Here is a 135,000-nt window from a genome sequence, read left to right on the forward strand (position 1 = left end):
GTACCACTACAAAGAAGTTTGACTTGTTTGTTCTGTTGCATTCCCAAATTAGCAGCTACAATAGTGTTATGCCCATAGTGTTAGTGCATGTACTGTATAGGTTTTTTGTTTATTTGTTTTGTGTACTGCAATAGTTCTCTTCCTTAATTTCTCTCCACTTTTTATAACACAATTGTTTTTCTGTTCATAGTTCAGCTCCCAGTTTCTTGTAAACCAAAGGCTATTGATTAGAGGAGCTAATGACTTTTTCACTTCCTTGCTCCAAACACTGGCCAATCAATGACTAGCAGTGCTGTTCCAATTCAGATTAGCTGTACTCCAGGCAGATTCTGCTAGTTTCAGCAAAGAAAATGAATGAAATAACAAGACAAGATAAGCACTTAAAGGTCAGCAGATGTATCTTAGTGCTTAGGTTTTTCAAAAGCACACAATAACTCAGTTGGATATTTTTGGGGGACAGAACAGGGGGGGGGAGCTCTAGCTCCTGCCCCCTGAACCATACTTAAAGGTTAATACAGGACAAATAGATTATAGACATACTCGCTGCAGTTTTTTTCAAAGAAAACCACCTTAAACAAATTGGAAAATTGGTGACCTGCTTTACTGTTTGGACATTCTTTTTGAGCTCAGAAGAAAGGTTAATGTTTCAGCACACATCATATCGGAAGGGTCTGTGTCTCTGTTTGTTAATATTTCTTTAGCAAATAGCGAGGCTCACATGGTCCATCAGTTGTTTTTCATGTTGAGCTGGACATTAGTGAACACAACTGAGTGATCGGCATACCAACATAGCCAGACAGAAATGCAGAGGGCATGTTATTTTGTTTAAATGAAGTGGGAGCCTGTCAAATGAGCTTGCAGGATAACAGACTGTTGAATTATTAAGCAAGGCTTGCAGTAAGCCACTTCATACATAGTTATCCTGTCATATTCCGAAGGCAGCCTTACATAATAAACAATATCGTTTCACACAACAGAGAATCAATAGTGGATGAAGTAAAACTGGTGACCTCAAAGTCATTCGAGTAAACTGGTAAGAACTTTATAGATCGACTTAACAAAAGGGGGGGGGGAATGCTATCGTACAATACAAATAAAACTAAACTGAACATGCTGCACTGTATAGAAATAATAACGTATAAAATGCATATATATATATATATATACACTTATTATTTTTTTGTTTGTTTATTCTTCTGTATTGTACATTATCTAATTTTATTTCTTCTAAAACTACAAATTGTAGGTCATTCATGTTCTGTTCATTTCTTGAACTAGTGGTTCATTTACTTTTTTATTTCTTAGGTTTGATAGGAGATTCTGTTTTCTTTTATACAATGCTGTATCTGCCTCTCCTACATATTTTATTTTGTATTAAGGGTTAATATAATAGCACCTATAACATTATTTTTAAGAGAAGTTTAAGGATATAATTCCTGGTAAGGATGTCTGAATAATCTTTGATTCAAACTAAAATCGCATCAAATCCAATAACCTCCCGGTAACGACTCATGTCATTGCATATCCCAGCTAAAGTTAAATGTGGCTTGATACCAGCTTACAAACAGGGAGATTGAGCGAATTAAACTGAACACATTTGATTTGGATAAAACATTTAATTAGCTTCCAGTTTGTCACATTAAATGATTAAAAGGTTCTGTGGCTGGAGAGGATTTAGGATGTGGTGTTTAAAACCTCAAATGAAGCCTGACGAGTACAGTCATTTGCATTAAGTATATTTCCCGGGTTACACAATGACAGTATAATTGTTTCAGCAAGGCATCAAAGCAAACATTTTATTTGTTTGGTCAACTGAAATTGAACATTCATGGTTCACCAGCTACACAAAGGGAACTGGAAATGTTTGAAGACTCTACATTGGAGAGTTGCGTTAAATGTTTAGCTCTAGCACACTTGACCTGGTACAGCATATACACTACACTGTATTCTGTGTTTTGTTTTTTTTATTTAAGTTAAAAAAGCAGACACTAACATCCCTGTTCTTTGATTATCTCCAACATGTACAAGGTCATTCTATGATGCGTTGGAACAGCATGTGTACTGACTGGTGTGTTAATTCTTCACAAGCACAGTTTGCATTGCCTGTTATATCAATCATTGACTTCACTGCTGACATCCCAGCTAGATGTGTGGCATTCTTAAAAGGATTGTGTAGCAGCAGTAGCCACAGTCATAAACAGCTTCACTTCTATGTGGCCCTTGTTATCTCCTGGTTACACCAGTGAGTTAGCTTACTGTACCTCTCTTCAACCAAGGCTCAGCAGAATGGCCACTCACCATTTCATACAAATAAATAAGCTTAGAAAGGCACTGTAACCCAGCGTATTGCCCTGTAGATACCACTGTGGGACATTATATTGGCCAACTCAGCAAAAACAACCTTGCATTATTGTACCACAAACAAGTAATGAAGCTGCTTCAGGAGTCACAAAGGAGCCTCAGTTATCATGTAAGGCTGACAGGGGACATGGTCTAAGATTACAGAGATAAGGAGTGACACTGTCCTCCAAGCTACACAAAGATAACTGAAATGCTGAAGTGTAATATACAGCATGCGCATACACCAGAACACAGAGAAAGCTGAACAAAAACACCCTGTCCCCGACAATGTGATTGAATAGCTCTGTGTCTTTATTAATACTGAACATATTCATTGCACTGAACAGAATCACAGAGGTGTTTGCAAGAGATCTCTCCCGCAGTATAATTTTAGCAATGTATTCTTCATCCCACATTACTAGATAACTTGTCAGAATGTAAAATTATATCTATGATAAATAATTACTGGGAACTGGCATGGTTATCAAAATCAAATTAAAATTTTAAATGAAAAATGAGACTGTGGCTCACACAGACAGAGCATGATACCTAATTTGTAATAGTTTTATAAGATGCTCATCTCTTTTGAATAGCACATTTTTATATCTGTTATTTGCAAAAACCTGTTTTGTGTTTTTAATGGTGCAGTTCTGAAAGATAAGGCCTTTGCACTGGCACAAAGGAGCTGGGAGATAAAAACTAGATTGCAGAAGAGGTTGGTATCTGCTTTATAAATGAGCAGGCCAATATCTTTGAAGAACAATGGCAGATCACTATCTCATGCTTGGTACTTATGTATGTTTGTGGCAGAAACTTAATTTTGCTGATAGAGGAAAACAGGCCTATACGTGTGTTACATCTGCCCTTTGATAAATCCCCAAAGCATGAACAGCAACGGTGTATTTATACAAATATACAGCTGCATCTCATATAAATCCTTCCCTATTCATTCACAATTCAACTCCTGCCCTTGTGGGATGGGTACCGCAGCTCCTGAACCACGTTTTGTTATTCACATGCATTGTTAATGGGGATCTGTGCTTTTAGAAAGATTTTTCATAATTTATTGTGAATTACCTGGATTTCTTATACCAGCAGATAGATATTTCAGACTGCCACTCAATATTTTTTCCTAGGTACTGACTGTATGGTTGTGAAATAAATTTTTAAAAAAGCAACAAAAAAAAAAACCTCTTTGGTACAAACTTATTTCTTCTTTTCCTTCCAATTTACCCATATTTAAATGCAGCCTTTGAACCAAAAGCAGGAAGGATTTCAACTCAATTCTCTTTGGGTACTGCAACAAATCCTGCAGGGGAAAGCCAAGCAATTATTTAAAAGTCATGAAACTGGAATATTTTATCCTGCTGCGGTAATTTTTTGACAGTTACGTAATGTAAACATTAACATTCTAACCTTCTAAATCAGAAAGTGATTACATTTAGTGTGATCCCATTAAGATAAAAACAAAAAAACATTTGGGAGCCTGAAAAATTTTAAGAAAAACTCTACAAATCGTCAGAGAGGCAGATGGTATGTGCCCTAGGAGATAAACCGTTACAACTGTAATTCAATGGGGTCGACCTGGAAGAGGTCCAGAAGGCTTGGGTTTTTATTGGTAGCTTCTTATTAATATTACTGAAAGGCATTTCCAAAGGAAAACATATAAATTACTAGGACCTTTAACATGGTAATGGACATGCATATTTAAAAGGAAAACTGCCTTATAAATTAGTTTCGCAAATTCCTTTATAATTATCAGAATATTTTGTTTCATTTAATTATTATTATTATTATTATTATTATTATTATTATTTGGTCTAAGATTTTTTTATTTCTTTACATTTATCAGTCATTCGTCTCCATAATTAAACTGTATTTAAATCTGTGCTTCCCTATTAATTATGAATTCGTAGATGTGTAAATACAGTGTAATGTAGTAAGTAGCAGGGTGCCAAAAATGTCTGCTCTAGTGCACTGGGGTTTGAGATCTGTCCTCTAAATCACTGCAGTAAGAGCGATTAAAAAAAACAAAAACCCATCTGGCTCTGGCTTCTCCTTTCTGTACCACATCATGGATCGTTATTGCTGTGTTACCTGTTTGACAATGTGGGAAATAATCCTGACCCTAGCAGGGCACTAGAGCGGACATTATGAAAAGAGCTTTGAAACAGAGCTTAAAGTTATAAGTGTAAAAAGTTGTCAGGATGTTAACAATGAAAATTACAAGTACGTTATTTAAACAGTTGTAGCAGCACGGTGGGATGTATAATGCTATAATTTTCAGAACCCCACTACTGACTCTTTAGGACACTAGCAACAGCGGTTTTTCAAGCAGTTAGCCACACAATCTCTGTATGAGGTAATGAAGTAGTTCAAATTTTTTACTTAACTTCCTAAAATAAGTTTGTTGATTCCTGATCACTGCTGGGGCTGACACTTCCCTACTGTGAAATTAAACACCCCATCCCAAGGACTGTGCCACTGGCAGACGCCTTCTTGTTACTACCAGCTAATCTGCCTCTGGGGGGGGGGGGGGGGGGGGGCATCAGGGACACTGGATGCTCGAGACTCTTATTTTCACTACACTGTCTAGCACTTTTTTTTTTTTAAATGTGTTGATTATAACCCTGGTTTGAACCCTGGAGAGAAAGAGAGAGAGAGAGAGAGAGAGAGAGAGAGAGAGAGAGAGAGAGAGAGAGAGAGAGAGAGAGAGATGGTCCGCCCCAACACAGTTCATTTCCCCAGAGTGACATCTGAATGATGTAGAGAGAAAAAGAGAATACGTTTCGAGGGACATATTTCACCTCATTACCTTTATTTTACATCATTTTTCTTGCAACTATCCTATTGTCACCCCAAAGGCATTTTTTTCCAGCTGCTGTGCAGTGCTACTGATCCAGGACTGAAATCAGTTCAGTATTGCATTTTTTAAAAACAGTTTCAAATAAAGTTTGCAATGTGGAGGCAGGAGGCTTTGCTGTGTTCAAAGGGCAGAGGGGTGGGAGGGTTTTCTGTCTGAATTATTGTCCCCCATTGCAGCTCTGTGACAGGATCATTCCCACTGGTTGAGCAGCTTTTTCAGGATTGGCACACCCTCGACAGAGAACCCACTATGGACCTTGCGATCAAATGCCACCATCCTCGCTTGCCACACAAATGCATTGTCTACAACTACCTGGCCGTTTGCTTGGTTCAGATACAGAATTTAATTAACAGTCCTTGTCATTGTTCTGAATGGAAGGCTAACACCATTACAGTTTATTGAGTATAGATAAGCTCTGGCAAAGTGCAAGCCAATGAGTCCAAGCTTGCTGCAAGGTGAAAGCTGGGAGAGTGGGAGGTGAGTGAAGCAAGAAGCTAATGTCTCCCTGATTAAAGGTCAGCCACCCTTTTGAAATAGAAGAGGTGGCATCCACACGTCATTGAATGAGTGAATGAATTATTTATGTATTAAATGCTACCACATTATTTAGGATATATTACCAAAGTACATCTGTAACCTCCCCCTCCTTGCAATAACTGGTGATGTGACACATTTAATAGAAGTAAGATGACTATTACTTCCAGTCCTTAGATATGCATGAACGCCTACAGCCCGTGGGCTATAAACAGAAATCAGTGGCAGCTGACTTGCAAGAGGGAGTCAGAACTTTTGGTAAAAAATCAATTAACAACAATAAAAAATATATATCTCTGTAGTAAAACAACCATGCTCCGTGTTTTGTGAGGGTCTTGTCCTTTCCTATTTCAGTTTGTGCTGGTTTCATAGCATGATGCACGATGTCCCCGGCATTCAACCGTGTATATTGGTTTCTTTACAGTGTGCAATGACACTGGGCACCAGTGAAAGTGGTGTATTGTACAGTAGCTGCAGTCGTGCCTGTATGTATCTGCTGAAACCCATTGCTGAAGCCTTACATCACAAAACACTCAAGACGCTAATGAAAATAGTGTTATTTTAGGTGAAACCCAACGTTTTTTGCATTTGCTGCCAAACATTGAATCCCCACATAAACATAATTAAGCCTGGCTGGTAAAAATCTCTTTGGTCAAATGCAAAACTGTTGCTTAATTAGTCCTGTACAGAGCAAAGTATGAAAAAAATATCAAAAAGCAAGAGCAAAACAGATGGCTGATTATTATAATCTTGCTTTCAGCAACAGGAGCTCCTCCAAGCATTGGTATGCAAAACCATGGTAACTTGACACCGCTTGCAGATCACAGTTCCATGCAATGTGGGGTGTGTTCATCATTACCCAGGAGGGGGGGGGCTTCCTGTCATGAAAATATATCAGTGTTTGTCATCATTATTTACATAAATTGTCGTCAAGTCACTATAAAATGCAATTGCCGGTCCATAGCCCTCTATAGGAAATCCATGCATCTTAATCAATGATAAAGGAAACTATTTTCAAATTCTGGGGACATGAAAACAGATATGATAAAAAAAATAAGGTTTACTAATGTGTATTATAGGGGTATTAGAAATTAAACCCTACCTATCATGCGTTCACATTCACACAATCTCAAATGTTATAGAATATACTGTATATAGCATCCATTCCTGTTATAAACTGGGTATCTGGTACTTTACTTTAAAGCCCTGTTGCAATTCTGTCACATAACTTCAATGGCAGCGTCAACAAAGTTCAAAGAAAATTCACTCCAAGTCAACGCCACTGTTCATCATGCAAGAATTCAGTTTTATTGAAGTGTAGCTGGAAGCATCAGCCACAAAAAAATGTACCAATTAGAGAATTGTGAGTGGTTGTTTGAAAATCCTACAAGCAAGGACAATCGACACAGATCCTTTCATGCAAATCCCATTAATGTAAATGTTGGGTGAATCACAGGAAGACAGACAGACTCTAAAGTGTTTAAATACAATGACTTCTTGAGCGCTCTCATTATCAAGACCATAGCTGGGATTGGTCACAGATTCTCTTTAAACTCTTTGGCATATATTTCTTAGCATTAGTCATAATGTAGCACCCAGTCCCCAATTAAAATGAACTTATTCAATTGAATGAAAGTCAACAAGACCAAAGTGTGGTTCAAGCACTTTCAAGGGTTCACTTTGATAGCAGCTAGGTTTACCAATTGCATCTGTAAAGAAAGCGCTTTTAGGAGATTTGATTGACTCTTCATTCTGTCTGTGCCTAAACTGCGGGATTTCACTTTAATGAAAGGGCACACAGGCTGATAAAGGGAAGTGAAAATCCAGGCCAAGGAAAAAACTGAAGACCACTGAAAACCAAGGAATAACTAGAAACCCTTACATTGACGTAGTGATAGATTATTGTTGTAGAAAACTGACTCATTTCAACACTGGACCATTGTGCGAGATAGGGGTTTATTGGGGTTCCCCATATTTAGCAGCTACATTTTATTTTCCACTGTCTAGGAAAAACCAAAAAAAAGAAATCCTAATCCTAATAACCCTAATGCATCCTAATGAATCATTTTAAGATCCACAAATCAGAGAACATCCAAATGATCGCTTCTGTTTGAGCTGGCACCGGTAAACAGTGAAGGTGATGAGGCTATTGTGGAATCAAGTCAAGATGGAATGGACAAATACTCACTGCCAAGATTCCAGAATCCCAGAAGAGGCACATGGAACAAGCTTGAATGACATCATAGCCTACAGGGATTCTGGAACAATGGAAAAATTCCATTGAGCTGCGGCAATAGTTATCCTTATTTCTAATGCCATTGGATGTTATTATTTTTGTATAGGATCAAACTCAATGTTTATTCCCCAAGATAAAGATTGCTAGGGCATTACATTATAACTAAATTTAATCAATGGGGTTATTACAGATCAGAAAGTAACTCATTTAATGCATGAATTGGGAAAAAATTTCTGAAAGGAAGCTTCGAAATTGACAATGATGAATTACACCAATATCCTGCTATCTGTATAAATTATAGTACACCCCCAATTATATAAGGTAATGCAACTTGTTTGCATGGCTTTTAATACAGAATATTATTATAAACTTGCAATAATTGTCATTCTGAACTTCACGCAGGAAGTGACGTCATACTCAAGGCATGACGGAGCTCTGTCTTGTGATTTATTGTGCTGTTATTGAAGAGATGAGGCATAATGTGTGGCTTTTGCATCAAGCCATTCAAATGATTAATGCGCGTGTCGGTATTTCAAATCGCTGTTTGTATCTCTTAAATAACTGGATGTTTTTAACTGACACCAAACGCAACATTAAATCCTGGAACACTTCTGTTTAATAATTGCAGATATCTTTAAAAGGAGCATTATAAAATATATGGGAAGATCATAAAGCAAAGCAATACCTATGCCTAGATAAAAACACAGAACAAGCTATAACCATTTACATTATTTCTGACTGTGAAACAGACCGGTGACTGGCAGTACAGGTAAGTGAACTATCACTGTTTGTTACAACATTACAATACACTGTATCATGCCTCAGTATAAAATACTACACTTAATAGCATGTAGCATTAAAAGCTGTCTTTACGAGTGTGGATTCCCTTTGAAAGTTATAGCCCATGGCTGGAAGGCTCTTTCTTCCTTTGTGAATTACCTGTACACTTGTGAACCTGTTCTAAAGCAAGGCTCTTTCCACTGTATTTTAATAATGAGGGGAGTGAATAAGTGACCCCCCGAGGTAACAACCAGCAAGATTAATATAAAGCTAGAGGGCGTAATTATTGAGATCCACCACTGGTAAAAAAAATAAGTTAAAAAATCATTTTTGTAAACACTATATGTACCATAAATGCACTGCACTTGTTTTAGATATTTTTTATTTTTAGATTTAGAGGCTGTGTGGTCCAGTGGTTAAAGAAACAGGCTCGTAACCAGGAGGTACCCGGTTCAAATCCCAGCTCAGCCAACCAGTTTTTTATCGTTTACACTGGTTTGCCATGTTTATTAATGTGCTTTACCATAAATTATTCTTTACAATGCTTACCTGAGCTTTACCCTGCTTTCACTGTGCTCTATTACACTTCTATGCTTTTACTACGGGTCACTTTCATAAGGACGTGGTCAATCTTATTTTTTGGGTGGCCGGGAGTGTTTAATGGTCAACACATTTCAACAAAAGCCTCAAACATGAATGTGAATGCCAGTATTGTGCTGTGGGTTAGTGGCTTCATGTAGGAGTAAAGAGGGAGCTATTATTGGCTCCCTCTGTATCCTTTTCAATTAGGTGTAACTGCACAGCACTTAAATCACATATCACTAGGTGATGTTTATATGGATTCAGCAGTATATTATGTGACTAATTGGGCCACTGTTGTTGCTTAGCTAGCACTAAGCTATAAATTTGTCACATTTTTAATTAGGGTATAAAACAAAATTTGTATCAGGCTTTACATGATAGCATAATTAATCACTTGCTGCCACCGTCATGTAGCGAACAGAAGATCTAAATATGTAAATACTCTGACATGAGCTGTTTTAAAATCTACAATCTGCATAGGAATCATGCAGTTGGGATGAATACAAAAATTTGCACAGCAGTCACCTTCTGATATCTCTCAACCCCAATGCTTACTTGACTACAAAAGGAGAAAGGCGAATGGATATTTACAGTGCACGTTACAGGGTGTGGCACACGGTATATTTACTATACTGATCAGTAAAATGTGTTGGCATTCAATAGGTCACTGATATTGACCAATCTGCTGCAGCAAACTACTGAACTCAACCATAGGCAGGCTTCTAAATAGATCTTTACAGTGATCTGCCACATAGATTTTTTGTGTCTCCTAGGCTACTGTTTGCAGAATACAGTCTCAATTCCAGGCAAGGACTACCTCACAGGAGCAAGCCGTAAGGCCCCAGCACTGCTCTCAGCCTGGGGCCATGGAATCCGTGGAACTCAGATAGATACATTCTGCGTTTCCAGTCTACCGAATATGTGTGTGTAACACCATAGATAATAGCTGGGTACTGCATCTAGAGAGACAGAACTGGGTTTGAAAAAATAATGGTGTTGTTAGAAGCAGACAGTTGCCGGTGCTCGCAGGGCTGTTTCTTCATCTGGCACATTTAATGTGTTTCAATCTGAGGCCACGTTTATTATTGTTTTCTATCAAACTCAGCTCAGAAAAACATAGAGTTGAAAATGAGTTATCCAATGCACTGATAGACAGTAACAAAAAAATAAAAGGCATGAATAACCCTTCCGATGTAAGACACGAGTCTTGATATAGTAATAAAGTACGTAGCTCCAACAAAGCAGGGGTCAATCTTGACACATACATTATACTTTACTGACATACCATCAAATCTGAGATGGGAAAGAGCACTGGGCAAGATAAGATGGAGCCATACGGATGTTTTTTTATCTGTACCAAATAGACTGCTGACAAAACAATGGCTGTGTATCTGCGATACAGGTTTTCAAACTACTCAATATTGGCATAAGACATAAATCTAATTAAATATGTCCAAGAGAGCTTTGTTAGTATATTCTCTGTCCAGAAACATACATCAGCATGGGAAGATCACGAGAAAAAGAAAAAAGACGAGAGGATTATAAACTGATAGGAAGTCAAAACCATACCGAAGTGATGATATGCTGTCCATGTAAGTACATTATTACACACGGGTAAACCCATGCAGGCCCATACGTATATCAAAAAGATGGACTGACAGAAGCAAAAATTTACATAGAAGGCAATAAAAGTTGCTCCTTTGTAAACATGATTGTATATAGACTGTGTCCAGCGCACAAAATAAATCGAATTGACCGAAAGACGCAGCATGAATATATTGTACACTGCATTTGTGTTAGATGAGTATTTTAATATTATTTCTATGGAGAATGAAAGTAAAAACATATTAACCGGATGCTGGTGTTTCAAGTGCTTATGAAACACCGAAAGGCATCTCTACACCACAAATGTTGTTACGGAGTCTTACGTTATAGCGGTAATCTCTTGAGAAAGTTCTGTAGTAAGTCTTACGGATAACTTGTAAACTTTGCTTTGCCCGTCAATATATATATATATATATATATATATATATATATATATATATATATATATATATATATATATACAAGAAAATATATATCAAACAAAAGACTGAGTACAGAAAATGTACGCTTTCAGAATCCTACCCAGCAAAGATCAGATGGGAAAAGTACAAGCACCATTTCATTATTTTACCCAGGAATAAAAAGAGCACAGCAGGGTTAAGCTTGACAAATAACTCTGCATCATGACATGTATTGCCGCAATTCAATCAGGAGGCCAGGTCTTTGTTAACAAAAACATCCCAAGTATTTTTTTCTCTCAATAAAGATTCCTTGCAGCCTGTAAAGAGCTAAGACATGATTAAAACTGAGCCACCTTGACCCCAGGCCTGCCCGGCAGTGTCCACCTGAATGCTCTTGTGCAATGCCATGGATCGTCTGCCACGTATTTGCAAAGATTATAATGTGTTTGGCAAACACTCAAGGTCAGCGCTCCTCGTATGACAAGAGGCTGCCTGACATTTTCTTGGAAATTAGATTTTCTTTTTTGACATGATGGTCCTGGGTTTCAGCTCTGTCCTGGTCACACATTCTATTTCACCCAGTCGCCCGTGGGCAGCCAACTCAATCCTTCCCTGTATAAACTTGGGCAGATATTGTTCTTCAAGAACTTGCAATTATGTTGTGCCGGATCATATTTCTTGATTCAAGTTACATATGTTGTATTCTTGTTTATCTGTCAAATCCAGTAATTAGGGCGACCAGATTTTCAAAGCTGAAAACCAGGACACGTGCCTAAATAACTGATAGGACTAATGAAACAATTTAAATATATGCAATTTTAATGATTATTTAAACAGCCATCCTCTCACTGTGAGCATTACCTTTTTTTGTCTTTGACTAGAGCCCAATTACAGGACATAAATAAAAACTAAAGCAGGCATTTCTTAAAGAATGGTTATAACACCTGCAGATTCTACACAGCTCTAATGCAAAGGTTTCTATAGCATATTAACATTTTGTTTTAGTTAATTGCTTAAAAGCGTACCTAATGATCATCTCTATGCACTAATAGACTACAGGGTTATTAAAATTAGTCTCACTTAACTAACATGCAGAGTTTCTGTGCTGTTCATGATCTGTAGTGTTTCCACTCTCTCCACTTCATTCTGTATCTGCCCAGCGTGTCGTCCAATCCCCAAGGGAAGGCTCTCTGGATTGAACTCGTTAATTCATTAATTTGTTTTCCATATTTCTAAACAGAAAACAGCAGCACCAGTTAACAGGAATCAATACCATAGGTTCCACTTCATTTGACAAATGTTCTTTAATCCCTCTTAATCCCCGGTGCACTGCAGGACTCACTTTGTCTCTGTAACCAAGATTTGAACCACTCAAAGATGGGTAGTTTATAACAGCAGTCATATTTTAATAGCTTCCAGCATTAATAGCTACTTTCATGGGAATGTATTATTATTATTATTATTATTATTATTATTATTATTATTATTATTATTATTATTATTATTATTATTATTATTTAAAGATCTAGAAGTATCAATATAACATTGTAATCATTTTTTCATATCAAATGTGATTGCAAAAAGTGTTACCAAAGTGCATAGATATTAAAAAATTAAAAAGATTTGGAAATTATCTTCTTTCGATATATAAGTACAGCACAGTCATACATGCCAGTGGTGGAAATAAGACTGCTATGGCACAGCAGATTTACCTATTCTAGGTTTTACTACGAATGGATGGTAGGTTACTTTTTTTGTTTGTTTGTTTTTTACTTTGGTCTATAAAAGAGGGCTCTAGTCAAAGACACAGGTGGTACTTCCATTGGGAAGACCAGAGAGGTACTAGACTTTCAACTTTTTTCAACTTGCCCAGTTGTTACACAGCAACTAGTGACTAATCCCAGTATTGACCAGGCTATAGAAGCTACAAAATTCACAACAGCAGCCAAATATTCAGTATTTATGAATTATGTAAAGTAAGAGGTTATCTTACACTACAAACCAAAAAAACAAACAAAAAAAACACAATATTATAAATTGCATTCGCATCTTTCAGCAACTACTAGTGCATTTATTTAAGTGAGAATATCTTTTTAAGTGGAGAATACGATTGTAATAATTATATCAAAACGACTTTCCCCTACTTAAAAACAAATGACCACTATTATATAGCACAATTGTATATAAAACATAACCTTAAAACAAGAAACAGTTGCATATTGATGTGTTCTCTTGTGCCACTGTTCCTTTGAGGCGAATTGATCTTTTCAGAAATGGGAGTGCTTGGATAACTCACTTCAGGTGGCCAGCTACATATAAAGACAGTGAAGACACAGGCCTGGATTCTCAAAGCTATTTACTCCAAAATGGCATTAACGCATTTTTTTTCTGAAAGGAAGAAAAAAAATCCAATAAAACATATAAAAGGAATAAGAAACAACTTAATTCTTCATTTAGGTCAGGAATTAAAAGTTCTAGTTGTTTATTTCTGGGTACTTTATTGGGGTGTGTTTCACCTTGCGGGGTGCTAATGGTGCTAATGAGTAAATAGCCTTGAGAATTGAGTCCATAAGCTAGGAATGTAGCTCTCTATTACTGCTAAAGAATGCCCTGCAGTATTTGTAGAAAATGTCCTTACTTCCGAGTTTTGTCAGTATTGCTACAATATATATTAATCAACACAAGCCTATTTGTTTTGATATTTTAATTCACACATCAAGGAGCATAAACCAGTTGAAAAAAAAAAAAAGATAACTTATTTTATGAAAATCATAGTGTGTCAAGATCACGCTCCCCCCTGCAACACTGCTCGTTCAACATTCTGACAATAGCATCCAATCCCAGCACCAACATTGTTGCAAGGGGGAAGCATGATCTGGAAACAGGCGATCGTTGACTGTAGGTGAAATTCTCTTTCTCCTCTCCTGTGGTAAAATGTGTATCCAGATGATTGATGCATGAGAAAACAGAAATTGAAACAAGCGGGATCACGTCGAACTACATCGATACAGCAAAGGTACAGCAACGGGTTTCTTGTAAAGCCTGCAGGGGGTTTTCCAACACTTTAAAAACATTCGGATTGTGTCCAGTTGGTGGATGTGATTACGAATGAACTTCGGTTGCCCTTCTGGAGTGACTGTAACAGACAGACGGGGACACAAACTGGGTGCCAGAAAAGCAGGAAAATGGTTTATTAGAAAAAAAAAAACTGGTCAAGTTTTTACACAGAGTTTCAGTTGTCTATCTGAATTCCATATCAGACCTGCAAGGTGCATCAAATCAGTACGATGCACTTGGGTATTAATTAAACGCGCAACCTAGGCCAACGTCTTATTTCTCAGGTGAATATGGCAGAATTGCCTTGTTAATGCTGTATCCGGAGAAGTCCAGGCTAGAATGTGAAGCCTGTCTGGGTGAAATATTGTGATCTTTTGGGGGCGAAAAATAAGTTTGCACTCGCACAGCATATTTCACTGCCAGCAAGCTATAACCTTAAGGGAGTGATGCTCGAGAGCAGTAGAGCAAGTGACTATTTTCATTCATCTTGATCACTCGGATGCCATAAACTGAAATGGGGAAACAACTTGTTCAATTATCAGGTTGCTGTGCTGGTGAACAATTAGGATAATAAATAACACTACTCAAAAATTGTGGGTTGTATGTAATGGATTTGCTCATGTGCTTTATTATATGCTGTACAAATACCAGTGAGTGGTAAGAGAATAGATGCCACTCGCTATAGATCAGCGAGACGGACCAATAATAAGGAAGCTCTCGTATACGGAGGTCACGGGTAAAATAAGCTGCCTTGAGCTGGCAGTGTAGAAGAGGAATCACTGAACAAGCGCCCCGAGGTTCAAACTCAGCAGACTTTTAAAACCTTTTGGATTACCATTTTCTTCTACAATAGGTCATCTCTAGACTACACAATTCCCCTTGGCAATAGGGAAAGGAAGGGTAAGATTGCCTTGGTGGCAGTGGAATAATAAGCTACCTTTAGAGCTCAATTCAAACCTGGCCCACACAAAGGGGCTCAATCTTTCTTCATCTTTGTGTATCTCACGTGCATGAAGTCCATGAGCACGAGTGCAGTTAACAAAGCAACAATCACAATTCTTGAAAGTCAGGAAAAACAGCAAAGAAATGTACATCTCTGTTCTAATATGAAGACACCCCCACCCCATCACCCTTTCTCCTCAACCAGCCTACCCTCATCCCACATACGTTCTGCAGCATTCACTGGACAAAAAAAACAAAAAAACAATGAATTACAAAAAAACTAAATGTATGCACTATCATACAACATGGATGACATGATGCCCTCTCTATAACTCGGGGGTTTTCCACCGCATACCCCTGGGGGTACTTCTAAGGGTCATAGGGGTTACGCAGGACAACTCAGAAATGCGCAAATAAAAATGAAAGTAAGAGAAAATAGTAATCTTGAATTTTTTTTTAACAGTATTATACATTCTCTAATCCACAATGTAAACTTATTTAATCTGTGTTTAGCAGCTCAAAGTGAACGGCTAATTGAAAAAACAAAAAAACAGAATCTATCACGTCCACACTTTCCACCTGTACACACGGGCAATTTCAATTGCTTGGATTTCCACTCTGAAATATAAGTTGAACAGGTGTCTGGTGATTCTTTGGCATTACTTATAATGACTTTGCCCAATAGAAAGTGTTTCCAAAGATTCCTAAATACTGCACATGTAATTAAGTTTTAAGAATGAAGCTACTGTTTGGTTTTCTGTCTCAGCAATTTGTCAGTCCCAGACTGTTGTGTAAAATTATATATTAAATAAATTGGTGAAAAAAGCAATGTGTTAACCAGATAATTCTACCTTTTATTGCAACTGTGGTACCATTCAGAGAGCGGAAATTGTAAAAGGTACTTTAGCTGAAACCTCCCGACAGAAGGGGTGCAGTTTCAAAAAAAGGTTGAAAACCCCTGCTGTAACTCACGACAGTTTTATGTGACAATTATGCATTTTTCTGTTTTTAATGTTATCTCGCCAAAGGAAACCCTCTTCGAAGCAAATGGTGCTCATTAAAAACAATTCAGCATGAGGGCTCTCTATGAGTCACGGAGGTGGTGCTGGAAAATTGTTGCCCTTCATTGGGTGCCTCCACTCTGCAAGCTAGCAGAGGGTTTTATCACCATCCTATTAAATGCCTTTACCTCTATGACCCACAATCAGAAGATCTGTGAAAAATCGCACAGCATCGAGCACATCAATGAAGAATACCACTGGAGCTAATTAAACTTGGGGACATGGCGAGCGGCACAATGAAATGGCTCCAGCACTGTAAAGTAGTTTGTAACCCATTGTTTTAATTAAAAACTCAAGTAGCTTACAAGCTGCCTACTGCTGCCTCCTCCGACAGCAGCTTTACTGCTTTTCCCTCAGAAAGGTGCCTATGGTTCGATGCCCAGGCCAGTGAGGGTTTTAATAATGTACGAATGTGCATAAATTCTTCATTCAACGGAGAGCACCTGGTAGGACTAGCAATGTTGCACAGAAACCTAATATAGCATCCACTTAATCACCTACTGATTTATTTATTTGCCGCTGTTGTTGTTCTTAATGTACGTAATTGGGAAAGAGCTGCTTACCAGTACACTGATAAGGGTGGTTCAGTTTTCATGTCTGTTTGTTTCCTTGACATCTCTGAGGCTGAAAACATACCCACTGATTCTGAGACCAGCTGAACCAGAGACCCAGTTCTGCAGTAATTTTAATCGACTTTTCAGACCCATAAGCCGATCATCATGCAAAAATGTTGAGTAGCCTTTATGCATATTTTCTATCTCACACATAAGCCTAGAAAGCAATTGAAAAGGATAACAAATGAGTTACATTGAAAACAAACAAACAAAACAACAATGGCCAAACCAACAGAACTGCAATGACACTGGTTTTATTTTATGTTATTTATCTTCCCACTTCACGAACAGAAGCATGTTTCTCAGTGCAATCGATATTCTAGAGGTGTTTACACTGCTCTTGTCCTTTTCCATGCATTTTTATACCACACTGAACAGAGGCTGTATGGTTTTAACATTTAATTCACAGTACAAGGGAAGAGCTGGATCCTCACGGTCCTGTTGAGCATCCCTTTGTCTTGTTGCCATGGCAACATAACAACATGTTCAGCCCACCTACTAAAGAAGTGACTTGCAACTTATTTTACAGTTTGCTTTGAGCACTGGGGAAAGGGGGTCTTTGTGTAAGAAATATTCGTCTACTGTCCAGAAGTTTCCCAATTCAAAAAGAAGAATCTGGCTGTGGTGAGAACTGCTTCAGTGCTGGTTGCGCTGGTTATTCAGTTATTCAAGAACATTTCTCTCTAGTCGCTGGTAACGTATGGTGTTTTTTTTTTTTATTTATTTACAAGTTGGGTAACCATTAAGACCAAGATTAATGTGTCCCAATTCCCATTGCCTTTATCAGGTTGATAAGTTTCTCCCGGTCCAAAGAGTTCCCGCGTTTAATTTAGTAATATCAAGCTAATGTTTAAGCGGAGCTCTGCTGCGGCTGTGTAACATCGTGCTCAAGCGCTCGCTTAGTGAATTGCATCACAGGCGGAGAGAGCCACTCATTCGCATCTCAAGGACTGGATTGTCAATGACCTGTGCATTTGAAATGAGGCATCTCACATGGACTGAATAATAATAAAAATAATAATAATAATAATAATACAACTTCTCAACATTCTCAGCTCTGCAGAACAGCCATTCTACACCCTGATGAGCCCTAAAGTACAATGGCACATGCGAAATGAAATTGTTATTTCTAACTAATGTACCATTAAAAGACCATATTCCAACTCATCATACATCACATAGCTAACCATACCTGAAAAGCACTTAATGTGATAGTTAATATACGACATCTAAGTTGAAAAATTGTATAATCTGACATGAATGTGCCTGATGATGATGCTGTTTTTTTTGGGGGGGGGGTATTTATTTATTTATTTTTACAATGCTTTCAACTTCCTTCTTTAAAAACTGTTTATAGTACACTGTATTTATTATCCAGAGATGTCAATCTTATAGCTGGCAAGAAGTGGATTCACAGTGTTTAATGCACACGGAAAACATTTTAATTATGACATTAATCTTGATATTTGACCACTGGGTAATACGGGATTCAGATGAGGAGTTAGTTAAATCTGATTAAACTCTTTGACTTTTTTTAACATGATTAAATTCAGCAAGTGTTTCACTCAATATTTGTGACCTCTGCATATCAATACACCATAGTGTTAAACATGAATACTGTGTGTGTAAAATGCAATTCAGATCTGACTATGTTGACATTGTCCATTGCCCATAGCTGTACAATCAAATTTGCCACAACCGCACCTAACTGGTTCGCTTTGAGACCCAAAACAGCCGACTGCATCAAGACAAGGTGGTATTAGTGAAGCCCAGGTGATGACAAGCAGAAAACTACAAAATATAACGGGTCACTGCTTCCCAGAACAGAACCACAGACTGCACTGCAGAAGCAGCACCGCCACCGGAACAGAAACATTGATTTTATTACATCAAATTATTAAAGCGGTTTGGATTGTGTTCCGTTCACCCGTGCGTGTTACTGTCATGCCTTCGCTGCTTTGCTTTGCTGTGTGTGACGTGGAGCCGGGTCTCGTGGTTGTCAGCAAGGGGCATTGCAATTAGTTTTCTCATATGCAGGTTTGTTTAGTTCAGAAAGTCAGCCAATTATCTACCATGCTTGTTATCACCTTGTATTAAAATCACATCTTTCAGCCCAGGGCTGTATGTAGGTTAACAGGTATGACATGAAATCTGCTTACAAAAAATTAACCTTGCAGGGATTCTTATGGTTTCTCCACTTACATTGTAACTATGCATAGTAACACTGTGGTTATGTGTAAGTAGACATGTATGATCTGCAGTAGATACCTCCACACCTACTGCAATGTTCACCTACTGTCTGAAACTCACGTCACTCCATGTGTGTCCCATTCTCTGCTTTGCTGGACACCTCCTGGGCACCCCTCGATACATCACAAAGAGGGTCCTAAATGAGTAAAGGGTTGCCCTTTACTATCAAAGCCCATGGTTTTGTAAAAAAAAAGGCACAATATAGAAAAGCTAAAACAAAATATCATTATTATTAATCTGCTGTATCTTGTTACTTATTTACTCACGCTGCCACCTCCACCGTTTTAAATAATTTAAAACAAGCGCAAGCCTGCAAATACCATTGTTGCCAGAGTTTAAATGATCTGTCCACTTTATCACACATGACCGAAACACACATGTGATCGATGCCTTAAGTGTGACATTGAAAATAATGACGAGGATGATGTTTATTAATATGCAAGCTGACTTTTTCACACTACAGCACAATAAAAAATAATAAAAGGCTTGTTGGTTTACCTGAGGTGAAAAATTGTACGTCAAATACTCCAGCTACAGTCAAATCAAAATGAAATCAAGGAGTAAAGTTCAAATCTATGAAATTTCTTATTTTCCCAAATAGCTTATTTCATGGATCACAGGGGGCAAAATATGACTGCTTATTCAATAGAAGAAGGAATTAATCAATTTTCGTTCTTTAATACATCATGTGACCTAGTCTGTCCTTTGCAACAATCGCCTCTGCTAAGAGCCTTTAATTCTGGCAGACAGAAAGAATTTAAAATAATGATAAAATGCTGCGCTGTATAAATGCTTCTGACTGAATAACCACATGCTAGTAATCATGCAATATCTGTAGTTTAATACCACCACCATACCCAATTTCAAATTTACAAAATAAGTTACTTGAGTTTGGATGAAAACTAATTTTGCAGATCAGTGAAGTAATTATTGATCCCAATGTACTGCTATGGGCAAGGATATAATTGTATTATTGATTATTGTTTTCCATGTATGTGTTTAGTTACTGTAGGTTGAAGTCATCGATGATGAACTTATACTGACTCTTACCATTTTCCTGTAGATCTTGTACTTCATAAAAATCTTTGACGTCTTCATCTGAATAGCTTGTTGTTGGTGCATATACTTGGATGACCTGAAGTTCATATTTCCTTGAAAGTTTCACTATCAGTCTTGCGGACCTCTCCGACGCACTGTCAATCTCTACTACTTTATTCTTGATTCTCTTGTGGACAATGAATCCGGCGTATCCTGTTCATCCATCTGTAGTGTCTCGGTAGAAGAGAAGATGTCCACTGTTGAGTTCTAGTAGTCCTTCGTCTTTTCGCTGTACTTTGCTTAGTCCTACGATGTCCCACTTGAAGTGCTTTATCCAAATCTTGCTTCACCTGAAAGATCTGCTGTATGTTGTATGTGGCCAGGGTCACTGTTCAGTGGCAGCCTAAAATCATAGCCAGGTGATTCTTAGCACCCTCTGCCTTCATGCCTAACCGGCCGCTGCCTTGTCAGCGACAATCCAGGGCCATGTTTTTATCTGTGCTTTCATCATGAGGGGGTTGGCCATAACTCACCACACCGGCCAGACGGGTTGGTGAGTCCCCCTTCCACTTTGGCCGAGTATGTTACACAAGCTTTTACAGCATGGATGAACCTGCCAGAGTCAGGGGACCCCGCTGCACTTCTTGAGAACCCGTTGTGTGTGTATGTGTAATATATATATATATATATATATATATATATATATATAATATATATAATATATATATATATATATCATATACAGTTATGTTTCATACAGTTCAGTCAGTTTTGTTTGCTTTGTCTTTAGGAATTATTTTTTTCTTTGATCTCGGTACATGAAAACCTGTCACTTTGTAACTTTGCTTGATTGATTTTATTCTGTTCTCTGCTCCACTCAACAGCTTTACGACACCAGTGACTGCCAAGGAGACAAAAGGAAAGGCAACAATCTTCCGAGGAAATCAAAGCCCTGAAAAGCAGAAGAAAAGGCTTGCTGCTTTCAGAGCGCAATACCCTTTGAACACTTTATAGTTTTTTATACAACCAGGTGAACTGCACCCCCGACGCGCAGAAAAAAAGCTTTGATGCACCTGTTGGAAAAGACCTATCTTTAGAAAGCGACATTCAGCAGCTTTGACTCGCTTGATAACTTTATTTCACAGACACTTCATTAACAAATAAAACAAAAGAGAAATTTGTTTGTTTGTTTTTCAGTGGCATTTTTGCAATTATCCTACATTTTCAGACCCGCACACACAAGTATAAACAGATGCAGTTGTGCGTTACTATCCTGCCATTGACTCTGTAGATTTACAATTCTACATCCACAATAAAGTCACACACACACACACACACACAGACACACACACACACACACACACACACACACACATCTGTAAGACATTACCCAAGACAGTCCGTGTGTAGAACCTTTATTGGAAGTTGTCGTTCGTTTCTCAAATTGGACCCCTCTCAACCTTGGAATAGGTACTGAAAGTGGTTCCCCCCCCCCCCCCCAGAGGGGGGGGTGGGGTTTTTCCTGGTCTCTGTAATTGGAAATGTAACGTAGAGTGCAGGTGAAACAAGACACTTTACCTTTGGAAATGTGACCAAAAAGAAGCTTCCCATTATTAATAATACATTAAATTGAATTATAATACTAATAAATATATACAACAATTATTATGCTTATAAATATCTACAAAATATAGCCCTGCGGACAGTAATGCTTCTGTTAACCTGCAGTCTCAATCCTAAAATTATAGGTGATGCAAAACTTTTGGCTATAGCTGTAGATAGAGCACTCCACTTTTATAGATGTATAGTATTTTATTGTGTCTCTTTTTGTACAGATGTTTTGCACACCTGAAGACTAGCGATATCACAAAGCAATAAGAAATCTAAAAGGATATTTGCTTTTCACTTTTGCTGTTCAAACAGGAATCATTTTACCTTTAAAACTCGTCCAGAAGTGTGCTTTATTCCCAGTTAATACTCTACGGCTCACCTCCATGCACCAGTGTCATTGCAGTACCTCTGGCAATTACTGCTATTTGTCCACGCTCACTTTTTCAGAATACCCATTACGGGAAGAGCTGCTCAAGAGCCATCAAATGTATTAAGGTACCTGAAACAAAGCCACATTGGAAATGTGAAAAAACGCCAAGTTATCAAAAGTGCCCAGCCATTTAAAGTGGAGCTATCAAAAGCACAAAGTAACATGGCTTGTGTTTTTGATTCAAGTTCCATCTGCTTTTATTGTGCCTGAAAAACACAAGCCATGTTAGTAGAAACGATTGTGTCAATGTTGGCCCCACCATTTTGACAGTTGTGCCTGTTCGCTTGGTGCTGGCCAAGGTTGCCCCAATTGTTTCTTCAAACTTAGCTTGTGTTTTTGATACAAGTTTAAAGAAACAAGAAACAATTAAAATGTTTGTTTTATTTGAAACAGAGAATTCCTGTCAGGGGCTGGAATTCATAGCACCAAAATAATAACCCTGCGTTTTAGTCTTGGCACTTTCACTGCATATTCTCTCTGGCACAGCTCACACGCTCGCTCAGTCACACCTACAGTTTCTCATTCAAATTCAGCACTGGATTGTCTCCGGTGCCCAGTCTCATACACCCCCTTATACACATTTCATCTAAGAGTGCTGGGAACTACAAATTAAAAATGAAATGTTGTTTTGGGCTGATTTACTTTTGCTGCGCCAATACCCTGAAAACATGTAAACTACCCTTGCTGTATAGAGAGTCTCTGGCAGTACTTGCTGATAGCTTGGCCCGAGGAACGACCGTTCCTCTCAATTAACACACTGCCTTTCCATTTGCTTACCTTTCTGTGTATCAGCGGAACGATTCAGATTCAAGGTCTACCTGGCCCCAGTGTAGACAGGAGAAATTATCATGCCGACCCTGTGCCAAGCCGACTAGACGTCAGGTCTAAACAGATACTTCCTACCTAAGGCACCGGTCTCAAACATTAGAGGGAGGATTTTAAAAATCTTCCAGAGGCTCACACTCCCCATCAGCAGACCCAGAAGAGTTTACAGCTGCCTGCTGAGATCCAGAGCCAGGAGTCTACCACTGTCTTCAAAAGGACTTGCAAACTACACTGCGCCTGATCTTCTCCAGCTTCCATGCATTTTGAGGACCTTGGGTTTTAGCATAGAGCAAAATGGCCAAACTGGAACACTTCACCTGATGGAATTCACATTCTAGGAGTAGAATCAGCATTGTTTACTTCCTTCACTCCACAGGGGCACCCACTATGCTTAATCTTGCAGCTATAGTTTCCACTGACAGGTGCTTTCAAGCTAGCAGTCTTCACCTATACACTAGTCATACTAACAGGCATTTCTAAATAAACTGTCATTGCATTTTTTACAGGTATGAATTTGATGCAGTCGATCCACTGTATTTCTATTAAGGTGCTAAATATATATTTTTTATTATTATGACACTTCATACAGCATAGGTTCTGCCACAGCATGAAACTCAACATTCTGCAAGAAATAATATGTGAATACATTGCGACACACCTAATAGAAAATAAGAGGTGGTAAACATGAGCCAGAGGATGCTGAGCATAAGAGTAGCTTCAGATCAAGAAGCCTGGAAGGAAAGAGACAGTGACACACGTTTAATGAAAATGAAGAAGTTTTGGTTAAAGTATGTGGGGTCGTGATTCCACTTTGCTATGCAATTTCCCTTGCTACATATTTTAAAGCAGTTACACACCAACCAGTCCCCCTCCCTTATCATACAGTATAAGGATCTCACTTATCCCAGTCAGATAGTCAGATCCCAGGATTTTTAATTTAGTGGCCTGTAAGCAGTCTTACTTCCTATTCCTTTCAGAATTGTGATTGGTTACGATTCCCCCCCCCCCCCCCCCCCCCCCAAGCAAAACAAAGAAAATGAATTAAAAACAATCTGGAGTACATAGCTTTGGTGCATGCAGTCCTCAGTTAGAGGCATTGACTGTCACTGTTATTTAGAGAAACAAAAGGTTGGTTTTTTATTCCCCTGACCTGCTATCATTGGAAACGAGGGTCAGGTGAGCAGTTAGACTAAATGGTTGTTTAGTTAAATACCTGTACTCGTAATGTTCTTTATTTAGTTCATTAATTCAGGGCTATCCCATCCCATTGTCCTGATATCCTTCTCCATGGTAGAATGATAATGGACTCTAATAATCCTTAAGACACAAGGCTTTGATGTTCACCATATGGCGTTATGCATCATTATTAATGTGTGTTGTTCAGATTCATGACCTGTAGCTAATCTGAAATATTAGGGTGCGTTGAATGGCAATTGCTAAACGTCACAGGATTGCATTTGAAACAGCAAAGTGTCCTCAGCGCATCATTAGCGCAGCAGTAACTCCCCAAAGAACGCAAGTTTAATTAGCTTCCCCTTCACTCGCTCAAAATTTAAAAGAATTACAATATGCAACCGGATAGATATGCAGGCAATTCATTTATTTAAAAGAGATTCCCTAACCTGATTCTTCTCGGGGCCCTTTTCAGACTTACATATCACAGGAAGGTCCAACGGCAACAGCCACGCTCTGACTGTAAACGAAACGAGAAAGTCAGGGGGAAACAGAAACACAAAAAGAAACTTCAATTCAATGACGAATGTTTCCACTAGAAGCCTTTCTCAATGTCTCCATGGTCTTGGAAACCTATGTGTATGAGCCCTTTAGGACAACGTACCTGTGCAGGTGCTGCCATTACTTTGAGGCTTGCTGATGCTTGCTGCAGAGCCAGCAGGACTGAAGCAATCCAATGGTGTTAGAAAATACTGACTAAGGGTTCCTGAGTGGCGCATCCAGTAAAGGCGCTCTGCGTGAGTGCAGGATGCACCCTATAGCCTGAATATTGTCGGTTCAAGTGGCTATTCCACAGCCAACCATGGATGGGAATTCCCAGGAGGAGGTGTAGAATTGGCTGAGCGTTCCCCGGGGGGGGGGTTAGGTCGGCCAGGGTGTCCTCGGCTCACCACGCACCAGCGACCCCTATAGTCTGGCCGGGCACCTGCGGGCTTGCCTGTTAGCTGCCCGGGAGCTGCGTTGTCCTCCCACGCTGTAGCTCCTGGACGGCTGCATGGTGAATCCACAGTGTGTAAAGAAGCGGTCGGCTGACGGCATATGCTTCGGAGGACAGCGTGTGTTCGTCTTCACCGCTCCCGAGTCAGCGCAGGGGTGGTAGCGGTGAGATGAGCCTAAATTATAATTGGGCATTTAAAATTGGGAGAAAATAACAAAATAATTGGCAACGACTACATTTTTTAAAAAAATAATAAAATACTGACTATACTAAGGCTTTTCCCAAACCATTCTCATGCTCCTAGTGACTCTCAATGACTCAACAACCTGAGCTTTGCATGACGTGGCAAAAACCCACCAACTGCTACCAGCTATTTATTGCAGAACAGAAAACAAGATTTAATAAAGTGCCACACACAGGCTTTGAAATATACAACATCCCTGGAGGGGGTAAGCAGGTCTGTGATACAATCGTCTCACTCAGATCCAACACATGGCAATTCAATCCCACTCTCAAGACAACATTCCTCTTTTCAGGCGGATGCTTTTCTAAGCCATATCTCCATATTGCACAGTCTCAAGTCTCTGTATAAATGACATTTTCTAATTTAGAGCCACAAAAAAAAATAAAAAAATACAATCTCTAGCAATTGACATCATTTTAGTTGGCATCCTGCATTGCCTTATTGAATCAAACTCTGGCATCTTTGTACATTCATATAAATAAATGTTTTACATCAAACAACAATACCTTTTAGCTGGCTGTTTCCCAGGAGCATGAAGCAGTTTTATCTGTAGCTATACATTTTTTCTGCAAGATACATACATTAACCAGCCGCTCTAGCTGAGCTCTGCAGCCAGATACAGAGGGGGATAAACTGAGTTCCTGCTGCTCACAGTAATACTGGAAATAGGACAGTGACAATCCATAGAGCCAGATTGATGACCCTAAGCAGCTCCTCTCTATCAAGCAAGTGAAAGGAACTCGCAAATTATGATATGGGAAATAATATACGCCCCAAAGAATCTCTACACACACAGTGTGTGTATCTGTGTGCCTACACTGTGTAAGCAAAAATAATAAAAGTGTATTTGTAGTAGCGCTAGCCTGCCTTATATTCGATGTATTAAAAGTATTACTGGTGCCTCTTTATAATGCCTCTTTGTTTGTGCTGAGAATCTATTGTGGGTTTTTTCAAACACAACGTGATAGAATACTGCTCAGTTCTGGCACCTCTGTTGTAGGTTTGACTGCAGCTAGACCACTGGAGCGAGTCTGAACACTTTTGTTTCAAAAGAGAAAAAAGAGAAATTTTATTAAAGTACAACAAAACCACAGATTCAACTTGGTGCGAGCGTGGGTTATGCTGCCCTAAATATTTTAAAATACATGCAACAGTTGTGTGTCAAAGTAATAAGCAACTAGGAAACACACATTCATTGTAGCATCATGCACAGTGCAAGCAATTTCCCAAGGGTTTGAAAAGAGCAACACCAGCCCCACTCCCACCAGCACACTTTCTTTGCAGTCAGGCCAAGCAGAACACTTCTGTTTTTCTGTGCTGTGTTTTTTTTGTTTTTGCAAAACCATGTTTAAAAAACACTTCAACCTCTCTTTGTCAGACTGTGAAATCTTAAGATGTGTCATAATTCAACTGACAAGTTTTTATACCACCCTTTTGTCTCACTTATGGTTTCCTTGGTTACCTTGTAAGCAAATCCTTGCTGTATTATTTTTGATCCTATGGGTAGAAGCACTACATTTGTCAGATGTAAGGAATTAAAACATTGAAAATTAGGGCTTAATATGAGTTTGACTCCTAGGTTTGACCCCTTATGTGTGCAGACAAAGTACTGTATGTGCAGTATTTTTGTTTGTGGTTACTTCTCTCTCTATTTTCCTCTCCGGACAGAAGGGTTCTAAGCATGCAATTATTCGAACCCTTAATTTAACCACAAAGACTGGTATTATAGTGGTTTCCATGGTTCACACAGTTTTGCATCAAGATTTTGCAAGAATCCAGCTGTGTCACAAGTAAGAGAAATCCAGCTGTACGAAAAGCTTATTCAAAAATAAAAAATAAAAAAAGTCACTGTCACAGAGTATATTTACCTATCAACCGAGAATCTATTGTACAATTCTACCGGATTAGAAAAAATAAACCTCGCCCCAGGAATGGTTGCTAGTGTATTATCCAGTGTTGTCACTGTATTATCCACAAATCCTATAACAAATTTACTGTGTCAGAATCACTCCATTATCTTAACTGCAGAAACACGTGCTTTCTTTCTCCTAGTCACAGCACCTTGGTACCAGAAAATCTCAATGTTTCCTTATCATGGAAGAGTATAAGACCATAAGAGCATAAGAAACTGCATGAACGAGAGGAGGCCATTCAGCCCATCCAGATCCCAGTAGCTGGTTAATCGCAAGGCTTTGTCAAGCCAGGTCTTAAATTTTCATGATAATTCTGCATGGCAAATGGCATAAAAAGTGGAATTTCCCAAGTAAGTTATTTTGTTATCACAACTAGCTAATGTTTGAGTCATATAAATTGCTCATAAAAACATTGATAGCAAAAAAAACTTATAAGAATTGTTCTCAATAAATGCTATTTTTCAGCCAGACCCTCTGGTGCCATTAAATTGAGATACAGCAGGCGATTATTAGAATTTAATTTCATTTGCAATCATTTAAAATAACACAGCCTCACCTCCAGCAGTAGGAACGGGGAGAAATAATAATTTAAGTTACAAAATGCCAAAAAGGTTTTGAAACTAAATTAATTAGCAAGGTAATGTGAAATGGTAAAATGCATAGGCCCTTATTAAAATGTTCAAGGAATCGATCCCCATAGACAGCCACTTTTCAGAGACTTCCATCGACTTCCACAAGGGGGCGAACCAACGGCATTGAAAGGCAGGGATTAAAATTTGAATTCATTTCAAAAGGCAGCCATGTCAGAATTTAGATATTTTAAACTCGCTGTGCATATTATAGACCGTCTAGACTGAGGTTTTCCTTCACAAATGTTACTCAGACTTAAGAGTTTGAGTTTGTACTATTGTTTTACATGAGGCTTATTGTGAAAGTTATGTTGTGCTTAATGGCAAACATTTTGGGACTCCGAGGTAGCAGCCGAAATAAATGAATGAATGGATAAATAAATAAACAAACGTATTTCAGTAATTCCCTCTCTCTCTCTCGATATTTGTGGTTTAAAAAGTGCTTGAATGTAGAGCAAAGGCATTCACCAGGGTACTGTGCGCAGATAGAGGGTGGATATGGGTACGCCTGTCATAGCACGTCTGATTGTCCCGAACTATATGCTGCCTGTGTCATGTGACACTAAGCAGACTTCTAAGCAGAGACCACCGAACCCATTATAAATGCGACCCATACTGGATTCAGTGCCAAACCTCCGGCGAAGCTCTCGCCCGCTGTGCCCCCTCGTCCCCATGACGGCTTCTTTCAGTCGGGCTGCTTGCTCACACAGCTGTTTTGTTGAACTCTCCAGATGGCGAGAGGCCGTATCATTGACACCAGCCCTTGAGATTCTGGCACTGTGCAGCCGGTGTGTTCTCGTTTGGGTTACTGGTGATAAAATGTAGCGGTTCGTAAATGCACTACCAAAAAATTTAATAAAAGCGTAATATACAGAACTCCTCAACATTCAAACTCTAACACTGGGGCAGAAAGACTGGCTATGCTCTTTACCTGGCGTAGAAGACCGGGCCAATGCAAAACTGTATGGAATTATAGGGTTAGGTTGTTTTTCTTGTTTGTTTTCATTTTAAATCTAACAAACTTTCAATTACATCATAATTCTGCCCATCATTTGAATAAATCAGGTCAGTGCTTATTTATTGTCTTGCACCCCCAGAAGTATACATTTTATTTCTGTCCAAACACACAAACAAAAACGGTAAATAAATGTCATTTACAGGCCAAGTCCCGAGCCTGGCAAGCTCTTGTATCATCCAGTTTACTTACCACTCATGCTGTTATTATTATTAATGCTGCACTACTGCCCTCTGCAGGCGCTACAGTAAACACGTTTCGAAGCTGCATAATGAATCAATGAATACAATTAACAATATATTTGTGGATTTCAAAACCACACCAAAGTCCCTGGCTTGCGAGCGGTGCCACGCATCCCAGCTGATTGCGATGAAATCCCTTCTGATCGGCGATCTCATTCCCTAGCAGTTCCTCTACTGGGGCAGTCCAGCCCCGCTGATTCAACCCCGAAAGCAGTGACTGAGCCCCCACACGAAAAGACATCTTTCATTTCCTCTTTACAACGCTCGTATAATGCCAAGGTTCTTCTGCACACTCTGCAAGCCAATCCAATTCTCTTGTAATTGCCTCTCTAATTAAATTATGTTCCCCGGCCCTCGTGCACCCCGATGTGTTTATTGATTACTTGCCTTATCCTTATCGTGATGGGGAAGGACATTTCTGAACTCTGCAAACACGGACTCCTTGTCTTATTCAGAAACATAGACAGAAAATAGGTGATAATATTAGTATATGAGGTTCATAGGTCAGTAGTGTGGAATGGCGTTTTCCTTCCATGACCTTCATGCACTTAATTCCCTTGATGATCTGTAATAGCAATTCGGAAGGCATAACAGCTAACGACTCGAGTCGCCGGATTGTGTTGAGGCTATGCGTGTAAAAATACTCAAGTTTAGACTTTTAATAGGCATTGCTGGGTTTGAGTCGGTAACGGGTTGGTTTCCGTTGAAAGGTAAATATTGAAAAGTTAACGGAAGACTACAGTGTTTGTACTCTTATTTTTATTGGCCTAGATGCATTTAAGGAGACCCAGAAGAAAAGGTTATGGTGGTATTACAATTTAACTGCGGACTTAACGCGTTTTGGTCGGCCTCCTTTTAGGAGAATAAATCCGCAAAGCGTAAAACAAACTTGTATCATCTGCGCTTGTTATTTATTAGCTGTAAGTTTCTCCTTGTGATTTTTACAGGACATTTACGTTATGTTTCACATTTGTTATACTTTGAAGGATTTCATGATGTCCCATTAAAACTGTCACCAGACTTTTAGTGGGGCGTCTTAACCTTTAATAGCTTTTGCCCTGTGTGCATTCCAGAATGTACTGGCGGGCTGCACTCATCTTTTATAAAGACAGCTGGGCTGTGGACAGCCTGCATGGATCACTGAAGGCACAGACAGAAGTGATAGAGGCAACCGGCCAGTTAAAGCCCTTGGGTCTGGGGCTCTGAAGCATCTTCTCCTTGATTACCATTGGCTCACAGACAGCATGCTAAGCAAGGGCCTATTTTTAAGCCCCATGCAAAATAATGCAGAAGTCTAAGGATGCATTCTGCAAAATGTGTGTCTTACAATGAAAAACACTTGAAAATAATGGAAACGCTACCAAAAAGTGGACTATCACAATGTAGTGATTCCTTTAAGACCTGTCAAGCACCCCACCCCTTTCAGCTGCCCATTTTAACAGTTCAGCTACAGCACTACTAGTCTTTGCCAGGGTTATAAGGTAAGCAGACACGCATTTTGGATAGCTCTTTATCACTGTTCTTGTTAGGGTTATGCATGTTTCAGTGTGTTGTATTATGTTGGACAACGTCCAGTTCAATTGAGCTATTCATGTCTACCAACACATGCTTGGACTCTGTTTTAATAATCCAGACAACAGCGAAGGGTCACAATACCACCATCCCTTCATTGCCCAAAGTGAATAAATATAAATCCAATGGAAAACGAAGGAACCAGTTTTATAAAGAGACACTGCTGGTTGGGTCTAAAAATATATCCCTTTACCTTTCACACCTTCCTTATGATTCTATATGACATACGCATCCAGGATGTTTTAGAATTGTCACATCCTAGCCTTGATTTAATGTATTATGCATTGTTTTTCACTGTATTTCATGTATTATGCATTGTTTTTCACTGTATATTTTAAAGTGTTTTGTGATGGTACTCCACTATGAAAGGCGCTATATAAAAAAAAAGATTGATTGAAAATACACATCACGCGTACCAGGGGTCCTAAAACAATGACGTCAAAGCAGCGCAATGGAAATTTACATTTCAAAGCAGGGAAGTTAATAGAGGATTTAGGAAAAGAGGCGTACAGTTACATACTGGAGTCTATTTCCATGGTTTGTGTGGGCTTCCCTCCCCCATACCCGTTGATTCATTTGATGTGCCACGGGCCACAGAGATGCTTGTGTGCTTGTGTATGACGTAAAAAAATAACCTACAAAAAATAATAATAATAATAATAATTCCCAATGCAGTTGGGCAATGCCCCTCCTTCCTGACTTGTATCTCGTATTGATTCGTTCTGAATACTTTACCAGGGCTTCTCAAACTCGGTCCTGGGGACCCCCTGTGGCTGCTGATTTTCATTCCAACCGAGATCTCAATTACTCCACTAGACCCTTAACTGTAACATTGATATGTAACTTGAACTGCAACTGTTTAAGAGCTGGAAACAAGTAAATAGGTCTAATTAAGCAAATTATCAGTTCAGTTAAGGGTCTAGTTGAGTAATTGAGATCTCAGTTGGAATGAAAACCAGCAGCCACAGGGGGTCCCCAGGACCGAGTTTGAGAAGCCCTGCTGTAAACGCCCCGCAACTACTGAGTAGCACAAAAATTTCTACTTTTTATTGGAGGATTGTAACACTCTTGCAAGAAAACGAAAAATGCCTAAAAACAACAAAACCCCAGAATTGTATACCTACTGCTTAATTATATAATCATATAAACCCCAGAAATATATGCCCGTGACCATATAGCGGAGCCGATCTCTTACGGTAAAGAGGACCACAAAACACTGCTAAAGTACGAAACGACAAACACTCTTAAACCGTAAGACACAGTCAGCTGTGCATAGTCGTGTCACTAAGCAATGATTTAATGAAATAAAGAAGGCGATACGTGATGTAGTTATCAATGGCATTTGAGTTTTGTCACTTGAGCAGGGGCGCTGGTACCACAGGTGCAGGGGGCTGGGGGCGGCTTTGCCTGGCTTCCATCGTGGGTTACAGTTTTGTTCAGTGGCTTCCAGCCTCCCCCACTTCAAAAATGGTTCAAGTGGCGCACTGCACTTGAGAAGACACTCGGAGTGTAAATAATCTGAGCTAGGAGTGGTTCCATAATTTACACGGTAATCAAAAAGACAGACTTCAAAAAACAAAAAACCTCTACGGTGAAGCACAAGGAAATAAAGCACTTGCGATGCCTGCTATTGCAGTTGTCTATTCACCACCGTTCACTTCCTCTGATATCTTCATTGGTACTCAGAGGCATTACATATGAGAAGCTCTCTGTGAATCGGATGCAAGATATTTCTCTGGATCCTGGCTGCTGCAGTCAAAGGTGTCGCATTTAAGTTCGGCGATTAATGAGCCCATTAGGGATCTGAATCACAGCAGACGCATTCGCAAACAGTGATGCATCAGCTCATTCGGTTGCAATGCAAGCTCGTTTAGTCGGATTCAGCAACAGCTTGATATAGTATGAAGCTAAGCTATACAAGGCCGATTACCCTCGTTGTGACGTGGCAATGCGGTGTGAACTATACCCCATAACAAAATGAACAAGGGCCGGGAGAGGTGGCGTTGGTGCGTGTGCGTATTTCTGTGTGTCCTAATGTTCGTGTGTGCGTATGTTTGAAGTATTTGTAAACCTTTTTTTTTATTATTTCAGACGTTATAGAGAAATAATTCCATTTACTAAGGGCATTGACTCGTCATTATAAACCACCCTGCTAAAAGAAATAGAATAAATAACTTTTGAAAGTCTTTAAATATTAATGGCACATACCACTTCAGCAGCCCGCCAAGCCATCCCTCAGTGGGGCCCGCTAGTCTTTCATGACGTAGTATTGATGTGCTGCGCAATCTTATTGCTGTCATGTGTTGTTTATCACGGCACTCACGTTAAGCAGAGAGGGGATGTCCTGTGCAAATAGCTAGTCCCCAGTCAAATACTTTTCCAAACAAAGTGACTTATTACGGTATTTTGTGAATCCCTAAAAAATAAACGTAGAAAAGGAGCAAGCCTTGTTATAAGCAAACGTGAAACATTCATTGATTAAAGTAAAACACTGAAGCTCGTGGATGACCTACACTTGTAATTGGCTAATTGCACGGAGTCACAAGACTCGCAAATGCTGTAAGTCGTTGTGTGACCCGCATCGCACAGAGGAGCAAGGCAGACGCCAGGTTTAATCCTGCAGATTGACAGAGACGCGAACAAAAAGATAGAAAACAAGATGTAAAGACATCACTGTCGGTGCACTTGCACTGGAGAATTACAGCGCGCCGCATGAATCAATTTGAAATGTTTAGGAATGTCCTTCTCAAGCACAATGTATTAGGGTTATACTGGCATACAAATTAGTTTACTCAACAAAGTTTACCGTCTCTCCGTCAAGCAAACAGGCAACGAAGGCAAAACTCTTGCTTCAGTTAACTGTGCAGGAAATTGTAAACGTGGCTGGCAGTCACACACCTAAGGTGTGACATAATGCTTTCCTGGGCCCCAGTGAAGCGGTTTATCCTGCATATTTGCTTCAAAACATTTGTTTTGTAACGTGAGAGAGCCTAGTAGAAAAGTTAATTACATATAAAGGAAAAGTCAATTTTACCCAACTTAATTCTGTTTTTTGTTGTTTTTTTTTTTTGTTTTTTTTGTTTACCACTCAGAAGAATATAATTAGAGGTTACAATTAAAAAGTTTTTAACTCCACAAATACAGAGCCAAAACCAGGTCCTAGTCTAGTTTATCACATCAGGTTATTAGCTCTTAAAATAATTAATTAATTAATTAATTAATAATAATAATAATAATTACACTCATTTTAAAAATTCCATTCAGGTGACAGTGCTTTTCAGTTTTTTTAAAACTGAAACTGTAAAAGAGTGGAATTTTATCTTTGAACAGTATTCTCAACAGCAGCAGCTGCGCATGTGCAAGAGTCTGTGGCACCCTGTAATCTTTGATCTTTTATTGATTTGATTTGCATCAGACTTGAATCTTTTGAAACAAAGCATTTTGAGATTTATCTTTGAAGGAATTACATCTTGTGTAAAATGTGCACCAAAATATGAATAAAAATTAAAACAAAATACATAACAGGCTAAATCCAGAGAAATGCATTTAATCTACATACCAAACTCATTGCAAGGAGCACAATCAGGACTGATTTGCAGGCAGGCTTTGGAACAGCTAATACATATTATAGGCAGCTGTTATGATGTTATAGCTCTTGTGGCAAGCATAGACACTCCTTCACAGATCAGCTATCTGCATTCACTACTCATTATCTTAAACAGCTGGTTACTATTCCTCTAACAGCCAACACAATCACCATGGGAGGATTTAACAAGAAATGATGCACAACTAAACAGATGTTGTCATTTTAAAAGCAATCTATCTGCTAAAAACAGACCACTTAGGATATGTCCTGAGATTTACAAGGTGTGCTTGTTGGCACGACTTTAACAACACAACAACAAAAACAACAAATACAACAACCCCAATGGTGGTATGTTTATGAATTGTCTGTTGACTCACTGGGGTAATTTCTTTTATAAATCAGTAAATTTGCAGAGTCATTTTGTAGTTTCACCATGCTATTCCCATGTTCCATAAAATGCAATTGTCGTTTTTTACCATACCTCTCCAGGCTTTACAATGCTTACCTATACTTTACCATGCTTTCACTATGCTGTATTACAGTGCTGTGCTTTTACTGTGGGAAGCTTGTAAATAATGTATAGGTGAACTCAAACAAAATCAAGTTTTCATTATCTGTGAGTTTTAATTTAGCCAGGAATATCCCTCCAGAGTTAATCTTTTAAACAGCAATCCACTCAAGACTGTGGTTTGAAACTGGCATGCACATTAAAGAGACTGCTCAAATCAGTACCTTTTAGCCAAATATTCTTCAAATCTGAGTAACTCAGTTTTTAATCCAATTAATCTAGACAGTGATGGATGATGTATCTCATATCAACTTAAAACCTTGACACAAGTCCAGGAACTCTGGATGAGAGCTGAGGCAAGCCCACAATGACAATGCAGGCCCTTTCAATTGCCTTTCACTCATGCAAACTTCATTTAGAGGTCTTTCATCTGATATTGGAGGATCTCTGATGACTTTGTCAGATTAAAGGAGAGGCGTAAAGCTTTTATTTCAGTTTGGCATATGCACTATTCCGATGACAGCACTGTATGCAGACAAAACGTTGCTGCTGCTGCTGCTTCCTGGTACCTAATCATGAAATGAGTTGTGTGATCTGCTAAAACTGATTATCAAAAGTCCCATATGAGATTACGAAATCTCAGCGCTCTAGCCAAGCCGCTTAACTGTTTGAAACACTTTCTCTCTCTCAAAAGTCACTGCTGAGTTCTGGCAAACATGTGGAGCTGCAGCTTTGCTATGAGATTATACTGCAGGAAGAAATGAAAAATAAGTGTTTAGAGAAGTCAAATGGTTCTGTACTCCCTCAAAACACATGGCCAACAACATCTGCTGAACTAACTGAACCCAGGGTGCTTCGCAAGTTAGGTACAGAGTTTCTAACATTCCCATATTGTAAACCATTGTGGAGTTACACCAGGAACTTATTGTGAAGGTGAGGTTTGCACTGCTCAGGTGTGCAGTTGCTTTAACAATGACAAACACTGATGATGCTGGCCTGTAGTGACAGCTTCCCGGCTCGTGTTAGCCATCTAGTAGTCACAAACAGGCAGTATGTATCAAGAAATGAATGTGTGTAACACATGCAATGATTTACTATACACTTCCATACAATTTAGTCAATATTGTTGCATTACCTTGGAAGTTGGATGGTACTCTCTATTTCCCTTCGATATTTCTTTTGAAATACGTTTTTAGGGTATTTGCATCCTCGTGATGAACACTCTCTCATTCTCTTTATTTTTAAAGTCAGACAGATAGAATAATTATATATTTTCTTTGAAAGGCAGTGAAGTTTTACCTCGGCTGTGGCCCATTACAGTGCACTGGATGAAATCTTTGAAGTTGCTTGCTCCTGGTATAACTGCTAACTACGGTATAGCTTGAGGGCCACTCAAAACAAACAAAAAAGCGCAGTTGCATATATTATTAGTTTCCCATAAACATAGGAAGTTAAACCTCATAAACAACTCTCGTGTATCATTTTTGCATGTGTGTGTGGGGGGGGGGGGGGGGGGGGGGCGGTTATAAACCCTGTAAATAACTCTTGCAGGTTTTTTTTTTTTTTTTTTTAAATGCTTTCCAGCTCGAAAACCATCTTCATTGGCCACTTTTCAGATGCATTTCATTGTCAGTTTACTTAGATTGCAAAACGTTCTGCTTCGTTTCTCACTGTTCCAGTAACGGGTGTGCTTCTACACTGAGTGGGCGTATTTGGGAAAGTCTTGTGTCCCTTCGTTCACTTCATGTTTGGAATTAGTTTTGTTTCAAGCTCCCCAGGGTCCAGTAGTCAGATTTTGGCAATTGGTTTGATTTTCCTGGAAACTCATGACCCAGTTTTGAGCCAGGCATTCATACAGCAGGAACTGCGAATGTCTTCCTGGGGCGTTGCACTTGCTGGTCTGTGCAGTTTGTATTTTTTTTTGTTCTTTGTGGTGGTACCTCTGACCCTGGTAGCTGCACTAAATAATGAGCAGTATCTACTATTTTCTTTCACTGTGATATATTTGATATTTGATATACTTTCAATATTTGCAATACTTGTCTCGTAACTCCCATCGTCAATCCCAAAATAAGATATCTACCAAAACTACCGGAATTAGTTTAAACATTATGATGTATTTCTAGCAGACGCTTCTGTTATTATTAATGCTAGTGCTTTTTGCATTTACCAATGTGAATGCAAAATGCAGTAACATTGCTCCACGCCTCAAGTACAGTTGCATGTCAACAGTACCAAGAAGTTTATTGGATAAAAGCTCAATGATGTTCTCTTCATCACATTATTTAAGAAAGGCAATTGGTTTGTTGTTTTCTAGGTGAGGTTGAAAACCCAGATTTGCAGCAGTTTCCAGATTTTACGAAGGCCAAGTTTCAGCAGTGTATTCAGGGGTACTCGCATTATGTGTGATCCCTTGATATCAACTTTTGCGTCAGTTTTTGGTGGTCTCTACACATTTTGTCCACGGGATGGTATTTACCAAAAACATGAAAACACATTTAGTGTTTCATCTCTGACCTTTGTTTAAACTGCAGTAAAAGGGACTCTTTGGAGACAGTTACAGGTGTAATAAAACAATTATATGGTTACACTTAGCTTTCAGTTTCTCTTAACTTGCACAAAACAACAAAGGGCAGCTTACCTGTCAAGGCTGTTGCTAATTGCTGTGCCACAAAACAACAAAGAGTTTGGGAGTCCTTGTGGCTGGCTGAGGATATTTAAAAGCGTTTGACCCCTTGCAGATTTAAGTTTGGTGATAATGACTTCGACCATATTGTAACAAAGATATTCAAATGTAATGCTGTTATATTTTAACATAACTGGATGTAATGTTATATTCAATCACAACAAAAACACTGTCTTTGAAGTATGCTTTATTACACCCCCCCCCCCCCGCCTCCTCCCCTCCCTGCAATTTATGAAATGATAACATTCCCATTAAACAAAAGATATCTTCACTTCCTCAGTCTGCTTGAGCGTGATGTTTTAGGGGATGGAGCTGAGTTTTCTTTTGATGAAGCTGGTTGACTAGGTGAAGGAATCTGGGACTGTGACCTATTAATCACTGAGAGAGAAAAAAAGAAAACACAACACACACACACATTAATGCCACAAACAGGAAAAACTAGTTTCACAAAAACATTGATGAATGAACTTAGATTAAGGTTGGCCATGCTCCACGGTCTGGAGCCAGAGTGGAGCTTGTCAGTTTTCTGAGTTGAGCTCCGGAGCCAAAGCCGGAGTGGAGCTGGGGATGCCGGAGCGGAGCTGGGGATGCCAGAGCTGGAACTGGGGATGCCAGAGCTGGAACTGGGGATGCCGGAGCGGAGATGGAACTGGGGATGCTGGAGCGGAGATGGAACTGGGGATGCCGGAGCGGAGATGGAACTGGGGATGCCGGAGCGGAGATGGAACTGGGGATGCCGGAGCGGAGCTGGAGCTGGGGATGCCGGAGCGGAGCTGGAGCTGGGGATGCCGGAGCGGAGCTGGAGCTGGGGATGCCGGAGCGGAGCTGGAGCTGGGGATGCCGGAGCGGAGATGGAACTGGGGATGCCGGAGCGGAGCTGGAGCTGGAGCTGGGGATGCCGGAGCGGAGATGGAACTGGGGATGCCGGAGCGGAGATGGAACTGGGGATGCCGGAGCGGAGCTGGAGCTGGGGATGCCGGAGCGGAGCTGGAGCTGGGGATGCCGGAGCTGGAGCTGGAGATGATGGAGCGGAGCTTGTGCTGGGGATGCCGGAGATGGAACTGGGGATGCCGGAGCAGAGCTGGGGATGCCGGAGCTAGAGCTGGAGATGCCGGAGCGGAGCTGGAGATGCCAGAGCTGGAACTGGGGATGCCGGAGATGGAACTGGGGATGCCGGAGCAGAGCTGGGGATGCCGGAGCAGAGCTGGGGATGCCGGAGCAGAGCTGGGGATGCCGGAGCTGGAGCTGGAGATGCCAGAGCTGGAGCTGGGGATGCCAGAGCGGAGCTGGGGATGCCAGAGCGGAGCTGGGGATGCCGCAGCTGGGTTACTGGAGTGCTCCGGAGCAGCTCCACTATTTCCTGCCTTTCACATTTTTTAAATCCTTAAATTATTCAGTTCAAACATTTGAATGAATAAAATAAATAAGTATATAAAATAACTAAAATGTAAATACAGAAGTACTTTAATGTACATAATATTTCTGTTTATATATAAGGAGTCATATAAAATGATCCACTAGAATCATGTATTCCAATAACTGCAGCCATTACTTTTGATGTAAACCAGTGCAGGCATACAGAGAGGGTCCCTTTAATTGTGTAGTAAGAGGACAGGGCGTTAAACATTACAATCAAATGCAATGCGAAACATATAGGCTGGGATTGAATAATAAAATAAAAGCTTGGTGGAGCTTGGTAAAGCCCTGCAAATTCAGGGATGCGGTGTATTGTTTTATATTCTTTACGGATGGCGGATGCAGATATAATTATTAATATTCCACTGTTAAAGATTCAGCTTGTGTTTATCTTGCATTGTCAAGCCATCTGTCTATTTTCTCACTGCGAGCCCAGGAGTACAGACAGGTGAGTATAAACATGTGACAACATTGTCAGCTTACACAGCCACCTGTCTCACGCAAGAAAGTGTGTGTTTTCAGTAGCCGTGGAACAGGTACATCAAACGTATTAAAACATAAACGTGAAACGGAACCAGGATCTCGACTTGGAGCCAACGGAAGGCACAGGCTATAAGTGGCTGTCTTTTGTTGTTGTTGCTCAGCTTTGTGGCTACCGATAAGTATTACTGACCTGAGTGATTTATTTTTTTGCAATGTAAAATGTTATTTGTGCTGATGCATGTCACTGTTCTTTATTGCGCTGCTGTTCTTGTAAGATTGTTGTTTAAAAGGGACCTCCGATGTCTTCCTGGTATAAACGGAAGTTAATTACTTGTGTTCAGAAATGATGTTAAAATTAATCATCTATAGTTATTAATATAGTGAGATAACAGCAATAAAACCGTTTACAAAATTACAGCTAGGCTATCCAAATTTTATTTTATTTTTTTATTACTTTGTGCCTACACACACAGGCAAACTGGCCACACACTCATAAAAGAGAGAGAACAAAGTGCCAGACCCAATCATCCAGGTGTGCTCCGTGACCAGACAACACACACGCTTAACACACTCCCAACAGTCCCCTCAATCCCAACATCTTCAAACATATTTTTGCAATTTCGGTGAATTTTTGCTGATGCAGATGCTTACATAAAGGAGGAGTGCGGATCGGATAAAGTTAGTCTCGTGGATGCAATTTCTTGTATCCGCGCAGGGCTTTAAAGATTGCTATAAAAATCAAGGCAGTTCTCATGTTCACAATGTAGTGTGTGACAGAAAGACCGTTAAATGAAGAAACAGGTCTCAAAATGTTACAACCCTCCTAAAATTATTAAGCACATTAAGTAAACATATTTATCCCAGCGCATTCTTTGTAAGCTTTCAGAAAAATGTCTAATTTTGGACAGCCCCTACTATACAAGGGGAATAGAGTCTAGATTCATAGAAGTTTTTCTTAAAACTTAAACAGGAGCTAGAACAAGGGGTCTCCATCAACTACCACAGCCACTTGGATCCTGAGCTAGCAAAGCTGGAGCACGGACAACCCTACTTTAAATGCCATGCTTTCATTTGCTGCCAAATCTGTACACTAAAAGCAATATAATAGGGATTTTATCTTGTACTATCTTAGTTTTCCACTATACAGTTAATGCTTGTTTTAGCTATACACAGATTTATTGACACTGAAACAGTAAATCCGTCACCAGTGCATTATCTCCCAACTTTGTATCTGAACTAGATAAGTTGTACAACTCGTTATTTGCATTGCTAGTTTTAAAAACCATGTCCTTCAACAGTACTGGTTTTATTTTTCTATTTGACTACTGAAACATAAGACGTAAATGGATATGTTTTTTAGTTAAGCTGGTGTTGCTCCAATAGCACCAGTTCCAATATAATGATGTTCAGTGTTCATCAAGCCTATGCCAGCTCCCCTTTAGCTACTCCAGGATTGCTCTGAAGGACAAGCACAGCATTCATGTATTATACCTCCAGCTGTTAATACTTGCAAAGCACTGGCTGCTAAGAACATGAGTTTTACGGATCATTATATTAGATCACTACACATTTTATAGATTTTTCTCAGCAATAAAACGGTTAGTTTACCTGGAATCTCATGAGGCCAGAACTCGTTGCATGCAGGACAGTGGGGTTCAGTGCGACCTCGAAAATACCTTGCTACACAAGGCACATGCATTTTTATCCCACAGGAGGGGTTTTCACACATCTGGCTCTGTAAGCAAAAGAAAAAATATATATATATATATATAATTGTGCCTTTACTGTTTTATGCAATAACAGCTTAGGTAAGGACAATAACACAGCTGACAGGACAGGGAGTCTAATAAAAATGAAATCAATGCATCCCTGTTTGAAGTAAAGAATTGCAGAGAATGAACCCCTTCCTCGTATGTCACTCTTGGTCTGTACTGTTAAAATAAATCAAAATGCATGGCTTGGTCACAGCCCACTTACAGAAGAGACATGTAAAATGTCGGTTTGTGCTCCTGTTTACATTTTTAACTGTGACCGTTCTTGCTTAGTTTTAAAAGCAGGAGTACAGTAATAACTTTGGGTGAAAACCCAATAAGTGAGCTGAGCCTATTACACATAGTACTTTAATGTCTCTCTTCTTAATGAAATTCTTCCGTTTAATTTTATTTGTACTGAATCTCAACCACGGCATGCAATTATCTATATACTGTACCACTACAACAGCATTAATCTTTATCATGTCAACGTTTCTCTTCCACTGGTAAGAAAATTACATTTAAAAAATGAAGCTGCAAATCAAAGGGAAGTTAGTCTCATGACATGAATGCAGATGTGGACATTAATTATAGTCATCAGGGGGAAGAACTGGGTTAACCAAGTTTCCCCTTTTCGCATCCAGAGTTCAAAACAAGTTTACGCGGAAGTACAAATGATTCTGCTGCGACAGCTAAGCAAATGTAAAATGAGGTTGGCATTGTGCCTAATGTATAAAAACACATCATAAAACCACTCAGCATGACTATCATTATGCAAAACAGGGACCTTCAGGGAATGAGCACTGAGACTAAACAAAATGTTTACCCCTGTACAGAACAGTTTACACTTCGATGCATGTTAAGAAAGATCAAAATAAAAAGTCACTCTTTAATGAAATCCTCGGGTTAAACCTTGCTCTTGTTCATAATGTAAAATGTCATTCATATACATATACAAATATATATATATATATATATATATATATATATATATATATATATATATATATATATATAGACACACACACACACACACACACACACACACACACACACACAGTGCCTTGAAAAAGTATTCAGCCCCCATCCCTTTTTTCACATTTAAGAGTCTCAGATTCAGAATTTGAAATAGATTAAATTAGGATTTTTTCCCACTGATCTACAAAGCCTTGAGCACCATGTCAAATCAAAAGAAAAATTCCAAAAGGTTTCAACAATTTACTAAAAATGAGAAATGATCAGATTAAAAAAGTATTCATACCCTTTGTAATTGCAAGCCTAAATTTGCTCAGGTGCAATATATTACCTCAACAAGTCACACAATTTGTTGATGGACTCCACCTGTGTAAGATCACCTGCTTTAAATGAATCTGTGAGGATAAATACCGCTCTCTCTGTATGGTCCCACAGTATGGTAGAGACTTTCAAAAGAAAGAATCAAAATGAAGACAAAAAAGCATTCTAAGTCAGGGATGCGATTATAGAGAATCTGGGGAAGGGTACAAAACCATTTCAAAGGCACTGAACATCCCTCGGAGCTCAGTGCAGTCCATCGTAAAGAAGTGGGAAAAATATGAAACTACCACCACACTGCCTAGATCAGGCCGCCCCTCTAAACTTAGTTGCCGGACAAGAAGGGCACTTCTAAGGGAAGCTACTGTGAGGCCAACTGTGACTCTGAATGAGTTACCGAAGTCAGTGGGTGCGATGGACGAGGATGTTCATGTATCAGCAATCTCCGAGGCATTCCACATAAAGGGCTTTTATGGGAGAGTGGCATGGAAAAAGCACTGGCTGAAAAAAACCCATATCCTTGCCCGCGTTCGCAAAACATCACCTAGAAGATACTGCAGTTATGTAACAGAACGTCTTGTGGTCTGATGAAACTAAAGTGGAACTTTTTGGCCTGAACGCTAAGCGGTATGTGTGGCACAAATCAAATACTGCACACCAGCCAGATAACACCATCCCCACCGTAAAGCATGGCGGTGGGAGCATCATGTTATGGGGATGCTTTTCAGCAGCAGGGACTGGAAATACTGTCAGGATTGATGGGAGGATGAATGGCGCACAACAGAGAAATCCTGGATAAAAACCTGTGCCCCTCTGCCAAAAAACTCAAACTGTGGAAGCAGTTTATCTTTCAACAGGACAATGTTCCAAAGCACACTGCCAGAGCAACACTGGAGTGGCTTAAGATGAAGAAAACAGATGTCCTTGAGTGGCCCAGTCAGAGTCCTGACCATAATCCCATCAAAAATCTGTGGCAAGACCTCAAAATTGTTGTCCATCACCGTTCCCCAACTAACTTGACACAGCTTGAGCAATTTTGCAAGGCGGAATGGGCAAATATTGCTCCATCACGATGTGACAGACTGGAGGAGAAAGAGGAAAAAAAAATGTAGTCCAGGTGGGGTTACAAAAGACTACATCCCCCAGAATGCCACAGAATGAAGCCAGGAGGAGAGTCACACACACTTACACTTACCTGTATAGCAACATTGTGACAGATGTTACACAATTTGACTAGATCCTGGTACATGTTCCGTATGTACTGTTCCATCTCCATAATGCAACGGGTACTCAGTGTATAGTCTCCATTTTTCTAATAAAATAAAAATAGGAACAGTTTTTATGACAAACACAAATAAACTACAATAGGACCACATTTCATCTGACTTCTTTTTATTTTATCTGAACTGTGGCCCTACCCTCCCACACACCTCATCTATCCTCATTAATAGAGGGGGCTGTTCCTATTCAGTAAATACAATAATTTGAATCCTCAAAATAAAACCCTTCTCTCAAGCCTGGCAGACAGGTGCACCTGTCCACATAAACCAAATGTACAAGCTGCTCCTAAAAGAGCCCACTATTAAATACATTACCAGGTGTAAATGTTTACAAGTAAATATTTTACTGCACCAAGTACATCACCTAACAGGTCATAAAACAAAGTTTGAACTTTAGCATTCTTTATCAATGAGCTAGCTGTAATTTGGAAGTTCAGAACACAAGATTTATTCTAAATACTTCCTTAATGTTAGGATTAATCATGTGGTCACCAGTCATACCTTTGCTTCGGTCCTGATACCCTCACGCACCATGAGGAATGCCAGTACCAAGTACAACTCCAAACAGATCAGCGGTTCTCGAAATATTTATGTCTATGCGTTAGGCATTCTCCACTACTGCAGGTAATAAAATCAGTCTATCGCAACTTCATGTGGGGGGTTACACAGTAAACAGCCAAATAATGTTACAGATAGAATCTAAAAGGGTAGATTATTTTTATTTCTTCCTCTGTCCCTTGTTTTACCTCACAGAGCCACTTGTCCACGACCAGCCTTTGAAGAACCAATTCTGCTTCTTTCTTTTTCATTTTCTTTGACTGAAGTTTATCTGCCAGGTTTAAAATGTCTGTGGAGCAGGCCACCCCATTTTCAGATTCAACAATCAGATCCATCTAGAAATGAAACAGAACCAGTCAGCTGAAGCAGACAGAAACTACTGTGCATAACATAAAACAAAGGATTTGACATGCAAATCATAGAAGGCAATTTTCCCCCTAAAACAGAGAGAGGAATGCCCTCAAATCCGCCCCACCACCCTTTGCAGATAACAGAAATCAGATAGAGAAAAATAGTAGCGCGACAAACGGTGCCTCAGTAAAACTGTACTCACTGCTTTTCTGAACAACTCTAATTCATTGTCTGAATAATCAGATGCCATTCTTGTTATTTCTGTATCCGCAAGATTCACCTGCAAGGAGAAATCATTAGGCATACAAGTCAGAAGATTAACATACAAAACGTAAGATGGGAAATAGTCACACGTGAGGATGCAAGAATTTACAGAAAATAAAACATAATAACCCCCGACTTACCAGAGCATAATACCTCTGGCCATCTTCCTCGGACATCCCCTTTCTGATCTGCATAAACATTGGCTGGAGGTGTGTGTTGATAATGTTGACAAACTCGTCCAGCTTATCAGGAGCATAACTCACTGTAGGTTAAAAGAACACACCGAAACGCTGAGTATCTTACAAATAAAATACAATAAAACAAATCATCCATTTTAGAACAGGAAGACAACAGCACGATTTCCAGCCGAGTGCTGACCACTGTCTTCAGTTATACAGCCATCATTCAGAACAGGAAGACAACAGCACGATTTCCAGCCCTGAGTGCTGACCGCTGTCTTCCGTTATACAGCCATCATTCAGCAGACATCATAAGTGACCATGAAGAGAGTGTTAGGGTAATTATCTGGCAGCAACGGCTGCACCAGACAGCGTTACTGCTATTATAAACTCAGTGTTCCCACAGTCTAAACAGCAGGATCAACTGCTCAACTCAGAATCTGACGTTAAGTATTTTTACTATTAGGTAGAACACCCTATGAATAAACTTGCTACACAATGAACATCTTGGCAGATTTAAAATAAACAACAACCACCACTGTTTTGCAGGACAGGCTGTTCAACACCAAACATGTATTATCTATTGCTTTTACTGTTTGCATACAAATTATAGCAGCATCAAAAACCGTGCAGTACTAGCAATTACAAAAAAAATCCATCACTTTTCCTTTAAGCCAAACACTTATGGAAGAGACTCTCTTATTTACCTTCTCTGTATGCACAGTCACAGATCTTTCCAGTGCAAGCAGAAATGATGCACTGCCATCATAAGGATGCAATTACACATGCTTAACAGGTCCTCAAGATAATAGCCCAAAAAGTATTACTTTGACATATTGTATCATCATCTACTTCAAGCTGAAACGGAATAGCTTAAATATTTAGATATGTAAAATAGTAGAACTGTAATAAGAAAAGTGTGTGTAAACTGGGCGTTAACATCTGGTAACTCCTGACATACGCCACACTGCATGACATTTTTTTTTAAATGTGTTGGACATTTTGAGACAGTTTTACTGTTTATACTTTACTATACTTTTACACATTATACTTGTGTGCGTCTATCAAATAAGTGTTTGCCTGCTAACTGCTTTTTATTTTCATGATGTTCATGAGCTTAGCTGTGGTGAAAAAGTACAACCACAGGTAGCAAAACAGAACCAGATTACTGTTTTCTTTTGAGGTGCTAATGTAAAGCTATTTCTGGGTCAGGTGAAGAGTCTGTGGTGCAAATGTCACACCAGGGATGGCAATAAGACTCCTGTTGCACAGCAGTTTCATCCATTCCAGGTTTTAATACAAGCTTGTGCATCTTTGTAAACTCCTAGTAAAACCGGGAACGGTCCTTATTCCCATTCCTTCATATACTTGTATATGGGTATCAGTCATACAAAAAGCCTTTGTAATACAAAGGAAATGAAAACCAAGAACAATCTCTGACTTGCCTTTATGCGTTTCACAGCAGAGTCTATGGAGAGTTTTGGCTTTAGATCCATCCACTATACCATTGCACATCATGGTCTGCAAAAACCTTCGATGGCTATCTGTCATGGGCCCAGCCATGTTGAGAATATTTTTTGTGTTGGACAAATCTGCAAAAATAAGCAAATAAACAAATAGAAAAATTAAAAAATGTAGCAATTAAATTTTCTTATTTACAAAGCTACGGGTTAAGGATAAATAATTAAACATAAACACATTGTACCCGGCACATTTACCACCAGCTCAAACTCCAACAACTATTAACCAAAACAAGAGGTCTGCTATACGCGCAAATCAATTTAGGTTTCTCTGCATCTTTCTGATGAGGTCTCTGCTGACTCAAAACACCAGGCCGAAATCCCTCCCCTCTATCACTTTCTATTGGTCGCTGAACCCAGGAGAGTGCTGTGATTGGACGAGCACGACGTCAGAGCCAGAACAGCGCTTCATATTTCTGCTTTACGCACCCTTCCTAACGACAAGGCGACGCTCTACGCACGAATATAATATTATAAGCTGCTGAGCGGCTTTTTTTGTTTTGTTTTTTGTTTTTTTTCAGTGGTCTCAGTCCATTAGCAACTCACCGCCGCACAGCTGTAGTCTTTCACTCTGACCAAACCTCCGCTGAGCCAAACCGCTGATCCTGCTTTCCCGCAATCCTGTGCGAGAGCAGCGCGACCATGCTGTTGTGCGTGTGTGCTCTCGGAAGCAGCGCAATGGGATGTTTACTAGAAAGCGTGCTGAGGGCATTAGATGAATTTGAACGGTTAGGTTTTAGGGCTGAGGTAAGGGGAAAGATACAATATATGATGTAGAGAAACGCATGTATAATAAAATATCTGTGTTGTTGGTTGTTATTTATATTAACGATAAAAAAAAACAAAAATGCTAATTAGCATTCTTTAAAAAAAATAAAAAATACATTCCTGTGGCATTGTTGCCTAATGTTATGTGCGCTAGTCCACCGTTAATCAAGCTGGGGTTCCCGACACACACACACACAAAATTACTGGTTTAAGATTAGGGCTTCTGCTTTTAATCAATAAAACGACCGATACAAAAATGCAAACATTGGAATGAATGATTACGCAATTCACAGGGACTTAATTTTCCCATTAAAAAAAAAAAAAAAAACACACACATTTACTTCCTAGTGCAGCTGGGTTGCAATTTGCTACAAGTAAAATGATTTAGGGCAGGTCTCTCACCCTTTAAGCTCCTGTAGCCACCAGACCTTTAAGCTGTATGTGAAAGAAATATGAGTCTAGGGAATAACCTCACTTACATATTAAATAAAGAAACATAGAGCTGCTAATGTTACAGCACTAGTATGGGTATAATAAACAACTTTGACCCTGATTCTCAAAGCTAGGTAGCTTGTGTCACTTTTCCACCCGCCACTGGGACTGACTTAAAAGGCTCCTCGTTCATTTCCGTCAGCAGCAGAAATACACCCATAGAGGGGTATTTCTGTGTTCCAGCATGGCTAGATATGGATCAGATCCTGCTCTTTCTGCCTTAGCCATTAGCCTTTTGGGATTTTTCACTGATGATTCGGCTTTCCGTTGCTTTGAGGGTAGCCGGGAAATTATGTTTCGTTTTAAAGTCCCAGTTTCTGCTGAACTCCTCCGATGTGTATTGTGGCATATCAGCTATGATTTTGATTCCAGACACACATCCAAACACTTGGTTTAGCTTTCTCTGGAAGACCAGGTGCAGGGCTGATTCTGAATGGTGCTGCGAATGTGGTGAGGCAGCTTAATGCTTCCTCTAATTCAATGTGCCAAAACCCATTTTTAATATCACATAGAGAGAACACCGGATTGATTCCATGCTCCATACAAATGGACTTATTAATTGCCAGAATGTTCTGGTGCTGTCTGTTATTAACTCCATAGCCTTTATGGCTTTACTGCCTAATAATGGCCTGTGCAGACAATGAATTCCAGCCTATATGCCTTTTTGTTTCGTGGATTACTTAACTTTGCTAGGTGGACATCCTTTGTTATGAGGTTCTCTGGAATTACATTGCAACTAGCACCACAAACAAGCTGAAATCTGACTGGTTGTTTTTTTTTTTTTCAATAACATGGGTTGCAAACAGTGCTGCAAGAGGCTGTAGTGTTGACCCCTGTGCTGCATTGATGCTCTCTGATTCTGGTTATAAGGTGACACATAGATTATCCTCACCACTGTCTGAACCAGTTGTATCATTCTTCAATGCTAACACTTTTTGCTTTCTCCTGCTGCTGCTGCTGCTTCTACATTTGGTAATAGTGGTCCAATTTGCCACAACCCTTGCTTTTTTGGCTATATGCTGGGCATTTTTCTTTTTTTTTAAACTGAACGTCTGCATGGATTACTTCAGGGTTCATGAAGGTGTACCGCTGCCACCATGTTTGAAGCTTGCAATGTTCCCTTGCATAATAAGTTCAAAAACTCTCAACTTCAAATTGAACGAGTACTCTTTATTTTGTACAGTTCTCTTATCCCAGACTGCTCTCTCACTGTTCTCACTATTCATGTGCTCCTGCACTCTGTCCCCTCTTCATAGGAGAATACTAGCACAAGCAATAGGAGAGACAACTGAGCGATATGCTTTGGCAGTGTAATCAAGAATGGGTGTAATGCACACACATTGTCATTGCAGGGACTGTACTACACATTGTTCTCTACAGTGCACCAGAAAGGGCAGCAATCTTAACTTGTATTTGAATAGCAAATGGGCATGAACAAAAACACCTTCAGCTTTATCTCACAAAACCTCTTTGTTCAGAAAACAAGCAGTAATTGAGTCAAGCAGAATTTGAATGGTTTTCAATATTTTCCTTATTATCAAGCCTTCTGACTGGAAATATCACCTACCCATAATGAAAGATTTTATGATTCGAAAGTCATATGAAATGCAAACAGTTTTGCCTCGCTGGTTTTATTACAGAAGTGGTTGATTACTATCGTGCACGTGTTGTGCATTCACAAAAAAAAAGTTGTTTTTTTTTTCACACTGTGAGTAAAAGAAGGATCTAAAAATAATCCAAATGAGTTGAATACATTTCTGCTAAGTAATCTATTAAATAGCTGTGTAATAGTAATATTTAAACAACGTTTGATAATCACAAAACTCTCCTACAAAGTTCTAGCAGGGATCACTTAATTAACAGTCTATTTTTTTTTTTTAAGTAATTTGAGAATAGAGCCCCCAGTGACAATTTGTCCCCATTTCCTTTCTGAAGAATAAAGTATAAAATGAGCCAAAAAGGGTTTCTATTCTTATTATTATTACTACTTTGGAACTGCAACGTTTACGAACTGCTCAGTGACATCCTGTTCGCTTGTATTTATTTAAACCAATAAGGTTCTACACTGCCTGCCACAGTTTGTGATCAGGTGAGTGGCAATGCCAAATATCATTAAAGTAACTATCCAACTGACAACACAAGGAAGGGTGCAGGTTTGTAGACCAGCTATAGCCTGCTGCAGGGCCAGCGTCGGGGGGGAGGGGCGCTTTATAAAGATTATAACAAACAGTTTACTAACAAGGTATATAATCACAAATACTTCTGAAAAAAAATAAACACACAGGCCTATCAGCCAACTTTAATTCTCTGTGCAAATTCTTCCATCACACCCCCATTTTCCATAATAGACTTGCCTGGTAAAAAAAAAAAAAAAAAAAAAAAAAATTAAAATTAAATAAAATAACAGCTTGGTGGAAGTAAGCTAACATTTCCACAGTTGTGGTAATAAGTGCATAACATCCAGTATACCGAATACGCCATAAAAACACAAGTCCAGTGGTTCAAAAAAGACAGCTAGAAAGTTCCCAAAAAGAAGCAAAAAATGTTTAAAAAAAAAGAAAGAAAAAGAAAGTGTACAGTAAATGGGTTGAAAGTGGGCCGACAACAGCAGCTGGAAGTGTACTGTGGTAGCGGAACTGCCAACCTCCTCCACACATGAAAAATAAACAATAGCTGAGCCAGAGAAAGACATGAATCAGAGACATGGGATTGGAAATGTACAACAGCAGCAAATACAAGGTCCTGAATCTGTACTGTAAATCCGGGACCCAGTCAGGCACCTTTATGTGATTTTCATGATCCAGCCTTTTGTACCAAAGAGGTAAGAGTTGAAACCATGAAACAGAACCCTGTGCAGCTAAAGAAACTGACGTGGAATTCCCCAGAAATCACACATGAGTTGTTCTCATTTTTGGAACAAAACTTCAATTAGATTTATTTTAGTTTGAGGTTGCATTTTTTGGGGGGGGGTTTGGGTCTACTTCACAGGGCGCAGTGGATCCTAGCACCGGCCCTGGCCTGCTGTAGTACTGAGCAGAACTGCTAATGCGAGTTTAACCAATCCTGGGCAGAAACCAATTGAACACCACTTGTGGCTTCTGTAACTGACTAGAAAGTGTATTGGTTCGGTCAAACCAGGTATTAATAGTTTTTAACGACTAAGCTGTATTAGAAATAATCACTGGGATATATATATATATATATATATATATATATATATATATATATATATATATATATATATATATATATATCCCTACACACAGTATTACTGACAAACCTGCCGGACAGCATGAAAGTGCTGGGAACCCACGACCAGACCACAGCACGACATACATGGCAACATTCCCTATATGGTCAGATCAGTCTCGATTTCCTAGCAAATGTCCTGCGTCCTGATGCACAATTTGAGTCCGGATGTTTACCAATAAAAAACATATATATCTATCTATCTATTGCACAGTAGATTTTCAGAAAACCACACGCTGTGCTCTTTGTGTGCCTTACACATCTGCTGATCGCTAATTTATACAAAGGTAAGAACGCTTCATTATGTCTACTTTTCCTGTGATAGTGGTCCTGTCGTGTTGGAGTTGGGCGGGATACGTCCCCCTCCCCACACCACGGAGAACAGTCCAGCGGAACAGTTTCCAAATGTGTTCGCCGCCGTCATGCACTACTAAGCTGTGACAGCGAGAAGTTTACTTTACTATAGATCATTTCCAAGCTCAGTGACGTAAAGAAAAGGTAGCTCATAATCGGTATATTTCGTAATCTAGAAGGGTGTGTATTTGAGCAATTCTTTGTGCCCTCTTTATGTTTAATACAAAGCAGTTCCTTATAACAGTCCTAGCCCAGTCTGTATTCACCGAGTTGCATTCTTTCGTTTAAGTTTAATGAAAGCAGTTGTTAATCAAACGCATCGTTTTATTTTGTAGCTATCATACAATCACGCAGTGGGGAAAACGTGTCTGTTTTTGGTGAACGAAGGTGGACAACCCTAGTCTTGTTTTTTATTTGTTTTTTTTTCACTTTAGCGTAAAGCAATGGTACGTGTTCTTTAGTTCTTTAGCATGCATTGGCAAGCTATACGTTTTTCTGTAAAAAGAAACAACAAAAATACGACTTTAAATCTCGTGTTAAGTTTTTTTTTTTTTTTTTTTTTTTTTCACACACTTAAATGAGTGTAAAGGATTTAATTTACAATAATAATCAGACCCAACCGGAAAAAGGGTACAAATAAACAAAGGTAAGTTCCTGGGATGAAGTTGCATTAAGTTTGTGTGTGTGTGTTTGTGTTGTGGCATTGTTGCGTGTAGTGAAGTGCGTTGCTGTGTTTATAAATCCTGTGTACTGACAAGGAATTGTTAGTATTGTTTTACATTGAGTTCTAGGCCGTTCTTTAACTATAACCCTTTTCTATGGACTTCTAAAATATGTCCACGAAGAAGTACGTTTAGGACTGGAGAACGGTTTGATTCAAGGTTTGTAAAACCCTTGTAGAACTGAGTATTAGATAACGTTCTTCTATTCAAAATTTGAGGGGTCTGCTTGTAAAATACGTTTTTAGATTCAGACTCTTTCCACAGAAGTGAGACACCATACTTGCAGGTAGTTCAGCTTACAGGCTGTGTGTGGTCCAGCTGTTAATGAAACTGTCCTGAAACCAGGAGGTCCCGGACCCAGCCACGCGACCAAGTTACTTAGCTGCCTTGCTTTTCGGGTGAGGCGGTGTTGCAAGTGAATCTGCAGCTACCCTAGTCTGTGTAAGGCTCCGGCTAAATAGAGAAATATACGTTTTGTTAGTGTAACAAGCCGATCTTTTGGTATGTGAATATTACATATGCAATATCTACCTTCTGTGTGTGTGTGTGTGTATATAGACAGAAATGCAGAAATCTGCTTCACCAATGAATTAAAACAATTAAAAACAAAAGTCAATACATCTGCAGTAGTGTAGATTACCTTGAGGTTGTAAGGCTCTAGCAGGCAGGAGACTGTTGGTATTGTCTTTAGGATTACTGATTAATGGCGGTGTGGTATAGAAAATATAATCTTCTTAGTACTGTTATTGATGCAACGACCTTTAGAGGATGTAACCAAACTGGACTACAAACAATGGCTTGTTATTGTGCACAGAAAGCTAAAAAATAGCAGGGTGTACTAAACAGACAGCAATAACTGATATGTTATATTGTGGTGGGCCCTGCTGCTTTCGCGTGTTGGTATTGCACCAGGAAACGCCAGAACTTCGCTGTACCCTGTTCAGTTTATTTGATATCGGATGAACAAAGCAGGGTTCTTAGACAACAGGGAGTTGCTAATAATGCGGTATGCTGTTAATTGGGACACTTTGTTGTTTAATCTTTATTGTAACTGCAACATCAATGCAGTGTCCTAATTATCTGAATGCAGAGAATGGGGTTATTAAATGTACTGTGCGAAGGCATGCAAGTCAGAGTTCACGAGTAACTTGTATTTCCATTTATCCCTTTGCTGATTTTGATTGCATCTGCTTTTGGGTTTTTTTTTGTTTTTTTTTTTCACCTTTTTTTGTTCCAGAATCAAGACAAAAAATAACTGTGTTTGCTGTAGAAAACATTGAAAAGATCAGTGTCTGCAACATGGATTTGATTACTGTGGTACTTCTATTGCAGCTTGCATACAGAATTGATAAGGGTGAGTGTTGTTAATGAGACTTTTTTTTAAACCTTTACCCAATATGACCATCATTAACAGTTTAACATTATTAATAAGCCCTATTTACACTAATAACAAGGTAAGCTGCATGGTTTTCCAGACCTTGATCAGAACTTATCTTGGACTGTGCAATGATGCTTACAGTAAGATAAAGATAAGAGATAGGGTTAGGGTTACTATTACTGAGATGCCATTGCAAACCCTTTTATTACTACTTGTGAAGGTTTTTTAAAAGGATACATTTGCATTACTGTTATTATATTTAAATACAGCTTATGCAGGCACAGAGCTGCAACCCCAAAGCCTGCAGTGCACCAATGACTATTTAAGAGAAATGGTCTGCACTTGGGATGCTGGGCTGAAAGTGAACTGCAATACTGATTATACTCTACAGTACCAGAAGACAGCTGGATCAAAGTGAGTGAAGTGTTTGTCTCATTATACAGTATTCTCTGTACAGAACCAGACTGCAGTGCAAAGTAGTGCTATTTTAGTTTCACTTTTCTGTTCTAACCTGAAGCATTGAAATATCAAGAATCAGAGAAATCATTCTGCTTCTGTATGCAAAACACCAGCCTTAACAGGGATAATAGCCGATTCCTGCATGCGCAACAAATGTACACTAATTCAGTATTTTAACTGCACACGTTTTCAGAAAGGGCACATGTTTCCCAAACAACTTCAGAGTCGACCCAGAGAGGGAGGGCTTATCAGCGCAATGCATCTGCCGCTTTGCGGTTCCAGGTTTTGACTCCACTGATGAATACAAAGTGGAAGTTTGTTCCGATGGCAGAGGAGTAATGAACAGTACCATTCGCGTTTCTGAAACAAGTAAGTAGGTGGAGAACATGTACTGTACAGAAGAGGTTTCATTCGGTCAAAAAAGAACTGAACAATTAAGTATTTTGTTCTACTGTAAAAACAAATATTCTCAGGGATAAACTGCCTAACTAAAAAAATTAACACCACCCCCATCTGGCTTGCTACCCTCTTGCTAAGCTGTGCTCATACCAGTTGATAACTATACAGTAGTATGGTCTCATTATAATGAAAGTGTAAAAGCACTGGGTATAAGACTACATCTTTCAATCTTAGCAAAAGCTGAAACAAATTAGGCTTCCATTAGAACAACCATTGGTTAACATGTATCAATCTGTCAGATGCTAGAAAACACTTTTTTTTTTTTTTTAGTAAAAACGGCAGCTCCACATATCCTTTCAGTTGTGGAAGACGAAGGTAAAAATTTAACCCTCTTGTGGAACAGCAGGTACTCAAAAAACGAACCCCTGCAAGAGCTTCTGATGTTTGAAGTCATGTACAGAAAGAGAGACAGTCTGACAGAGGTAAAACGACTCGTTCAAACTGCACAAGATGATATTTACCTAAACAATGAGACACCCTGCACACGATGCATCAACTTAATAACAACAACAATAATAATAATCATGCCTTTTTTTTAAGGAATATGAAAAAATAGAGGAACTAGGTGCTGTGAAACATAAGATACCCTGGCTGTCACTAGAAACTGGAAACCAGTATATCTTCAGAGTGCGTGCAAAGCTGGACATGTTTAATGCCACTTGGAGTGACTGGAGCCCTGTTGATATAAAGCCCAAAGGTGGGTAACTGGTTCTGTGCAGTAGCATTAAGGCAGCCTGTGGTTTGTTTGTATATTGTGTATTTCTCTTTCATGGTACCGTTGTTGGTATGAAAGGGTTTGCACCGCTTGGTTAGCTTGCATGTGAATTTAGAGGGTTCTGTTTATTCAGGCTTTTATCCTTTTGTTAGAAAACCATCAAGCGCAGACTTTGCACTGCAGAAAAAGCTGCCCAGGTAACATGCTGTTGTATCCGATATTTTTATGTATTTCTTTAAAACACAAACATCCTTTTCTTTATTATTTATGCAGGGATTCTAATATGTTACAATGACTACATTGACGAAATGGTCTGTGTCTGGAACGCTAGCATGCAAATAAACTGCAGTGGGGAGTACACTCTGTCCTTTACAAGACTGAGACTCCCATTTAAGTAAGTAACTTCTGATTTGAATCTTTCTTTTTTCAGAATATAACCCGTGTGTGCAGTCTCATTGTTAGCTTAGTTTAACAGGAAAGTCGGTCTTTAATTACTGTTCCAACAATAACGGTAATGATATTATTACCTAATTAGGCAGCTCAGTAGGGGCTAGAGACTAATCCAAACTCTTTCAGTTTATCTCACAGTGTGTGTGTTTAAAGTTATGCGTTCCCTTTTTTTTTTTTTTTTTTCAGAAATGATTCATGTGTCCTAAGGAACGTTGGCGTGGGCCCAAACTCTTTATCCACACGCTGCGAATGCAAAATGCCCAAACTTGCAGACGGATTTGTAGTCCATGATATGTACATTGTGGAAGTCTGGCATCGAGAGAATGCGATACTCCTCACACATGTTTTTCCATGTGAAACCAGTAAGTAAGACTTAAAAAAACATTTTTAAAAAAAGAGTACAGTAATTTGTGTCAGCTAACTGAAGAATTGTTTCATTGTTTTTGTGTTTTTATTTTATTGCTGCAGTCAAACCAAGACCTCCTCACAATCTTTCTGTTTCACGGAGTGAAAAAAACAACTTTAACCTTACTTGGAAAATAGGTTCAAATGTCAACGAAAAAATGGATTTTCAAGTCAGCCTCAGAAAGAAGGAGGAACCAGACGAGGTAAGGACAAAAACATGAAACTCCTTGAATTTAAAAAGGGTTACTGCTGTCCACAGACCTAATGGCATAGGTAAAGCAAGGAAAAAATAGGACACAGAGATACATTTAAAGCATGATAAAATCATGGTAAAAGCTTGGACAACACACAGATTTACCAGGAGGAACCTTTTTAAGGGGAATTCATGAATAAGTTCAGAAAACAATGAAGTCCATTAAATTAGATTCTGTGTGCATTTTAATAAGCAGTCATTGTTTTTGTTCAAGTTCCAAAACTATTTCCAAAGCACAATCAGAGCAATGTTTACAATCAGCTCTGTCATATTCTGGGGTTCTAAAAAGTCCAGTGGTGTTCCTGAACAAGCAGCTGTAAGAAAGATAAAAGACGCGTATGTAACCTGTTAAAAGCGTTTCTGTTCTCTTAGCAAAACTGCATACTGTGCACACCACCAGAGATTGTCGACCACATCTTTACTCAGGAATCCTGCATTAACTTAAGAGTACACTGCCGTATATTTTGAGTTTTATGTACTGTTAATATGGTTTGGTTTTTTGTTTCATCCACAGAAAGCACAACTAATAAATGTGTCGGATGTGTCCCTTGAGATAATAAGAAGTTATTTAGACCCTGGACATAGTTACGTGGTAAAAGTCCGGTCATTTTCCAGGGAATATCACTCCCAGTACAGTGACTGGAGCCTGGAGGTCGAGTGGCAAAACTGTAAGTCCATTGGCAGCTCTAAATGCCAGCATGCAGCTGTGTGTCCATTCAAGGATGCACAAAATAAAACTGGAGGACGCTGAAGTAGTTGACTGTTTCGTAGTATCGTAATTGTACTCCATAATGGTAAAGGGGCTCAATGAACCATCCAGGCACTAAAATAGCTCCCTTGAGTGTATCCCTATTATCACCCGAGAGTCTGAGTGTTATTACTTCATCGTCCGCTTGTTTTGTTGTTGCTCTGTGCTTCCCCACTGCCTGTGAAAAGTGTGACTTTGTTAGACACAGACTGCAGGTAGGGAGTGTGTTTCCTGATTGATCACTCAGTACGACAATGCGCAGCATATTTATTTTGTATAACACCTCCTGTTTTTTTAAAGGAAAACTGAACTGCGCAGTCATTTTTCAATCTTCCAGTGGATATACTATGCTAAACTTTTATAAGGGAAATAACAACTTTAGCAACAGGTGCATGGCAAAGAATAAAATAGTTTGAACTGTATAAAACTGGCAGGGAATTGTCCATTACCGTAGTTTCCCTGCTCCAGGTTTCAGTGACTATGTTTGTGTCTAGATGCATACGATCGCAGTGGTTTTATTATTCTCTGAAAGCTGCCCTTTGCACTTACACATGTTGCTAAATGAGACCCAAAGGTGTTGTTTCTCAGTTCTGAGCTTTAAGAGGAGGCAACATGCCATCTACAGTACTAGTTCCTATTCCTTCATTTCTTACCTGTTTAATGTAATCTCAGGTGGAACACTTGCAGTGGGATTTTAAACAGGTAACGAGTCTAACATTAGGAGCCATGTCCATTATATAAAGTTCCTCCCTCTGGTGGAACTTTCACTTGTCAATAATAGGTGTTGATTTGCATCCAGTACCTGCGAGGGGGTGGATTATACTTCGTTTTGGACATGACGCATGTATTGACATTTACACAGAGCTGGCTTTGTTTAAACAACATGCTTAGGGGCTGAACCTTTTAGTTTGCAGACTGCTCATGTCTAAGGGTGTAAAGATAAACCATTGGGAGGAGCTACGTATCGCAATACAGTATGAATCGCGATACCTGCCATGTGTCCTAATGATGCATAATGAGATCAGATGATTGCAATTAAATGAGATAGGGAGGGTATGTATTCATCTGCTGAACTACAATGAGTTTGGTTGTGGTTTTGTTCTTGTATCACCAAACAAACAATGCATGCTGTACCCATATAATGATATATCATCAAATAAAGTCTGTAAAGAGCTGCTAAAGGACGGATCACAAATCATTTTTACTCCAACATTCATTTCAAAGTGGTTAAATCCATTGTGGTACAGGCACTGCTGCCGCCTTTTATTATGATGAAGCAGTCATTCAGCAGATGCTTTTATTCAAAGCGATTTACAGAGACTAGGGTGTGAATTGTGCATCAACAACGGATATCTGAAAGAACAGAGTACAAAGGGGTTGAGTGCCTTGCTCAGGGTCCCACGCAGCTAGGCAGCGGCTGTGCGGGGATTAGAACCAGGGACCGCCTTTTCTTTAACGTTCTGTAATTCCACAATTAAAATCCCTCTTTCCTAATGCTTTCTCTCTGTGCTCTCCAGATCACACGGCAGCGCTTTACTTGTTGAAGATAGCTACGCCTATAGTCTGTGTATCTCTCCTGGTGGTAATCATTTCCTGTTATCTATGCACCCGCATGTAAGTTCAATGCTTTACTTACTTGTTCATGTTTTTCTTTAGCGTATCAATTCTTTTAAAAAAAAAAAAATACCTTCAGTTTTAATACCCTGCCATCTATAATGTTTTGATTTGGAATGAAAGCATTGTGTAGAACACTGTCTGTGTTAGTCCTCAATCTGGTTTGTGTGTGTGTTTTTTTTTTTTTTTGCAGAGCCAAGCTGAAATTGCAAGCGGTGCATGATATTTAACGTACTATTAGTACCCTATCTTTAGGTCTGAGTTTTCATGGTAAATAAAAAGTAAGACTAATTTTAGAAGTCCATTTATTTTGCAATCAGATTACGTTTCTTCATTGATGCAGTTTGTCTTGCATAGAATAAACTTAACTTGCTTTAGCACTGTGACTATTGAATTACGAAATGACAAAAAGTATATATATATATATATATATATATATATATATATATATATATATATATAATATATATATATATATAGATATATATCAGAAAGTTTAACTCCCAGATCTTTCAACGAGAAGTAACCATTCGTTGAAGAAGTTTAATTGTATTTGAGTACTTTGATATTTATATACTGTACTATACTGTGATCTAACTGCAAACTGAGGAGATTCTTACCAGGTTTATCTGCATATCTGTTCATTTCTTCTGAACAAATGGTGTTGTCAATGTGGTGCTTTCATCTTCCCTTTCTCTAGTTGTTGTTTTTGCCCAGCGCTTTCCAGGATACCATCAGCTCACTGGAGATCGAAGGAGGGGCAAATGGAAAGCCCACAGTAAAGCCATGGTGAGCATTTGAAATTGTGTGTTCCGTGACCAAGCTCTCTTCTCACAGCTTTAATGTTGAATCAGTCATGTCTCCGCAAATCAGCGACAGTGAATGGTACATTTGTCTCACAGTTAAGTGTCAGAGCCTCACCATGCATTTAATAGCAAGAAATATTTGATCTGCTCTAACTGATTCATTATCACAATTTACTATTGTGAATGTCTTTGTATTATACATTCGTACAGCTTGAAAATGCATTCCCTACACAGGGTCCATTTATTTAACCTAAACCTCCTGTGTGAGAAAAGCGCTCCAGAGTTCTGTAGTTTGGATGATGACTACGACCAGACCAGCACCTTCATGAAGCAGACAGCTGGAGAACAGCACCAGGCAGTCGAGACTGCTCCGGAATATCAAGGCTGTCCCTTTTCCTGTGATGCCACTGGGTACTACCCTGGCAGCATCAACACATACACCTCAACCCACAACAGGAGCGATGAGGAACAGCCGTTGGGCTTTGAATCTTTAATGCAGGGTTTCCAAGCGGGTGCTGCAGGCAGCAATGTGAAAATAGGCACACGTGCTAGGTATACAAGTGTTGACAGTTGCCCGCCAATAGAGAGTAAAAACAGCCCAGAGGACCTTGGCATAGATGGGCAAGACTCGCCGTTGGCAGGTTTAACTGCTCACGGGTGGACCGAAAGTCTTGTTAAAGATTTGCGGGGCTCAGGGCAATCCTTAAATTCTTGCGAATCGGGGTATAAAAATACTCCTTATTCATGGGTATCTGTTAAGCAAGAGACCGCTTTGCAGAAAGCAAGTTCTCCGGGTTTGGTTTTAAATGTAATCTCTCATGAGTGTCCACACCTAAACAGAGCCATGCCTAAATGGAACGATTCTGCGATATGCTGTGACCTCAGCTACAAAACCCTTGAGAGTCTGGTGCATGAGCCTGCTCCTGATCAGAGTGTGGATAATGCTACCGTGCAGCAGCTTCCAAACCAGAAGACCCATTTAAAACCTCCTGTCCCACCTGCCTTTTGCGCAGCCCCTGTGAAGGACTCTTTGCAGTTATCCTCCCCGGCTGTCGTGAACATTTATGAATACCAGTCGTTCGAGAGCTGCGTAGCCCATCCTCTCCCAAACCAAAACTCACGGCTGCCCGCGTCGGTTTCTCAGCTCGGTTCTGGTCTATCGGTAAATAAAGAGGCCTGGGAACCAGTTAACTGTAGACTGCCATCACCACGAACTGTAAAAGTGATTGATGGCTACCAGAGTTACGATGCCCTTGCAGGAATCATCCAGAGCGGATTCAGCAGGACCCCTGCAGCTGAAAGCCGGCAGATTGAGAACTCCACAGATCAGGGGTCATCTGCTGACAGTCTGATTTCTTGCGATCAAGCCTACAAATCTGTTCATAGCCTGCTTGAAATGACTGCGAGAGAGCTGCCATTCGTCAAAACAATGGAGCAGGATGGGAATGTGGAGGATCGAGGAGTTGACAGTTTCCCGATCCTAGACTTCACAGCATCGAACTTGTGTGTCTCAGAGTGCCAGACCATACAAAGTACAGGTGCTAAGGGCGAAGCTATGCAAGCACCTTCAGACTTTGAGCCTGGCAACTCGACATGATGTCACTCATTGTGCATTCTAGTTCTAACAGTTTCTCCGCCAACACCTCTACAGATGACATTAGCAAAACTGTTTCACATACATCACATCTTCCATGTGCTCATGAGTACCACAGTGTAACAAACCCGACGAAGAACACTGCAGGCGAACATGATGGTCAAAGGTTAGCAAGGGCACTGCTGCCAAACACGGTTCAACCTAAGAGGTCTTGTACTGTCAGTCCATACTGATATGGATCATGTTAATTGTAAAAGAATATTTCTTATTTTGATTTTGCACATCCACACAGTGCTCAAGGATGTATGCCAAATCACAATCTGAATCAAACTGAATGAAAGGCAATCCCTAAACACACTTCACCCAGTGATTTAGATTCGAGTGGCACTTTGCTGGAGAAACGCTCAGCCTGGTTGACATTAAACGGAATCTAATTAAAGGGAGCATTGTGGTCCAGTGGTTAAAGTCCTGCACTTGTAACCAGAATCACAGTACTTCTTGTTGTAAGTGACAGTTCACTATGAAAGGCGCTGTATAGAAATGTATATATTAACAGATAATGATCTTTTTGTGTAGGGTTATGCCCTTTTTATAATTACAGAGTAAGTAGCTTCAGAAGAGTCATTGTAGCTTTTTTATTTATTTATTTTTTTACGTTCCCCTCTTTTAACGTGTTTGTAAAAAAAATTAATAAAAAAAAAATAATTAAAATTTAAAAAAAAAAAAAAAAAAAAAAAAAAAATAAAAAAAAAACAAAAAAAAAAAATAATAAAAAAAAAAAAAATAAAAAAAAAAAATAAAAAAAAAAAAAAAATAAAAAAAAATATAGAATTAAAAAAATAAATTAAAAAAAAAAAAAAAAAGATAAAAAACAAAAAATAAAAAAAAATAAAATAAAAAAAAAAAATAAAAAAAAAAAAATAATTAAAAAAAAAAAAAAAAAAATGTTTTTAAAAAAAATTTTAAAAAAATAAAATAAAAAAAAAAAATAAATTAAAAAAATAAAAAAAAAAAAAAAAAATAAAAATAAAAAAAAATAATAAAAAAAAAAAAATAAAAAAAATAAAAAAAATAAAAAAAAAAAAAGATTAAAAAAAAAAAAAAAAAAAAAAAAAAAAAAAAGATTATAAATAAAAAAAAAAAAAAAAATTTTTCAGGGATCTGGAAAGGCAGCTCAGTGCCCGGCACTTAGGATTCTCCAGGCAAGCGCAAAGACAGTTCAACTACAGGTACAGGCAGATTGTACCTACTGCAAATGGCTGCACACCTCAAACAAATAGGAAGAGAAATTTTTTAAAAAGCAATTCAATATGGAACATCAAACATCTTACTTTTAAAAACGAACATGCATGCACAGCTTAAAAAAGCTGTTTAGTTTTTCATATGCAGTTTAGGTCCTGTTGTGCAATCTTGGCCCTTTTCAGCCGTGCAGAACGTGCTCAAAACCACGTATGGAACAGGTACATGGGTGTGATAAATGGTTACAATCTGGTCAATATGGTTACAAGACTCTGGTCAGGTTTGTGCTCCCAGTACTGCAATCATACACCATCCTGTGTGCTGGGAAAGTGTTAGAGGAGAGTACGTGCAGTATCACGTATTAGAAACAGTTCAAAAGGTTTTACTAGTTTTCAACATCCTGTACACTACATCACACTTTAAACCGCACAGCTCTCTGTACACAAATATAATATTGTTGTGACTTTTGTGCTTGTCAATGTGTATTTTTTTTCTGAATAGTTTTATGTTGGTGAGAACGGTGTTATCTGTGGGGTTATATGCTGGCTTTAAAAGGGCCTGCTATGGGATTTACGGCCCTGCTATTTAGTGACAATAAGTTTTGTCAGGTAAAATAAAGCAAAACTACCATGCTTGTACAATTCTGTATCAGCGATTTGCAGGGTCTGTATATAATCTGTTATTCCACTGTTAGGTGCCCACACAACAGTAATGTTCAAGTTGTCAATATTATATATTATAATATTATTATGTATATATATATATATATATATATATATATATATATATATATTTTTTTTTTCCCCCCCACACAAGGACTGTTTTCAATATTTCATGGTTTGTTTCATGAATCAGACAGTGAAAGACGGGGAGAGGCACTGTACTATTAGATTCCATATTTCATCAATAAATAGAAACCTTGATGGCACTTTTTTTTTTCCTTTTGTCAACAATGAAGAATATTTTGAACAACCCAAACCTTTGCACACAAAGAGTTCTGTTCCCAGAAGTGGGTCTGTGTGTGTGTGTGTGTGTGTGTTTATCTTCACTGATTGCCTTTCCAGTAAATCTTCAGGAGTCATGACTGACAGGCCCAGGCTTGCTTTGTGAAGTCCACATGAAAATGATTCACCTGTATTAGAGGGCTGCTGGGAATGTTAGGTGAAGAACAAAAAAAAAAACCTTTGTGTTTAAATGGGCAATTCTGCAAAATGTATTTTACAACAAAAGGTAACTATTTGGGCCATGCTGATATTAATCAGTACAGTATTATATATCACGCACTGTAAAAATATTTAAGTTACCTTTAAGGGTTTCCCAATATTTCAGTACACCCTATCCTGTGTATAACAGTCAGGTTCAAATCCCAGCTCACCCCAAGCAAGTCACTTCACCTCCTTGTCCTCCCTCTTTATATAGTAAAGCACTATATAAAAATAAAGACTATTATTATTATCGCTCTCAAGAAAAAGACACTACTGTATAGCACCATAGCAGAAATAGCCTGGTGAGTGCTCCCCTCTGCTGGCTGGTGCAGAAAAATTCTTTTTGCACAGGTAGATGAAAACCATTTTACTGAAACATTGTCAGGACACAGACTACGAAAACTGGAGGAAATCGTTTTAATAGAGCAAGCATCTTATTTCATAGTGCTGTATACATCTTTACAAAATGTGAAACCTCGAAGAAGCCTGCCTCAAAGAGATTTTAAAAAGATACGTATTCCCACTGAAATATGGCAGGGCCAATCTTGTTATTACAGGTAGATAGCAGTCTAGTAATTTAGTTTTTACAGAGACATAACAAAAATAAAGAGGTCTGGTCACCAAGGCATCAGGGAGATAAAAAAAGGCAAGCTTTTATTTAAAAGATGCAGCTTGTACACTTGCATTATTACACATGAAAACAACTCAGCCGTGCGAGAACATCCTTCAGAAGAGACATTGGGTCATATTCATAATGAAGCATTATACTGCCAGCAACTGCAATGGGGTCCCATGCCTTTACTGGCACGGTAATACTCCACGCTGTTTGTAACTAGCTGGTGATGCAAACAGGGCTGTATTTGGTTTTTGATTGATTGGGTTATTACAGTTACACTGTATCCCCAGTATGACTTTGCAAGCAGCTGTGATCAGACCACCTTCAATTTAAACTGTTATGTAACCTTCATGACGTCACACAAATTAGCTGCTAACACAGCGAAAATGTAACATACGAGGCTGGTCTTGAGCCACAAAGCTATCTAAATAATACAAATGTTTTATTCTGCTCATGTCTGGCGAAAGCACAGGTTAATGCAACGTGCCTCTTCACAGCACTAGAGAAACAAGACCTCTTATTTTATTAGAAGAACAGTCCCAGAAGAACAACTAGGAGGGTTTTATGTATTGATTATTCTTGAAGCAAGTGGTCAGCCTGACCCTTGGCAGATTCTTCATGGTTCTTTGTTGTCGTCAGACAGCTTTAAATGTTTGATGCAGCTGAATAAAACACACAACCTTACTCACAGATCACAAGTGCCTCGGGTAACTGCAACGCTTTACAACAACCGCCAGTAATTCAAGCTAATAATAATTTATAGCAATTTTTTATTGAATTCATATTTAATTTGCATGAAGTAAACATAAATCCATAACACCTTACAACTGGTTTATACTGAAAACGCTTTAAAGTAAGTGTTTACTAGGGAAGAATTCATTTTAGCTTCAATAGAAATTACTAATGACTTCATACGAGTTCAAATTCAACAGGAAATCTGTGCGCTAATAGTAATCGTAACTAAATTACTGAAACGTATTTTAAAGTGCTGCAGTATATCATACAACAGGGATGGAAATAAGACTCCTATTGCACAGTAGTTTCACCCCTTCCAGGTTTTACTACAAGCTTGATTAGCCCCGGTGTGTCGTCTTATAGTAAAACCACAAATGGATCAAACTGCTATGCAATAGGAGTCGTGTTTCCGCTCCTGTACAGTATACCAATGGTGTTCATTTTGAATCTCTTCTAGCACTCGGCTCTTTCATGATGTTCGTATTTGGAACCCGTTTACTCTTTGCACAGAGTCCCGGCGGAGAGGGTCAGCAGGTTCCCTTCAGTGATCGGTCCAGGAGCCGATTTCTGGAAAGTGCTCCACCTCTCCAGCCTCGCAGAAGGACTGGCCGCCTTGTGTGAAGCTCAGCTTGAACCTTAACCGCACCTTCTCCTAAACACAAAACCATACAGTCCTCTTACTAGACACGCTAGTGGAAACATGGATATATTTGACAGGTAGAACAGGCTGTTTCCTAGTCTTTCTTTTGAGAAACACCAGAAGACACAACGTAAATTGCATGAGAATCGTCTCTACCAGAAGTCTCTTTCAATGTCTTCAAGTCTCTATTTTTAACCATTGAGGTGTAAGGTCTCTCTTTGCTTTGTGCATTGCGTTGGGCTCAGAGACACAAGAGCTGCTGTTTAAACAAATGTCTGACGTCTTACAACAGATCGTATTCCGGTTGGCTCCTCGTAAGCAGCTCCACAGCTGTCAAATCCCTTAATAATGTCAAGTGTAAATGCAAGCTCAGTTTCCTACACCCCTCTTTGATTGAATCTACTTGTTTTTTTTTAACTAGTTCCTCAGTTTACACAACATACAAGACTAAACCTCATCTAGCAATAAGAACATAAGAAAGTTTACAAACGAGAGGAAGCCATTCGGCCCATCTTGCTCGTTTGGTTGTTAGTAGCTTATTGATCCCAGAATCTCATCAAGCAGCTTCTTGAAGGATCCCAGGATCCCAGTCAGCTTCAACAACAATAACTAACAAATCACTTTGCATGCCCTGGCAAGAATACTCCTACAACAATTACTAAATAATTTATTATTATTAATAATAATAAAATAATAATAATAATAATAATAATAATAATAATATAGTAAGTGTAGCATGCTCTCACCTTCTGTGGATTGGTTAACAGCATGACCTGGGAGATGGCAGCAGGGGGCAGTATAGGGTTAAAAGCAGGGAGTTCTGAGCTGGTCGCTGTCTGCAGCTTGATTCTCATAGCCTGCAATGCAAGAAAGCATGTCATTGAGCATGGTTACCACGGACACCAGTGGAAGATTAATCAGGCTGCAGGGGCCATTACTGCTACCTCTGTTCCTTTAAAAGGCCACAGCACGCTTTGGAACTGCTGTCTGGTTACAGGAACGGAACTGTCTGGCTCACCTTGGGCACCGCAGCCTGGAATACAATATTCCTGATGGGGAGAGGGGAGGTGCTGAGCATGGACAGCACAGTCACCAGCACGTCAGGGCGGCCAGCAGGGGGGTCTCTGGCAAAGTGCAGCATCACTCGGAAGCCGTTTTTATCATAGGCTGTGACTGGAAGAATGCCACCTGTTGGAGAGACTACTGCATTACACACAACTGCACTGTAACTGACTCAGGGCCCTTTCAAATTCAAAGCCTAAGCATGGCAATCAAATTACACACACTTGTTCAGCTTTATATTAAGAAAATGAATTCAACTTTCTACCCTCAATGAATGATTAATTTCATCAAAAATCTTGTATCTGCTCCAAACCATAAAGCAGTGGACAGCACAGTACTGTGTGCCAAGATCCTTTAATGCTGCAAGCTGTTTTGAAGCTGGATAACAAAATATGGCTTACCTGGCTTAATGGAGTCCAGTGAAACGAAGACGTCAGACAGAGAGCCGTGCAAGGGCTCTCCCTGGGCGGGGCTGACAGGTTTAGTGTGCCGTGCCGAGCTTGTGATTGGATGGTTCTGGAGGTCACCCAGGGCTGACCTGGGCTGTAGGAGAGGCCTGGACTGTGCTGTGTCCGTACTCTGCACGTACCCAGGCTTGGTTAGCTGAGCCTGTGGTGACAGAGGCCATCGCGAGGAGTCTCTTCCACACAGCCACAGGTGGTCCTGCATACTGCCCTGGCTGCTGCTCACTGCGGCTCTCAGCCCTTCAGGACTCTTACTACCACTGAACCCACTCTGGCTCACAGGCTGGACAGATCAGACGAATCAGAAACAAAACCAGACAGATCAGTGTGCAAGTCTAGAATAGGAAAACGAAGAAATCCGTTGAAAAAACAATACATCCTACCTGATCTAACGCCAAGTTATACATTCCTGAAATCAGTGGGAAAGATGGGCTATCCAGTCCTGGGAAAAATTATCAAATTATGAGCCTTTTTATCCTGGATCCATGCAGGTGTGGTGGTCTATACGCAGCTATATATCCTGTGTATAGACCACCCCCCCCCCCCCCCCCCCCCCCCCCCCCCCCCCACACTTTACTAAAAGATACAGTCAAATCCAGCCTAGTCCTCTCCTGGATATATCGCCTATTATTACTATTATATTACTATTAAAACGGTCCTTTATGCATTACAAACCCAAAGCAGTTTTATGACTATCAAACTTCTTTAAAATAACCCACGAGTATAACTCAGCACATACAATACTGCACACGGTATCTGCACAGTGATTAAACCTTGGCTACTTTTGCACAGCAGCAATAGCCACAAGTACAGCAATGTGACGGAGATGAAGACAAACCCAACGACATGAGCTCTTCATCCAGCAAGGAGGTGGGGAGATTGCCTCCTCTGCACTGGGGGCTCTCGCAGGACCCCGTGCTGGGACTGGACTGCGACTCCAGCTCTGCCAGGTCTATGAGGTGGTAACTCTTGATAGCACCTGGGCTCTGTGGAGCTAAGAGAAACAAAGCATGCATTTAGATTTAATTTACTATCGCCTTTATAAAGCAGCTCTGTATTAAACTTCTCATAGGGCATGCAAGCTAAATGCAGAGTGCTTGGGCACAGTTGTACAGAAGATAATTATCACTATTTTTTTCTGAAAACATGTTTTTAATGCCTCAGTGTCATTGCATTTCAAATTAGTAATTAGAAGATAGTAACATATCGTGCACTTAAAAATGAAAACGCTTTTAAATGGGAACATTTACTTTAATCCACCCACAAAAAACAGAAGAAAATAACTAAGAATAGTTTAAATTCATATAACAACAACCAATGGGCAAAGCTTCTGTATTCTGCATTAGGGCAGGCAGTATATGTTCTAGAAGAGGTCGTGTACGCGTACCTTTTGTCTTGGACTGGTCACTTCCACTATTCCCATTCACTTCTCGTCTTTCAACAAGCTCTTGATATAAATGAACTACCAGGGTCAGTTTGTCATTCGCTTGGAGGATTTCCGCTGGAAGATGAAAGAGACAGCTCTATCAAACACTAGAACCGAACGAACAAGCACTTCGTAGAACACATACCCACCTTGTTAAAAGAATACCGGGCTAGGGTTATTGTAGAAATGTCTACTGAGCAGAGTGAGTGTGTTAGTCCTAAAGCTGGACGACAGGGTCTCACTTCAAAGCTTTCTCAAATAAACTGCACCCATTAAAATGGAATAAACAGCAAATCGAGATACAAGGTCAACTTTTTTTTATATTTAATGCAGTAACATTGTTAATGCTTCTGTGGTTAAAGTTTTGAATATTTTGAATGCAGTTTGGCAGGGGGGGGGTTAAAATCCCCTCCCTGCCAAATTGAGGTGCAGACTTGACCGCAGCAGTACCCTTCCATGCCTTACCAGTGCACCCTAGTGCCAGTGTGAGTCAGCCCAGCCCATCATCCAAGACTGCTCTGTCCTCAAGCAAGGTTCACACTGCAAGCCAGAGTCCCAAATGACTATATGTTTTGTTTTTCAAGTACTATATAGTACCAATAAATCCTAAACATTGTGTTTCCACATGCATAAAGGGCTCTCAGCTTCTCACGTCATATTTGCCTTGCAAGACAAACAACTGCTATTAAATCTGTACAGAATGGAGACAAGGCAGTTGCTATCTCTGACTTGTATCTCTCACCTGTTTAAGTATTTTGGAGCACGGTGCTTTCAGCAGGGCTGTGCTTTTCTCCGAGGTAAAACGCTGCAGACTAGCAGCTGTAAATGGGGAAGTTTGCACTTTTACGCTTAATTGCACCAGCACACCAGGACTGGGATTCCCCTGCCTCTAGACTACAGTGCCGCTGTGCCTCCCACACTCCCAAGCAGGAAAAGTAATAAGCAGGCTAACAGGGTTTCAAGAGAATTATCAAAAGAAATCTCCAAACACACAGGAATTGAATTTCAACAAAAAAATAAAAAAATTATAAATAGCTTTTTGAATTTTAAAAACAAATAAATTTAAAAAAATAAAATATATATATATATATATATATATATATATATATATATATATATATATATATATATATATATATATATATAAATGCAAAGGCAAAAGCACAGTATGCACAGTGTGGAAAAACTAAGCAGGTAGAAGACAAGGTGCTGTGATTGACTCCTTGTGTAAACCAGTGTCTGTAGGTGCTCAGTAACCTTAACAGTGCTCCTGGATCCTGTGACACAAGATGCCATACTGCCCGACACCCAGCGTCTCTTGTTGCTGCCTGTCAAGTTTCATTGCCCAGCGTCACATACCCACTAGCCTTCTCAACCCCTGGAACCCTGGTACATCCCTGAACTTTTCCAGTTCCTTTTGCACTACCCTGCAGTTAAACACAAGAGGATTCCGCACCCAGTGCTTCGTCGTTATCAACAGTGTCTCCGGCCAGTCGGAAAAGGGTCGGTCTCAGCTTCTCACACTTGTCATACAGGCCCTGCAGCGAATGCAAAACCAGGTGAATCCCTTCACAGTGCAATCCTGAAGCTCATACACATTTATCAGCAGTGTGAAACAACACGTGGGATGATGTTATTAAACACAGGAAAGGCTCTAGCTTCACAGCATTTATCTTTAGCTACACAGCAAAAGCAATCTAACGATCTATCAGTTATATCATGTATAAGCATCATTGTGATGGGGCTGTGCTAACTAGACTTGACTGATCCGTTAATACCTAAAAGCCCATCAGTTGCTAAAAGCCCATCATAATGCTGCAGATAAAAAAAGGACCCGCTTACTCCTGTTATCACACCTCCAGTGTGGTGAGTCACATGACATGAACGCAGTCAGACCACTAACTGACAGACTTCGTACCAACAACTTTACATTTCATAACGTTGTCGTTGAGATACATACTGCACTTTGATATATAAAACGCAGGCAAAGAACCAAAAGATCTTCAACAGATTATATTCCAAGGTCTACTATCTAACAAGAGCTAAGAAATTGATTGATTTAAAAACCTTGGTATGTGCTCTAATACTAATAATTACTCTAACCCTAGCCCTAAACCTAACCTTAACCCTAACACTTACTCTAACCCTACCCCTACCCCTACCCCTAACCCTAACACTTACTCTAACCCTACCCCTAACCCTAACACTTACTCTAACCCTACCCCTACCCCTAATCCTAAAACTTACTCTAACCCTACCCATACCCCTAACACTTACTCTACCCCTACCCCTAACACTTATTCTAACCCTACCCCTAACCCTAACACTTACTCTAACCCTACCCATACCCCAAACACTTACTCTAACCCTACCCCTACCCCTAACCCTAACACTTACTCTAACCCTACCCCTACCCCTAACACTTACTCTAACCCTACCCCTAACCCTAACACTTACTCTAACCCTAACCATACCCCAAACACTTACTCTAACCCTACCCCTACCCTAACCCTAACACTTACTCTAACCCTACCCCTAACCCTAACACTTACTCTAACCCTACCCTTACCCCTAACCCTAACACTAACCCTAACCCTACCCCTAACCCTAACACTTACTCTAACCCTACCGCTACCCCCCCACCCCCAACAATGCTGGTCTCTGTGCTGAGAGCTTCTTCAAGCCTCACCTTCATGATGTCTCTGTCGCTGTCGGAGATGTCCCTGCTCCTGTAATTAGTCAGCATCTCATTCAGGAGCTTCGTGTTCTTCTGAACCTCTTCAATGGCGTTTATTCGTTTAGACACCTTCTCCATCTTCTCTTGGTCCTGGCAAAAAAAAAAAAAAAAGGGCAATTTTTACAACGCCAATTTATTTTTGAAAGTTAAAATTTAGCTTTGAAGTTTTTAAATTTTACTTTTAGCTGCTTTTGTTTAAAAGACTGTAAAAGTTTTAACGTTTAATGGTAAAAAAAATTAATTAAATAAAAAATACTCTTAAAACAGTGTTTTTTTTACTTAACATTTAACCCAAAATGTGAAAATCGAGTGTGAAAATTGATGTAACAGTTTAAATAAAAACCAAAGTAAATTATAAAGATCACTATAAATATGAAATGAAATACATTACAGCTTCAGCATTGTTTCCCAGTTATATCAACCAAACTGTCCACAAGAATGCCGATCCATAGTGTAATGAAACAGCAATGTCCCTCCTAGCCTTGCCCAGCAGGCTGCTGTTTGCACACTGTACCTCCTTCACTGTATTCTTAATCAGTCTGTTGGCAGCCTGGAGGTCGTCAGGATGGCTACTTTTCAAAAGCCTGGCTAAAAGCTTTAAAACAGAGAGATACTGAGGATCAGGAACTGGACTGCACATGTGTACATTCTTTCAGCTCCCTGTCCGGCTCAACCTACAGCCAAAGCTATCAACTCCGCTCCAACGCAAAGCCAGGAATGCTAAACTCAGATTTTGTTGGTTGTTTATAATAAATCTACAGTTATGCTTCCATATGAGACTGAATATCTTAAATAACTACAGTCCTGAATAAACAGATGACTCGACAGGAAATATTAAAATGATATTTTTCACAGCCTTGTACATAAACTGTAATACCGTGTCCGTAATCAGCAGAATTAATGCAGTAACACCCAGCAGGGAGCACCATTAGACCATCTGTAAGATTAGAAAACTACCTTGGATTTATCTTCCTCATCAAACACCGAGCTTCCAGTTCTTGGACAAGGAGGTGGCCACAGTGTGTTCTCTGGTAACTTGGGGTCTTTTTTTATAATACCTAAGAAGAAGAGGGGTATTCGTTTGGTGGTTAGATTGAGGCAGGCTGTTGCCTAGGGTTGGAATTGCACCTCATAAAGTGTACAGACCTTGCTTCTTCAGCATGTGATAGGCTTCCTTTATTTTAACATCTTCTGGAAGCCACACAGTCCAGCTGTACAGTGTTTGTTCAAGCCTTGATTTCACTTTCTCCGTACTCCACGTTCCCAGATACTGTGACAATGAAAAACGCACTGTGATCATTGGACCCGGGTTCAATTCCAAACTGGGATACCCATGTTAAACGAGTCCAGCTGGTCTCAGCCTACCTCAGACCGGGAAAATGAATTTTCGACATCAACAAAATATTGGAACCAAAAGAAAAACTTTTTTTTTTTTTAAATTCTGCTATTATAAATGTTACTATTGATATTATTATAATTATTATTACTGCACAGACTGAAGAACATGAGCAATTCTTCACCCCACCAGTGCTCCTAGAATTAATAATAATACCACATTGATTGCTGTACCTTTGGTGACAAGACTTTGATCAATTCATTCAGAAATCGGAACTTTCCAGCTTCACTGTGAAACCTTTTCCCGCAGTTGTTCATGCAGGTCTCCAAAATCTAGAAACAAAATGTAATAAAACAAACCCTATGTATATTGTATATCTGAAATAGAAACACATGTATAAGAGATAAAGCACATCTCCTGCTCACCAGCCTCTGATCTTGTATGTAAACGAGGTGGAAACGAGAACAGATTCTACAATATAGCCTGGGAGACGTGTTACTGAGAGCTGCCCATTGAAGCCAGCCCCGTGACTGGAGTGGCACTGCCACTGAACCATATTACTGCAGCCTTCTTGGTACGCTAGAGGCTTCTGAGGTTTTCTGTTTCTTTCTTACAGCCCCCGTATCTGTATTGTTATAATCTGCTGTGCTAAAAGAAAAAAAGCATGGGGAACTTTTTTTTTCATTATGTGTTACTTTTGCTTAATATACATCCAGTCTGGCATATGTGATACATTATCATATTTATACAATAAGTGCGAACACCTTCCCTTTTTAACATTACCTTAATCACCAGGACAATTGTTCAGAGATTCTAGCCCAAAATTGGTGATGACAAAAGATTTAACAAAAATTATTAACATGATGTGTGTGTGTGTGTGCGCGCAAGCTGATGTTTTTGTTCTGGTAGGAACATCACACTTATCATGGAACAACACATATTCCAACATCACTTGTAAAGCAAGCACTTACTGTGAGTGCCTGCAGCGCCTCCTTCTCTTGAGGTGATTGGATTTTATGAGCCAGGAGGCGAGTAGCAATCTGTGGGCTTAAAAAAGTGAGAACATACCCTTTTAGATCATTTTAACACCTAACACACTCACACAATACAGGAACATTAAGCACACCGGTCCTTGAAATGTGCAAAACACAAACAGATAATTAATGTACAGAAAATAAAACCTAGATCTCTTTTAGTGCACAAACATGTGAGTTAAAACCGCTGGTGGAGCACCTGGGTGGCAATCAGAATTAGAATGCATGAACAGCCCTGTGCAAACTTCGTGATTACAGCATGCATGTCCTTGTTAAGTGTGGCGCAGAACACAGTACTGAAAAGGGTCTGGTTGCTGTGTATACTACAGCATGTCTGGCTGCTTTTCATTTTGGTATAATACACTGTTCACACCGTCCAGGGTATGCAGACAGACTGGTGCATCTGGGAACATACCCTTCTAGTTCTTTGTTAACCTGCTCATAGAATCCTTTGATGAATTCCCACTTCTCCTCCTGGTTACTGGGGTCTGTGGCTCTGTCTGAAAACAGAGAAGGGGGAAAGGCATGACTGTTACAGTATTTGCCTGGATCAAGAATCAAGGGTTGTGAAGCGGATAAAATACACAGCACAGCTGGCTTTGTCGTGACAAAAGCCCGTGAAGTTCCCGTGCACTTGGGAGTGGCAGTAAAGAGAAGTGCATTCTGAGTGTCTTTAGAGGACACGTCAGGGATGCACAAAATCCTCTACATCGTGTATCATACATTGCATTAGAACTTTCAACTAAACCGTGCAATGCAAGTTTAATACTCTAGTTTCTGGTTTTGAAGGAAAACATGAATGTGCTGCAGTATACTGCAGCACTCTGTGTACTTCAGCCAGTCGTGCTTCCGGTCGTGTAGTCGTGCAGAAGACTGTGCTGAACTGTGGTCTGCAGCTCCACATCATACGTAGCACTTCCTGTTTTTTAATACATTTATATCTCCGTTTACAGTTTACACTTTAAAAGTTTGCTACTTATTCGATGCGTGGCATATCACTTATTTAACAATAACGATAAATAATATGATTCACCCACACCTTATTAAACGCATTAACCCTAAACTAACCACATGTCTAAGCATTATTTACATGCTGTATTAAACACAAAATTAATGAACTCACTAAAAAACGTATACTGTAGCTAATATAGTGGTTATAGTATGAAACAGTGCCAGCTCTAATGTAAAATGCAACCATTTGCAAAAAATAATAATTGGCTACTTCCAAAATATACAGTTGCAATGTAAAATCAGTCTACATCCTCAAAACATATCACCTTTGTATTTTACATAGTGATATATAGTGTCGGATTTAAAAAATCAATAAAAAATACGAATATTACAAAGCTAAAATGCGTTTGTTATTTTTGTTCTATTTACTCTAAAGTTACTGTTCTTCCTGGTTTAAAAAAAAAAAAAGTTCCACGCTTTAAAAAAAACACGACCCTCCACTGACACTTCATCACACCCCGCCCGGTTTAAAGGTTAATTAAGTTTAATAATAACTCGCTTAGTTTGAAATGTTTGAAAAACTTACTGAGCCAAGATTCTAAAGTTTCTTCTCCAGCCGCCATGTCCTGCAGACCGTTTTCACGCATAGCGTTCAAAGCGCCTACTGTACCTTTAAGAGGACTCCTGTTCAATTTTAGGAGGCAGACTGAAGGCACTTGACTATGCATGTGACAGTGATTTCATTTGGGTAAGGAAGTACGCGGAATCTTCTTAGGCAGGGCTTCGTCAGGTTTCTCCAAAGAGAAGATATTTAACTGAACTGAATTTATTTACACAGTAATGTTTGTTTAGGGTTATATTCAACCCACCATCGACATTATTTATTTAAAAGGTGTATTGACTTGTTTTTATATTCTGAAATTACAGTAGGTTATGTTTTACTTCGTAAGTCGATATTAAAACTATCAACTACACGTGTTGTGTATTTTCTTTAAAAGGCATAATTTATGTAAAACTAAAAACAATGATGGGTTGAGCAAACCCTTTCATGAAAACAGAAAATTATACAAGGCATGTCAATGAAAACATTTTAAAAAACCATATATTCCCCATCCAAAGAGATACTGTAAATAGTTTTGTGAAAACCAGATAAGTGGTTCTTATGATAAACCCTTTCAACAGCTTAGCCAAGCAGGTGTCAGTACATGCTGTATCAGCGAGCTACATTCACTCTACATGAACAAGTGCCCATGCAAAGTTTAATCAAATTCAGGCAAGAGTATTACCACAGTACAGTATCCATTTATCCCTGAGAATCCAGTACATTTACATTCTAAACAACACACTTTCATCCATCCCACCTAGCTGTCATTCTACAAATTGTATTATAAAAATGTACAACTGAGACAGAATGAACACTTATATTTGTTATACAGTCTGCAAAAATCTCCTTACAGACATCCTTCGAATATTTACACATGACAGTGACTTTCATGATACAGCCGACAGTGTTTTTCTTGTTGCATGCCCTTCGAAAAGCTCCCAGAACAAGTGCAGACTCCAGGACCACCAAAGTCCACAAAAAGAAAAAAAAAAAACACAAACACACTGACATCAGCTGCTCAGGACTCTCTGCAGACGTTCACTAACTTCTCTGGGTCCCAGGGACACAATCATCTCAGCCACGCTTGGGCCTTGCTGGAAAGAAGTTCATACAAAGAACATGTTAGGTTACAAAACTGGGTTTTTGTAAGAGTCTACGGCAGATGGGGTGAGATTTGGGGTGCGGGGTACATTTTGTTTAAGTGCTGTCTTTTGCTTTTGATGATTTGACTGTAATATAAATAAAGTATTAAAAAAAAAAAAAAAAGTACTGCAAGACAGAATAGTCACATGAAAAACACCCCCACGGTCCTAAAGCATAGCAAAGTTCAAAACAGACAACTGCATGAGCCACTGAATGCACCTCTAAAAACCATTTCTTTCACTTGTATTAATTCCTTGAAGATGAAATGCAGACATAGCAGTCTGTATGGGAGATAATGTTGGTTTCAGCAAGCTGGTCCGCCCAGGTTAGGTTCTCGCTAGCTTAGTCCTGAACGCTAGATGTTATGTATATACCTGTTGTCCGCTCAGAGCCAGTCGGATGACTTTCATTATCGCACCAAATTTCGTTCCCTTTGTCTTATTCTGCAGGCCCTTCAACTCTGTGCTCAGTTTTTCAGTCGTTAAGACAGAATTCTCAACCTGAACCAATCTGTAATAAGAGACAGACATTATGTTGCAAATCGCCACAGGTAAGATCACATTAACAGTTTCAACAGGATCGAAACCTACCAGAATTCTGAAATTCATGAAACAAGGGAGAAATAGTATGTTTATAAACATCAATGTGGAGACTACAGCACCCCTCTAATTGTGCCCAATTCTCAAATCGTAGATCTACAATTCATAAGAACTTACTCTAAAACCAATTTGCTGATTGTGTCTACTTCAGGAGAAACCTTCAGCAGCTGATCTCGCGGCACTGAGGGTCTGACCCACAGATAGGAGTAGGCAGGAGATACCAGGTCTTGCAGGCAGGTTACATGACCCTGCGTACAGAAAACAAGCCCTTGATTGTAGTCACGGTTGTAAATTAAGTGTCATTTTGTTTCAGGACAGTCTCTACACTACAAAGAGCTCAGCTTTCAGTCGTTTTTTTTTTTCACAACAGATTTGCATTTTCATCAACTTTTATTTCATAGGGTTCCTAAGAGATTCTCAAAATAGAAAGGGAAATACAATTCATGAAAAAAAAAATTACTACAGCACTTAAAAAGCTCCTCCTGGTGAAGTATCTTGCTAAATGATCATAATGGACCATTACTACTTAATGTACTGGATTAAACCATGGCTTTTATTTAGATGCCTGTACTTAAAAACATTTAGGCCAATTGCAGTCAAAATAGAAAAGATAAAAAAAAACTTCAGCTGTGATCGTCTTTACAAACATGTTACTCTCCCCACCTCTTTGTCTCTCTCTTAAAACGCACAGAAAGGCTTGCTCTCTTACAGTACACAAACTGACTGGCCAGAACGTTGCCTTCATAGCAGGTAGGACCACATGCCTCCTGATGCAGTGTTTGAGAGGGAGCAGCTGTGTTTAGTTGTGTTTCAGAGTTGTGCTGCTTGTTAATGCAGTATCATCTGTTTTTAAGACTACCCTGGCAGTCAGATATATTGATGACGGGAATTGTATTTTCTTCTTTTTTTATGCATTGTTCTTCTGATAGAAACACTCTTATTTTGTATGGAAGTCTATGGGAAAATTCTGTACGCTAAAAATAAATTACCAGCCAGCAACACCCAGGGGAAACGTTCCCATCAGGAATTTGGCAAGAATCTTCAACATTCCAAGGTATCCTACTACATTCCCAAATGTGTTTACTATACAGTATGTGCATCTCACACACACATATATATATATATATATATATATATATATATATATATATATATATATATATATATATATATATATATATATATATATATACACACACACAAATAAAACATCTAACCAGTGATCTTCAACCTGAAGTTCTATTTCTATTTTGGTAAATCTACTAATCGGAAATCCCTTATAACAGTACTATCCAGAATTACAATTTTACTGTTTTCAACGGTTCATGGTGCCCTCTGCTGGAACATCATCCACTTTGCAGGCGGTAGAAATTTTTAGGCAGCTTTCCTAAACTTCCCCAGATTTACATATAAAGAGTGAGATCATATTGAAGGCGAGTGAAGGAATATGCAAATCAATGTGAACGGTACCTTCCTCAGCTGAAGGACGCGCTCAATATATTCTGTCTGCAGAACACCTTTCTCTGTGAGCTGCTCCTCGTACTCCCTCTCTACGAGAACCTGCAGATCCTTAACCAGAGCCTGGCGCTGACCAGCATCGCCAATTCTCCGAAGCAAATGAATCCTGCAGAGGTTAGAAAAAAAGACAGCACAATGCCCTAGTCACACACGCGCACTGTCGATAAACACATGTTTCTGTTGGTAGAAGCCTACATTTAATATAGAAAAAGCATCCATTCACAAACAGTATTTAGGACACACTCATATTTTTTTTAAATCTACTCTACTAATAGCAGCTGGTGGTCCCTTATTTTAAAGTTACAATAAGAGACGATAATCACACTATATAAAGAGCTAATGCCTAAAGGTCTGATACTAGAAAAATAGGTTAAACATTAACAAGATAAAAAAAAACAATAGATATGACTTCGGAAGAGAACCAGTTAAATGCTTGCAAATAGGTGTCGTCAGCTCAAGAAAACGCACCTGCTGTGGCCACGCTTACAGCACAACACCTCTGCTGCTCGGTTTGTTCAGTGACCCACCTGTTAAACTCAGGAAGCTTCTCGAGATCCAGCAGAGCAGAATGGGTTGTTATTTTGGTCATTTCGAATTCGGCAATAAGTTCATTCAGTGTCCGACCAACTCGATTCTCTACACAAGCAAGAACATTTTTTTTTAGAGACGACAAACAAATACTGTATCTAGAGACGAGAAATAATTTCACATGCACCGAGGCAGATTTGCTGTCCTGTAAAATTACACAAAGTGGCAGTATCTGGCTGGCACCGAGTATGCAAAATCTATGAAGCAATATATTGTTCCTAAAGCACCTTTAGTGCTGGCGTGGGAAAAGCTAGAGGATTTCCCTGTTGCCAATCGCAGTAGTTCTATTCAAATTATAACTGCCCTTGTAACCACTGGTACATCGCTGCTTCACTGTTCCTGCTAAAAGTGGTATTCCTGCACTCTCTAGCGGGAAGGCAATACCAATGCAGCTTACAGACCCTTAACTGGGTATGGCCAATTACATTTATAAGGAATCATTAAGAAATTAAGTCAGCACATCCTGATTCGGCAACCAGTCATGACTTCAGTTCATAATGCAGATACGTATGCTTGGTTAAAGACTGCTTGAGGCAGTGCAGAATTTGTAAAACTGCAACTTCTGTATGGTCATTTGTCAGTAGATGGCACTGAAACTGTAGATACCTCTGCAAGAAAATAAAAGCTTCACAAGTTAAGTTAGAGGTAGCGGTGACCTTACACAGCCACACATGCATTGCGGTCTGCACAGTGTGGGCACTCTTTTAACCTTGCAAATAAAGTGGCCGCATCCTGTCAATGTTTCAAATGGATAACCTGCAGGCGAGGGGTCTGGAAGGGACAGAACCCATAGATGGCCCTCATACCTTACAGTAAAAACCAGGGGCCTTGCCTGTGAATCCTGAGCCACAGTTGGTTATGATATCAAGCAGCGCTTCAGGCAGGTACCCTGCTAGTGCAAAATGTTCAATGAAGATATCTCCCTGCCGCTTGGAAAGCTTGCTTCCGTCCTTGTTCAGCAACAAGGGGAGGTGTCCGAACGTGGGGGCTTCCCAGCCGAAAGCTCTGTACATCAGCAGGTGCTTGGAGGTAGAGATGAGCCACTCTGTGCCGCGCAGAACGTGGCTGATTTGCATGTGGTGGTCGTCAACCACGTTGGCTAAGTGGTATGTGGGGAAACCGTCAGCCTTGATGATCACCGGATCTCCTTCCACAGTGGCAACCTCATGCCGGTTCCACCCGTAAACCATGTCCTGGAAGGGCTCAACCCCCTCCTCCAGCCGGAACCGGAGAACATGCGGCTGCTTCTGTCCAAGCTTCTCCTCCACCTGACCAGGACTCAGGTGCCTACATCGATTGTCATACCTATTACAAAAGAAATAGGAGTCAGGCCACCAATAGTGACCAAGCATTACAATCCAGAAAGATGCTGGAAATGCTGTTTACAGGGTTGATACTGTTGTGCACTGCACTGTACTCTGATTGAACTAAAATAGGCTCAGCATTATAAAAAGTATTTGTCTGAACACTTTCTTTTACACGTTCACATCACAATTCCCCTAAAGACCAGCAAACCTTGCCTCTTTGGCAATTCAACTTACCTTGGTGTCTGTCTGTTTCGCAGGGCCTCCTTCTTGAGCAGCTCCAGTCTCTGAGGGCTACAGAAGCAGTGGTAAGCCGCTCCGTTGGCTACTAAAGTCTTGGCAGCCTCTTGATACAGCCCCAGGCGCTGAGACTGCTGGTAGGCACTGAAAAGGCCACCCTTGCGAGGGCTTTCATCCGGAGGTATCCCTGGCACACACAGAGAAGAGAACAGAACAGAAGGCAGCGGATGGTTTCTCAATAAACATCAATTCATGATGTTGGCACAACCACTGCACAGTAAAGCAGGGGTAAAGTGGTGGGGCTTGCACACATGTCTGTCACCTGTGGATTCCCTGCATTTACAAAGTCGGTTTATATGGTACAAAGGGCTGTGTGGCGCTGAACTTGTCTTAAAGACCACCTGTAAGGTCCACCTGTCTACATCAACCACTCTGGTTAATATCCATGCAGGGAAGGAAATAAGACTCCCATTGCATAGCAGTTTCGAGCCATTCCTGGTTTTACTACGAGTTTAACAGAACACACTAGAGCTTGTTACCTATACACACACTGGGGCTAATCAAGCTCGTAGTAAAACCAGGAATGGGTGAAACTGCTATACAGTAGGAGTCTTTTTTCCATCTCTGTCGATGTTATGCTTGTATTGAATCACCTGGCTGTACAGACCGCATGGTGACAGTGTGTACATGTGGTCACTAGTACCTGCCCATTCCAGCATGTTCTCGATCCTCTCTGCAGCCCCAGGGACAAGCCGGCTCTGGTCTGTGTCTTCCAATCTCAGGATGAAACTCCCTCCGTGCTTTTTTGCAAATATGTAGTTGTAGAGAGCAGTGCGCAGTCCTCCCAGGTGCAGGAAGCCTGTAACAGTAATAAGAATCGACTGCCTCTACTGTTTTACTCGTGTTTATAGTGCTTGTTAAATAGCATTGATAACTCAATTCGTACGCATCTGGTAGCAGTGGCTACACTTTTTTCAAACTGTTTTAAAACTCATTCTAAAACACGCATTGGGTTTTTGGCACAATGACATTGCAATACGCTGGGGTGTCGTAGCAAGGGCAATCTGTACCTGTGGACCGGTCAGGTAAAGGTTAACAAAACAGCGGTCGTTCAGGTAGGCAGTGTGCGTGTCAGTCTTACCTGTGGGGCTGGGTGCGAATCTCACCCTAACTCCCCCACTCTCAGTCCCGTAACATCTCCTGCTGAATACTCTGGCCTGACGCCCCGGCCCCTGTTTGATTACAGTCCCAGACTTTGATCCATAAAGAATCTCTGGCGGCGGCTGCCCTACTGCTGTCCCGTAAGCTCTTGACTTCCAAGCATTACAATTAAAAACAGACTGTCGCAAGATTATAGGCTGCCGAATTGCCGGTAGAACCATGTTGACATTGTATTATTATTGTGAAACTGTTACAGCTTTCCACTTGTAGTTTACACGCGTGTATAGATCAAACTCTAGCTGCTCCTCTTCCGGCATGCTTGTTCTGAAGGTCTATTGGTTATGATTGTTGTCAATCAGGAGAATGTCTCCGCCTCTTAAAGGAAAATTACGTCTATTTGCCAAACTGCTATTTGTCACCTCTTACTAAAGGGTAAGGGCTAAAATGTGCAAGTAAACTTTTCAGAATTAGTTTCTAGCTTTTAAATCGTCTTATGATCAGTGAACAAGTAGTAAAAGTTGGCAAAAAAAATAAAAGAAACACCAATCAAAAGTAACAGCAGATTTAATATTTAAAAAAAGAAAAAAAAACACAGAGCCAATATACAGTAACTTTAAATTTAAATGTATTTTATTTTTCCTTACAGAACGAAAATATATTTTAATATATTGAGAAATATAATGCAATATATTAATGAATATATTTCAATATATTGAAGATTACAAAATGTATTATAGAATATATGCCAATATATTTCCATTATGTTGCACAATATAAAAATCATACTCTAATATTTTTTTGGACATGTTAATACTTTTAAAGTAGTTAGTAGTTATACAAATGCAAAAAAAAAAGAAAAAAAAACATCTCATAAACATTCAAGAATATAAAAGATTGACTAAAATGATAATATATTGCATGTTAATATATTAACAAAATATATTTTCCTTCCATAAGAGTTTTTATATAATTGTATACAAAAAAGAAAAAGGAGTCAACATTGTTTTAGCGTCACTTTCTCAACAAGATAATGTGCTTGGTCTTACATAATTAATTTAAAACCCAGTTTTATCATTTGCGTATATAGTCTCAAACAACTATGTTTAACAGTTACTAAACCATCTGCAACACCAATGAAACTGGCATTATAAAAAAAACTAATGCAAAACACATTCCATGTGGAAATTCAAAATATACAGACAGAACACCTGTTTGCATTACAAAAACATTTAGTATAATCATAAAGTCCAGCATGTAAAAATATCTGCATCAAACACATTTTCCTGTATTTATTACAAACAAATCGCATATAATACACTGATTTATTATCTATAAAGTACATGCATGGGGAAGTAAATAATATTGATCGCCTAATGCAGCCTTAGTAGTATAAATATACATGTACATTGTAAACCGAGACAAGGACACATTCTTGTAAGATACAATAAAGGTGCAATGAAGACCTGAAATGTCCATCTTTTGATTACACTAACAATATAAAATATGGCTTATTTTTTCCTTTGCCTTTAAAAAAAAATGACAGTATTCTATCATTAAAACATTTATTGAAAGTTAGGCTTGTATAGAAATACACTTTTCAAATAAATGACTCCTAATTTTATTTGTTGTTTTATAAGCACCTGAACAAAGTGTGCAATTGTGAAAAAAAAGAGAATTTCTTTGAAATAATTTGCAAACAATGTCTATTTTTTTCGGTCAGTCTTATATCAAGGGTGCATTCTCCCTGATCCTATAAAGAACTCCTTCAGGAGTTAAACCTGACACTAGCCAAATGAGGGTCCCCCGAGTCCAGTTAAAACATTAAAATACAGTTCAACAAATGCATACAGCATATTGAGCTTATGAGGATTCAATAATATTAAAAATATCAATATCCCCTACGAAAGACATTCTCATGTTCAATCCTAATTTGAAGCTAGCAGACTCTTTTAGAGTTAGGTATTATTGCACATCAAGCAATAGCCACAAGAACCCTTTGATGTACCATGCGGTCACAATGTCGCTAAAGGGTTGACATGAGAATGCCTCAATCCCCTTGAGGTCTAAAAACTGTGCAAGTTACACGACACCAATTTCTGTGCAACTTGCACAACTCCTGGTTTCTTCTCACAACCGCTGCTTTGTAATACACAAATACTGGCATTAAGGGCCCTTGTCTTACATTGTAGCGCACAACCGTAAGGAAACACAATCCGAAATGCATAAAATCTCTCATTCTTGTACCATAAAATTCAAAATCATTGGCCCTCGGCACATTTTTGTGTAAATTAATCTTAACATTATTTTTTGTTTGTTTTAAAGGTGATGAGTTAATATTCAGGTAAGCCGAGAAGCAAGTCGTTCATCTTCTCTACCAGGAAGAAGCAGAGACTGCCGGAGAAACCAAAGATGCCCATCACAAAAAGCTGCCAGGACAGCAGCAAATAGTTGCTGTATAAAAAGGCCACTGCAGCACATATAGACTGAAAAACAAAACACAGTTCATATTACAAACGCTGAAAGCACACACAGAAGCAGTATTACATCAATGAATCTCGTATTGGCGTTCGCCACGGTTATTATAGACATGTTTCTAAGTGTTGGTGCTGCAGGAGCCGATTATTCTGATCAAGCGCTCCACAGGAAAGAGGTAAGGGGCATTGGGGTTGATTGGGGCCTATTTGCCTCTCAAAGTGAAACAAGCTGCTTTGATTTGTGATGATCGCTGCTTTTCTTAAACTCTGCAGAGAACAGCGATCCACACAAACCCAAGCACCTGTTTAGTTAACGTGTTACACTTTGAATGCCTAAGTACTCTCTTACACAATGACTGTGTACGTTACCTGTATGAATTTGAATATAGCAAACGCAGGGGCACTTTCTTCTGCATACAGACATCCCAGGATACTGTAGAGCTGGGTATTAAAGCAGCTGTCACCCAGTCCAAGCAAAAAACTACACAACAAGGCGACAGGCACACTGCGGGAAACGAGAAACAAACAAGGTATGCCAGTAAAGTACATGCCCCCTCCAGCAAGAACACATGGCAGGTGACAGTACCATGAGAACAATAGGTCAAATCAGACATTTACACAGAGGACATCACTATGACAGGCATTAAACACAAATGAAAAAATGTAGCAATCATCTGTGTTTTATTTTCCTCAAAGCTACCGTTTCAAGTACAAAAAACAGCTGAAGACAAACATCAAATAGTTATTTTCTTTGATGAGCACATTGTCAGGTAACAATTTCCAATTCCCCCCCCCCAAAACCGTCCCCTGCTTTGCCATATCGCTTTTCATATCTCTCGTAATTAAACTGGGATCGCGCACGTCTGCAGCAGGAATGCTGGTTGTTTCATTGCTGAAAAGATCTGTATTGTTTTGCCACGTTGTCCTGTGACAGAGAGAACTGTAGGAGTACCTTGGGGTGAGGTAAGACTTGCTCTGGGTGCCAGTCTGCACGACCACGGGCGCGTCATCGGGAATGTTCAGGAAGATCAGGTAAAAGGCTACGAAATGCACCACCATGCCCAGGAAAACCACAGATGTGCGTCTGAACCGGTTGTTTTTACATAAAAGTCCAAACAGGCCACCGCCTAAAACAGTCCAAAACACCCACGGTTACCTATTGGCTCAAACTGTTGTGCAGTGCATGTCTATTTCAGCTGAGAACCTACCCACAATTTCACCGATTCCAACTAAAATGCCCGAGAGCCCAATTAACCCCTTAGCTGCCGCTCCAAACTGTGTGGTAGCCCCGATGCAAGTTCCATAAACTCCGCTGTAAAATGTCAGCTCAAGACCTGAAAGAGAGGAAAAAGTAAATAGTATCTGCAATGCACTGTACAGTAAATGGACTTTAGAGGCAGCACTACAGCCACGGGCCAAAACAGTGTGTATAAGAACTGCGCATACCGACTGCAGATCAGAAGACACACGACACCACACTGGTATTATATCTGCTGGTAAAAAAAATAAAAAGGTTAACCCTTTACTGCCCTGGGTATGTTCCCATACCTATTTACTGCTTCTTTTCACAATGCCCAATATATTGGACACTGGGCAGCAAAGGGTTAATGGCAAGCAAGTCCCTGACCTGTAAGCTTATGCATTGCAGTATTTAATGCAGCTCTGTGTTTTACTCTACTTACCACTGTACGCCATACAGAAACTGAGGAGCAGTATGGTTTTTGTGCCAAACAGTTTCAGCATTGTCACTGGGGGGAAAATAAAGGGATGCAATTTACTGACCAACCTGTGTATTTCTGTTGAGACCTTTATCAAATTCAAGAGGGGCATCCTTAAATATTCATGTTGTAAATGTTATTTTTAAAATAGTAAAAACCACATGCACCTTTGAGAGAAGAGAGTATTTAAAATGATGCATACTGAACTCAGTGGTGAGCCCTCTGACTGTAGGCACTGTTCTTTCTTTATACCTGTGAGGGAATCAAAAAGTTTGTCAGAATTGCTTTGTTATTGCAAACAGGCCACAATACCACATGTACTGGAGCTGCGGTATTATTGTTGAGCTGCAGGGGTAGCTTGTGTTAAGCAGCTGGGGATCTGAGTGTCTCCATTCCTGTACATGCACGGTTTCACTTGCTTTACGTACACAGCACAGGCCGGAAGCAAGGAATCGTCTTCTTCTTCTTCCTTCAAAGGTTCTTCTCGACCCCCGGTCTTTCGTAAAACAACAAAACTCATTGTCCCCAACAGAGAAAGGACCAGAAGAATTATAAATAGAGTCCTTCTGTCAGTGTCTGCAAAGAAACAAAATCACACAAACAACACCAATGTAACTGGCTCAGAAGCTCTATGGTGTGCAGTATACCAATGCTGAATTTAACATGTGATACAATGAGGTCTGTGTTAATGATCTAGACTGTGCTGCAGTGTCCAGCTGACTTTATAAAATCAGGGATCAGCTACTGTATCCTGGATACAGCACATGGCTGATAACCTCAGAATTCCAATGAAGTAGCTCAGATGGGGGCATTACCTGTGACAGCGGCTATCTCATTCCACTCCAAATAAATGTAGAGATTTCCAAACAGCATGCTAGGGTTGAAAGATAATACAACAGTGAGAAACGGGGGCGGCTGATGAGTTCGGCTTATTATACGCTTCCAGACCAAAATGCAGATCAACCAAGTGACATAAAGTGTGCATCCTGGCTTAGGCTGGTAGCTGGTATTGTCTGTGGGATGTGACTTTTCCCAACAGGCCCTTCTTCCAGTTGAAGTTGAACAAGCAACACCTGCAGCATGTATACTCTCTTAAAGAATGCAGGTGATTGTAATTAAACACATACTGCACCTGTGCAATGAACCCATTATTACCTGCACTGCAGGAGGGCCCAAAACAGCCCTGTGTTCCTGTTGATGGTATCTGCATCTGAGTTCAGAACAAGAAAGTTCCCCTGAGCTGTCCATAGCACTGTTAAAACAGCAGACTGTTACCACATGCACCCTCACACTCAAACAACAGCTGAGCAGCATGATCTCAAGGGTCAAGCTCCAAACAGACACAGAGGTGAAAGTACCATGTTCACCAGGAAGGGCAGGGGGGCATAAACAGGGCCTGCTCTCAGTTCCTCCACTGCCCTATATCACACTGCATTGTCTGTCTCTTTTCAGTCTTCATTTCCACTGCAGTACTCTGCACTGTGGTCGTCTGCACTGTACACTGGTATGTGGCACCGTTAGGGTTGTGTTGAGGTGGCTGCTCCTGTGCCACCACTGACACTTACAACAGACCCATTGAACTTCCATTGTTGTGCCACTGTGTCTCCACTTAATCATTTGGTAAGGGAACATACCAATCGATATTCACAGCTTGTAGTATTTCATGCTTTTCAGATCTTAATACCATTATCAACATAAATCTTCAAACATTTACTTTGTATTACTATTAATTATAGTTTCTCTGGTAATAAAAGTACTGCTTGCAAACAGTTGCCTTGGCGAAGGGTTATGTTTGCTGTGCCCAAGTCCTCCTGATATTGCTGGCTGCTGGTCAGCTGACACACTTTAAATAAGGCAGAGCTGGTAAATCATTTGAGGAATATTATGAATTCCAGATCAGCTGGTTTTCAATTACTTCTCCAGAATTACATTTTCCATTGTTAGTATAAAGCTGAAAAGCAGATCGACTCTTAAAAAACAATACTTTTAAAATGTCACATTTGCACAACTTGATCAGAAACATGATGTGTCTGCAAGTCTATGTATACAACTAATACCTAGGAACCCTAGTATAACATACCAACAAAAGATAATCGTAAAGACCTACTTTCCCTACATGAATACAAAGCCTAAATACATCAAAATTAAATCAGAAAAAATACATATCATTATATGTTAATGAAAATAGTAAGTATTTAGGTTGAATATGATTTTCAATAGGCAAGAAGACATGGTTACTTACCAGCAGCTCCTATTCCAATCAGTACAGAAGTCAAGTAAAAGGACCATGTTGCCGGAGAGATGAACACAGCTATATAACCACTGGACAGCAATGAGTGACATAAAAAAAAGCCATTAGGTTCAGAATAGAAACTGTTACAGTTATATGGGGCGGGGTGGGGCGAGGACCCCGCTCCACCCCGCGGGCGGGGTTTCAGGTGTGCTTACCTATATAAAAGTCCACTGAATATCATAGACAACCTGGGTCCAATAGAAGCCACAATGGAGGGGGCTATTAGATTAGAGGCTGAAAACACCCCATATATAATAGCTAGACTGTCAAAAAACAAAACACATTAAGATGTAAGAGACAAACACAGTATGTTTATTATTATTAACATTTGCTTGCCTGTTTTAATTATTGCAGACTCAGATGCTGTGTTACTCCCTGAGTTTTCAATCAGTGAGCTCTCTAGAGCAGGATATATCTGTATACAATGGTAAGCACATGACATTACCATTCACTGTTAAAGAAACCAGCCTTTGTTGGATGAAGCACTGCATTGTTTTGCTTCAGAAACAGGAAGACTGCACACAAGTGCCAACTACAGTCCACATAAAGGGAAAATGTCCAACTTCAGTGGGATTGGACTCTTACCTGTTGTAGCCACTTCCTTGAAAAGTGGAGTTTGACAAGCTTTTTATAACCGTTTGCTGAAAAGAAAAGGCAAGACAGGAATTCAGAGCCCTTTATCCAAGGGCTGCATAAACTGAAAGGAAGCTACTATAAGATAAATTAGCTAGTAACAAACGATCAACTGTAATGGTCGCTATTCATTTCTAGCGATTGAAAAGCCATTAGCAGAATAACTTTTTAACAGTATCACATGAACACATCCGTTTGTATAATGCAGTGTTTTGTTTAAAGTGTTGGGGAGAGAGAAAAGGCCATGATAGATACTTGACCTGCTGTGCATCACAAGGAAATTCCACATTTCCACGTCTCCACTGAACGTGAAAGCCCAGAGTTAACTTTGCCTTTTATTTCTGGAGAGGGTGCTGGATCACATCGTAAGACGTTGTATCTATTCAATGCAATCTGGAGATCAAAGGTATGGACCCAGTAACAGCAATCACGTGCTGTATCCTCAATTTATTAGCTGCTAGTTCCAAGAGACAAACTTTTGGAAACGAACCAACTCAAGCTTCAGAGACCAGATAAGCCATTAAGTCATGACTATTCTCAAATCTCCGCACTCACATGACCGCTTATCCCTGAAGGGAAGGGAAGGGAACGGAAGAAGTCAGGAGAGGGGCGGCGGCAGCCAGTGCATATTTGCGTGAATATTAGTTAATAACGCAAAACTAAAAGAAAGTCAAGTAGACAAACGTTTTGGAATCGTTCTTTCTTTAGTGCGCTCTTTGTCTAATTCTGATTGCGCGTTTTAAAGTTTAAATATATATTTTTAAACGTTTGTATATTTATTACTTTAACGACATTCTTTATCGCAAGTGATCAAAATCAGTTCAATAAGAAGTGTACTGATCTGACCTGTTAATGTTTAACTTGTTTTTGTTTGTTCGTTTGTTTGTTTACAAGTAAGAATACAATTACAAAACAAAGATTTGCATATCAAGCCACTGAAGCAGTTTCTGTCATAAATGAGCCTCAAACAAATATTCAGCACAGTACATTAGAACGGAAATGTTGGGAGTGTTGCAGGTTATCACGCTGTAACTACTGTGTTTCACTGGTTTCTGGTCATCCCCCCTTCTTTGAAGTAAATAAATAAATACTGATATTTCTCAAGCTGCACTATCAGGGCTCCATCAATACAGTAATAAACCGTTTCAGAAATATCACGTTTCAGAAAATCACTGCACTACAAAACAAGCCGCGATCCGGATTTTACCAAGTGAAACACTTCATTTCAAAACAAAGTATGCAAACAGTTTACACTGTTACCAGTACAACACTGTTGTATCTTACAAGCCATAGAAACTTAAACGCTTTGAGCATAGTTTAACACTGTAAATAATACAGCTAACCTCACCAGGTCTGTCAGTTCAGTTCAACACACTCAGTGTACTCACTTCAGTGTTTCCACATGTTGTAAACGCGGTAAAAATCAGCATAAATCCGATTCCCAGAATCACCACATTAAACAACCGGAGGTCTGCCATAATACTAATAGATTAGCTCCTGATATTCTGTATATAGTAATAATAATAACAAAAAAAATCTTAACTGAAGGTTTACATAAACCTTAAATTCCAAAAATGTTGTACGTCTGATTGCCGCTTGTCGCTGAAGTCTGCACTAACGCCAATTATCTAGCGTAGTGAAACCTATATTTAACCAGGAAGGCAAAAATGTTTGCGCACGTCGTTTCAAGAATAGGACTCTGCGATTATTTTTTTGCGCTGTTTGCGTCGACCTTCTTAAAAAATACAGTAACCCAAAATCTGGGCAGTGTTTTCTTTTTTTTTTCTTTGTTTTAATATTTGTTATTTCTTAAAAACACGTCGCTGTACCTTCTAAGGGGCGGTGTGTGTGTAAACCACCTTTTGGGACAATCAATTTAATAAGTGTATTTGTGACAGCCAACTGAAATTGGGTACAATTTTACATTGTTAAAATTACAAATACAACTTTGTATTTGTTGTACTTTTGGAGGAAAAAAAAAACACCAACATGACACTAATGGGCTCAAAGCCAGAGAAAATAAAAACATGCATGAAATCCTTTTAAAGCGCAGCCACAGGTTTCGGTACAGTAACCCAGGGCACTGAACTTCAGTGCGTGGTTTCTCGTGTTTTTTTTGTTCGCTTTTTTGTAATAGAAACGCCTGATCACCACGGAAGCCGCGTTGCTCAATCGTCAGCACGCACGTTTCCCAGAAGGCGTATCGCGTATTGTACACAATCATCATGGCGTCCCAGGACGGTGAGTACAGAGCAAGCATCACAGCAGCATTTCAGAGGAAGACAGAGGCAATCCCGATTGTAGCTGCTAGTAACCTCGGTGGGGTAATGTGTTAAGAATCGGAGGAGGTCTGTGCGAGCTGCGTGCTTGCTGGGTCGCATGCTTACATGCTAATGCCGGTGTAGCAAAAAAATAAAATAAAATAAGATGTTACATAATTATATAGCTCTGGATAAGAATGCCACAAATAACCTGCAGCATGAATAGAAAAAGATTTACGCGTTTGCAATAACGGTCGTGTTTAGAGTGAGAGCCGCTGTTTTGTTTTAGAGTTGTTTGGGTCACGTTTGCTACAGCTGTCATCTGCTATAATAAAGACCAACAACCGAAATAATAATAATAATAATAATAATAATAATAATCTGTGTACCGTATAATTCATTTTAAAAAGCAACTTTCATGCTTTCGTGACGGTCTGTTTAATATTTCGAGTTTGTGGATTTATGAAACAAATTCTTATTTTCATATTCTGATAATAATAATAATAATAATAATAATAATAATAATAATATAGCGGCTATAGGACAAGGCGAAAGTTACAGAGAGGAGTGACTGAAGTAGACTCGTCTGCAAATTGCTGATTCAGTAAAGTTTATGCACCACAGGAAAACACCTTCTGGAGGAGGCCTGTTTACAACATATAAGACAATCTCCGCAGTCATTCTTGGCTTTGAGTCTAGTGTCTTGCTAAGTTAAAACAGGACTATTTTTAGACTCGCACTGCGCAGCTAGTTTCGTGGCTTCTCTGTCAGAACTGGTACAAAAAATATATTTATAACTGTGATTACTTACACAAGTAGGCTAACAAAATATTATGTCATCAGATCAAATACAAAAAATAAATAAATACCAATACATAAAGTCATGTGCACATTTATTAAGCACCAAGATTTTTCATTTCTATCCTTTATATACCTACCTGCACGAAAACCTCGGGGTGTCAGAATTTCAATTTTCGGTCAGCAATCGGTGGTAGAGAAACAGTTTCTTAAAACATTCCTGAAAATTCTCATGCATTTTACTTGTGGCTGTGTATTAATTTCCTCATACTATTTTAAATTCATTGCATGTGTGGCCAACTAAAGTCAAGACAATTTTCCAGGATTTTCAGTTCCAGTGGTTTGATTTCATATGCACAACAAATCAAAACAATAGACATGTAGAGCTATGTGGCCAAAAGTTTAGCATCACCTAGAATTTTAGGATTGAGACATAATTGGGGGGAGGGGACTGCAGAATGATATTGCAAAAGTCTGCTGGAAGCCATAATAGTAGTACAGTACTTCATGAGATTCAGTATGTAATTCAATATGTTAACGTAACATTATTCATCAGCTTTCTTTACACTTTAGGAAGCAGAATTTGGTAATTCTGTAGTGTGTAGCTGTGTCTTTATTGACTTTTATGCCGTGACTGTATTTCGAAGGAAATGAAGCTGTTGTGATGGAAACAGAAGGCAGTCCCAAGAGAGAGGAGTCCAACTGTGCAATCCTAGGAGACGGGGATGCGGAAGCCAACGAGCAAGGCGGCCAGGAGGACGGGGGAGACAGCAGCGCTCAGTGCCAGGCCTCCGTCAGCAACGGGGGCGACACCGACGACGGAAAAGAAACGGTGGATTTGAAAATCATTTGGAACAAAAATAAGTATGATTTGAGAATCCCTCTCGATGGCACAGGAGCCAGTTTAAAAGAGAGGATCCACTCACTCACAGGTAAGGCTGCATCACCTCATTGTGCGTCCTGGTAGTCTGACAGCTACCACATAGGGTTGGGGTCAATTCCTGTCTTTGAAATTGGAATTGATGCTTCAGAGATGTAATCATTGTTGTAATTGGCTTCAAATGAAAGCAGTTGAACAATGTACATGGCTAGCAACAGTGACTTCAATTTTAAGTAATTTGTTGCCACTGGAATTTTGATCAGTGTTGTGTTGGAATTGATTAAAAAGAGAATTGAAATGGAATTGACTCAAGCCCTGGTCCCACAGATAATTGTGAAACACAGACACCAGTTTTAATGTGACGATTTTCATACAACACTGACACACTGATCCCAGCAACATGTGTTTTACTCTTCAGGTCTTCCACCCTCTATGCAAAAAGTGATGTACAAGGGTCTCCTGCCTGAGGACAAAACCCTACGTGAAATTAAAGTAACCAACGGGGCAAAAATAATGGTGGTAGGATCAACGATTAATGATGTTTTAGCGGTTAACACGCCTAAAGAAGTCATTCAACAAGAAGTGAAAGCAGAGGAAAACAAAAAGGAACCTCTATGCCAGCAAAAGGTAGCTAAATCGAAAATGTTTTTTTAACAGCCTGAGCAAAGGGATCTCTCGTGCAGGGGCTCTTAAACTGTGAGGGGGCGGGCGGGCTGTTCCTGTCTCCTCTTGTTTCGTTAACACTAGAAGAGCCGGAATTTCAAACTACCCAGAAGTGCCAAATCACTCATTTTAACCAGTAGCTTTTTACACAGCTGTAATGGGATATTGAAAGACAAACAATCATTTAAAACTTATGAACATCAAATCAAATATTTGCATAGCAGAAACACCATACTTAATTTTTTTTTTTCCCAAAAGGGGCACTACAAAACAAGAAAACCTTAAGTAAAACATAAATAAAATAAGCATTTCACTGGTAACTATTTTGTAACGGGACTCTGTACATACAATATTGTATAAACATTTTATTTCTTTGTAAAAATAACATCAAAGGGTCTTTTTTTTCAAACATAGTACATACTGCACTACTTCAAAACATAAATAACTATAATGCAATAACCTATTTACATAACATATTTATTTAGCCTACATACTTGGCAGCTTTCTAACCTGTACAGTCCACACACACAATACTCGCTTCTCCACATTCCCTGAATATTTACTGCACACTGCACGACCGGCGCAAACATCCAGAGTTGTTGTCATTGTGTTTTGTAACCTAGCACTGATTCCTCTTGCGAGTGGCGGCAGCGCTGCCAGAAGGGGCATCTGTCTCTGCCCTTTTCTGATCCATATGTGCTTCCGAAGCTCCATGGCTAACTGCAAGGTGAAGTCCCTCCTGTTGCAGTTTTCCCGGGTACATTCCTTATACAATACATAAGCATTGATGGCTGCCAGGTGCAAAATGTTATCAAATACAGCCACATGCCACCGGCGAGATCTGCCTTTGACTGAATACAGTCATGCTACCTTGTCCAGCCCATCCACACTGAACTTTGTGGCATTGTAGTATTCCACTGTCTCAGGCTTTTTTTTTTTTTTAAACCCCCCCCCCCCCCCCCCAATCATTTCCGATCGCCACTGTTTTCTGCATAGAGCTGAGAATGAACCTGCAGTGCTATACACGGGGGTACCTATGACTCAGAGAGGCATGTTTTTCAAGCACTCAAGAATGTAGACAGGTAGACGCCACCTGATCACGGGACTGATTGTATTGAATAGAACAAGCAGGATTATAGGCTATATTTGTTCATTAAATATGTATTGAAATAACCTGTTAAAATGACCTGCTTTGGCACTTCTAGGTAAACGTGCTCATAATTATCAATTTCTTGCGAATATGTGGCTCAAACGGCGTCAGTATGTCTAATATATATATTAGGAAAAGAACAAACGGGCATGAATATTATATTCCGGAACACAGAGCAATTTAAATCTTAAAAACCAAAATTGTCAAATTGACCGGCTTGGCGCTTCTCTGCACCTGCGACACGCAGGATTTTATCAATGCATGACAAAAATAATTGATGCTGCTAGTACATGCCTTTATTCACCACTTTAGATGTTTCGTTAGGCAGTAAAAGCAAGTAACAGTGTAGAAAGTGATTTCAGTCACTGATGGTCCGTGTGATCTCTGAAAATGCAACATTAGAGCCCTGTCCATGCAGATTTCCTTCAGAAGAAATCATTCATAACAAGCGTCTTTCAAGTGTCCCACCGTTTCAGTAGTAGGGTTTACTTCCTTCGGAGGGTCTGCATAAAGGAGAAGGCTGCTCTGTGCTCATTCTGAGAGTTTACAAGTGAAGATCACGTTCTGTGTTAGAAATGAAATGATAAACTGCACGATGTTACGTTCACTTTGACTGCGGTGCGGGAAAACTAAATATATACGCAAATTGTCTCCTAGCAACACAGAAAAGTGTTGGACAAAGGAAAACCGGAAGACATAATGCCCTCTGTAAAAGGAACAAAGGTAAGCATCATTTAATACGTTGTGTTTGAAAGCCTGATATCTCTCACTCCATACTCAACACTGTAACCTGCAATGCTGGAAAAGCCCTTTTTCTCTAGATGTCTGTAATCATTTTTCTGTTGCTGATTTTCGGTTGTTGGGGGTATAGACTGATGGGAAGTGTATTTTTCCCATTGCAGGTTAGTCTCAGTGGATATGAGTGTTCATTAACGAGTGAATAAGTGTGAATAAGGAGGCGGTGTGCTCCAGTGGTTAAAGAAAAGGGCTTGTAACCAGGAGGTCTCGGGTTCAAATCCCAGCTCAGCCACTGACTCACTGTGTGACCCTGAGCAAGTCACTTAACCTCCTTGTGCTCTGTGTTTCGGGTGAGACGTTGTTGTAAGTGACTCTGCAGCTGATGCATAGCTCACACACCCTGGTCTCTGTAAGTCGCCTTGGATAAAGATGTCTGCTTAATAAACAAACATTAAGCACGCACGAACAGTAATGAAGCCATTTATCACAACGCAGGCCTGTCACCCCCCACTAGGAGAGCCACTGATCATTTTTCATTTGTTCCGCAGGAACGCTTGCCGACGGTGCCTTTATCTGGAATGTACAACAAATCAGGTGGGAAAGTGAGGTTAACGTTTAAACTGGAGCAGGATCAACTCTGGATCGGAACCAAGGGTAAGAGCAGCCATGCACGAGCTGCTGTCTGTGTTCTGGGGACGCTGAGTTCAGAGACAGACTCAATATGAAGAAAGCCTGTCTTGTAGTTCATGTGTCTACATCATGGACATGTGTTATGATAAAGAAGAAACCAGGCGTGGTTTGGTTTGTGTCACATGTTCAGTATTATTTGTATAGTGTGCACCGTAATGCCATCGTGAGGCTTCTCCCTCCTCTGTTGTGGTTGGTATACCTGTCACAGCAGGTTTCTAATAAGCTTGTCTATTAGAAGTAATGTGCTGGACTTGTCCAAACCGGTCTGTGAGGCAATCCCAGGTGGTCTGTGAAACATTCCCCAGTCGGGCACTGTGTTTAGGGTTAACTAGGGTGTAGTTTGGGACAGATTCCAAAAGGAGAGGCCGCCGCCCATGAAGATGATCAGAAATCCTGAAACATCAAGGGGGTCCCGGCTCTGGAATGGGTTAGGAGCCACCACTGCCGATGTGAAACCTGCCCAGTGGTTGGTTTGGATGTGCTTATCAAATCAAAAGAAAGTTCTCCATTGTGTGTTGGATCAGTTCACCCTGTGTTGTCCAGATGGTTTGGGCAGGATGGGTGTATTGTTTAAAAAAATAAAACAAAACAAGAAATGACAATTTCCATGCTGTTAAAAAAAAAAAAAAAAAAAAAAAAAAGCATTGTTTTTTGGTTTTTGTTTTTACAGAGAGAACCGAGAAGCTCCCCATGGGCTCGATCAAAAATGTTGTCACTGAACCTATTGAAGGACATGATGACTATTACATGATGGTAGGTACTAAGAGAATAATCCAAAAACACATCCAGAGGGGTGTTTTATAAAACCTTGTGTTCATGTTGGTGTGCTTTGGAGTAGTGCACCCCCCCCCCCCCCAGTATGTTAGTGGGTTGATTCCCTTCCTCCATTAGAGTTGTATGAGTGGTATTGCTAGCTGTGCATGCCCCTCAGGTTTGGGATTGACTGTCAGAAAAATTTCTTAAATGTAAAATAATAGCTTCAGCCAAAGTGTCTTTATAGAAGTAAAAACCAGTGCCATCTAGTGGACAGGTAGGCAGAAGCAGGTACCTAGAAAGAGAAACACACCTAACTGGTCAAAACAACTTGAATACAGATTTTATATATATATATATATATATATATATATATATATATATATATATAGCTAATATATATATATTAAAATGTATAAAAAATACATACAGAAAATATGAGAAAGCAAAAATACAATTTGATTATTACATCATTAACTGCCCAGGATTATTAAAGTTATAGGTAAGGGGACCAAAAAAGTCTAAAATATATCTTTTATATATATGTCTTTTTTTTTGTTTTTTTTTGTAGGCATTTCAGCTTGGTCCAACAGAAGCATCTTACTATTGGGTTTACTGGGTTCCTGTGCAGTATGTTGATGCAATCAAAGACACTGTCCTTGGAAAGTGGCAGTACTTTTGAGCGTGCCGCGCAGAGAACTTAGATTTAAAAAACCAAAGGACATTAGGAGAGACGACAACTGACCAACTGAGTCTGACCATCCTGAAGAACTTTGACAGTGAAAAAAACTTTACAAATTTAAATTTAAAAAACCGACAACTTCAAAAAGGAAAAACATTATATATAACGCACACATAGACTATTGGATGCCAGAAGAATGCGTTATCTGTCTTAGGTTTACTTTTCAAACCTTTTAAGTTGCAGTATCGCCTCTTCATCTTATAAATTGAAAGCAAACCTGATTTAAACCAGTGAAACCAATTGAACACAGTTTACTAACCCTGCAGCCATGCTCAGAAAATAAAGCCATGAATTGAAGGAAATAATATCGAGAGAAATGTGTATGCATTATTTAAAGACAGACGTCTGTTCTTCATTGAGACAGGGCTATGCAAGAGATACAAGCAAAGCATGTTTGGATCGCCGACTAAAGAGGTTTATTGACCTTTAAAACTACAGAACCGCCCCTAGCTGGAATTTTATATATATATATATATATATATATATATATATATATATATATATATATATATATATATATATATATATATATGACAAAGTTGCTTACGGTAAGATTCATAAGGATCAAGGTAATATTGCTCAGCCCGGACTTTCTGGATCTTAATGAGCTGCTGTTTCTTTAAACCCAGCCACGTGGATAGTAGTCATCCTGCTTTGCTGCCTTAAATATTTTTCATTGCAAAGAATCCAAGGTGTTGCTTTTAGACTGAAGCAGCTGCATGCCTGTCCCTCTCTCCTTTGTCTCCACAGTGGTTACACACATTTTTGGGTTTGTAGATTTGCTGTAGTATGAAATATTGAAATTACTTGAGAGCAGTGTGCACACTGCACCATTTTAATTCAACTAATCTATTAACTGATGAATGAAGCATTAAGTCATAAGAACATAAAAACGAGGGCCCTTAAATTGAAGCGGTTTCACATAAAAAAGGTTTTCAAAAGCATTCTGTTCTCATTCATATTTTGTATCTGCCAGTAATATACCTTGCCAAACACACTGGTGTACTGTAATCCCATCATCAATAAATATACTTTCAGTTTCCCTTATGTTTGAATGGAAATATTTAAGTGTTTATTTATTTAATTTTTTTTTTGTGAGTTTCTGTTTTTTAAATGCATTGCCTGGGAATGATAAATTGATGTTCCTAGTTTTCCAGTATAGCCTGAACAGAATACAATCTCTTAGCATCATAGCCAGTGATCACTGAGATTCTTTAGTTATGAAGATCCATTGCCTTCTTAATATCAAACCTTGTAAAATACTATATATAGATATATATAATCAGTGTGTGTGTGTGTGCACACAGTATTTATTAATATCTGCTCCTATCATAAAGTCTTAAGCAATTTAAAAGATTTTAAGGTGAACCATTTGAAATAAGAGGTATTGCAACTTGGGGGGGTGGGGGATCTGGAAACAAGACAAGGATACTGTTAATTTGCTAACATGCAATGCTTCCATCTTGTTGTTTGCACTAGTAGCAGCATGAAGCCCAGAAACAGTATTTCATTTTTATTTATTTTTTTTAAGATTACAATTTTTTGCACAATATGCACCTAATTGCACAACTTTCCTTTGAATGGGCCAAAGAGTATTGTTTATTGTGTGGAGTATAACTGTTCATGTATCGAAAAATCGTAATGCTTTCTTCTTCATGAGATATCGTTACACAGGTATGTATCGTTTTATGCAGATCTGGCCAAAAGTTTTGCATCATCAACAATTTTAGGATTGAGAAAAAAACAAAAACTACAGAATTAACTATTTTTGCTTCATAAACTCGAATGAAACCAGCTGATTAATGGTACATCAACATATTAAATTACATACTGCTTTACAGTTTTCCATATACTTGATGAAAAACTGATTGGAATATACTGCTCTACTATTATGGCTTCCAGTAGACTTTTGCAATATCATATTGTAGTTTCTTTGATTACATGATGTTAAGTAAATTATGATTGTATAAAAATAAAAAAATAAGTAATTGTTTTATTATGTCTCAATCCTAAAATTCTAGGAGATGCAAAACGTTTAACCACAGCTATAGATTCCAGATACATGCAGTGTGAATAATGTACCTGAGACATTGCTTCAATTAATTACGCATGTCTAGATTCCATGCAAACCTCCGAATGGTTCAATGACTTTGCCATTTGTAAGATTTAACTCCCAGTGACTGTTGACACAGAGAATTTTCCTTTAAAAGTTGTATTTGTGAATTCGTGAACCTGTTCTGCATGCCATTCCTTTGAAATATATCTTCTGCCTATTAATTATTATTAAACACAATGTGCATGCTTGCATACCAACATTTGGAAATTGTTCAGCAGAATACAGAATTCAGAATGGCACCCAAGTAAAAAAGAGATCCAGTGTATGCAGTTTCAAATACCGGTCGAGTCTGGCCTGTTCTGTGACAAGGGTGTAACCAATTTGAAATGAAACATGTTGCTTTGAAATGATGTTCATGCATTCTTGACAACACAGCACTGTTTATTCTGAACTGGTTATTGTATCCTGGGCTCCTGTGCATAGTAAGAAATTATTTCATACCTTATAGATGGAGCAGTAATGTGGAGGGAATCTTTGAGGTGAAGTCTGCAGTGTTATTCAGAACTTCAATAACCAATGATTTATACATTTTTGTCTAGTTACTGGTCTAATACACTGCCTGGGCACTTTATTACCACCGACTTTATTAAGATGGGGACATCAGGTTGCCTTTCTCCCAGTCTTGACGTGTAGTTGGCATTGAAGCCTGAAGGTGCTGGAAGGTGACTAGACGGACGCAAATCTCTGAAGTTGTAACAATTTCACAGAGAGGTAGGCAGAGGATTGTGAAGACCAATGCATCGTTCAAGTTCATTCCAAACATGCCCATCTGCAATGTGGTCTGAGGATGGTGGTGGAAGGTGCTCTTCAATTCACGTACACTCAATCTCTGCTTTTTGTAGGTCTGCTTTCTGTGTGTCGGCTAGGGTTTGAACCCCGCCCAGTAATGACGTCACAAGCTTAAAAAATGGATATCGCATACATTTTGTTGATCCAAACAAAGTATGATACATTTGCATCCACTTTATTTCTATTCGCTCATGTGAAAAATGTGACATTTCAAAATCTAACATGAAATACAGTACATCTGTTATGGCTTCCGATAGACTTTTGCGATATAATTTTGTAGTTTATTAGTTACACGATGATAAATAAAACACCTAAATTATCCTTCTGTTTTTTTTTTTTTTTTTTTAAGTAAGTCTCAAACCTAAAATTCTAGTTGATGCAAAACTGTTGGCCAGTACTGTAGACCCGATTGACATGTTATGCGCGGCATGAAGTTGTAATTGCGCGCAGCGACACCACCAGGTGTTATGCCAAATACTGTCTCTGCCAAATAGTCTCCTGGCAGTATTTGTCACTTCAGCACGCTTTTACTAATACAGTAACTGGTGTGTAATATATTGTATAACCGTATTGATTGAATATATCATTTCTTTTACATTCTTTGCTTTGTAAGAGCAGAGCACATGTACTGATAATTCGTGCGTTTACTACAATAGTGTTTGTAAATACCCATGTCTTCCGACAGTCCGAAACTCGCTGTCTCCGTCTGTTTGAACCCAACTCTTCTCCCCAGCGCTATTTCCATCATATAACGAAACTCTTTTCTGCTGTCTTCCGACTCGTGGAATGCGTGCAATTTACATAAAGCTGGCGGAATAACTATTCAGTATTTCAATGAGAAACCTATATGTTAATGACAGTATTTACGTCATGTCTGGATGTCAATCCATGGACAGGTGAGTTTGAAAGGTAAGGAGGAGAAAAAACAAACATACGTATGCGTCAGGAAATATGGAGAAACAAGAGAAGATACATTTAACAGAATATAACAATAAAGGACGTCAGGCCAGCGAGGAAAAAAAAAAAAAACGTATGTTCTGTCTTAATTAAATTAGATTTATGTTTATATATTTAATATATATATATATATATATATATATATATATATATATATATATATATATATATATATATATATATATATATATCTTGCTCTATTTACTTTTCAATGGAGACTCAATTTGGCAGTGACAGGAGTGTTTGGCGTTTTAGGTGCCAGACACTGTCACCAGCACAATTGAGTCCCAATGCAAATATCACTCCATCATTCAATTTTTGGTTTCAGAAACTTAACCAACGTGGATTTCATCAACCAGTGTTTCCTAACGAGATTCAAACTGTTCCTGTCGTCTGCATCTGTGAATTTCTTATCATGCTTAAGCACCAAAAACTTCAGCCATGAGACCTACCAGGCTGTGTATGTAGAGACTCTGTTATTGCACAAACAGTGTACAGTGTATGTGTTTCTGCCCAGCTAATCGGGTACTTGTGTTAAACTGTATAAAAAAATAACAATTTATGTAATTAAGTTTAATTTTAGAACGCATCAGCTAAAATTCAGTTGTCCATGTATTTTATTGCATAGCACATGCTCTATGATATCAGCTGATCTATCTGCAATGATGTGTTATCTACTATCATTGATAACACCCTTACCCACAAAAGCGTAATTGAACTTGATTGTTAGTGTTCTTTCCTTATTTAACATATGGTAAAATATATGTTTCCCTGAGTAGCTCAACTAAAACATTAGCTTCTTGCCTGCCTTCAAGATCCTTACTGCAATTTAAATTTGACCAGCAGGTGTCACTAATTCTAAGCTGAAAGGATTCTGGAAGACAATGTACTTGGTACGCTTGTATAATTCTGGAAAAACATCCTTGTTACATTCAGATGACTAGACAGGGATTCAGGCCAAGGTGGGTTACTTATTTTTACCTCCCTCAGGCTGGACACGAAACGTATGCTTTTGCTCTTAAAGCCCCCTCAATCTCGAGTGTGTCGTTTGTTATTGTTGGTGCAATAACTCATGTCAATCAACAGTTTGACTGTCATATGTTTGTATCTAATTGATGGTAATTGAGTGACACAGCTGCTGCCTTCTTGGACCCCCTCTCAATTGGATGTCATTTTTAATTAAATACTACACTAACATAACCCATAATGTGCTTGTTTGTTGTGCAGCTCCAGTGTAACTGTTAAGATTAGATTACATTTCAAACATGGACATCAACAGTCTGTTGGTCTATGCATATTTTTTTGAATCCCTTCTTATCCAGCAGCAATGCCTCAGGTAAAAAAAAAAAAAAAAAAAAAGTTTAATATTAATATAATGTATTTAATTATTAAATTAAATTATTGTGAAAAAAAAATAAAACAAAGACAATAAATTAATTATAAAAAAATAAATTAATTTTTTAATATTAAAAAATTTTTTTTTTTTTTTAAGTATTAATTTTATTAATAAAAAGTATTAAAATTAAAAATTTTAATTTATTAAAATAAATTTTTAAAACACAAAATATAAAGTTTTAATAAATTAATTAAATTTTCTTTCAAATTTTTTAATTTTTCTATATAATTGTTTATTTTTTTATTTTTTAAAATAAAAAATTTTTTTTTAAAAAATTAAAAAAATTTTTCTCCCATGTTTGTTTTTAATAGGTTTGAGGTTTATCATTTCCAGTACTAATAACAGCCGAGATTGGCTTCAGAATAATTCTGGACATTTTGTTGTCTTTGCCGAGTACAGAGATTTGGTTAATTTAAACAGCAACTTCAGTGGGGTAAGTAGAGTTGCATCAATCATCCATTTTCGCCCTCTTTTGCGGATTGTGTTTGTGCAAGATAATGGACAAATTGCTATAACCAGGTTATTTTTAATATTATTGGGTACAGTTATATTACAAATATATTACAATAAGGATTGGATGGAAAGGGGTTTAGGAAGATTTAGCAGTATTGCTTCATACAGAGACCTCAGGCTGCTCAGCAAGAATTTTGCTATGGTATTTTTCTGGGGCAAACACGATCATTAGCTTCATGTTTAATTTTTAATCATACACAGTGTAGAAACTACTAAAGTGATTGAAAATAGAAAGAGGGGCATGTGGTCTTTAGAATGGAGCCTGAATGTACAAGCAAGCATAGTTCATTACTTGATATGACAAGATGCAGCTAATGTTAAATCTTCTCCACATTTAGCTGGAGGACCTGGATGTTTTGACACTGCTTCAGTTCAGCCAGCTTCCTGCCGCTCCAGGAATCCTGAATACCTCAGATGTCAGTAACATTTTTGAACTCTTCCAATTCTGCACAGTTCTTTGATGTGTTCATACTTGCTGTCCAGGTACAGTACTGTGTCATCAGACCTTGATCCCTGAAAAACACTTTGAGTAAACCGGATGAATGTTGGTGGGTTTGCTCACCTGTGTTTTGGCTCTATATTGGATAGTGTGCTTACATGGTGGATTGATGTTTGACGTTTCACACAGCATTATACATTTTCCCAAAGTTCATTAAATAGAATTCATGCACTGGCTAATGTAGAACTTCACAGTTAAACAATTTCACCTGGTCTAACATGGGTTATAGAAATGACTGATCACAGTATGAACTATGGAAAGCATATTCCATATTCATGAAGGATTTAGTGTACTGGTTATTCTCTTACTAGTACATTAAATGCTTCATGAATATGTACTATTGCTAAATAAAAGACTTTGAGACCGTTCTATCCTTTTCCTTGATCAAGATCATTTCAAAATGTGTTGTTATATCAATTTTTTATTTCTGTAGGGACGAGATTTACCAAATGCTGTGAAGACAGCACTGATACAGGGGGCTCTTGATAAAGGTAACCTGTCTGCAGCCGACGACGCAGAGATCCTGAGGTGGCTGGACACCAGGCTCAAGCCTCTGCTGTTAGGACTGACTACAAACCAAGTGCAGCTCATCTTCACCCCTCTGAAGAAAAAGAACTGCAGTACAATCCACGAAGCGTAAGATAATCCTTCACTGCTTTAAGGACAATGTGATTTGTTATAGTTCTGAGGACAGAGCAAAAAACAGTGTTTGTTTACATTTTTATTATTTACTGTAACTTCTTCCTGAAGAATGTGAATTGATGGTATGTGAAAAATGTTTTCTGTTGCTGTAACACTTGAAATTATTTAGTTCCTTATGGAAGGATAAAATCTGATAACACAGGCATGTTAAGAATCGTGATAAACTAATTAACCTCCATTTTAAAGTTGTTTGGAAAAGAGACTATGTTTCATCTTAGCACTGAGGCTGAACCTCCATTCTTGTCTCATTGTAATCTCTTACGCTATCATTTTGGGTGCTTTTCTTGTGGTCGTTATTAATGCTTAATATGTATCAACTTTAAGTTGTTGTGTTCTGTGATTCACAGTTTGATTCACAGAAAAAAAGTTCCATTAGTGTCACGATGTTTGACATTGTACAGAGAGAAGTTTACAATACTACTCTGAGCACACTTAAAGGTTATTATAAAGATGTTAGATGAAAACTAGGCCAAGGACTGAAGAGTTTTGATTGTAAAATATGTACGAATGATATTCAATGTTTAATCATCTATAGCATGAGCACAGACGAAATACCTCAGATAAATAAATAAAGTTTTCAGAAGAAACTAATGTACTCAGTATTGTAGCTGCTATAACTCCTGCTGTGTCTGTTACACATCACAAATGCGTTACACCCTCTGTGCGAATCAGGTGAAAAGATTTACAAGATAGTGCTGTTATGTATTAACCTGGCAGCTCCTAAAGCATCCTTTTACAATACGTACCCAATATTGTTAATCCAGTAACACTGTTTTCTCTGTCATTCTTTTGTAGGCTTTCCTATTTTTTGACAAAGTAGCGATCACCACTAGTATGTTTTCAATTATTATTAATGAACTAGTTATCGGCGCTATGCTTTAGTGCGAGAGGTCCTGGGTTCGCGCCCGCCCTCCGCCTGTGTGTGGATTGCCTTGCCCCGTGCGATGCACCTGCCTGCGGGAACCGAGATTGATACAATATTATTCGTTTCTGATTTTTATTTTTTGTTTCTTTTATCGATTATACTTTAATAAAAATAATAATTTAAAAAATGCTGTATCCTGTTTAACTTTTAAATACTGAAATATAGTTTGGATAGATTTGCCATGTTTAATTCTAAATTTAAGTAATTTTTTGATTTTTACAAAACTAAAAATCAAAAAATGTGGTCATGTGTGGTCTTGGGAAACAGCGTATTTAATCTACAAATTCAGCAGACTACATGAAATTATTGGTAATTTAAAAACGTTATTCAAACCAGCAAACATTTAAGTTGAAACAGAAGTACAAGAAACAGTGCAAAAGGAATTTCCAAAAAGCATAGTTCACCCTAATGATATATAATTGAATCACATATATAATTTAGATCAATATTATAAAATACAACACATAAGGAATATCCAGTTGTAGGACTGAGCCATGTCTGTTCTAAACTGCTTCACTGTTTAACTGGCTTAGCTTGACAGATGGACTGTCAGGGGAAGGTAGGGTGTGTTTGAGGAGGGGTGTGGATGGCACCTCAGTCTATTTTAAATCTCTGATTATTAGCAGATGAACGCATTACACATTTTCTTTGCTAAATAATAGCATACTTTGGTCGTCTTTCAACAAACATTACATTGGAATCATTAAAATATCTTCTAAATTACTGCAAAGTGCACATTGAGGACAGTGAGAGGGATTCAGTCACATCCAGTATCCTTACAAACCTGTTTTTGCTCTGTTATTAACTGAAGGCACAGCTGGGCTAAACTATATATAATAAAGGTGTGATTTTATCAAGGCATTCTGGTGGCATTCAGAAAGAGAATTCCAAAAAATCATAACTCTCACATCCAGAATACACTCAACAACTATTTCAATAAATAATTGAAATAAGTTTCAATTATTTAATGAGACACACACATCTAACCAAACCTGTTTTTCTTTGTTTTGCTTCTGTGGTTCCAAAACAGAAAGGAATGCATGAGAGCTTAGAATGTACCTGTGACAGGGTAGCATCACGACCAAACTATAACTTGCAGGAACAGACTTAGAATTAAGAAAATCTGCGCTGAAGCGCTAACGCGCACGTCTGCTTACAAAGTGTACACAAAACACAGATGGAACCGTAAACAAACAGCCGGGACAGTGCGGAACACGAAAAACACAGCCCTCGGCCTCTCACCAACGTCAACCCTAAACATCTCTCCCAAATACCTGTGAACACCTGTTTCATACACCTGTGGCTGGATCCACATTTTAATGCATTATAACAGGGAGAAATGTAACCTCCTCTCTGCCAACCCAATATTCTCCACACCAGCACATACACACGTGCTTTCACACTGCCACGGTGCCCTTTGTCAGATTCACATGGCTGTCAGTGAAATGTGATGCTGGTTATCCAGGCCCGGTGAGGTTGAAGGGGAAGAATGCAGGCCTGGTACACTAACAAACAGGATTCTGTCCAATGTTAAGAACGAGTGGAGTGGATAGTAGAGACAGCAGGCTAGTAGGTGAATTCAGAATCTTCATCTTTGTTCCAGTCAGTGGGCTGATACCCATCATATTGTGGCACAAAGTTGGACAACTCTCCAGACTTTCCTGTAAAACAGGCTGGATATGGTTAATCTGCAGCACCTGAAAGAACTAAGAGGGTGGGCAGAGTACGACCAGCATAAAATAATTCAGAGTTACTCAAACCACACGTAAATGAACAAATGTAAGAAAATGTGCCTGGAGACACGCAAGCCAAGTTCAGGGGCTTGATACTAAACCCCACAAAAATGATGTAAACCAACCTAAACATGGATTTAAGACAGGACTGAAAAAAAATGTGCTCAGCTGGGCTGAATCGGTTTGTCTATTCAAGTGCGTTTATTGTGGAAGATTGGATGGGGAAAAGAAACAATCACTTAATCTACTGGTCATGGGTTTGTTTCTATGCAAAACTCTGATAGCCAGGTTACTGTAAATGATATTTCTATATTTTATACAGGGACAACAATAAATAATAATTTAAAAAACGTGCAGACAGCCCCTTATTCATCTGATCACAGAGCCTGGTGCATTTGTGTGTTTATCAACACTTGCAGTGAACACACCTCCAATTCCCCGAAGGAACCAGAGAGCAAATTTGTATAACCGGGAAATGGAAACCTTATTTTAAACACCACAGACTGAAGTATTTGTTTTAGTTACTTGTCAACATTTCACCTGTCATCATTTTTTTAAATGATTATTTATTTAGAGTTCCCAATTATTTTATCTTCATTTTGTTTTCCTCCTTAGTTTAGAATATCTAATTATGTTCACTCACTGCAGAACCGTCCCACAACAGTCTAGGAGACCTGAAGGTCAATGGGAGTCCTCCGATCCTCCCTCCCCCCCAAAAGAGCTAGAGAGCGGATGTCTGGAGAACAGAGGCATGCCTGCAGGTGTCCACTGTGAGCACAACAAGGCTGAAAATGATGGCCGACCAGTGCTGTTTTTTGGTTGTTTTTTTTGTCTAGTACCACACCTCTACAGGTACAATCAGATAACACTACATACCTTTTTTAACAAAAAGGGCTAAACTAGATTTACCAGATTGTTTTCATCAGAGTTGCAATGACAAAGGTTTCTTACTTTCAGGTTGCCTGTCAGCAGAAGTGTCGCATTTCAAAGGCTATCCTGTTGGACAGCATTCCTTTTCGATCAGTCTGGGGTCCTCTGGGTATGGCAGGCTAATGTTATCCAATCAAACACCTGGAACACTTGGGGAGTTCTATAAAACATGCAATATTCCATTTTTCAAAAGACAGGACTGTCTGGGTCATTTTCTTTTCTCTGTCTATCATCCAATATGTGTGTGCAAATGCACAACCCCTGATTAACCCTGGACATTCCTGATTAAACCTGGACAGTCCTGATTAACCCTGGACATTCCTGATTAACCCTGGACATTCCTGATTAAACCCTGGACAGTCCTGATTAACCCTGGACATTCCTGATTAAACCCTGGACAGTCCTGATTAACCCTGGACATTCCTGATTAAACCCTGGACAGTCCTGATTAACCCTGGGCATTCCTGATTAAACCCTGGACAGTCCTGATTAACCCTGGACAGTCCTGATTAAACCCTGGACAGTCCTGATTAACCCTGGACAGTCCTGATTAACCCTGGGCATTCCTGATTAAACCCTGGACAGTCCTGATTAACCCTGGACAGTCCTGATTAAACCCTGGACAGTCCTGATTAACCCTGGACAGTCCTGATTAAACCCTGGACAGTGCTTCTGATTAAACCCTGGACAGTCCTGATTAACCCTGGACATTCCTGATTAAACCCTGGACAGTCCTGATTAACCCTGGACAGTCCTGATTAACCCTGGACATTCCTGATGAAACCCTGGACAGTCCTGATTAATCCTGGACAGTCCTAATTTAACCTTGGACAGTCCTGATTAACCCTGGACAGTCCTGATTAAACCCTGGACAGTCCTGATTAAACCCTGGACAGTGCTTCTGATTAAACCCTGGACAGTCCTGATTAAACCCTGGACAGTCCTGATTAAACCCTGGACAGTCCTAATTAAACCCTGGACAGTCCTGATTAAACCCTGGACAGTGCGTCTGCTGCACATACTGATATAGAGTTTTTCAAAGAGTTAAAAAAGTTTTTGTTTTTTTAAGGCACGGCGTTAGATACATTACAGTACCTCTGTAGATCAGTACAATCCTGGTACAATTTCCTTCCTAGTCCCAAGTTTACTGTGCACTAGTGGGTGTTTCAAATGCTGAATTAAAAGTTTTACAACCAGATGCTGTTGAGTGACTGCAGTCTGCAGGTGTGGCAAAAATACTTCATCATCATATAATCATGTCTCACCTACAGCCCTTAATTGCAATTGAGATTTGTTTTTGTACACTAATTTAGAACATAAGAACATAAAAATAGTTTGGGAACAAGAAAAGGCCATTCAGCCCACTCAGGTTCGCCCCTTGTTAGCGTACCATTCTCCCCTACCTTTGGTTTGCATTGAGTTATGCACGTGCTTTATTCTATTGCACAATGCTGCTTTTTGCTTGTTTCCTTTTAAACACTGATTTATATTTCTATATTTATAAAAGGAGCTTGTTACTAGAATGTATAATTAGTTAAATAGGTATTTTGGAGTAAGTAGGTTCCATTGAGGAATACAGGACTAATGCATTTTTGTGAAGACAATGTGGAAATGAGGCTATTAATTAAACCCATACAATGCACAGCAGAAAAGGTGAAGTTAATGGATTTGTGTACTAATCCATTGAGAAAACAGTACTATTTCAAAGCAAGAAGGAACTGTTGTCTCGTCACAAAACCCATCAAATATAACATGTCCTGGTGCTGTTAATATGTAGTAAACTCTAGAGGTTCCAAACAGGGCACCAGGACAATATATACATACACTAATTGATTAGTTGATAATCGCATGGCAATCAATAAGTGATTGCTGGATTCATTGTTGCAGCTCTATCATGTTAAGGAAACTGATTTAAATTTTAAAAAAAAAAGAACAAAGGAGGAAATGTTTGGCTGTGTTACATTAGAGAAGCCCAGATTTACGTAGTGGAAAAAAACAAGTTTCATCACATCCTTATCTGCTGATCACTGTTGGAACTTGACTTTCTGTTAAGAAAGCGTCAATTCCTTGGTAACACTTTTTTTTTTTTTTTTAATTAGGTGTCTCTAACTCCTGTGTTATCCCAAACATAACCCTTAGTGCCTACAGGATGCGCTCTGGTGCACTTAGGACACCTGTGCACTTGGCACATGTGCTGTATTTAAGACACATGTGCTGTACTTATGTGTGGGAGCAGCAAACACATCGTATAAACATATGGCTTAATGGAGGGGAGGAAGCCAAAAGAAAATAAAGGAATACCTAAACGCAATTTAAAAGAGTGGTTGGTTTATAGAACAGGGCTTGGCGAGTGAGTGCTGTAATTGTAAATCGAAATGTGTCCAAAAAAAAAAGCAACATGACATTTCATGTTTTATTGAACATGATGGGGAACACACACACACACACACATACACACACACACACATATATATATATATATATATATATATATATATATATATATATATATATATATATATATACTATATATATATATCGGTAGCCTGTCGAAGAAAAGGGCGTGTCGTTCTAGCAGGTCAAACAAGTCGAACAAAGGAGTATATGAATAAAAGAAACAAGCTACCAGAATTACTAGACTATCAGAAATATGCTAGTACATTATTAAACAAAGCCGCAAAGGTCAAATTTGAAACAGATTTTAACAAAGGCGTTGTCGCCAGACCTGTATGCAAATGACATTGCATGTGAAGTTGAGTAGCTTACTGGTAGCTTCTGACAATGTAGAATAATGCAGTTATGATAAATTAAGAGAGGCAGGTGCAATAGCCTACTACTGCAATGAATTAGAGAATTACAGCGATGCTTTGACTACATTGTCTTTCGTTTAGAATTTCTGAGTAGAAAATGAAACGCATTCATAACATGTAGAAAATAACTAACTTGGTTAGATAGGTACGTTTCGAAGTTTATAACGAAGATACTAGAATGAATATAACATAATGCAAAACGGACATAACATGTAGCAAAAGTAATATAAAATATAATGGAGTAGATAGTGAAATGAGAATCAAATGGATAGAACAGATAACGCCTCTCTCAGCTGGCGTGAGGCCGGTAAAGTGGCAGTGCAGTTGGCACAGCTGGCACGAGTGAATTAAATGCGTGGACACTGACTTCACGGGGGAAAAAAACTGCAAAGAGCTGCCTTGTAGCTTTTCCATTCTCTTTTATTTCAGTCAAAACTAGTCTTTCCCATAGTGTGACTGGGAAGAGGAGATTGGCCCCTCGTGTTCTTTCAGTTCTTTCACTTTCAGTTTTCCACAATACTCTCTGTTAGTGAATAATACAAATATGATTTATGATTTATTTAGTTATTTGTACATTTGTGAAATTCGTTTTGTAAAAATATTTGACAAGTTTCAGAACATTTTGTTTTTCTTTAAGTATAGATTTTATGTTGTTTTTAGCAGAAGAGGCAAATGTCGGGGCTCGCATTTCTGGGATTGCTGTCGAACCCCGGTGAAGTTAGGTTCATATGTTCGGGTGGATATTCGATATTCGCGCAAAACAATAATATTTTACCCGATGAATGATGTTATGCTAAGACGTAATTTAAACCATGTCTTGTTGATTTGCGAGTTAGCAATCTCTAGTTATGAACATGAAAAAATATGCCTTCATATTCACTATACATTGTACAGTGGGTTAAGTCATATAATGGTTCATAGCTCCTGCATAAAAACTCACAGTACAATGCTATTTCTCGCAGACATATTGCATTGTTATTAGTCTCGTTTTATGACAAATGGTTTGTTTAATTAACTCCAAAGTTGACAAGCCTCATCCCTGTTTCAATACATTTGACTTTTTCGAAATGTTGTTCCTGCGTAAGCCAATATGGCTACCTGACGCACTTCTTTAAAAACCTTTCAAAATCTTCGGTCAGATGTAAAACTAGCTTCTAACTCCTTCGAGTGTATACAGGTTAATGGTTGCTATGGTGTTTAAACAGTGCATTTGTAAACTGTACCAATGCTAATTTGAATCTCAGTACACCACTAGAATCTTATTTTGCTAAGCAAATGATATTATTACTAATGTGATTAAATATAGCCATATGTTTTGGCCATAACTGTATTTAATTTATTTTTAAAGATTTGTTATGTTTTATGTATATATATTTTTAAATGGCATCCAATAGTCAGTGCTGAAAGAGTTTTTTTTTTTTTTTAAGTGAACTCTCTTTGCTTTATTCTATGTTTTTATCTTGTTCTTCTTTGATTTCCATAAAATATGGCAAACATGTTCTGTTTTTTTTTTGTTTTTTTCAAATTTCAGTAATGTGATTTAATTTTAAAAAATCAACCAACTGTCACTTTCTTATTAATTTATTATAATGCAGGAATAGGAATCGAAATGTAAATGTTTCATTCAAACTTTTAATAATAAGGATAGTCACTGACTGCAGGGGGGGAAAAGTGATGCAGTGATATATATGTGCTGTCCTACATGTTTTTGGATGGACGCAGTGGTGTCTTTCTAATCTGAGCGTTAATAGAATATGTTTGTGGTAATGCAATGGACTTCTTACAGTATTGGGATACAGTGCAACAGTATCTGAATAAAATATGAATATTACAAATCAATCACACGCTGCAGAGTTGTTTAAGTCAGCCAGGTGAACACTCAGATTGCTTGGCTAAAAGAGTATCATATTTCATATTGTGTTACAAGTTCAATAAGATTTAATTAGCACGCTGTTTCTTTTTTATGGAGTCATACAGTATTTACAGATGATCACATTGATGCCAGTGAAGTTCCATGTATGATCCCTACTGACTGTTTTAGTTCCATTTAAGTAAATTGCATTGCACTGTGTGTGTGTGTGTGTGTGTGTGTGTGTGTGTGTGTGTGTGTGTGTGTGTGTGTGTGTGTGTGTGTGTGTGTGTGTGTGTGTGTGTGTGTGTGTGTGTGTGCGAGTTTAGAGATGGGATAGAAAGCAGTCTCGCCCGTGCCTTCCAGCAGTTCACCCATTAAGAAATGTAAAATTCTAATATAAGATAAAACTCGCTTTTATTACTGTTTTGATAACGGTGACTCCAGTAGATAAAGTGGCTCGTCTAAAGCTATCATTTCCATAAGTGTCTCCTGGAATATTATCGACGTTGCAGTAATACGATCACTGCGAGCGTCAGGAGGGGAGCGAGGGATGCGACTGCACCCGGGCCCGGGCTCCACTGGGGGACATGCTACCCATGTCAATCCTTTTTTTTTTTCGAAGTCAATTATCGTAAAAAAAAAAAAAAACTGTTCTCCCGGTTGTTCAGAAATAAACCGTGGCAAAGTTGTACCGTCAAAAAACATAGTGTGGCGTGCACGGGGGAAGGCAGCAGCAGGGCTGCTAGGTGACGTAATCACATCCAGAGACGTAAGCCCGATATACGCTCCATGCAAAAGAGCTGGTTCCTTCGTACAGCGGAATCGGCGCTATGCTTTAGTGCAGCGGTGCCCAATCCTGGTCCTGGAGGACCGGTGTACCTCCTGGTTTTTGTTCCAACTGTACACTACATTGCTTAATTGGACCAATTAAGCTTCTAATAAGTTCTTGATTGGTCCAATTAAATAATTTAGGGTTCGCGCCCGCCCTCTGCCAGTGTGTGAATTGCCTCGCCCAGTGTGATACGCCTGCCTGCGGGAACCGAGATCGCTACACTGGTGTTAGAAGAGGACTCAGGTACCCCGGCATGCACAAAAAAACAACAGACTGGGAGGAGAGGGTCGCATTTCTTTCATAGCTGCTGTTTATGAAGAGTTTAACAAACAGTTTACAAACAAGGTATATAATCATAAATACTTCTGAAAAAAATAAACACATGGGCCTAGCAGTCAACTTTAATTCTCTGTGCGAACTCCTACATCACATCTCAATTTTTCATAATACACTTGCCTGGTTAAAATAAAAGTGCTTGGGGGAAGTAAGTTAACTTTTCCACAGTTGAGGCAATAAGTACATAACGTACCATATATCAAATATGCCATTAAAACACAAGTCGGTTTGTTCAAAGCGAGAAGACAACTAGAAATTTCCCAAAAAGAAGCAGAAATGCTTTAAATAAGTGTACAGTAAATGGGTTGAAAGTGGGCCGACAACAGCAGCTGGAAGTGTACTGTGGTAGCGGAACTGCCAACCTCCTCCACACATGAAAAATAAACAATAGCTGAGCCAGAGAAAGACGTGAATCAGAGACATGGGATTGGAAATGTACAACAGCAGCAAATACAAGGTCCTGAATCTGTACTGTAAACCCGGGACCCAGTCAAGCACCTTTATGTGATTTTCATGATCCAGCCTTTTGTACCAAAGAGGTAAGAGTTGAAACCATGAAACAGAACCCTGTGCAGCTAAAGAAACTGACGTGGAATTCCCCAGAAATCACACATGAGTTGTTCTCATCTTTGGAACAAAACTTCAGTTAGATGGGGTGTACTTCACACTCTTGCACCAGGGCGCTGTGAATCCTAGCACCGGTCTTGAATATGATGTTAATATAAGCTGAAATATAAACTTAAAGGCTAACAAATCCATTTAAAAAAAGATCATATTTTGGGAAGGAAGCCAGCGTGTTGAAATATTGCATTTTCTTACAGTGACACATGCCGTAAACGCAAAAATAAAGGGATTGGGTTTGTTAGAATCAGTTTGCTTGGCTGTATGAAATACTAACAATAGTGTTCGGAGAGGAGAAGGATTATATCTATTTACTTTATTATCAAGTTGTTAAGATGGATTGTTTTGTTATTATTACTTTTTGAAGAAAAAAAGTAAATCGTTGCACTTAAGTAATTTGTTATATCTTTCATAAAAGATCTTCTAATGAAGATTTCTACTTTCAAGGACAGGAATCTTGTTGGGCAACCTTTTCTGGTTGGCCACTTCCTGAATCACCAGTTACACACTCCCCAGATAAACTCCTTATAACAGACGCGGTGTGTTACTTGTGTTCACACTGTAATCCAATCTGGGAAAAACAGGTAAGTGGAATAGTTTCTTGGACCAATAAAGGAACATTTGCAAGTTTTTTGATCCTAATACTAATATTTGGAAGGGTTTTTTTTTTCAAATTGCTTTTTTAACAAATAAATATAACCTTGACAAAATTTAAAATAAGCAGATATATTATAGGTACACAGTCTGTTAATTATCATATATATGCTTACGGTAAGATTCATAAGGATCAAGGTAATATTGGTAATAAGGTAATATTGCTTTTTCATATATAACACAAATAAACTAAACTTTCTGTAGTGCAAATTGTTATAGTACGATATACCGAGAAGGAATTTTGCATTTCCAGCGTTCTGTTTTCATTGGAAAAGTCTATACATTCGTAAAGCAACACAGAGAAGGATAATGACATTTTACTATCCTTCTGTTTATTGTTTGTGCTCTACTTTCTGGCTTTGGTTTGTTTATGAAATAAAGCTACTCACACCAAATACAAATGTCAGTATAATGCAGGAAGAGGAATCGGAATTTAAATGCCTCATTCAAACTTATTAGAATAAGGATAGTCACTGACTGCAGGGGGGAAAAAGTGATGCAGTGATATATATGTGCTGTCCTACATGTTTTTGGATGGACGCAGTGGTGTCTTTCTAATCTGAGCGTTAATAGAATATGTTTGTGGTAATGCAATGGACTTCTTACAGTATTGGGATGCAGTGCAACAGTATCTGAATAAAATATGAATATTACAAATCAATCACACGCTGCAGAGTTGTTTAAGTCAGCCAGGTGAACACTCAGATTGCTTGGCTAAAAGAGTATCATATTTCATATTGTGTTACAAGTTCAATAAGATTTAATTAGCACGCTGTTTCTTTTTTATGGAGTCATACAGTATTTACAGATGATCACATTGATGCCAGTGAAGTTCCATGTATGATCCCTACTGACTGTTTTAGTTCCATTTAAGTAAATTGCATTGCACTGTGTGTGTGTGTGTGTGTGTGTGTGTGTGTGTGTGCACTGGCACTGTGTGTGTGTGTGTGTGTGTGTGTGTGTGTGTGTGTGTGTGTGCGAGTTTAGAGATGGGATAGAAAGCAGTCTCGCCCGTGCCTTCAAGCAGTTCACCCATTAAGAAATGTAAAATTCTAATATAAGACAAAATTCTCTTTTATTACTGTTTTGATAACGGAGACTCTAGTAGATAAAGTGGCTCGTCTTACGCTATCATTTGCATAGGAGTCTCCTAGAATATTATATTCGTTGCAGTAATTCAATGTTATTTCTGTAATATAAAAGCCTACATATACCAATTGAAAGGCTAACAAATCCATTAAAAAAAAAAAAAGATCATATTTTGGGAAGGAAGCCAGCGTGTTGAAATATTGCATTTTCTTACAGTGACACATGCCGTAAACGCAAAAATAAAGGGATTGGGTTTGTTAGAATCAGTTTGCTTGGCTATATGAAATACTAACAATAGTGTTCGGAGAGGAGAAGGATTATATCTAATTACTTTATTATCAAGTTTTTAAGATTGTTTTGTTATTATTACTTTTTGAAAGAAAAAAAAGAAGTGAAAACATTGCACTTAAGCTAATTTGCCATGTCTTCGTGAAATATTGTAGCGATCTCGGTTCCCGCAGGCAGGCGCCTCACACAGGGCGCTGCGATCCACACACACAGGCAGAAGGCAGACACGAAAACCGGGACTTCTCGCATTAAAGCATAGCGCCGATACCTCTGTACAAAAGAGTCTGATAGCCCCGAGGCTGCTGCTGCTCCCATGCACGCTGCAATATCTTCAAATTAAGATTTTTTTTTCCTTAAATTTGTGTTTATAGATTACATAAGTATTGTGGATATCAGACTTTATTTAATCCGTCAAAACTTTAACTCATGAGTTAATAAGGTCCAATACAATGAACATGAACATAGCCAGTGATATTTTAGTTAGTTTACAAAGGAACGTACGACTTGCGCTCTATTGGCTCCCCCTGGTGGCAAGTCAATATGATTGCACTGTTTATAGAGTGCCTCTAGTTGTCGTTAATTGGAACTGGGATCTAATTTACAAAACTCTAACTCTGCGTTGTTTAAAGAATGTTTGTCTGTTGTTAATGAAACTATAGCTTAAACTGTTTTTTTTTTTTTATAATCTTTTATAATCTTTTATAATCCCAATAAAAAATGCACGATATTTTGCAGACCTCTTTTGTCTGTATTTTTATATGTGGTGATTTTACTAAGGGGGTGGGGTCAATAGATCAAACCTGGGGGGAAAACACACCAGCAAGATTGCATGCATAGTTAAAATCTTGAATGGAACGAAGACCCATATTAATTCAATTTTCTATCTACAGAAATGTGCAATTGATACTGGAAGAGTGTAAACACAATTTCACCATGGCTTGCCATTCTCACTCTGTGTGTATCTTAGCGATCGTCACCGTCATCATTGGTGAGTACTTTTTTAAAAGGCGGGTTTACTCGTTACACATTGATACACCATCAATTATATTTATTTGTGCATTAAAAATCCATTACTATTTGCCAGCCACTATCTACAGTCGAGTAATTAGTAAATTCAAATTCAACACCCTTCCTAAGAGGTTTCACAGCGTCACGGTGACACTACAGGGTTCTAGCTAGCATTTCAAATTGCCATCCGTTGGATTCATTTGTATATTTTGTTTTAAAGGTTGCTTCACAAAGTCAGCATCTGCTCAGGTAGGTACACTAGTCAGAGTTGATGGTGGAGTGTAGATGTTTAAAAACGGTATGAATGATACTTGAGCATGTATGAAATTATTATTATAAAGCTATTTTATACTCATGTGTCTTCCTATGCATAACTACGCTAAAATGTGTATTATTATTATTATTATTATTATTATTTATTATTATTATTATTATTATTATTTTAAGTAGTCATATTTTCTCTTTCATTTTTCTTTTTTTCTGATTGTTATTGTTGTTATTTTTATTAAATGTTTTATTATACTGTTTTTCCCTTTTAGTGCAATACCACCCAGGTTAACGGTAAGTGTATGTGAAGTGCATTTGTTTAAAAGTGTACATTATTTAATTAGGAAAAGTTTTAATTATTTTATACCTCCTTTTTTTGTTACAGAAACTACTTTTTGTGCAAATGTTAACAGGTGAGTAACTAGAAGTAAAAAAAAACCACATTGCTAATCCATTCAAACATTAAATACCTGTGTAGTATTATTATCTTTAAAAGAAGCTTAAATGGATTTTTCAAGGAAAAAAAAAGTCTTTCCACAAATCATGCAAGTTCAACTATCCTCTCTGTTTTATTTTGGCATATTCTAGCTATTCTAGAAATAATTTTGTTGAGAAATTAATTCTGCTTTTTTTTTTTTTTTTTTTTTTATATATAGCACTTCAATAAATTCCTTCCTGGCAACTGGAAACCTCTCCAGCAGGCTCTGCAGTTACAGCATTACTGAATATGCCTGCTCTTCAGTAAGTCTTATATTAAAGATATCTATATAGTACCAGTACATTTGTTAAGACAAAGAGTAATTCACACAGCTGATAAGGTTCAGTAAGCCGAGACTAGTGTGCGCCCTGCTGAGCAGTTTAACAGTGGTGCATGGCACTCTTTGGGACTGATGAGAAACTCTTCTTTGAATGTAGAGGCAGAGTGGCATGATGATTAGTGCTGCTGCTGCACAGCACCAGGGTCCTGGGTTCAATTCTGGCCTTGGGGGTCTGCCTGTATGGAGTTTGCATGTTCTCCCCATGCCTGTATGGGTTTTCTCCAGGTACTCTGGTTTCCTCCCACAGTCCACAGATATGCTGTTCAGGTTGATTGGTCACTCTAAATTGCTCTCTGTGTGTGGTGCCCTGTGATGGACTGGCCTCCTGTTCACAGTGAAGTCTTGCCTTGCACCTTGTGTCTGCCTGGTTAGGCTCGTGCTCCTATGAAGGGTTAAGCGGTTAATGGAGATGGATGTATCTATATTGTTCCATCTTTACTGAGGAAACAAACCCTAGAGAGCATTGCCATCACTAGAGCCAAAGCATCTACTCTATTTGGTCATGCCACTCATATTAGTCAATTTGGGGTGTGATTTAGCTCAAAGGTAACTTCTATTAAATCCAAATCAATTGTGTCTAGTTCTATAGGTTACAACACTTGTACTCAAAATAACCTTTTCCTTCCCCAGTGATTCTCTCTTTAATCTGAAAGCATCAATTACACCAGCCTGCATGCATGTTGCACCTCAGTTAGAGGTTGTGCAGCTCTGTTTTAAGACTGTATTTTCTTTTTGTCTTAGGTGGTCAACGTAACTGAAAGGAGACTGGCTGACCTGTTAAACTGCCCAGCTAACAACAGTGTGAACATCACAAAAGAAGCTCTGATGCTATTCCTTACCAAAGTATCTGGAGTACTGAATGGAGCTTTGGATGCCTATGCTAACGAGGTACAGAAACAATGCAATAGAAAAATCACACTTCATTTGTTGTATTTACCTTAAAAATCACATTTTCCCATGTTTCACACACATAACATTCAGTTAAAATTGAGACTGTGCGCTATGCTAATTAAGTCACCATGGAACTAAACAAACCTCTTTTACTTTACAGTCCACTACTCCCAGTCCGTTTAAGGCTCTCATCCTTGATGTTCTGGGAGAGTTAAGAGTTAACAGTTTCAGCCCTGGAAACTTAACCAACGTGGATTTAATCAACCGGTGGTTCCTAGTGAGATTCAAACCGTTCCTGTCGTCTGCATCTGTGAATTTCTTATCATGCTTAAGCACCAAAAACTTCAGCTGTGAGACCTACCAGGCTGTGTATGTAGAGACTCTGTTTGTTCACATTTGTACATATTCATAGCAAATCTGGTGTTGCATGAGGCTTTGAAAAAGCTTGTTCTTTCTGGTGTTTTTTAGTGAGTTAGTCAATTCAATTGTATTTGCCCAGCTTCAGATTCTGTGATAATGCTTAGAAACATGATGCCCTTGTATATTAATTTAATGTGTATTTACTGTATTTGCAGTTCTGTGCATGGATGGAATTTGTTGTTGCTATTTTACTGACATGGTCATCTACAGATAATGTGGATTTAACATTCCGTTTAAGGTCCTTGTCACAACTGCATTTCACAGAAAGGGGGCGCTGTGTGCTATGCTACACTTTTGTTAGAAAAAAGAATTGTAAAAAAAACAGCATTAAAGGGGAATTAATTTCAGTTGTCTTTGTGCAGCCTCACTAAAACAGATTAAAAGATTACATGATATATAACATTCAGTGTTTTCCCTTTTACAGAGTAACTGGGCTCAACAACATATTTTCAGTTACGGACAGCAGAGGGCAGAGATGGGGATACACATTTTTTATAAAGCCCTTCTTATCAAGAAATAACGTATCAGGTATTGACAAGACTTTTAATTGAATACTGTCTGGTGTTTTACGTAATGTGGGTAAAAGGCATGTTTCACACAAATCATCTCATGTTGTATGCAATTTGTTTTCCAAACTGTATTTTGACTCAAGTGAACCCTATTATCCTGCTTCAGTACCTTTAATTGGTTTCACAACAGTCTTAGTTAAAATAGTCCCAGATTAATGGAATTGTGAAACAAGTCACTGAAGATACAAACTCTGTTTACTGTTTATTATCTTCCTTCAGGATCCTCCTGCACTTCCAATATCACCAGCAGCCAAGACTGGCTTCTGAAGAACTACAGACAGTTTGTTGTCTTTGCCGAGTACAGAGATTTGGTTAATTTGAACAGTAACTTCAGTGGGGTAAGTAGCTCTGTTGTAGGTTTTGTTGAAGATAAAAGATTTGAATGCAACATGGATTGATTAATAGTGTGTGTACACAAATGTTGTGTCTTACCTAGCCTTTGAGCGATGTAGGATGCTGAATCCTGGAATTATTATTATTGTGTCTCCCAGAGCTTGTGTTTATTTTAACAATTGTTCTGAATATTGTTTGGTGCCCTTTAGAATAGTATTCCTGGTTCAGGTTTGCTTTGCCAACAGGAAACCAAGCCAGCCGTTGAATTCCTTTAGCAGCCTCTTGGTCACAATGGAAAACAGTATGGCCTCTATTTAGCAACGTGCAGAGGGAAACAGAAATTCTCTGAAAGGATCTTTATGCACATACATCTATACAACAGTTATATCACTTCAATATAATTTTGTTGTATAAAAAATAACTTAAAGGAAATGCCTGACACAGGAACGAAAAATGACTTTGCCCGTAACAGCCTGTCTTTACTCTCCCTTCAGCTGGAAGCACTGGATCTGCTTTCCCCAGTACAGATAGCAGACCTGACTGTGGACCCCAAAGTCGGTGCTCTCAACAATGTGGCCATCATCAATAACATCTTTGATGTACTGCAGAACCGTTTACAGGACAGACAGCTTCTTGACTTCTTCACACGTTTTGCCAATATTACAATGCAGGTAAGTTTTAACAGTTACATGAAAAAAGATGCACAATTGATGTCATTTTCTCAAAAAAAAAATATATATATGATCTCAATATGGTTATTTGAAACAGTTTGCTAAGTGGCTGTCTGTATTTCCTACTTCCCTCGGATGACGTTAATGGTGCTTATTTTTTTATGCTATTGGTACTTCTCGTTTTCTACTTTACTGCTATGATGGAGAATGTAATAATAAGACCATGGCACAGTTAACAAACTAGAAAAGACAAAAACTATTTCTCAAAAACTCAACATTCTCAGCTTAGGGGATTAATTCCTTCCCTCATTTGTTAAGTGTTAGTATTAGGAGTTATGCCTTGTACTTATAACATAAAAACTGACCAGTGTGCTGACTTGTGAACCATATCCTTTGTTCAGAATAACATGACAGCCATCAACAACACTGCTGTGAGAAAGGCCATGCTGGACCGCACCTTTGCCGCTCTGAGTCCTGCATTCCCCACCTTCAGCAGTGCCATGTGGAAAGACTGGTTCCAAGCCAAACTAGTTCTGCTGCTGCCCAGTGTCAATCCTGGCACTCTGAAAGCCATACCAAACAACATCACCTGTGACTCCTACCAAGAAATGTAAGCATCACTGCAGAACTGGTAATGCTTTAGCATGATACCACTGGTGACAGAGTTTGGTACAGAGATCTAAGCATGAACTTCTGTTTGTACATAGCTAGTACCTGGGGTAATGTATTTATCTGTGTCCTTATTGTGACACTCATAATCAAGAGTAACATGATATACTAGAGAAAAAAAAACATTGCACGTTGGATTTGAGGTTTTCTTCATTTCCTACAGCAGAGAAAATGTATGGTGCCAGCTGAAAGTTAATCATGATCATCTTCTTGTTCCTGACAGAATCAAAGGGCTTGACAATGTATTCAGATCTCTCTCTCCTGAACAGTCTCAGGCTGTGTTCAATTTCAGCAAGAACTACTTGATGCAGAAGTCCCCTGCAGGTAATCTACTGGACAGTGAATTGCAATAGTCTCAAAGACCTGCCATGTATCTCCATCTTCAAAAAGAAGTCACTGAGTGTCCAATTTTAATTTATTGTGTCTTCTTCCTGCAGGGTTTTCCTGTGTGAATAATACTGTCAGTAGCAAGGACTGGTTGGTAAAGAATTTAGGAAAATTCAGTGCCAGTGCTTCATACATGGACCTCACACTCCTCAACAGGAATTTCACTGGGGTGAATACAATATACAGCTAACTTTTAGTTGCAATACAAGCTTTGCAGTGGACATGTGCATACATACTGTAGCGATCTCGGTTAACACAGGCAGGTGCTTCACATAGAGTGAGATAACCCATGCACAGGTGGAGGGTGGGCGTGAACCCGCCCCTCCGCCTGAGTGTGGATCACCTCGCTCTGTGTGAAGCACCTGCCTGTGTTAACCAAGAACGCTACAATACAATCTTTGTGCAAGCGTAAGTTTTCTATATGATGTGATGAAAAGCCCCTTACCCAACATCTTCTCCACATTTAGCTGGTGGACCTGGACATCTTAACACTGCTTCAGTTCAGCCAGCTTGCAGCCACTGCAGGAATCCTGAATACCTCAGAAGATGTTGTGAAACTGATGACATTTTTGAACTCTTCTGATTCTGCACAGTTCTTTAACTTGTTCATAGCTGCTCTCCAGGTACAGTACCATGTCCTCAGACCTGTGGATGGGTAGCATTATCACTGTATCAAAAATGCTCTTCATTTACCTATACAGACTAAATCAGTCATGTAAATAAGTCTTAAAGCAATGGTCAAGATTCACAAAGCTTTTTACTAATTTTTTTTTTTATGTACAGCTATGGCCAAAAGGTTAGCATTTTCTATTAGCATTTAACTAATTTTCCTTCATAAACGCAAATCAAACCTGCTGAATAATGTAACGTTAACATATTGAATTACATACACTGTTGTAGTTTTCCATATACTTAATGAAAAACTGACAGAAATCTAACATGAAATACTGCTATTATGGCTTCCGGTAGACTTTTGCGATATCATTGCGTAGTTTCTTTGATTACGTGATGTTAATCTACATTTTCTTCAGAATTTTTTTATTTTTTTTTGTCTGAATCATAAATTTGAGGTAATGCAAAACTTGGCCATAGCTGTGTGAAGGTAAAAAAAAAAAAAAAAGAACAACCAAGAGTTCTTTACAATTTTTTATTTCTGTAGGGACGAGATTTACCAAATGCTGTGAAGACAGCACTGATACAGGGGGCTCTTGATAAAGGTAACCTGTCTGCAGCCGACGACGCAGAGATCCTGAGGTGGCTGGACACCAGGCTCAAGCCTCTGCTGTCAGGACTGACTACAAACCAAGTGCAGCTCATCTTCACCCCTCTGAAGAAAAAGAACTGCAGTACAATCCACGAAGCGTAAGATAATCCTTCACTGCTTTAAAGACAATCCTTTCCAGATGAAAGACTACAAGACTACACTTTCCTTCCAGCAAAAGACAATGGTTGTTTTCACAGACCCTGATAAATACAAATCTGCCGAGTGTTGCACAGACCAGCCCGAATCAAAAGTCTCCTGGTTTTCTGCAAGCCTGTGACAAATTGTTCCACAGACCTGCAAAATTCTTTTAGTTTTATAAAGTGTAAGGTTCTGGTCGCCTAATAAATGTGTTGCAACAGAACCTAAACTATAAATACAGATAGGGCCATGGTTTTACTTTTAAAATAAATTATACTAACGCATCAAATATGAGTACAGGTAGAACCAACCACAAGTATTTTTTTAATTCTATTTAATATCCTTAAGATGCTCATTCATTATTCTGTACTGTCTTTCACAGTGTGGCAATACTGAGCTCCATCAGTAACAAGATTAATACAACTGTGCAGAAAGAAATCTTCAATAATATTCTGACCTCACTTCAAGGTAATTAAAAAGTGCTTACTGCTTCAAGCCTTTCAATGACCATATGCTAAAGAATGATCTGTTTGTTTATAAAATGTTTAATTATCTAGATTTCTGCTTAAAGTTATGCCTCTGAACAATTCAATGTCTTAGACCACATTTATTATCATTATTATTAGTTTATTTAGCAGATGCCTTTATCCATGACGACTTATAAACTAGGGTGTGTGAACTGTGCATCAGCTGCAGAGTCACTTACAACAACGTCTCACCCCAAAGACGGAGCACAAGGAGGTGAAGTGACTTGCTCAGGTTCACACAGGGGACCCCCTGGTTACAAGCCCCTTTCTTTAATCACTGGACCACATAGTGTCCTGTATATATACCTCAAAATGTTAATAAATCTTTAGAAACTCTAAAGATTTCTCCTTTCTTTTTTATAATTTAATGCTTAACCAGTGAAGAATTATAATGCAGCTGAGAAAAGATGTAAACGTTTTTTGCACGCTCCCAGAGAAAAGCCACGAAATTATGTAAACTAAAAAACAAAAAGAAGGCTGGACTGCAAATGTTTTTTCTTTTTTTTAATGAAGATTTTTTTTAATACAGTACATGTAAATGGAAGGACATCATATATTGGTAACCTGGCAGCTCCTAAAGCTTAACCTTGATGTCTTTACCCCCAGATCCAGCTCCACTACGCTGCTACACAAATAACAGCTTTCTGGTGTACATGAACGATACCTTCCTCAACTTTGGAAGTTTCTTTACTCTAACCAACATTCTGTCAGTGATTCCAAAAACACGTGCAACAGAGGTAAAATAAAACTACAGTTTACTTGTCATAGTTTGGAAGAAGTTCTCATGATCATCTTTGTTCTTATAGTTTTTAATATAGCAGTGACACAGATGCACTGTTAATTAATGCAGGGTCTCTAGTTTTTTTTTGCATGTTATAAAGTTATGAAATTTGAAGGGAAGGGAAAGTTGAGCATAAACCAGTTTCAGTGAAATAGATCTCGTCTGTGTTTTCTAGAGCTTCTAGATTCAGTTGACCATTGCACTTTTATTTTATTCTTTTGTCTTTGCTAGAAGATGAGCATTCATCAGGAGCGCACACAAAGGGTCATCGTAACCTTTTAACATCCTTGCATTTTCATTTCAGCTGGTGAACACTATAACTCCCACTCAGCTAAGTCAATTTCTCAGTGTGCCTGAAAGCATTGACAGCCTCACCCTGCTCACTGAAGTTTTGAAAAACTACACACAATTACCTCTGTTCATTGACAATTTTAATGGGAGGATTTCACAGGTAGGATGCAAGAGATTATTTTGTCTCTTCTCAAGCAAAAATTATTGAAAGAAACTTGCGAGCAGTCATAAAGGCTGATATTTTACTTCAATGTATAAGGAAGTTGTCTAGCCTCCTCTATTGACAGTTTTGGTGAGTGAATCAATGTCAATTTCTCAACAGTTCAGATGCTGCAGGAAATCCCCTACTCACTATTCAAACTGGTGCCTCTCACAGTGGTGATCTTGTTAGAAGCTAATGTTTCCTTATTTGTTTACAGGTGAACATCTCTAAGGCCATTAAATCATCCATCCTGAGGGCAGGTTGGCCTACGGTTCTGAGCACTGATAGTGAAGCTGAACTGGATAAATGGTTTAGCACAAGACTGATCCCATACCAGGAAGCTTTCGACAAGAACCTCATTACTTCCAGTGACACTCTGGCTGCCAACTGCTTGCCATTCAGGAAACTGTAAGCGTGTCATGAATGTAAAGTGGATGGTAAAGTAGCCAGTATAAAGGTGGCAGGTGGGAGTGTATAAGAAAGCATCATAGAGATGCAGTAATTGTAATATCTTGTAACTTGATTTGGGCTTTATTTGGGTGTAGGGTAACATTGCTAGAGATTAAATAGCCACGTGCCCAGAGGATTAGTTATGGCATATCCTGAAAAATACAGAGATTTACAGTAAATACCTGACTTGTTTTTATATACAATAGCCATTTGCTCTTTACAAAGAAACTATGCTGGTCATGCTTTGATATGAACTAAGCACCACAGTTGTAATACTGGCATTGTAAATATCATCCACAGGGTTCAGGTTCTTGGAAACAGCAGCAGCTATTATACAGACTTCAACAGGAAGGATGTGTATGGCACAATTAAGTCGTATCTTTCAACAGGTGAGTCAGTTAAGAGCCAAACTATGTGGCACATCCACAGTGGAGTGACATGTACTGTACATACAGTACAGTGTATTGAGCACGGGCACCTCCAACATGTGATTACCTTGCATGAACAAAAGGATTGATGGTCCCTGCTGTGTAATGTATTGAATTTATGAACCATAAACTACACATGTATCCAGAATAAAGACAATTGGCAGCGAGGGGTCCCAAGTGGCTCATCCAGTTAAAGCGTTGCCGTTGGGAGCACAGGAAGAGTCGCTCAGCTTGGGAACTCCAAAGGGGACGTCACATTGGCTTTGACGTTCCCAGGGTGGGGATGCGAAACCAGCAGGGACCATTTCTCCTCATCGCGCAATGGCGAACCCTACTGGTCAGACACTGAGCACATTCAGAGTGGATAAAAGCAGGGCTCATGTCTGTTCTCCCAGATCGGTAGCCCGCCCACCTCTGCTATAGATTGCGAAAAAGCGATTCTGGCTTCATGATTGTGACGGAGGACACTCACACGCTCTCAGAACATCTGTGCTGTGTGGGAACCTGATGCGGTGAGGAGAAAAAGAAAAAAAACATAATTAGACATTCCAAATTGGGGAGAAAATAAATAAAAATAGGAATTGGTCACTCTAAATTAAAAACGAAAAACAAACAGAAAGCTTTGGGAGCAAATTAATCACCACAATACATCAGTGTGAGTTCCCGATAGTGCTGGTCGCTGATTTGCAGGTTATATTTACATTTCTCTCTGTCGTTCAGTCGCACTATAAATGTATGTCTATGCATGGAAACAGACCGACACAAGAAAGACTACAAATGTTTTCCATAGCAAATGTTTAGTGATTGGCGCCTGAAAGATACAGACTCTCTTTTTTCATCACAGGCACAAAGCCAAAGTGTTTTAATACTGCAATCCCAGTTCTGAATTCGACTGCTTGGTTTGTTAATTACATCGGACCATTCATTATCTTCAGCAGCCAAGCCGACATCCTCTCATTTGGTTCGACAGATCAGGTTAGTGGTGTGCTTTTTTTTCACAATTAGAGAAGTTTTTTCTTTTATTATTGTAAGCAATTAAGTCATAGTAAATAGGACGACAAGAGAAAGCCTTGGTCTACATGTAGATGTTGGCATTGATAATATCAGCTATCAGTTTTACTAATATGCTGCATAATAATTCCAAATGCTAAATAAATCTAAAATACTTTGTTTGCTGATTTTTATTCACCTGAGTAGTTCAACCAATCATTTTATATTTTCCTGTCATCTGACATTCTCAACCAAATTCATTCCACCACAGCTTAAGATCTTTGCGAATAACCCTGACAATCTGAAGCTCATGAGCAATGAACTCATCCCTCAGGATGTCCGTGCTGTCTATAGCTCATTGATGTTTGCTCAAAATCCAGCACTCAATATTACAGAGTAAGTCTCATTTAACCTTGCTTTTAAACCCTTTCTATTCTGGACACAGTGCCTGCGGTATCCTAGATCTAGTTAGTTAGCATGTCCTAAGTCTTCTTTTATCAAACTCCAAAGACAGTACGCTGATTGCAAAGTTTGTTAAAAGATTATACCTTTAAGTGTCTTTTTTTTTTTTTTTATAGAAACTGTAACCATAAACTGGGAACCCTATAAAATGATATCTGTTAATTGATTCCAGTTTGAAACCTGAGTATGATTTGTTTTCTTGATGTTGTCTAATGAATTTTACAGATTAAAAAATGCTGATGGATTCAAAATGAATTCAGTTGAAACACCACAGTAATAGCAGCTAACCCAGAGGCACTGATATGAATTTTCTCAATGTTTTAAAATATTTCTGGTTGCTGTTTTAGGCTTCCTGGTGCACTCCTTTGTTTTGCCCCGGACATTGTGTTCTCTTCTGTGAAACAAACTGAGCTGCAAGCTTTGTCAGATAGGTTGCTAAAAACCTGTAACAAGACTATAAATCTTGCGGTAAGATTACCAGCTAGACTGTTTTTAGGTTTACCTTGGCAGTTTCACAGATATTTTAATTACTGATTTGACCATTCTTTAGCTAGCTTTACCAAGCTTTTTCTTTCTCATAAAATGTCTGCTCTAGTGCACTGAGAGTGTGAGGATTAATGCCCACATTGTCAAACAGGGCAACACAGCGATAACGATCCATGACGTGGCACTGAACAGCACTTCTTGCAGTGATTTAGAGGACAAACCCCAGTGCACTAGAGCGGACATTTTGAAAAGAGCTTTGAAACAGACTTTAAAGTTATAAGTTTAAAACGTTGTCAGGATGTTAACAATGAAAAGAAAAATTATACTTTATTTAAACAGTTGTGGCAACTTGTGGGGATGTGTAATGCTGTATTTATCAGAACCCTGCTACTTTTTCTTTAATAACACCAACACTAAAATCATTCAAAAGGGACTCTTTTAAGACAACTAACACCTCTCACAGCACAAGTTAGTGTCTTTAATGTATTTCTTTCAGTTATAACAAATACAAAATTGGCAGGATTAATATCTGCCACTGTTAAAGTCAGTTGAATAGACCCCAGAGTGTGATGCTACAGAATTAAGTCAGATTTTCTATTATGAAATTCCATTCAGAGTACATTTTGGTGTAACAGTCTAAATAAATCTGCCTATGTGAAGTTAAAATAAGATTCATTTGAAATAAACCGATAAAAGAAAATAAACGCTTCCAAATAAATAATTAGCAAGTTTCTCTTTCAGATTATTTCAGATGTGGTTGGAAAAATTCAAAATGCCACTGCAGCTGACATAACAGCCCTAGGAAATCAAACTGGTCTACTTTCACAAGGACAGATTGATCAGATTCAGCCTGGAGTTGTTATGCAAACTTTTAGCATCCTGAGTACAGTCAATTGGAACCAAGGGCAGGCCATTATCCTGGTTAAAAAGGTCTTTGGAAATGGGTACAAGGTAGAATTGTCCTTACAATATTCTTTCATTATTGTGCATTCAATATTAATTAGCTATGCAGAAATACTGCATTAAACAGTTCATATAAACAGTTCATATAAATATTTTAATTTTCATGTATTTATTTTGTCATAGCTTGACAATGTAAGTTCGCTTACATCTCTGGGAACCCTGGTCAAAGGTTTGCCTTCTAACACAATTGAGAGTGTTAGCCCAGCTGTCGCTGTCAGCGCCGCGAAGGATCCATTTTTTGTTCAGAACATCATTAAAGGACCAGAAGTTGTTCAACAGATATTTGTTAACAAGGTATATTTCCACTGAAGATATAATTGTTTTATGCCTTGCCTCTGTTATCATGCTCCCACAGTGGGAACTGTTTAAATGACAATGATATCACATTTAAACAATACTCATTTTGTATTATAATGTAAATAATGTATAACAAGTTATAACATGTGTTATATCATGTTAATGTCCACTTAATCTATGTAGCATGATATGGGACATGTGGTGGATTTCCATCATTAGCGCATTGAGATTCTGTACAAAGCACGTGGGATTTAAGATTAAGGAGAACAATTTGAACACCAACTGTTACATGGTGCATAAAGAATATAGTAATCACATTGCATTGTATTGGTTAAGTGCATTTTAATGATGTTTTTATTTTATTTTACTTTTTTTAATTTCAGATCATTACTTTCAACAGTGATCCCAATGTCACGTTGCAGAACATTCCTGATAGTATGACAGGTCTAATTCCATTGCCTTTATTGACTTTCCCCAGCAATACGTTTAATCTTGATCAAGTCAAAAATAAACAATGGAAAAAGGAACAGGTCAGTTGGATGTGGCACAACTACAGCACTTAAACTATGCAATGCTTGTGCAGGGTTCTTTTGAAAGGCTCCAGGTTTAAAAGATGAGACCTATATATTTAGGCTTCTTGGAGAAATTCGGAGAGCCTAACACACTGCTCATCTCACAGAGGGTTGGGTTAGGTCTTTGAGCCAGCCGCAGCAAAAGGTTATTTTAATGTGATGGATTCTCACCGAGTGTAGTGTGAGCAGAAGCAATATCTTGCATGGACACATCTGGCCTATTCTCCTAAAATGACAGCACGGCGATTGCCCTTCTCCGGTCTGTGCAGCATGCACTGCAGTCTTTACAGTTCTTCAGGTAGCCCCAGACACACCAGTCTGATTTGGCTTGTGTGCAGCCACACCGCCACGGTAACCAAACTCATTCATAGATTTTTGTTTTGTATTCATGCAGACAGATTTTCCAGCATCTGTCTGCTTTTTTCAGATATAATCTGCCTCAGTTTACTGCGGGGTATTTTTAGTTTTTTTTTTTAATTTGGCTACACCATTTGGTTTGACAATTAGCGCTGTTACTTTACAAATAAACTTCTCAATGACCATTCCAAGTTGTGAGCCACACATCACCATGAAGCACACAGAGGTCCTGAGGCCACTACACAATGTGCAAGACATACCAAGTCATCATTATGCAAACCAAAAGCACTACATTTTATTTATTTCCTTTGCAAGTTATCAGAAGGTTGTTAGAATCAATTACATATGTCTTGCTCAACTGAGGAACCCACAATACTGCCTATGGGCCCTGTATGCATGCATCAGTTGACGAATTGGGAGCAAATGACAAACATTTATTTTAAATGCTGTACACTCGAGAGCAGGCAATATATCTGAAAGTCATTCATTTACAAGTTATATCTAATAATGTGATACCACTGACAATCTTTTCTCTGGTTTTCTTTTGCAGGCTTCGTTGTTTTTTGACAAATTAGCATCCAGCACCACCGACTATGCTAGGTATGTTTTGTTTCATTGTTTAAAACATGTTTTAAGTTAAAGTACATATAGCTACACATGCCTTTGAAATACTGTTGTTTGTGAAGTTTCTTTCCTCCTCCTCCTCCACCTCCTTTTCAGCTTAATTTCTCTTTCGAGGCGCGATGGGTCCCACCTGGCACTGCTTCACCTGAGCCGACTCTCTGAGATCTCACCTCACAGGAGGAGGGTTCCTTTCAGGCCAAAAAGCTACATTCTGGCCACAATCTTTTCCTTGAAAAAGACATTCTAATGATTAATAATGCTGTTGCTCGCTTATTGAATGATGTTTGCTTCCAAGTTCGGTTCCTCTTTCTGAGTTTATAGTGACTATATTTTTTTAGTGTTTTGGTGTGAATCATGACTTTGAGCTGTTGACAGTTTTTAGGGCTTGCATGAAGTTTAAACTTTTTTGTTTTGTTTTTTTACACCAGTCTTTCCCCATATATACTGCAAGGATTCAGCTGCAGTGCCGTGCAAAGCATTCCAAACAGCAAAACCGTCAACATTGTCAAAGCCTGTAAGGGTAAAAAGATACCCCTGGTGGAGGACCAGGTGAGTTCATAATACAGAGGACATCTGAAAAAGTTCACCACACAGTAAATCACTTAAAGAAATGGATTGAACATGTGTTTAATATAAAGTGGGAGCCCATTTGGAAATGGACTGTGTTGTGCACTGCCATTATAAATCAGACCCTTGCGGGAAGATAAAGGAAAAAAGCTTTCCGACTGCTCCTGCAGAGGAGCCTGGCTCTGTGCACAGTGGTTAATGTTCATGGCTTGAAAACAGAGATTTCTTTAACTTAGAGTGGTGCCTGACTTCATCTTTTAAAATGAAAATACATGGTTTCTTTAAAAACTGCACATTTGAGATTTATATGATGAATAAACTGACACGTTGTAGATGAACCAGTTTTATATCACCTCGCTTAATGTCATGCACCGTTTATTATCACGATTTATCAAAAACTACTCCCATGCACCATAGGGTTTTTGAGAAATGATCTCTTCGTATCCTCTCACAAACCTGCTGATTGTCACGCTTTGTGCAGCCTGTCCAATGCTGCTGGAGAGGCGTTATTAAGTAAACACAAGAATTAATTTTCAACGCAACCAACAACCAATAATCATCTTGGCTGATAAACCGACATTTTGTGCAGCCAGTCAAATGCTACGTGGGCGGTCTTAAGCGGACAGAGTTCAGCTGCAAAACACCAACATCACTTTTTTTTTTTACTTTAAGTTTGCATTTCAACCACAAAGTGTGAAACTGATGAAGTCAAACAGGTTAGCTGGATTGTTACATGATTCCCTTTTCTGTATTCTCTAGCTGTCCTGCATGGCTTATCAAGTCACTGCAAATGCATCACCACAGGACTTCACCAGCTATCCTGCAGACATGCTACTCTATTACCCGTGAGTCGTTATTTTATTTTTTACATTTAACAGTTGCAGATTATGCATTATAATGTTATTCACCTCTCTCTCTCTCTCTCTCTCTCTCTCTCTCTCTCTCTCTCTCTCTCTCTCTCTATATCCTATATATATATATATATATATATATATATATATATATATATATATATATATGTGTGTGTGTGTATGTATGTCTGTATGTATATGTGTGTGTGTGTGTGTGTGTGAGTGTATGAAATGTGTGTAGATGGATTTTCAGTATGATGAATCAAACTGATCTCAGCAACTGGATGACTAAAAAGTATAAATTTCATTACAGCTACAGTCAGATTCCGTCAGCAAACTGCCAATCATACTTTAGAGCAACTGGTAGTGCAAACTTTTATGTTTTCCCCGAGGCATCAAATAAACCAGCTGCCCTCACAAACTCTGCTAGAAGCTGTCTGGTAAGTAAAATATCTGAGACCAGGTGTGTGTGTGTGCATACACTGTATCTAAGGGTTATTACTAAACAAACCACGTGTGGCTGTGTTGATGCACAACAGTCTCATTATTACTCCCTTTGAACCTGTTATTCATTCTTCGACTGGTAGACCAGGAAGCAGAGCTCTCCTGATGGTCTTCTCATTTCTTCCAGGGTATAACAGGCACCAATCTCAGCAGTGCAGATTTAAATGTGCTGAACAATATGGTCTGCATCCTGAATGGAAGCTACATTGAAAACTCGGACAATCTAATCTTGGAAAAACTCAAGAAGTGTGAACAGCTCACTGCTGGACAAATTGCATCTGTTCAAAAAGTACTTTTCAGTGGCACTACAAAATATGGGTATGTGTACACAGGCAGTTCAACTAGTATTTAAATTAGACTGTAAACACGGGGCGATGTTTGAGCAACCGATGCCAAAATACAAGCCAGAAAAATACAATTCATTATTTGTTAACACAAAAGGATAGGCTGGTATACAAAACAAAACTTCCATTTGCTTTCTTAAAGTCTAATGATCTTTACATTATTTTTTCTTTAGAAACCCTTTAAACTGGACACTGCAGACTCTGAAAGACCTTGAAGAATTGCCTTTGTTCCTAACAAGCGAGTTTTGGTCCAAGTTCAATAAGGTATGCAATCACTACATATCAGATCATATATTAGAAAGCAAATTAATGTCAGTGGTGTAATTAAAGCTGAGAACAGAGGGTCTATCAGAGTTGGTCAGATCTGCTTTATTATTTTCCCGAGTTACAAGAGTGTGGTACATGTTGTACCCAATGCATGACACAACCAACAAAGCCAACCATCTTCATACCTTCCTTAACAGGATGACACAAAAAGCTTCCTCAACGTCTTCCTCCAAAACCAGAAAAAAAGCCTGAAAATGGTACTTTTTACACAACTTGGTCTGGTAAAAAGAGCAAGACGTGCAGCTGGTAAGTAGTATCTTAATGTTAATAGTGTGCCCATGCTGTACACGTTAGCATACACAATGCTGTTTAACAATAGATTGGAATTCTCTCTTTAGTTGTTATGCATGTAGAACATATTTCATTCAAAAGTGGTTTTATAATTTAGTGAACCCAACTTCAGCCCCCTCCTGATTTTGTACTTCTGTTTTCAAAGGGTGTACTGTTGGGGAAATAACAACAGCCAAGATCAACGAAGTTACTTTCCCAATTGATTATGATGAGACGCAGTTCAATTTGTGTTTGGCAAACAGCACTGTGAAAGACAACCTGGCACTCTTGACTGAAAAAACTTTGGTTCAAAATTATCAGACTATCGTTTTTCAAAAATTAAATGAGGTAAAATACTCTGATATTGATCTGAAATTTCCTTGTATCAGTTAGTTGGTTTCAGATGGAAAAGACACTACGATTCGCTGTACTATTTTTCTTATTTTAAAATAGTATATAGTTCTGTGCAAGATACAAGTGTAGGATAATATAAATTATTTTGCCTTAGTCTTAGTCTTTGTCTTGAATGTTTTAGAC

General features: G+C 38.9%; 8 protein-coding genes across 11 annotated transcripts; 4 read left to right on the plus strand and 4 right to left on the minus strand.

Moving 5' to 3' along the window:
• Positions 1-37,952: 37,952 nt before the first annotated feature.
• Positions 37,953-47,559, minus strand: nsmce1 (NSE1 homolog, SMC5-SMC6 complex component). Of its 2 annotated transcripts, none has more exons than XM_041230208.1 (8): positions 47,379-47,559; positions 46,758-46,904; positions 45,274-45,395; positions 45,072-45,149; positions 44,707-44,853; positions 43,876-43,992; positions 41,245-41,371; positions 37,953-38,115 (listed from the first exon to the last, which is right to left on the minus strand). In XM_041230208.1, exons 1-8 carry the CDS (start codon positions 47,542-47,544, stop codon positions 38,006-38,008), a joined length of 1,014 nt encoding a protein of 337 aa, XP_041086142.1. In that variant the 5' UTR covers positions 47,545-47,559; the 3' UTR covers positions 37,953-38,005. The 2 variants fall into 2 exon arrangements, with proteins under 2 accessions (XP_041086142.1, XP_041086143.1); XM_041230209.1 differs by lacking the exon at positions 47,379-47,559 and adding an exon at positions 47,018-47,120.
• Positions 47,560-51,661: 4,102 nt separating this feature from the next.
• Positions 51,662-59,128, plus strand: LOC121300499 (cytokine receptor common subunit beta-like). The gene is made up of 12 exons (XM_041229069.1): positions 51,662-52,341; positions 53,655-53,771; positions 54,065-54,209; positions 54,448-54,623; positions 54,984-55,135; positions 55,254-55,410; positions 55,702-55,822; positions 56,065-56,240; positions 56,347-56,486; positions 57,051-57,204; positions 58,802-58,898; positions 59,092-59,128. The coding sequence occupies exons 2-12, from the start codon at positions 53,717-53,719 to the stop codon at positions 59,126-59,128; spliced, it is 1,410 nt and encodes a 469-aa protein (XP_041085003.1). The 5' UTR covers positions 51,662-52,341; positions 53,655-53,716.
• Positions 59,129-59,568: 440 nt separating this feature from the next.
• On the plus strand, positions 59,569-61,972 carry LOC121300437. The gene is made up of 2 exons (XM_041229001.1): positions 59,569-59,687; positions 59,939-61,972. The coding sequence occupies exon 2, from the start codon at positions 60,030-60,032 to the stop codon at positions 61,299-61,301; it is 1,272 nt and encodes a 423-aa protein (XP_041084935.1). The 5' UTR covers positions 59,569-59,687; positions 59,939-60,029; the 3' UTR covers positions 61,302-61,972.
• A 2,398-nt stretch (positions 61,973-64,370) lies between these two features.
• Positions 64,371-75,451, minus strand: LOC121300766 (ADP-ribosylation factor-binding protein GGA1-like). The gene is made up of 16 exons (XM_041229599.1): positions 75,330-75,451; positions 74,208-74,292; positions 73,730-73,805; positions 72,992-73,090; positions 72,569-72,692; positions 72,380-72,480; positions 71,937-72,017; positions 71,375-71,512; positions 70,142-70,223; positions 68,647-68,760; positions 68,098-68,253; positions 67,643-67,701; positions 67,197-67,542; positions 66,752-66,921; positions 66,480-66,590; positions 64,371-65,745 (listed from the first exon to the last, which is right to left on the minus strand). Exons 1-16 carry the CDS (start codon positions 75,388-75,390, stop codon positions 65,635-65,637), a joined length of 1,914 nt encoding a protein of 637 aa, XP_041085533.1. The 5' UTR covers positions 75,391-75,451; the 3' UTR covers positions 64,371-65,634.
• An 81-nt stretch (positions 75,452-75,532) lies between these two features.
• On the minus strand, positions 75,533-82,206 carry ears2 (glutamyl-tRNA synthetase 2, mitochondrial). Its single transcript, XM_041229600.1, has 9 exons — positions 81,881-82,206; positions 81,443-81,598; positions 80,737-80,926; positions 80,028-80,500; positions 79,135-79,243; positions 78,560-78,713; positions 77,207-77,337; positions 76,865-77,000; positions 75,533-76,441 (listed from the first exon to the last, which is right to left on the minus strand). The coding sequence occupies exons 1-9, from the start codon at positions 82,119-82,121 to the stop codon at positions 76,358-76,360; spliced, it is 1,674 nt and encodes a 557-aa protein (XP_041085534.1). The 5' UTR covers positions 82,122-82,206; the 3' UTR covers positions 75,533-76,357.
• Positions 82,207-82,758: 552 nt separating this feature from the next.
• On the minus strand, positions 82,759-90,641 carry LOC121300993 (UNC93-like protein MFSD11). Its single transcript, XM_041230050.1, has 13 exons — positions 90,407-90,641; positions 88,971-89,026; positions 88,541-88,648; positions 88,335-88,414; positions 87,248-87,344; positions 86,908-86,966; positions 86,521-86,668; positions 86,295-86,344; positions 86,057-86,122; positions 85,583-85,708; positions 85,327-85,501; positions 84,744-84,879; positions 82,759-84,383 (listed from the first exon to the last, which is right to left on the minus strand). Exons 1-13 carry the CDS (start codon positions 90,494-90,496, stop codon positions 84,231-84,233), a joined length of 1,344 nt encoding a protein of 447 aa, XP_041085984.1. The 5' UTR covers positions 90,497-90,641; the 3' UTR covers positions 82,759-84,230.
• Positions 90,642-91,182: 541 nt separating this feature from the next.
• ubfd1 (ubiquitin family domain containing 1) lies at positions 91,183-98,735 on the plus strand. 2 transcript variants are annotated; one of them, XM_041230025.1, is made up of 7 exons: positions 91,183-91,259; positions 92,725-93,009; positions 93,376-93,584; positions 95,428-95,493; positions 96,057-96,162; positions 96,869-96,951; positions 97,523-98,735. In XM_041230025.1, exons 1-7 carry the CDS (start codon positions 91,244-91,246, stop codon positions 97,631-97,633), a joined length of 876 nt encoding a protein of 291 aa, XP_041085959.1. In that variant the 5' UTR covers positions 91,183-91,243; the 3' UTR covers positions 97,634-98,735. The 2 variants fall into 2 exon arrangements, with proteins under 2 accessions (XP_041085959.1, XP_041085961.1); XM_041230027.1 differs by lacking the exon at positions 91,183-91,259 and adding an exon at positions 91,290-91,366.
• A 15,846-nt stretch (positions 98,736-114,581) lies between these two features.
• On the plus strand, positions 114,582-134,871 carry LOC121300973. 2 transcript variants are annotated; one of them, XM_041230016.1, is made up of 35 exons: positions 114,582-114,622; positions 117,626-117,723; positions 117,964-117,992; positions 118,283-118,304; positions 118,396-118,423; positions 118,667-118,751; positions 119,570-119,716; positions 119,880-120,088; positions 120,564-120,667; positions 120,928-121,046; positions 121,536-121,712; positions 122,114-122,322; positions 122,605-122,705; positions 122,819-122,937; positions 123,236-123,391; positions 123,928-124,130; positions 124,553-124,638; positions 125,304-125,434; positions 125,783-125,929; positions 126,189-126,379; positions 126,722-126,810; positions 127,694-127,824; positions 128,111-128,235; positions 128,649-128,769; positions 129,529-129,738; positions 129,874-130,044; positions 130,431-130,577; positions 131,527-131,576; positions 132,029-132,149; positions 132,927-133,012; positions 133,332-133,458; positions 133,650-133,840; positions 134,040-134,130; positions 134,331-134,439; positions 134,630-134,871. In XM_041230016.1, exons 1-35 carry the CDS (start codon positions 114,597-114,599, stop codon positions 134,854-134,856), a joined length of 4,383 nt encoding a protein of 1,460 aa, XP_041085950.1. In that variant the 5' UTR covers positions 114,582-114,596; the 3' UTR covers positions 134,857-134,871. The 2 variants fall into 2 exon arrangements, with proteins under 2 accessions (XP_041085950.1, XP_041085951.1); XM_041230017.1 differs by lacking the exon at positions 114,582-114,622 and adding an exon at positions 115,117-115,288.
• Positions 134,872-135,000: the final 129 nt, after the last annotated feature.

This window comes from Polyodon spathula, chromosome 26 (genome assembly GCF_017654505.1).
Source record: "Polyodon spathula isolate WHYD16114869_AA chromosome 26, ASM1765450v1, whole genome shotgun sequence".
Classification (NCBI taxonomy): Eukaryota; Metazoa; Chordata; class Actinopteri; order Acipenseriformes; family Polyodontidae; genus Polyodon; species Polyodon spathula.

Bases quoted from the DNA above. Each gene is read 5' to 3' on its own strand.
- LOC121300766 (XM_041229599.1), bottom strand. From the start codon at position 75,390: ATGCGTGAAAACGGTCTGCAGGACATGGCGGCTGGAGAAGAAACTTTA. The intron at 73,806-74,207 runs GTATGTTCCCAG...CACTTTTTTAAG, and splicing joins GTTAACAAAGAACTAGAAGG to CCCACAGATTGCTACTCGCC. The intron at 65,746-66,479 runs GTGAGAGCATGC...TTTTGTGTTTAG, and splicing joins TGTTAACCAATCCACAGAAG to GAGAAGGTGCGGTTAAGGTT.
- LOC121300993 (XM_041230050.1), bottom strand. From the start codon at position 90,496: ATGGCAGACCTCCGGTTGTTTAATGTGGTGATTCTGGGAATCGGATTT. The intron at 84,880-85,326 runs GTACTCCTACAG...CGTTTCCCGCAG, and splicing joins AAGTCTTACCTCACCCCAAG to TGTGCCTGTCGCCTTGTTGT. The intron at 84,384-84,743 runs GTAACGTACACA...TTTGTTTTTCAG, and splicing joins CTATATTCAAATTCATACAG to TCTATATGTGCTGCAGTGGC.
- ears2 (XM_041229600.1), bottom strand. From the start codon at position 82,121: ATGGTTCTACCGGCAATTCGGCAGCCTATAATCTTGCGACAGTCTGTT. The intron at 80,501-80,736 runs GTAAGTTGAATT...CTTTTGTAATAG, and splicing joins CGAAACAGACAGACACCAAG to GTATGACAATCGATGTAGGC. The intron at 78,714-79,134 runs GTGGGTCACTGA...TAACCTCTGCAG, and splicing joins AAGCTTCCTGAGTTTAACAG to GATTCATTTGCTTCGGAGAA.
- LOC121300437 (XM_041229001.1), top strand. From the start codon at position 60,030: ATGAAGCAGACAGCTGGAGAACAGCACCAGGCAGTCGAGACTGCTCCG.
- LOC121300973 (XM_041230016.1), top strand. From the start codon at position 114,597: ATGATCCAGCCTTTTGTACCAAAGAG. The intron at 121,713-122,113 runs GTAAGTTTTAAC...TCCTTTGTTCAG, and splicing joins TTGCCAATATTACAATGCAG to AATAACATGACAGCCATCAA. The intron at 133,013-133,331 runs GTGAGTCGTTAT...ATTTCATTACAG, and splicing joins GACATGCTACTCTATTACCC to CTACAGTCAGATTCCGTCAG.
- LOC121300499 (XM_041229069.1), top strand. From the start codon at position 53,717: ATGGATTTGATTACTGTGGTACTTCTATTGCAGCTTGCATACAGAATT. The intron at 56,487-57,050 runs GTAAGGACAAAA...TTTCATCCACAG, and splicing joins AGAAGGAGGAACCAGACGAG to AAAGCACAACTAATAAATGT. The intron at 58,899-59,091 runs GTAAGTTCAATG...TTTTTTTTGCAG, and splicing joins TGTTATCTATGCACCCGCAT to AGCCAAGCTGAAATTGCAAG.
- nsmce1 (XM_041230208.1), bottom strand. From the start codon at position 47,544: ATGCCCTCAGCACGCTTTCTAGTAAACATCCCATTGCGCTGCTTCCGA. The intron at 46,905-47,378 runs GTGAGTTGCTAA...TTATTTTTGCAG, and splicing joins AAGACTACAGCTGTGCGGCG to ATTTGTCCAACACAAAAAAT. The intron at 44,854-45,071 runs GTGAGTACAGTT...TTTCATTTCTAG, and splicing joins TAGAGTTGTTCAGAAAAGCA to ATGGATCTGATTGTTGAATC.
- ubfd1 (XM_041230025.1), top strand. The intron at 96,163-96,868 runs GTAAGAGCAGCC...TTGTTTTTACAG, and splicing joins ACTCTGGATCGGAACCAAGG to AGAGAACCGAGAAGCTCCCC. The intron at 96,952-97,522 runs GTAGGTACTAAG...TTTTTTTTGTAG, and splicing joins ATGATGACTATTACATGATG to GCATTTCAGCTTGGTCCAAC.